The sequence below is a fragment of the Oncorhynchus keta genome, chromosome 2, assembly GCF_023373465.1.
Source record: "Oncorhynchus keta strain PuntledgeMale-10-30-2019 chromosome 2, Oket_V2, whole genome shotgun sequence".
Classification (NCBI taxonomy): domain Eukaryota; kingdom Metazoa; phylum Chordata; class Actinopteri; order Salmoniformes; family Salmonidae; genus Oncorhynchus; species Oncorhynchus keta.
The window spans coordinates 62,813,984-62,958,162 of record NC_068422.1 but is presented as its reverse complement, the minus strand read 5'-3'; the positions used below and the strand labels follow the sequence as shown (position 1 = coordinate 62,958,162).

At 41.9% G+C, this 144,179-nt stretch overlaps 1 protein-coding gene across 1 annotated transcript; it reads left to right on the top strand.

The window, feature by feature from the left end:
• Positions 1 to 135,036: 135,036 nt before the first annotated feature.
• On the top strand, positions 135,037 to 139,198 carry LOC118358385 (cytochrome b-c1 complex subunit Rieske, mitochondrial). Its single transcript, XM_035736165.2, has 2 exons — positions 135,037 to 135,322; positions 137,874 to 139,198. Exons 1-2 carry the CDS (start codon positions 135,112 to 135,114, stop codon positions 138,482 to 138,484), a joined length of 822 nt encoding a protein of 273 aa, XP_035592058.2. The 5' UTR covers positions 135,037 to 135,111; the 3' UTR covers positions 138,485 to 139,198.
• Positions 139,199 to 144,179: the final 4,981 nt, after the last annotated feature.

Sequence of the window (144,179 nt, the reverse complement as noted above, 5' to 3'; positions counted from 1 at the left end):
GATTAGTGATGGGTCAATGAGCAACCTGTCTACTGCAGGCTAAATTTAATTCCCAATTGGCTTGATTCTCTCTAACTTGCCAGCAGGTAGATGTATGTATGTTATGTATGTATGTTATGTATGTATGTATGTATGTATGTATGTATGTATGTATGTATGTATGTATGTATGTATGTATGTATGTATGTATGTATGTATGTATGTATGTATGTATGTATGTATGTATGTTATGTATGTTATGTATGTATGTATGTATGTATGTATGTATGTATGTATGTATGTATGTATGTATGTATGTATGTATGTATGTATGTATGTATGTATGTATGTATGTATGTTATGTTATGTTATGTTATGTATGTATGTATGTATGTATGTATGTATGTATGTATGTATGTATGTATGTATGTATGTATGTATCTCTCTCTCTCTCTCTCTCTCTCTCGCTCTCGCTCGCTGTGCTCTGTGGAGTGTATCGGCAGATGGATTGTTGATCATAAATGGGTGCTCATAAAGCATACTGTGTAATATGTGAGTGAGGTCCTGATGAATGTCTTTCTCCAGGCTAATGAATGTCAGCTCAGCACTGGGGGCCACAGCAGCCGGCCCGGCCATGTTAGCATACCCCAGAGGCCTCTCACTCACCATAGGCCAACCACCGCCTTTCATGTCCCTCTAAACAAATAGTAAAAACAAATCAGTTAAAAGGCTATTATAGACATTTGTAGGGGCGGACTGGGAGAATAATTCCGCCCTGGCATTTTATCCACACCAGCCCACATCACTGTGAGCGCCTCTAACTCTCCTTTTTTTGCCTCCCTGTTGTGCTGTCTGTCTCAGCATTTTTTCTGCTATCACACTGTGACTATTTTTGTTGTCTGTCTGCCTGCCTGCCTGCCTGAGCCTTATACATTATAAAAGCCAAGCTAACGACTTAGGCTATATTGCAAATTAGTGCCTGGCATATGAGTTAATTACAGGGCTCCAGACTTTCCCCCTGGTGTTACTGGTACAACTATCTTCTCCAGTTGGTGGCACCAGCCCATGATTTAGTCGAACCCAAATCATGAGTAATCAAATTATAAAGTAATTCATAGCGCTTTATTAAGAAGTAATAATTGGACGACTGAGGTATTCAAGAAATAAGTTGTTTCATCTAACACTTCCAAGCAGGAATGCATGATTCAAGCTATTTTGATGTGCAACCTAATAAAGTGATTGGCACGAATTTGGGATGTCATTTAGATTATAGTTGATATATTTTACTGTCAAAATATGACAGAATATCCAGAATTTGTTTATCCAATAGAGATTAATTAAATACGTCTTTATGTGGTCCCGTGTGATCCCATGTGGCTCAGTCGGTAGAGCTTGGCACTTGCAATGCCAGGGTTGTGGGTTTGATTTCCACGGGGGACCAGTATGAAAATGTGTTTACTCACTACTGTAAGCCCCTCTGGATAATAGCTTCTGCTAAAATGTATGAACAATCAATCAAATGTATTTATGAAGCCCTTTTTTCATCAGCAGATGTCACAAAGTGCTATACAGAAATCCAGCCTAAAACCCCAAACAGCAAGCAATGCAGATGTAGAAGCATGGTGGCTAGAAAAAACTCCCAAGGAGGACACCTAGAGAGGAAACAGGCTCTGAGGGGTGGCCAGTCCTCTTCTAGCTGTGCCGGTTGGAGATAAGAGTACATGCCAATTTAATATTATAGGCTAATTCATTTGGGGTTCAACACCTGAGGAAGTGGAAACTCAAACACATTAAAGATGAACTCCAGGATCTTAAGCACAACAAATGTATAAATTATTTCGCAAATTGTATTTGTAACATATGACACAAATTGCAACATTCGTGCTCCAAGAGTAAATGTAAGGTCCTAAATAAATCTTGCAGATGTCAGCTCCTACCCATGAGACCTGGAGGCCTATTCCCTCGCAATGGCCGGTGTGCTTTTCACGTGCAAATTGTTGCTATTGAGCTGAGTATCGTTTTACCCTTAGGTCTTCATCAGGCATCCAGGTCTTCATCAGGCATCCAGGTCTTCATCGGGCATGTTCTCCTGATGAAGACCTACGGGTTGAAACATTATAATTAAATCACCAGGGAGCATGAGCAGCAGTGAGCAGCAGTGAGCAGCAGTGAGCAGCAGTGAGGAGCAGTGAGCAGCAGTGAGCAGCAGTGAGCAGCAGTGAGCAGCAGTGAGCAGCAGTGAGCAGCAGTGAGCAGCAGTGAGCAGCAGTGAGGAGCAGTGAGCAGCAGTGAGCAGCAGTGAGGAGCAGTGAGGAGCAGTGAGCAGCAGTGAGCAGCAGTGAGCAGCATTTTCATTTTCATTTTTCATGAATTCACCTATAACTCCAGCACCTGCAAAAAAAGTACCTGGATGTGCGTATGTTCTTCAGCTTTTAAATATAAACTATACCCCCCAGAAAGCTGAGACCCTCCTTTCAACAGGGACAAGGGAATGAAGCTTCCAAAGCTGTTTTCCCACAATTGAATTTTGAAATGTTATACGATCGAACACATTTTCTCTACAGCTCATGGGGGAGAAGAGAGTGGCTCGCTCATCACAGCAGCAGGCCCCAACAAAACATGCACAGGGGCAGGGCAGACACTTTCATTGCAGGAATCATTAGAATAATGCACTTTACTGCTTGACCAAATCATGGTTTAAGCCGTCCGCAAAAATTTAAGTTGAGTGAGGTGACAATGTAGAATGCGCTCTTTCTACATTTACAGGTCGCTTTTCCATTTTTCACTATCCACGATCTTGGCTGTCAAATGTGGCGTCTCTCTGCTGATGCCACATTTGACTTTGAATGTGAGTTTGCGTTACCTCAGCTGAGGCTATCAGGAAACTGGTCCGGCCCATCTTTGGTCGGGGGCTTTGACCCACTCATTATAGATTATAACCAAAAAATTGAGCAAAAATCATAATAAAAAAAATGTTAACAGGCCCACCTTTTAATTTTTTAAAACATTTTAAGTAAAAAATACTTTTTGTGTGTCAACAAAACAATGGTCCAGCCCATCTGGCATTTGCCAGAATTGGCAAAATCGGCGTGATGGCCCACAATATTTCTATTACATACGTTAATCATGAGTAATGAGCTGTTTTTCAATCAATATCCTAGCTAGCTCGTATAATGATTGTGGCTCCAGTGTAGGAATGTGAAGTGAATTCTGAGAGGGCTGAGATTCTTTCTAATGTTATTCCAGTGTACAACTGCTTATCAAAATCTATCTGAATCAGTCGACACTCTTAGAAAAAAAGATGCTATCTGAAACCTAAAAGGGTTCTTCTGCTTTCCCTATAGGAAAACCCTTTAAAGAACCATTTTGGTTCCAGGTAGAATCCTGTGGGGTTCCATGTAAAACCCTTTCCACAGAGGGTTCTACCTGGAACCCAAGAGTGTTCTACCTGGAACCAAAGAGGGTTCTACCTGGAACCATTTTTCTAAGAGTGTATGGTTGACTTAAAGGGCTTTCAGGGCATCTTCAACCCATAAGAACCTAGCAACAGTGTGTGCAAAGAAATGTAGAGGGGGACAATCAAAATAACAAATAAAACAAATATAAAGAGTAATGTAATATGCAATAGATATTGGGTGTGCTACGGTCTGACAGTAAAACTGAATTTAGTCTCAAAATATATAAATCTGTGCTTTTCAAATGGCTTCTCCCACAAATAATATCAGTAGCTCATCAACCCTCTGCCAATACCACCTTTCAGCATGGTTTCTGTTCAGCTTTATGCTCTGCTCCCTGTTGTTCTTTTGTAATGAAAAGATGAAGCACTGCATTCAGTATTTATGGGTTTCTACCATGTAACATTCTACCATATCTTCTCCAGGCTGAAAAAGCTGCTACTCTACTGTACAAATGGAAGATGGTTCCAAAGTTTATCAAGAGACCTCTCTGCTGGGAAGATATAAACAAGAACTATTTGCATTTCAATACAGCGTGAACATGAAGTGAGCTCAAGACTTCCTTCCAAACGCAAGCGCTGCGATGATCCTTGTTGTAGGTGAGGGAATTTATCATCGCAAATCTTGACTGTGTCAGTAGCACAGAGAAACAGTTGAATAGACTTGAAGTGGTTTTGTGATCTGAGGAAAATGGAAATGGGCCCTCTTCATAAGCATCTGAGACACTCTCCAATCTCCCAGTCATTGTTCATCTCCAGTTGTCTCTTCATAAAAGTACATAGTTGATGCATATGTTAGGCCTGGTGGTTCTTGGCACACATTTTTCATTAACTGCAGAAATGGATAAGGGACCTATTATGTTGTAAAGCAGACAGAGTTTTTATTTAATGTTGTATTGATCATTTCATATAATATTTATGCGAATTCTGCCACATTGTTTCAGTGTGTCATTTTTGACGTTTTCAGGTAGAGTACAGTTGAGGCTTTTTTATTTGCTATCCAATGATTCAGCTTCATCTAATAGGTTACCAGTGCTGGGTTCAAGTGAGGACAGAGTACCCCTCTGCACTGTGGCCAGCCTGTCAGATAAAAAACAACAACATGCCATGAGATGCCTATAATTGTGAGCAACACAGTGAAACAAACTAAGATGACTTTCAACTGGGAAAGTGAACAGAAGCAAAATTATACAGCCATGTGTGTATGTGGATCCGTATGTACTGTATGTACAGTATGCACGTGCGTGTGCGCGTGTGCACGCATGTGGGCTTGTATCTACATTATGTTTTTATGTAATGTTATCCAGCGTCATCCAGTAACTTCAGCAAAGGAACACTTTACCCGAAGTCTCTCATAATTCTCCATTGATCAATGACAAATCGATATGGGACTCTGGGCTCAGCTATCTCCATCTGTCTATCAGCTCTGGCCTCATATGACAGCAGGCAGGGCCTGGGAGTCCCTGGGGAGAGCCATCCAGAATGAGGATGAATGGTACCGATGCCATATCTTCATTTGACCATCCTGTTTTTGCAGGAATTTTGCTGTGCGGCAGGAGATGCAAACTTGTATTTGTGGTTTAAAAAGGCATTTAAAGTTGTAATTTCCTCTTGAACATTTCAGATTTGATTTTCCCTAACAAATTTTTTTATCAACCCCTACAAAAAAAGATACATTAATTATCTACATAACAATTCCCATTTCCTGTTGCTGCAGGATTATTTACCTGCTGTGTGAAACTGGCTCAAATTAAGATACGGCATCTGAAGCAGATTAAACTGAGCGGCAAGTGTTAGGTGGTCCACACAGTTGCCTTTGTGTTACAGCTTGTGTGTGTGTGTTAAGAGGAACCTTGCAAGCACTTCTAAACCGAAGGAACATAGAGAATACACCCGATGTTCATGTTTCTTCATGTATTTTGCAAATATCATTCTAATAATTATTTAAGGACAGGGATGAAAGATATTCTACATTTAAAAGTGAAAGTGTCCTTACATCATAGAGCCTGTCTCCCTGAGGTCTACTCTGCAGCTCATTTGGAAGGTCTTATCATAGAAGTGCAGGAATTGGTGTCCAATGCACGTTCCTCTGGTTACCAATTAACCATGGTGAGGGCACACTGTCCCTGAGGCCCCCAAACCTTACCTGTGCCTTATTTAAATGTCACATGTGGTCTGTAGGAGTAGAGAAGGCTGTGAAGCTGATTTTCTTAGGCTCTGTTTATGACCACAGCTCAGTTTTTTGGCTTTAGTCTTTCGAGACTGACCAGGATAATTAGAATTATATATACATTGACCCTGTGTAAGCCTTGAAAATAAATGGGTTGGACCAAAAATATTTGTGTGCATGTAATTTTGAGATTACCTTTGGCTTTGTACCCTAGTAAAATCTCCCGAGGAATCTACTTTGACCCCTGCTTCTCTTGGAACCCCATCTCAATATTGCCTTCATGAACAAGTACATTTATTTTAAATTGACAGAAATGAAGACTCTGTCAATAAATGTTTTTGCTCAGCCTGCGGAAGTTTCAACTTTGTGAGTTGGGTCACAAAGCAAAAGCAACAAATGGATGGAGGCATTCAAACATAAGCTGCGTGGGTGTTCTCCCACCAGTCATTAGCACTGTTGTTTAACAGAGTGCATCGGCGGCAGTGCTCCTCACTGAGGTTTTCTCCCATGACAGACGGCTGTGGATCCCACTTCTCCGCCCCGGCCTGTAAGGGGTCTACAGGCTTGGGCTAGGGTGAGGAGAAGTGGAATCATCATAAAATATTCAAAATAATACAAAAATTTTTTTTTTTTTAAATGTTTTGTTTGCAGCTTCTTAACCCTAACGTATAGTTCTCCGTATTTGTAAGGTAACATTCATTGTAATTATTTAGCTTCACAAAATGTAAGTCATTTAAAGTTGACAGATTGATCTATGGTATTAAAATGGTGAGGAGGGTGGTCTCTATAAAGCTGAGTTTAAACATTGCAGGTTCTGCACAGAACATCCTGTATACGTACATTTACAACCATCACATGTATGGGACTGATGTCAAAATGATTTTATCAGCAGCAGCATCCACTAGATTCCATGAAATGAACCATTTGAACATTGGTTAAAAATGCAAAGTTTGACTAGAGACTATACTTGTAACTTGAGACTTACCTATTTTGCAACATTTGAGATTTGGTGTCAGATGGTGCGTATACAGTGGGGAGAAGTATTTGATACACTGCCGATTTTGCGGGATTTCCTACGTACAAAGCATGTAGAGGTCTGTATTTCGTAAGAGATGGAATCTAAAACAAAAATCCAGAAAATCACATTTTATGATTTTCAAGTATTTAATTTGCATTTATTGCATGACATAAGTATTTGATCACCTACCAACCGGTAAGAATTCTCACAGACCTGTTAGTTTTTCTTTAAGAAGCCCTCCTGTTCTCCACTCATTACCTGTATTAACTGTACATGTTTGAACTCATTACCTGTATAAAAGACACCTGTCCACACAATCAACCAAACAGACTCCAACCTCTCCACAATGGCCAAGATCAGAGAGCTGTGTAAGGACATCAGGGATACAATTGTAGACCTGCACAAGGCTGGGATGGGCTACAGGACAATAGACAAGCAGCTTGGTGAGAAGGCAACAACTGTTGGTGCAATTATTAGAAAATGGACGAAGTTCAAGATGACGGTCAATCACCCTCGGTCTGGGGCTCCATGCAAAAACCTCACTCGTCGGGCATCAATGATCATGAGGAAGGTGAGGGATCAGCCCAGAACTACATGGCAGGACCTGGTCAATGACCTGAAGAGAGCTGGGACCACAGTCTCAAAGGAAACGATTAGTAACACACTACGCCGTCATGGATTAAAATCCTGCAGCACACACAAGGAACCCCTGCTCAAGCCAGCGCATGTCCAGGCCCGTCTGAAGTTTGCCAATGACCATCTGGATGATCCAGAGGAGAAATGGGAGACGGTCATGTGGTCTGATGAGACAAAAATAGAGCTTTATGGTCTGAACTCCACTCAACGTGTTTGGAGGAAGAAGAAGGATGAGTACAACCCCAAGAACACCATCCCAACCGTGAAGCATAGAGGTGGAAACATCATTCTTTGGGGATGCTTTTCTGCAAAGGGGACAGGAAGACTGCACCGTATTGAGGGGAGGATGGATGGGGCCATGTATCGCTAGATCTTGGCCAACAACCACCTTCCCTCAGTAAAAGCATTGAAGATGGGTCGTGGCTGGGTCTTCCAGCATGACAACGACCCGAAACACACAGCCAGGGCAACTAAAGAGTGGCTCCGTAAGAAGAATCTCAAGGTCCTGGAGTGGCCTAGGAGATGAGTTTGGATCGGTTTGCCATGTAGCATGTCTGTAACGTGAACGGTTTAGTATGTGTTGACCGTCATTTCTGCCATTTTTGAAAGATATAACGTTAGCCACCGAGAACTACAAAAGTTTTGGTACTTTTCTCAACAACATTGATGCCCTGAATTTAGCAGGCGCTATCGACAGATCAGTTGGAAAAAGTAATGGGCTACTTTCCGCACACACCACGGTCAGTGTGAACCGGAGTGACTTGACACAATGCTGGCCAAACAAGATGTAGCTACAAAACAGAGTTAAATGGTTCCAATTTGCCGTGAAGCGTTCATCCCTGTATATGGCTAAGAGTCTGCTACATTTTCAGATATACGTTTATAATTTTGTCACAAAGTCATTTTTATTTAAAGTTAAAGCATACTGTTAGTTAGCTAGCAAATGTTAGCTTGCTGGCTAGATAGCTAACATTACATGTATGATCTGTGTAGTAATATTATTCAAATCAGAAGCCCATTTGCATTGCTAGTTTAGCTAGCTAGCTAACATTGAACCTAGTTTGTTAACCTTGGCTGCCTGCAGACTCATACTACAGCTATGACAATGTTTGTATTGGTAGTAGTATGAGTTGGGATTATGCTGGTTCATTGTTTAGCTAGCTAGCTACATGTCTAAACAAAATACTCCACTTTAGATGGATTATTACATGACCCATCAAATTAGCCAGGTGAATTTAAAATATTGATGGGAGACTCTGTTACAGAGGAGTGTAAAATGCTTTTTTTTAGTCTTGTTGTATGTTTTAATTATATAATGTATTGATTGTTGCCGCCTTCTTGACCAGGTCTCCCTTGAAACAGAGATTTTGGGTCTCAATGTGCTTTACCTGGTTAAATAAAGATTTAAAAAAAGAAGATGTGTCAGGGTGATTATGGCCATCTATTGTATTTCCTAAACATGTGTACATGTCGAGACAATAGTGACCCATCCACTTAGCTAGATGTGGCTGGGGGGTGGTTATAGCATTTACTTCACATGACCCATCAATTTAGACAAGTGTGTCGGGTAAGCGTCATTTAATAATGATAAAATATGTATAAAATATTTATTTCTGTACACTTTCTGTTTTTGATGTTGCTACTATGCAAGTGACCATTTCACCGTACCGTTTACACCTTCTGCGTCCTGTGCTTGTGACAAATAAACAGAGATTTTATTTGATATAACGTGTTTTTACCACATAGCCTCACATGTGATTCCTTAAATAGATAGGTGCGACTACAGCTTAAGAGGGTGTGAACAAACTCTTGAGTTGTTGTAGACAAAAAAGAGCTCTCAAGTAGGTGTACCAAAACATTCAAGGGCCATTTTCTCAAATGTGGGGTTACAAGTTTATCAACTTTCAAAGCAGAATTACCCATTGTTCCTTAACTGCAGTGTATGATATACCATTGTCTAGCTCGGAGTCCCTACTTTTATCAAATGTAGAAAACACCATTTCAAATTTTGCTACGTAAGACCGAATCGAGGTCAGTCACGTATTGTTCTATTTACACTCTGTTTAATTACCATTCTATCAGTTGTTTCCACTCTGAAATTCCTATTGTATTTTTCTAAAGGTTAATAAATAACATTGTGCTAGATATGCATATAAAGGGGATGAGTTGACGGGATAACAGCATGGTTTCAGTACATGAACCGTAATCAGTGGCTTGCCGTGACTTTCTGCCCCCTCTCTCCCCGGCTTGCCGTTGTATAATGCATTTAATTAACCTTTCATTTGGAAAGAGAGGGGAGCAATTAATGCTGCTTTTAAAACTTTCAAACGAAAATCCAGGCTAAAAGATTCGTATTTTTTCGCTTGGGTGCCCCGCAGTTCTCCTATAACAATTAGGGTCTTCATTCAATAACACAAACACACCCTGTCTCCTCTGCCCCCACCCCCTCAACTGAAATGGTTAGGTAGAAGCCTGAAGAGCATTGTTTTGCCGGTTTGTTTGACTGCAGGTGACTGATTGCTGGAGACATGCTGAGAAATCCTCAATGTTCATTACATTAGAATGGCATTGTTGGAGTGAATGCTATGGTATACCAGCACAAAAGGGAATTTCAGGGTTATGGATATTTTTTGTCATGCTGTTCCTACTATCAGGACAGGGTCAATTACAAGTATTGGCTTATGCAGCTTTACAGTAATTGTGTATTTTTATATTTTTCACACATAGTTGACTATATTCCACCCTTAGAGAGTTCCAAACCAAATACAATAGCAGCTTGAAAGGGAGTTCCACACCAGCACCTCTACATAAGTGCAAATACTGGCCATTCAGCACCACACTCCCCCATTACAGGACCCTGGACAGCTACTAACCACTGCAATTGCTAACCAATGCAATTGCCCAATATTCCCAGCTTGAAGCATCTTCATACTGTATAACCTGAGCTGAGCTTTGTTGTCACAGCGGGGTGTCTGGTAACCCTAAGCCCTCACAGCAGTGACTTATACTGTTCCACTGATTGAACAGGAGGATGGACCTGACAGCAGGCTGTGAGGACAACCCTGGGCCAATCTGTACTGCTACTACCACTGACCTGAGATCAATGCCTGGGCTGGAGGAAAGCTGTAATCTTTGGCCCTGCATTCTGGTCAGTGGATTAATCTGTCACACCTAAATAAAGATCTCCACAATATAGAAGAGGAAGGCAGAGGGGGTCGCCAGCCATCCATCACCTGGCGGCGTTATCTTAGAGATCTCAACCTTATCTCGACCCCCTCCTACCAGCCCCACTGCCCCTTCTCCCTAGCCCCACTATAACCCACTACAATCCACCAACTCACCCAGTTCTCATCAGTCATGAGAGGTCCATTTGTGTGATCAGCTGGTGGAACAGGGAATGGGTGAAAATGAGGAATTGGAGGTTGTAAAGAAAATCGATGGCAACACGGAACACAGGTTTCTGGACGCAGGTCTGTAATATTATGCACGTATGACAGGGCCATCCACGCACAGCTGGTACTAGAGTGTGTGTGACGCAGTGGGTGTGGTGTGTGTTGGGTTAGGCATTAACGGATGAGCATGTCAGCCGGCGGGCGTGCCTCTCCATCAGCTGACAGAAATTGAACGTGCCTTATTATCTTCCCCATGAGCCAGGAATGAGTAATAATAGGCTCCGGAGAGGGAAGATAAACGGCCTTCATTTCGTTTTCTGTCATGTGCGCAAGCATCAACCCAGCTCGAAATAGCGGGGCATTTAGACTAGTTAACCTGTCCCGACAACTACAACCTCTTCCCCCACCTTCTTCTTTAGAGGACTAGTTCTCCTAATTGATGGGAATGTGGATTCTTATAGATGAATTATAATATTGACCTCAGTTCAAAGATCCTTATCGGTTCTATGGTGGTAACACAGCAAGCCCCGATGACCATTATTCCTCATCTAATATTAATCGTATTAGTAACAATGAGGTCTGTGTTTGATCGGTCTATCTCTGGAGGTTTTCGTGACAGTATTGGGCTGGCAACACAGTGCAGTGTGAGGCAGTTTGTTCTCCTCCAAAGGCAGTTGCCTCACAAGAGAGTTCTGCTTCAGTTTCTTTCTGTAAACAAACTCCTTTGTCTGAGCAGTGGGAGCCTTCATTCAGCCTTCCACAGACGAGTCAAGAGAGACAGAATTCAGACTTTATTTCATCTTGTTTGATGAGATGTGCGAATGTGTGTGAGCCATGGTGTAGTAGGGTAAAGTCAACTTATGGTGTAGCTGTGGGTAACACCCAGACTACAAAATATGGTAGGCCATTGTTTGAATTAAGATTCTATCAAACCATCCTGGAGCACTGGAAAAAGTGTCTAAGTGTCTTACTTATGCTGTTTAACCTTCACAAGGAAAGAAAGTCGACTCTCAAAGGCTAGGGAGCATGAGTCAAGAGGTATAAAATATTGGTTTAAATTCCCTGGCTTGTATAATGAATGTTATCTGAAGGGCTTCCATAAGTGTTATCAAATAAGTGATAATTCATAAAGGCAATTGGACATTTGTTAGGGCAGTGTTTGAAGCAGTCTTTGTGAGCTTTCCAAATACAACTGCCAACTTTGAAATATTAATGTTTATCAGGGTATTTTTGGACAGTGTGAATGTGCCGAAAATCATTTATGCTAGGGTTACACTGTTCTCAACCCCTTCCCCAATGGGCCTTAAGCTGACTACATAAAGTTAACTTTCTGCATTAAGTGAATATAACGATATGCTAAATATGTGGACCAAGCTGATCAAATGAGCCGGCGGCTGCTCTGGCTGGTACCAGGGTTCCCAGTGTCTACTAATTACTGCTCTCCCTCCAGGCCCCATTACCTTTGTTTGATGGCAGCCGGCAGACTCCTTGGTCCTGCATCTCAAGTCAGCACATGAGGGAGAGGTGGCCTGCGCCAGAAAGAACCAGCATGAATTGGGAACACGCTCACAGAAATACGTAGGAATAAATATACACATATCATTATGTTTCAAATTTCAAGTTACAGAAATATGTACTGCTGTGCATTGCCTTTTTCTTTTTCTCACTCTCCAAGGAAAAGAAGTAAAAAAATAAATACAAAAAAAGGATAATGAAGAAATCACATCGCCAACTAAAAATGAGTTGCTTTGAATAACGAGTGGGTTTTAATGAATACATTTTAATTAAGGGCTGCATCATTTATCTAGAATCCAGAGCCTGGACATAATCCTGCCCTGCTTATAAAATATGCACAGAACCAGATCCTCTGAGGCTTTCCCATCAGCCTCAAATGACTGCTCATCTGGAAAGGCACAGCAAAGCAACAACTTCACTAAAAGACATGAACACTATTTAGCTTAACACGTTTTCACAGGTCCCACAACATCACAGCAGAAGTGGAAGAGTGTCTTTAATTCAAAGCAGAATATATGAACATACACTACATGGTCAAAAGTATGTGGACACCCCGTCAAAATGGGCGGATTTGACTGTTTCAGTCACACCCGTTGCTGACAGGTGTATAAAATCGAGCACACAACCATGAAATCTCCATAGACAAATATTGGCAGTAGATTGGACTTACTGAAGAACTCAGTGAATTTCAACATGGCACCATCACAGGATGCCACCTTTCCAACAAGTCAGTTTGTCAAATTTCTGCTTCTGCCCCGCTAGACCAGCCTCAGTGAACTGTAAGTGCTGTTATTTTGAAGTGGAAACATCTAGAAGCAACAACGGCTCAACCGTGAAGTGGTAGGCCACACAAGCTCATAGAACTGGACCGCCGAGTGCTGAATCGCCAAGCGTGTAAAAAATCATCTGTCCTCTGTTGCAACACTCACTACCGAGTTCTAAACGGCCTCTGGAATCAAATCAAATCAAATTTATTCATATAGCCCTTCGTACATCAGCTGATATCTCAAAGTGCTGTACAGAAACCCAGCCTAAAACCCCAAACAGCAAGCAATGCAGGTGTAGAAGCAGGTGTGGAACTGCCTCTGTTTGTCGGGAGCTGTCGGTTTCCATGGCCGAGCAGCCGCACTGCACACAAGCCTAAGATGACCATGTGCAATGCCAAGCATCGGTTTGGAGTGGTGTAAAACTCTTTGCCACTTGACTCTTGAGCAGTGGAATTGCGTTCGCTGGAGTGATGAATCACGCTTCACCATCTGGCTGTCCGACAGCCGAATCTGGGTTGGCAGGTGCCAGTAGAACACTGCCTGCCCCGATGCATAGTGCCAACTGTAGAGTTTGGTGGAGGAGGAATAATGGTCTGGGGCTGTTTTTCATGGTTCGGGCTAAGCCCCTTAGTTCCAGTGAAGGGAAATCAACGCTACAGCCTTCTAGACGATTATGTGCTTCCAACTTTTTGTCAATAATTTGGGGAAGGCCCTTTCCTTTTTGAGCATGACAATGCCGTGTTGCAATGTATATCCTTTAGTATGTTTAGTTCATGGAAAATGTAGGTTTGTATTGTTAATTGAATAATTAATTAGGGTTAATTGTTCTGAGGGGAGGGGCTAGCCCTACAAAAGGAGCCTCTCTTTCAGTCATAGAAGGGTTATTTTGGATTGAGCTGTGGATGGGGCAGCATTGTTTTTAAGCTGTCCCATAAAGTAGACGTTGATGGCAGTACTGTTGTTTTTTGTTCCGGAATTCACTTGTAAATAAACACCTTTGCACAGAAGAACTTTTGCGGTTCCGCCATCTTTTTATTTTGATAGAGGTTAGGTTATCCAGTTTAGCCTTCTGGCCTACTCTGCGTGACATATATATGTGTAAATATTACTGTTCTCAGACTTTGAATTCATGGATTTTAGATCGGTGTTAAAAAAAATATATATATATATATATATATATGCAATTTATGGTGGAAAATACGTATTTGGTCAATAAGAAAAGTTTATCTCAATACTTTGTTATATACCCTTTGTTGGCAATGACAGAGGACAAATGTTTTCTGTAAGTCTTCACAAGGTTTTCACACACTGTTGCTGGTATTTTGGCCCATGCCTCCATGCAGATCTCCTCTAGGAGCAGTGATGTTTTGGGGCTGTTGCTGGGCAACACAGACTTTCAACTCCCTCCAAAGATTTTCTATGGGGTTGAGATCTGGAGACTGGCTAGGCCACTCCAGGACCTTGAAATGCTTCTTACGAAGCCACTCCTTCATTGCCCGGGCAGTGTGTTTGGGATCATTGTCATGCTGAAAGACCCAGACACATTTCATCTTCAATGCCCTTGCTGATGGAAGGAGGTTTTCACTCAAAATCTCACAATACATGGCCCCATTCATTCTTTCCTTTACACGGATCAGTCGTCCTGGTCCCTTTGCAGAAAAACAGCCCCAAAGCATGATGTTTCCACCTCCATGCTTCACAGTAGGTATGGTGTTCTTTGGATGCAACTCAGCATTCTTTGTCCTCCAAACATGACGAGTTGAGTTTTTACCAACAAGTTCTATTTTGGTTTCATCTGACCATATGACATTCTCCCAATCTTCTGGATCATCCAAATGCTCTCTAGCAAACTTCAGACTGGCCTGGACATGTACTGGCTTAAGCAGGGGGACACTTCTGGCACTGCAGGATTTGAGTCCCTGGTGGCGTAGTGTATTACTGATGGTAGGCTTTGTTACTTTGGTCCCAGCTCTCTGCAGGTCATTCACTAGGTCCCCCCATGTGGTTCTGGGATTTTTGCTCACTGTTCTTGTGATCATTTTGACCCCACGGGGGTGAGATCTTGCGTGGAACACCAGATCGAGGGAGATTATCAGTGGTCTTGTAGGACTTCCATTTCCTAATAATTGCTCCCACAGTTGATTTCTTCAACCTAAGCTGCTTACCTATTGCAGATTCAGTCTTCCCAGCCTGGTGCAGGTCTACAATTTTGTTTCTGGTGTCCTTTGACAGCTCTTTGGTCTTGGCCAGTGGAGTTTGGAGTGTGACTGTTTGAGGTTGTGGACAGGTGTCTTTTATACTGATAACAAGTTCAAACAGGTGCCATTAATACAGGTAACGAGTGGAGGACAGAGGAGCCTCTTAAAGAAGAAGTTACAGGTCTGTGAGAGCCAGAAATCTTGCTTGTTTGTAGGTGACAAAATACTTATTTTCTACCATAATTTGCAAATAAATTGATTAAAAATCCTACAATGTGATTTTCTGGATTTTTTTTCTAATTTTGTCTGTCATAGTTGAAGTGTACCGATGATGCATATTACAGGCCTGTCATCTTTTTAAGTGGGAGAACTTGCACAATCGGTGGCTGACTAAATACTTTTTTTGCCCCATTGTATATACAGTATATATACATACATACATATATATATATATAGTAAAGAATACAGCAGTGCATCTCTTTTCTCTCATGTTGCTTTGAAATGTCTCTCATTGTTTATGTTGAGCACTGTAGTAAGCAAAGTTGATGGACAAAGAAATAGGCTTTTATTCAGCATTTGTTTCCATTAGCTGGAATGGCAGCTATCAAATGCGCTGAAGCTCGGAATTCATTACCCTAACACTTTAGTCCCCAAAACTTTAATTAGAAAAGCACACCCGCTGAATTCATTACAATTCATTCAGACACATAAATGCCTGCATGTGAACAAACACATGCAGAATACCAATGTTAGAGGACGACACTAATGTTGAAATGGGTCTCAAATGTTACGAAAACATCTGATGAGTAGCTAGACTTATTATTAACCCGTTGTGAACCAGCAGCCCAACATACATCAGACAATATGGTTGCGGAAGCAACATGAATGCACTAAATGCACAGTGTCAATGTGGTTTATTTCTGGAATGAAATATATGAAGCATATGGAATTTAATCCTGTTCTCATGTTTGTTCAACCCAAAGGCCTAAGAATAATAATCATGCAAATGACGTGGACCATTCAACTACAATGGAAGAGTTCATTTACAAAGTGCTACACCCACCAATTTTTCACAGTTGTGTTTTTCACCAGAAATGATTGCTTATGTGTGCCTTTATGTATGTGTAAAATATTACTGTTCTCAGTCTTTGAATTCATGGATTTTAGATCTGTGTTTAAAATGTGTGTTTTTGAAAGAAAAAACGCTATACTGTGTATACCTTGTTTATCTAGAATGAAATTCTAGTGCTGAACTAATGAAAGAGCTTGATTTCCAGCAGCTGTGTTAAAGAAATTAAGGGCTGGAGTAAATGCTTTTGAAATGCACTGGTCCAACAAGATTAGACCTTTAGAATCATATGGGCAACCGTTGTTGCGCCCAAACCGTGCAAGGGCTTACTTGTGAAGACCAATTTGATCGGCATCATAAATAGCACAGTAACATTAATGTTGAACATTGACATGGGAAGCATTGCTGAATGTAAAGATGGATTGTTTCTGGTTATGCTTCCACAATACTTCTGACGTCGAAACATAAATCTATTCCATTCGTTTCAAACTACATGGGGGGGTGGAGCAGACACGTAAAAGCAAACAACATAACAAGGGTAAATATGCAGATGGTCCTTGGAGTTATAGGCAGACCCTTAGGGAAAGTACAAATACTGATTATCATTTTATCATCCCAGTAGTGAACTAACCTTTTTTTTTCCTACGTTCTTTCTTTCTTACCTAAAATAAGCATCGATGTCAAACATATCAAGTACTGTTTAGCCTCCTGGCCGCTCAGATTATTCCTCCCTCCATCTTGGGGAAAGGTGCTATCCTGAGGTGAAATCGGATGTTTCTATTATTCTCTGGCTTCCTGTGATTTTACAAGCAGGATCATTTACAGGTCTGGATTCTGTTTACGGGGAGGGGGACTGCAGGGGAACCATTGCTCTGATGGACACCGATACACCGATGGGATATGGGGCCATTAATTGAAATGGTGATGACTAATTCGCCCTGTTCTGCCTTTATGGCCTCCATCATCAGGCTAGCAGCTACCGGGCCTGCATGGGTCTTTCTGTCCATCTTGGTCCCTCTCTCTACATCATCCTCTCTCTATCATCCTCTCTCTATCACCCTCTCTCTATCATCCTCTCTCTATCACCCTCTCTCTATCATCCTCTCTATATCACCCTCTCTCTATCATCCTCTCTCTATCACCCTCTCTCTATCATCCTCTCTCTATCACCCTCTCTCTATCATCCTCTCTCTATCACCCTCTCTCTATCATCCTCTCTATATCACCCTCTCTCTATCATCTCTCTATCATCCTCTCTCTATCATCCTCTCTCTATCATCCTCTCTCTATCATCCTCTCTCTATCATCCTCTCTCTATCATCCTCTCTCTATCACCCTCTCTCTATCATCCTCTCTCTATCACCCTCTCTCTATCATCCTCTCTCTATCATCCTCTCTCTATCACCCTCTCTCTATCATCCTCTCTCTATCATCCTCTCTCTCTCTCTCTCTCCAAAAAAAGTGACGATTTGCAAGTTAAAATATATAACTGTGTATCATCAGTGTTGTTGCTAATTACAGTGCTATGAAATGATGTAATAGTACGGAGCTATGTTGTATGCTGAGAGACAGACCGATGATTAACGCAGGTCGTAGTTAACATATATTGATGAACTGCATACACAAAGAGGTATCACAATGTATTACATATTAGAGAGCAATAACTACAGTGTTACCTAGCATTGTAATATGACATAGCACCTGCCATGCCATGCATTTAGAGTTTATGACAACACAATGTTGATGTCAGTTGTCTTTATAGTTCCTAAATTTTACTCTTGGTGACTTCAAAACAAACGTTGAGTTCAAAGAAAATAAGAAAATAACGCATCTTGTTGTTTCCAATAGACGAGACGTAAAGATGTATCAGTTTTCTGGGGGTGAGCAAAATACAACCATACTGTGTTCCCTGTCCATATCGCATTTCACTGGCTGTACAAAAACAATGTGGATGTGTGTGTCATATTTCACAGCCTCATCAGACCGCATCTCTCATCGTGTATATATATGTGTGTGTGTGTGTGTGTGTGTGTGTGTGTGTGAGATCCACAGAACATCTCAATACAGTACACACACTTTCAGTGGAAATACTTGCCTTTTTTTAATCACAAAAGCAATGTAATCCTTTGTCCCCCGATTCACTGAGATAATTGACTGACCTATTCCTTGACATCAAGGACAATGCTATTGATCCGGGGTTTGCATTCTACCCCATCACATGAAAGAAATAGGAGGTCAAATGTGGAAGCGTTTGCTTCTCATTACATCCTACGCGCAATGCCAGGCTTCACTATGCTCGTCCATCATAAACGTAACAGAGGCAACCTATAAAAGAGTGATTTAAACACGCCCCCCAAATCTCTTTATAGGGATTTCATAAATTGTGAATCTGATTATATAAACGCACGGTGCAATTAGCATGAGTGCGTTATTTAGGACATTAAAAAGTGACCTGTAGTAATGTGTCCATTCATCTTCATTCATTAAAGCAAAGCTGAACGAGCAGCTGCTGTATCTCGTCATGCACAGCAATAATTTGATCCTGGGTTCAAAAAGGGTCGCTGGGTTTGATAGGTCAGGATCAGGCAGACGACTCAGGTGATAGGCCTACCTACAGTTTCGGCCATGTTTGGTGTAATTGCAGGAGAAGTTGGTGGCACAAATAGTATCCAATGATCTCTTCAACCCTAATCCAACACCGTTGACTTTGGCGACCCTTGGCGACCCTTGGCGACCCTTGGCGACCCTTGGCGACCCTTGTAAGGTGGATTTGTTTTCAGAAACGTGTTTCAGTGTCCAGCGTCAGCACCAAAGCCCTTATGATTTTAGGATTTCTGTCTTGAGTTGTTGGAGTCTGGGAAGGACATCATTGTTTACCGTCAGATTAAAAAGGGTTACACTCATTCAGTATGCGTCTATCATATGGAAAGCTTTGTTGCTTTTATGATATGGGGGAAACAAAATCTGTAACTGAGATTACACATATTTCCCGTGACAGTAGAACCATATACTACTGTACATTACCTCTGTGACACAAAACCCATCTGTTCTCGACTCGTCCCACTGGGCAGAGACACTGGTTGAATCAACGTTTCTACGTCATGTTAATGAAATTATGTTGAACCAAAGTGGAATATGTGTTGAATTGACTTCTGTGCCCAGTGGGGTAAAACCCAATGTTATTATTATTAGGTTTTTATACACCACTTAAGTGTGCAAAACGTAACTTCTGAGTCAACTGGTTCTCTGTTTCCAAACGGGTCAATCTGATATGAGTTTTCTAATGTTCTCTACTTACCCAGTTTTGTTCTCATATTGCACTTCTTAACTGAAACCATTTGTCAGAATAAGTCCTTCTGTCAAAACATAACATACCATCCTGCTTGAAAACAACGTGGGAGAAACACTAAATCATGAAAGGTCCAGTTATTTGAGAATTAATTACTCCACACGTTATTTTATATCTATATTTTCAGTCACATCTCGACAGTAAGTAAGAGACGAAAATAAAGTTATTAAACCTATGTAAATAGGTGGAATTGAATATTAGACCTACAACTAGTTTCTGTACTCTTGGCAAGTTATATGGAAACACCAAGTAGTTTTATATTGTTATATAAGGGATACCCGCACGTGGTTGGCTAATCTTGAGCCACACGCACCATTAATTCAGCGTCATTCTCATTTTATCACACTGATTTTATTTTCTCCCTCCATAACCCATACACCCCAGGAAATGCTACACACTATTATCCTTGATATTACCCATATCATGACCAATATTACCCATCATGCCCCCAACCGCTCATTCTGATAGACGTTTTAGCTGCTTTGACATTGTTTTGAGGCTACCTGGGTGATCCATCGTATATAAATCACATCGTCTTCAACTGCAAACGACATGTTTATAATCCCTGTCAGGGGGAAAGGGTTAAACAGTGTGCTGTACATTTTCTTGGCATTGAAGGGGTAACTCCTGGCTACCTTCATTTGTTTTATTTTTAAACTGACAGCGTGGAGTGGATCCCTTAAATCATCTCTGGTATTTTTTCTCTCCTTCTTTTGAACTACTTGGGATATATCCCCCCTGAGCCATTAATTGAATGCTACACACAATGATTAAGGACGTGCGTGCTATCAGCCTCTTGAACATTTGAATTAAAAAGAAAAACAAACAAAAAACAAACACCTAATAGTAGGTTCAAGGATTCTGGCAGATACACCAAAACCAATTGATGTCGCTTAATTTAATACAGTGACTTTGATGTTCCCTTCGCTTCTCATCAAAGGTGAGGCTCACATATATATGGGAAAACTAAGAGCACAGTGGTGGGCTTATTTAAGTTGTGTTCACATCTCATTATGTATCAATTTGTAGTTTCTTAGGAAAGGAACAACGTGTTCCTCAGATATTTTTATTTATTTATTTTTTAGATATTGAAGCTCGCATCCGCTACAAGACCATGGTGCTTGCCTACGGAGCTGTGAGGGGAACGGCACCTCAGTACCTCCAGGCTCTGATCAGGCCCTACACCCAAACAAGGGCACTGCGTTCATCCACCTCTGGCCTGCTCGCCTCCCTACCACTGAGGAAGTACAGTTCCCGCTCAGCCCAGTCAAAACTGTTCGCTGCTCTGGCTCCCCAATGGTGGAACAAACTCCCTCACGACGCCAGGACAGCGGAGTCAATCACCACCTTCCGGAGACACCTGAAACCCCACCTCTTTAAGGAATACCTAGGATAGGATAAAGTAATCCTTCTCACCCCCCCCCCCCCCTTAAAAGATTTAGATGCACTATTGTAAAGTGGCTGTTCCACTGGATGTCATAAGGTGAATGCACCAATTTGTAAGTCGCTCTGGATAAGAGCGTCTGCTAAATGACTTAAATGTAAATGTAAATGTATATTTCAGACATACAATATCATTAAAAACATGTATAAAATTCCTCCAGTATTCACTGTTGATTCATGAACATAGAGTACCAAACATACAGAGTACCAAACATACAGAGGGATTCTTCTTTTTTTTTTAAAGGAGCAACAATCATTTTAAAAAGCACTCGCATCTTCTGCAAGGCTCATGGGTAGCTACCAAGCAAACCAAAAAAAATTCTGTGTTAGTTCCCAGAACATTTGTTAGGTTGCAGCAAATGTTCTCCTGACACACAAAAAAACTGTTGTGCTGATGATTATAGAATATTTTTATAAAACATTTGTCTGATGATGAAAGAACTGTACTAGAACACATTTAATCTGTTCTTCAAAGATCCCCAGAATGTTTCATTGGGTTGTGGGAACAGTCTGGTGAGAACATTGTTCCCAAAATACAAAAACTGTTCAGTTGTGCGGATGATCCTATAATGTTTGCTTTTAGGGCGCAAAACACATTCACCTGCGGTACAATAATGTTCCCAGAACACATTTAGTCTGTTCTTTATAAGGTTCACAAAATGTTTCATTAGGTTGTGAGAACATTGTGGGGATATGACAAGAGACTAAACACTTAAACTGTCTGTTGTGCTGACATTCATATAATATTTGTATCAGGGTGAACAAAACATTCCTTTGATGTTTCAACAATGTTGACAGAACAACCTTTCTGAGTTCTTTAAAGGTTCCCAGAACATTCAATTAGGTTGAAGGGACAGTATGGATACATTACAACAGATTGCTTCCCAAAACACAAAATATGCTCAGTTGTGATGACATTTATACAGTGTTTAAGTTAGGTTGCACAGGAAATTCCTGTAGTGTTGCAAGAATATTGCAGTGATATTTACAAAGGTTGCACAGAACATATTTCCAAACAAGTCTGTTTTTATGACATTCATTGCATATTTATTTGAGGTTTGAACCCTAGAAAAATGGTTTACTCATCTGCACAACTGGACAGTTTTGTGTTATGAGAACATTTGCCGCAGTCTAGAATGTTCTGGGGATTTTCACAGAACCAATTGTGGTATTACATTTCCTGTGTTATATTATATTTCCTGAAAAGTTTCGGGGAACATTCTGTGGTGGCTGTTGCAGATGTTGTGCACAACATTTTAGTGAACGTTTGAAAATTCCAAGGTTATTTCACTTTAAAGAAAAATTGTTGGGATGTTATCATCCCAATAAAACCCGAAAGAGAACTTAATGGGAATCTTAGCGAATATTCTGGGAACGTTTCCGGTTGGCTGGGTAATCATTGTAATATAAAAGAGGCACTTTAAAGATGTCCCCAAACAACATTATTATACCCAAACCCTTTCATTGATCCAGCCTGGTACTTTCAGACAAAATGTCCCCCGATGCCGTGGTGACTCATGTTGTTGTCTGATATCCGAGTGTTCTACTGTCACCGCAAATGAAAGTATGGGAGCAACGATAAGTAATAAAGATGGCGAGGGAATTCAAACTTCACGTCGGTAAAGTGGATCGTAATTGTTGTATTGACGTGTTGGTTGACCTGTTAAATTGAGTCCTCATGACGTGAATTTGAGTTCGTCCACCTGTCCTCTCACATGTAATCATAATAGACTGCATTTTTCCCCCCGCAGCTTTTCAAAGCGCTGTATGGTGCATGTCGGTGTGCCTTTCACTATGTAGCACTCACATGGGTTGCATATCTCCTGCTGTTTCATTAAATCATTTTAGGGGTGCTAAATTATCAAAAGACAATGTCTTTCTTGATTACCTGTACCTCAGATAACTGCCGCTTGGAACAATTTCCCCTGTGTCGTGATCTTATTGGGTGGTGTTGAGAATGGTTAGAGGTATATGGCTTTGAATATGCAGCACAGCTTGCGTCGCTCCCTCTCATCCCTTTCCCTTTGGACTGAAGAGAAGACAGACTAAAGCAGACTAATAATGAAGAAACCCCCCTATTCATGGAAACTTGGTTTGTACTTCTACCCTTGTCCGCCTCTTTAATGTTGTATTTTGTGACAGGAGATTTATAGAACAACAATAAAAGAGCAGCTATGTTCATTATAAGCCTTTATGGAGTAAGCCAGCGATTGTGTGAGGGCCTGACAATGACATTTATGACTTCATTGTTATATTGGCCCAGGGGTGATAAGAGTTAGCCACGGTAAAGCGGACCTCACTAAGATGGAAACAATAGTGGCGCCAACCTAGTGCCTCTGAAAGGATCCAGTGATACCAAAATATAAACAAGCAGGAATACAAAAGGCACCCCTCTCAATAGTGGCCCTCTGTATTTTCATCGCCTGTAGCAGAGGGGAAATGAAAGTTATGATCGATTAATGCAGGCTGTATGTGGCACCCCGTCAGCAGAGGAATATCAAAGGCCTCATTGTCAAATGAAACGTTGCTTTGTGGTATTCCCTCTCTACCTTCATCTCCAACATTCTATCCATCTCCTGGATGGCATCTTGTCCTCCATGTATACCACATCCAAGCTGAACTGAGAGACGAGACGAGTCTTCCCATGTATTCTGGGCATTGGCCAGGGCCGGAGTCATGGGCGGCCCTTCGGAGACCTGGCCCGCCCTTTCATACCTCCTTGCTAGTCCCCCCAAAAATATTTAAATATTGATAATGTATGACAGATACACGCGCCGACAGAAAGATACATTCATCTCAGATAGAGCATCCGAGCATGTGAAACAGCTCCCCTCTGTCTCAGTATGTGTAGCCTATGTATCTGATGCTGTCTGGACAAAAATAGTATTGCATGTCATTCTCTTTTTTTTTTGCCAGACCGCATCAGATACATGGGCTACGTCAAATCAAATGTTTTGGGTCAAATACACGTGTTTATCAGATGTTATTGCAGGTGTAGCGAAATGCTTGTGCTTCTAGTTCCGACAGTGCAGCAATATCTAACAATTTCACAACATATACCCAATACACACAAATCTAAGTAAAGGAATGGAATTAAGAATGTATAAATATTTGGACGAGCAATGTCAGAGCGGCATAGACTAAGATGCAGTAGAATAGTACAGAATGCAGTACACACTGTACATATGAGATGATAAATGCAAGATATGTAAATATTATTATAGTGACATTATTAAAGTAACAAGTGTTCCATTTATTAAAGTGGCCAATGATTTCAAGTCTGTGTATAAGTGTATATAGGCAGTAAACTCTCTGTGCTAGTGGTGGCAGTTTAACAGTCTGATGGCCTTGAGATAGAAGCTGTTTTTCAGTCTCTCGGACACAGCTTTGATGCACCTGTACTGACATTGCCTTCTGGATGATAGTGGGGTGAACAGGCAGTGGCTCAGGTGGTTGTTGTCCTTGATGATCTTTTTGTCCTTCCTGCAACATCGGGTGCTGTAGGTGTCCTAGAGGGCAGGTAGTTTCCCCCCGGTGATGTATTGGGCAGAACACACCACCCTCTGGAGAGCCCCGCTGTTGTGGGCGGTGCAGTTGTCATACCAGGCGATGATACTGCCCGACAGGATGCTCTCAATTGTGCATCTGTAAAAGTTTGTGAGTGTTTTAGGTGAAAAGCCAAATTTCTTCAGCCTCTTGAGATTGAAGAGGTGCTGTTGCGCTTTCTTCACCACACTGTCTGTGTGTGTGTACCATTTCAGTTTGTCAGTGATGTGTACTCCGAGGAACTTAAAACTTTCCACCTTCTCCACTGCTGTCCTGTCGATGTGGATCGGGGGGTGCTCCCTCTTCTGTTTTCTGAAGTCCACGATCATCTCCTTTGTTTTGTTGACGTTGAGTGAGAGGTTATTTTCCTGCCACCACACTCCCAGGGCCCTCACCTCCTCCCTTTAGGCTGTCTCGTCGTTGTTGGTAATCAAGCCCAAACATTCACACGGAAACAAACGCCGACAAACCAAAAGTGAAACCCAGGCTACCTAAGTATAATTCTCAATCAGAGACAACTAACGACACCTGCCTCTGATTGAGAACCATACAAGGCCGAACACAAAAAACAACATAGAAAAAGAAACATAGACTGCCCACCCCAACTCACGCCCTGACCATACTAAAACAAAGAATAAAATAACAGAACTATGGTCAGAACGTGACAGCTACTATATTATGACCGCTACATCCGATGGATTTGGATACTGATTTAGAGACGATTTCTGCAGCTTTGGTAAAGATACATGTGGAGGATTTCATTCCTGTGCTTGTTTGTAAATATCCTGGTGAGTTTCAGAGATAGTCAACATATGAACGTTCTCTTACTACCAAGTTATTGATTTCATGAACCCTCTTATATTAATGTGGGCTGTTTTTAGCACTTTTCTGGAATTCTTGATAGTTTTTATTGCTTTACTGGGAGGCTTATTAGAGGTCAGATATGACAGTGGTATTTTGTTTTGAGCTGATAGTGCAGGGTGAGCTGCACACCGTGGACTTCCTATTAGGGAAAAATGCCTTAGTGCTAACAGTATAACTCACGTTCATTAGAGCATGATTGCTGCATACAATAGCTGTAGGATAGGGGGGAATTCAAGGTAGTTAGAGGGACATAAATTAGGTTACTTATATTGTGAATGCCAATGCCCGTGGGACAATGTACATTTGCAGCAGCACTACGACAACTCAATCGATAGGGATTATGTGAGCAGGGCTTGGGTCACTGATTAGTCATTGTCTCAACGCAGCCTTGTAATGTGCGGACACGGTCCAGGAGGCAAGACGATTTGGATGGACTCCGTCATTCCTGTGGAGCATCATTTGTTTCCAAAAGGTGTCAAAGTTATCAATAAAAGTTATGCCCAAAGAGCTATAGTAGTATTTAGCCAGGTGTGTAATGACAGTAGCCTGCTGAATCTTTCACAGCCAGGCGCCCAGTGATGGTATCGGGCCTGAAATAATTGGCTGCTTTTTGGAATCTTTCAGAGCTAGAATCAGTTCTTTAATCCATTTTCAATAGTTCTGAGCTGGGTGTCCTGATGTCGTTTGACCCCATATGGACTATGACAGCGTCAGCCCCCAGCTGCTGCTGTAGGAAGCAGTTTGGTAATGTCCTGTACTCAAGCTCCATGATCAGTGGCAACCCGTCACTGATGACTGAGCCCCGCCTGTTTTGGTTGCAAGTTTTGCATGTTATTTTGGTAATAATTCGTGTCACATATCAATTTGCAAACAATGTAAAATAAAAAATGAACTAAAGCTGCATACAAACATGGTCTCTTTCTTCAGTAAGGCAGCTCCAAAATGCAGGTGTTTCAGCCTAGCTCAGTGCTTTCTGTGATGGTGGGGCAGCCAGCAAAAATACACAGCATAGGCGTTGGTAATCTTCTCTAGGTGGGCTGTAATTGGCTCAGTGTTCTGTCACAGGGAGAGCTAGAAAGCTCAAGCCTCCTTGGGCGATGCCATAGATTTACATTACAAGTGCCCGTCCAAGAAGGCTTAAAGTCATTGGCCACAGATACAATTACGTCAAATCATGTTATATCTACCGTAGCTTTGATTAGACTGATCATGTCAACATCATACTTTCACAATCGTAGCTAGCACGCTAAACACAAACAGTCATCATCATGAATCACACCGGCAAATCCTTTTCAATCCTTGTCATGAAGAGAAATTACAGATAAAACGTATCAATGCTCAACGGCGGGGCAGCCAGCGGAAATGCCAGCAGCATACCACCCTGCATACCACTGCTGGCTTGCTTCTGAAGCTAAGCAGGGTTGGTCCTGGTCAGTTCTTGGATGGGAGACCAGATGCTGCTGGAAGTGGTGTTGGAGGGCCAGTAGGAGGCACTCTTTCCTCTCGTCTAAAAAATATCCCAATGCCCCAAGGCAGTGATTGGGGACACTGCCCTGTGTAGGATGCTGTCTTTCGGATGGGATGTTAAATGGGTGTCCTGACTCTCTGAAGTCATTAAAGATCCCATGGCACTTATCGTAAGAGTAGTGGTGTTAACCCCGGTGTACTGGCTAAATTCCCAATCTGGCCTCAAACCATCACGGTCACCTAATAATTCCCAGTTTACAATTGGCTAATTAATCCACCTCCTCTCCCCTGTAACTATTCCCCAGGTTGTTGCTGCAAATGAGAATGTGTTCTCAGTCAACTTACCTGGTAAAATAATGGATAAAGAAAAATTAAATAAAAATGGCCATGGGACATAAACATTACACAACAAGTCGGAAATCGCAAATTCAACAATGATTGATTTGGAAGGAATCAATGGCTAACTGCGTAATCGCAATTTTGCTTCCACTGCCTGCTGTGCGGTGGAGAGGGTGTGTGGTCCAAGTCTGGGTTTAAGGATTTAAAACGTCTATCTGAAAAGGTTTCTTTTCCTAGCTTAAAAGGATAAACATTCACACGCAACACGATGGGCCAGAAAAGGTGGAATAAATTTGCCATGCTGTCAATCCAGCATGACATTTTAGCTGGTAACAGTTTTTACAAATGTGTAATCAGATTACATGTAATCAGTTAGTCCCCAACCCCAAATATATATACATTATATGATTGGCCTCTGGCTCAAATAAGAAACAAACAAGACACTGCTGTTAGATACATAGATGATACATGAATTGGACCACATACATTATGTTTGGGTCGCATATGTCATGGTATATAGAGAACATTAGGGTATATTTTGTTTTAACAGTGTGTAATAAAACATTTAAAAGGCATTTACAAAAATATTGCACAACATTTAGGGTTAGGTTTAGGTTTGGTCAGGTAAGGGTTAGTTTTGGTTAGGTAAGGGTTAAATAGCGCTCACTTTAGAGTAGGGACTGCAAAAAAATGCTTAAGTTATGATTAGTAAATGGTTAATACATTGCAGGCATTCTGGAGTTGTGGAGAAAAAGATTAACACTTTGTTGTTGATTGTGACTTCTACCGCATTCAGAACAACTGGAAACTGGTCAATCTCAGACTTTGGTGTGTTCAAGACCACTGGGAACTGAGAAAAACGAGATCGGACTGGGAAAATACATTTTGAATGGTCATCCAACTCGGAATTCCAAGTTGGGAACTCTGGCCTCTTCCTAGAGCTCAGACCTGAAGATCATTGACGTCATAATTTAACTTTGTTTTTTTCTGAATTTTCAGTTGTTTTGAACGTCTTTTAAACGTTTTTATCCCACGTTTCTGACTTGGTGTACAGGGAGAATACTGTAAGAACTGCCCATGTTCTGAATTGTGTCGCTGTACATGTAAAAAATGCTGAACAAATAGTTACTGTCCCCATTACTCAATCAAAATTACGGCTTGCCTCTTATCCGCTCATACCATAGTTTGTACATCTCAATTGTTATATAGATTATATAGGTCTATCTCTCATTAGTATATTATTAGTCATTTTAGGCCATGTTGGAATGATTTCATTGTTTGCTTACTCTGTGTATTATAATTAGCTCATGTGCTTTTCTTATCGAGGAAGGGATACTACATAATGTTGTTGGGTTTGTAACCATGTTGGCCAGTGACAGTCTCTTCTCATTTTCAACAAAAAGTTCAGTAATAGACCCATGTAATTCCAGTTAATGTTGCGAGGGTTGTTTTGTTTGCGCAATGTGCTGTCTGTGCATCGGTATATTATCTATGAAAGTGGATCTTTGTGACTGTATTTTCCTTCCTTTTTATACCACATAGAGCTAATAAAATGTTGTGTAGTGGCTTTGCTGGCATGCATCTAAAACATTTTGGGGAGTTTGCCCCACCAAGATTTACATGCTAAAATCGTCACTGTCCAGGAGAGCACTATCTGTTGATAAGCAACTGCTTACTAAGGTTATGGTTAGGGTTAGGCTTAGGCTTAGAATAATGGTTAGAGCAAGTGTTAAGGCCAGGGTTAGTATTAGGGTTAAGTTAAGGTTTAGGATAATGGTTAAGGTTAGGTCTAGGGCTAGTAGATAGTTAAGTTGAAATGTTACTGATGGACTATCCAAAAAAGTTTTACAACAATTTCTTCATGGGATTCTCCCTCAGTACTGTGTGTGTGTGTGTGTGTGTGTGTGTGTGTGTGTGTGTGTGTGTGTGTGTGTGTGTGTGTGTGTGTGTGTGTGTGTGTGTGTGTGTCATTTAATGTTTGATCTACTGTATGCATAAATACATGTATACATATCTATAAGAATCTACACTTGCACACACACATGCTGGTATTTCTATGAACTTGTTATTTTTGTCGATAGGACATTGATAATAATCTGACAATTTGTTTTTATGTCATTACAATAAGATATAAGGGGGTAAATAGCTATATTCATTACAATTCACAAGTTAATTTACAACCTGTTTAACCGTTTGTCATGGTTGGTGTCTTGACGGATTTGTCCAAAATCGTGTGACATAAAGCTAAAAAAAGAAATAATAATATATTGAGCATTAATCAGTTAAATCAGTTAAATTAGAATGTGAACCCTGTCAGAATCCTGGATCTAGCTGTCAGACAGTTTTTTTGTAAATCTAATCTCAGAAATGCAGTGTACCATTTTGTGTCTCCTTATGTTGCGTGATGAAAACATATTTCATGGGCACACAAATCCAAAATAGTAAATGCAATTGAAAAATCAAATGCTTCTAACTGAAAGAATCACCTTACCTTGATACTTAAAACCTAAACTTACCGTGATACAACCTAAATCGAAACTGTCATTAACGTGGTTCTTCAATAATTGTGAATAATACTGGTTAGATGTGCATTTGGTGTCGAGCTCTTACGTGATATTTTCACACATCGTCATCTGATCCAGGAAGGAATTTTCCGAATGACAGCCAGGTGATGAACAGCTGTTGTAATAAGGAATGCAATGTGCCCAAGTGCTTGAAAAAAAGGTGTTCGCGAGGAATGTCCAGAATGGTGTCATTCTTAGTGCTGGTGAAGACAGTTGTGCCTGGATCCATGCTGGATCTAATGTTCCTAGCAAATTGAGGTTGATCATCTGTCGTTGTCTGCTTGATTTACAGCAGGCCTCGCTTGATTTAACAGAGAAACCATCAAGGTAATGAGCTCATGTTTTCATATGTTTTTGTGCATCGGATAGGACCGAGTCTACTGTGCGCAATTGTGTAGGATATGAATTCTTCTGGATATAATGACACCAAATTAAATAGCCTAGTGGGCTTATTGACAATATCACATGGTGATAAAATAACATGACAAATACATTTTGATTTCCATGTTACACCTGCAATTTTAAACAACATGAACCTCAGAAATTCAACTACTGGAATAGGCCTACCCTGAAAATGGACATTTCCTCAATTTGGTGCTTGAAAAGTAATTGTAAGTATTGTAGCCAATGTAAACGTTCTCCGGATCCCTTATAATTACCCTTGATTTCATTTTTGATCCGTTTCTGTGAGAGATGTGGCCACTTCAGTTGGTTTCCCACCGCTTCAATTGAAGTGTGTTACGCTACTCTGTTATTATGAAGACAACAACAACGAATGTTGGCTTCAACTTGGCTTTCCACACAAATCCTTCCATTATAAAAGGAACCTGGTTTTTGTTCATTTTCTCATTATAAAAACAGCCATGGTGAGATTAATGCTACCGCTATTCCTTCCTTTATTATGTGTGCCTGCGTCGGGCTACAATCTATTTAGTCAGGCAATGTCCACATTATTCTCAGATATTTTAGAATGTAATAATAATGTGAATATCAGGTCATAAACATTTCATTATTCTTAAAGTGGTAATGGCCTACTTTTTCTTTTACACTGTTGCATGCTGTTTGTAGGTGGAGGGTTCTATATTAGGCCCTATATGTACAATTCTATAAATTACACAATGGTATAACATTGAGGTCCTTTGAAAATTAGAATTAAGTGCTTGAAAAAAATCCCTGAAAGTCCATGAATTTCAATGTAATGTCTGTATGATCCCTGCTTAGTCCTAGTCCCATGTTGTTGTATAGGAGTTATGAGCCAATTTGCATATATTCACTTTTTCCCCCTAAGTACACTGCATGAAAATGCTTTCCGTTTTTGTTTCAATCTATTTTGAAATATGCATCCCAATGTCACATGTTGTCCCCATTATTTATAGAAAGACCCATGCACACACACACACACACACACACACACACACACACACATTTTATTACAATAATAACAACATAATACACACACACACACACACACACACACACACACACAGTCACATACACACACACACACACACACACACACGGCAGTTATTTTATTACAACCTTCAGAAGGACATTTTCTGGTAGACAACCTATTATTTCACTCACTATTCCCATTTTTACATGACCATATTTTTGGACTGGGCTGATTTTAGAACCGTTTTTAATTTGCAGAGATGAGAGACTCAGCACACGGATGCCTGTGGATTACATAACAACTAACATCTGTTTTTTCTCTCTCGCTATGTTCTCTTTCTTTCCACTGTCAGAGACAAAGAGTGAGGGGTCACGTTAGTTCTTGGTTAATGGAACATCTGTTCACAGTGAGCTGCTTGAGTAGAACCTCTCTCTCTTCTCTTTTGCTCTCCGCTTCTCTTGGCATCCATTGTGGTTGTTACAGCTAATCTCAGCAATGCATGGATAACACACATTGGAGAGTCGAGAGGAATAGTGCATTTGGGATGCCTATTTGCGATGCAGATGTGATGCATTTCGGTGAAGGGTGTTTTGTTTGTGTCAAAGTCATGTCAAAATTGAGTTGTCCATTTGCAAATTGACCAGTTCATTATAGTTGGAAACAATCATCTGGATGGTCCAATTAGAGGTGTCATTAAAATAAATGCTTAAAAATGATTTAGAATGTTAAGACCCCTGTAAGGCAGTGGCGACCAGTCATTCATGGCAGGGCAGAGCCCCACCTGTTTTGAGACTCACATTTTTTTGCAAAAAAAAGACCGTGGTCTCTTTTTTGTTGTCTTGAGGCAGCTCCAAAATGCAGGTGTTCCAGCCAAGCTCAGTGCTTTATGTGGTGGGGCCGGCCAGCAGAAATAGGTGCATTGCGCCGTGATCGGCTCAGTATTCTGTCAGTCATGGGGGATCTTGCAGAATTGCCTAACTTCAGTCCTTTAGTAATGGTAGACATCCAACATTTCAGCCCTTTGTGTCCTACCATAGAGTTATATTACAAGTGCCATTCCAAGAAGGCTCTAGGTCATTGGCCACAGAAATGACGTCAAATCACATTATATGTACCGTGGCTTTAATTGGACTGATCATGTCAACATCTTACTCTCACAATCATCATCGTGAATCAAGTCTACTGGCAAATCCATTTTAAACCTTGTCAGATGAAGATAAATAATGAAGAGAAAATATAGATAAAAAGTATTGGTGCTCATCGGCCATTGAACCTAAACATTATGCAACAAGTTGAAAATGGAAAATTCAGCAATGAGTTGGTTGGAAGGAATCGGTGACAGTCGCAAACCGCAAGCATTGCAACTGGGAAAATACGTTTTGAACAGTCATCCAACTCGGAATTGTTAAATATTTTTCTTTGACAAAATTGTCTCATATGTTGCTGCATAAATGATGTAATATGCCAGGGAGATATGGTCAGCCATATCATCTATGTTTTTTTTAAAAGGCTGTAAACAAGGCTGAATTAATTGTTTCACTGCCAGACAAGGCTCCGCTGATAGCCAGGTGTAGCGGTGGTAAGGATTCACTCCATTGTGCTGGAAAGAAAGCACTGGTGTTGGGACAGCTTTATTTAGGCCCTAAACGTTTGTGGGCACCGCTTGTCGCCGTTATAGTGCAATTAATGTATTGTATAGTGTTATGTAGTGTAGTGGCTTTGCTGGCATGCATCTAAAAAAAAGAATTTGGTTGCCCCACCAAGATTGACATGCTAAAATGGCCACTGTCTGTATGTTAAAAACAATTCTATAAAAAATATATTTGTTCAAATATTACATTTTTCTTTACTACTATAGCCCAAAGAAATGCACTGAAAAACACATTCCTAAATGGAAAAACAGACAGTAAAAAATGTATAATAAGGAATAAGGTGTAGAAGTGTCTGTCCTATATCTAGAAGATATAATAAAGTTCAGAAAATATTTGAGATTTTTTGGACACATATTTAACCCCCCTTTTTTTGTTGCCACAAAACTACCTCCGTACTTCCATATTTTTATTAACCAGTACCTCGTAACATTCAGACTAGTCCCGTGACACTTGTCTGATTGTAATGCTCCGGGTGTCGTGGGTGTGGAGTCAAATACAGGAGACAGAGTTCAATCCTGTGCGTCTTTTAATAGCACCAACGCACCACAGGGTGCTCACAAAAGTTACGTTCCCAACCACAGGGAATCAAAAAGTACAATGGAAAAAATCACGACTAGGCACTAACACGTACCTCTACAACAGAGCCGAAGGTTACATAGAAATAATCCCGCACAACAACCAGGCGGGCCGGCTGTCTAATAAAGACAAACTAATTAAACATGAACAGGTGCTACCACTAAACATACAAGGAGGGGGAGGAAAAACAATCAGTGGCAGCTAATAGGCCGGTGACGACGACCGCCGAGCGCCACCCGCCCGGGAAGGGGAAACACCCTCGGTCGGACTCGTGACACTGATCTTTACATAGAATTAGTTTAGTATGCCAACCGTTCGGACGCTACAGACGTTTTTGTGAGAAGACCAATTTTTGGGACGTCTCATGGTCTGACAAACATCGCTGTAATATGCAATTCAATACTCATCTTTAAAACAAATGCAATTTAGGTCAAAATAGTTCAAATTAACCGGAAGCAGCGTAGCACTGGTCAGGCACCGTGTTATGCGATGAAGCGCACGGTGTTGCCAGTGCGCGCTCATAGCCCGGAGTGCTATAGGCCGGCCCCCCGCAAGTGCCATGCTAGAGTAGGCATCCAGCAAGGGCGGATTGTACCAGCCCAGCGTGTTTGGTCTCCGGTGCGCCGTTTCGGCCCAGTGTATCCTGCGCCGGCTCTGCGTACCATCTCTCCGGGATGCTGGGAGGGTACTGTTCGTCCTATGCCTGCGCTTCGCCCGTGCCGGACGAAAGTGGGCATTGAGCCTAACGGAGAGGTGCAAGTGGTAAGCACCAGAACTCCAGTGCTCCTCCACAGCCCGGTTCGACCTGTGCCTGCACTCTGGAGGGGCCGGGCTAAAGTGGGCATTCAGCTTGGAGGATTAGTGCCAAGGCTGCGCACCAGAGCTCCAGTGCACCCCCACAGCCCAGTTTATCCGGTGCCTCCTCTTCGCACCGGGACTCCGATAAATCTCCCCTGTCTCTGCGTCTTCTCCTTCCAGAGTCTCCCTCCAGTCCGGAGCCGCCAGAGCCGCCCGTCAGTCCGGAGCCGCCAGAGCCACCCGCCTGTCAGGAAGTTAAAGCTTGGTCGCAAATGGGTCTTCCAAATGGACATACTTCCAAAGTTGTGGCAATATGGCTTAAGGACAACCAAGTCAAGGTATTGGATTGGCCATGACAAAATCCAGACCACAAACCTATAGGAAATGTGTGGGCAGAACTGAAAAAGTGTGTGCGAGCAAGGAGGCCTACAAACCTGACTCAGTTACACCAGCTCTGTCAGGAGGAATGGGCTTAAATTTACCCAACCTATTGTGGGAAGCTTGTGGAAGGCTACCTGAAAAACTTCACCCAAGTTAAACAATTTAAAGGCAATGCAATCAAGTACTAATTTAATGTATGTAAACTTCTGACCCACTGGGAATGTGATGAAAGAAATAAAAGCTTAAATAAATCATTCTCTCTACTATTATTCTGACTTTTCACATTCTTAAAATAAAGTGGTGATCCTAACTGACCTAAAACAGAGTTTTTACTAGGATTAAATGTCAGGAATTGTGAAAAACTGAGTTTAAGCGTATTTGGCTAAGGTGTACGTAAACTTCCGACTTCAACTGTAAATTCAAGATTGATCAAGGGTGGGTTGCGCCAAAATGGTAAATCTAGGTTTGTAATGAATCAGAGAGGTGTTGCACTACTTAATTTTAAATCTGTATCAGTAAATTTATGATTAATGGTTTTAAACTATGATTAGTGACATGTTACACCAATATATGAGGTATTTTGTGTGTTGAAACGAAGTGGCTAACCTACTTGACAAATGAGGCCATAAAGTTGCTGCTCCTTGATAAAATAATAAGGATGTAATGTTAGAATTAATGCAATTCCATCGTGAAAGGTTCTCATGGGTTGGCTGATTTGAAATAAAATCTGTTATTTGCCAGTTCTAGAAAGAAAACTAATTCTGGTGCTTCCAGTTCCACCCTGTATGGTATTGACAATAACAGTCTTAATAATATATTTGAATACAGATAGCCTAGCTAGGAATTGTATGTGTCGATCAAAAAAATATATACAGTATAATATTTATTTTTACATGTTACCAATGTTACATCATACACACCTTAGGCTGCAAAATGGTTGTCAGTCAAGATTCTCCTCACAGCATTCCCATTTGCATTGGCAGCATGTTGCACCCGGCCATCTTCTGTATTCTCCTCAGGTAGGTCCTCTTCAGCCTCCTCAGGTAGCTTGTCTCCTTGTCTCTTGCCAAAGTTATACAGAACCGCCACTGCAATAATGATTGTCAGTGTAGTGTCCATCTTTGTGCGGAGTCCTTTCCTTTAGGCAGTGAAATCTTTTTTTCCACACTCCAAAAACTCTCTCTATGAAATCTCTTGCCAGGATATGAGAGGTATTGTATTCTCTCTCTTCAGATGTTTGGGAGTTTAAAAGGGGAGTCATAAGGTGCCCACGACAGGCATATCCATTGTCACCTAGTAGGTGGCCTTCATATACCCCCCTTTCCAGCATTGCACACAGACGACTATTGTCAAAGATTCTGCTGTCATGGGTGGATCCTGGCCATCTAGCGACGATGTTGGTGAGCTGAACTTTGTCATCACAGACAACCTGCATATTGATGGAGCAATAACCTTTCCGATTGCGGAATAGTTCTCCATTTTCACCACCAGGGTTGGGAATAGGAATGTGTGTACAGTCTATTGCCCCTAGTACATCTGGGAATCTAACTCTCCTGTAAAATCCAGCTGTTGTTTCCTCTGTAGGCCTGAACATTATGTACTGATTCTTCAGACTGGCAATAGCACTGGATACTCTGACTACAATCCTGCAGACGGTTGATTTGTCCAAGTCCAAAAAGATCCCCATCCACTATCTGGAAAAATCTAGTTGCGAAGAACCGCAGGATTCAAGAGCTGAAGTATGGGGGTACAGCCGCGTTCCTATCACTCCTATGCTTAATAGTTGGTCCAACCTTTCTTTCCAGTTGCATTACAGAGTCCTTGGAGAAGCGGTATCTCCTTGAGAACTCATCATTATCAACCTGTTTGTAATTATTCTCTGGGGAACTCGTTTTGGTCTCGCCACAGTAGATATGCTGCCATTTTATCAGTTAAACTACCTCAAGTGGCAGTTTAGAATTAATCTCTAATCTAAATGTATATATGAACTCAGCAAAAAAGAAACGTCCTCTCACTGTCAACTGTATTTATTTTCAGCAAACTTAACCTCTAATGACTCCCCATCCCGCATGAGGGAGCGTAATCATCGGCTGACATTAATTAGCATAACACAACGGACATAAATATTCCTAGAAAATATTCCTATTCATGAAAATCACAAGTGAAATATATTGAGACACAGCTTAGCCTTTTGTTAATCACCCTGTCATCTCAGATTTTCAAAATATGCTTTACAGCATTTGTGTAAGTTTATCGATAGCCTAGCATAGCATTTTGTACAGCTAGCAGCAGGTAACTTGGTCACGGAAATCAGAAAAGCAATCAAATTAAATTGTTTACCTTTGATGAGTTTTGGTTGTTTTCGCTCACGAGACTCCCAGTTAGATAGCCAATGTTCCTTTTTTCCCAAAATATTATTTTTGTAGGCGAAATAGCTCCGTTTATTCTAAACGCCGGAAAATATTCCAAATTAGCTCCATAATATCGACAGAAACATGGCAAACGCTGTTTATAATCAATCCTCAAGGTGTTTTTCAAATATCTATTCAATAATATATCCACCAGGACAATTGGTTTTTCAGTAGGACCGATTGGAATAATGGCTACCTCCGTATTTTACGCGAGAATGAATCTGGGAGCCATCAGGTCACCAGTTGCGCAATGTCGCCGCTTACGGGTATTCTTCAACATAAATGCGTAAAACTACGTCACAATGCTGTAGACACATTGGGGAATACGGATAAAAAGTAATCTGGTTCATAGCCCATTCACTGCTCAATAGGGACGCATTGGAACGCAGCGCTTTCAAAACATGAGGCACTTCTGTTATACTCACAGACAATATTTGTACCGTTTTGGAAACTTTAGAGTGTTTTCTATCCTAAGCTGTCAATTATATGCATATTCTAGCATCTTGTCCTGACAAAATATCCCGTTTGCTACGGGAACGTTATTTTTCCAAAAATGAAAATACTGCCCCCTAGTCACAAAAGGTTTTAACAAGTGTAAATATTTGTATGAACATAAGATTCAACATCTGAGACATAAACTGAACAAGTTCCACAGACATGTGACTAACAGAAATGGAATAATGTGTCCCTGAACAAAGGGGGGTCAAAATCAAGAGTAACAGTCAGTATCTGGTGTGGCCGCCAGCTGCATTAATTACTGCAGTACATCTCCTCCTCATGGACTGCATCAAAGTTTCCAGTTCGTGCTGTGAGATGTTACCCCACTCTTCCACGAATGCACCTGCAAGTTCCCGGACATTTCTGGGGGGAATGGCCTTAGCCCTCACCCCCCGATCCAACAGGTCCAGATGTGCTCAATGGGATTGAGATCCAGGTTTTTCACTGGCCATGGCAGAACACTGAAATTCTTGTCCAGCATGACTGGTGGCATTGTCATGCTGGAGGGTCATGTCAGGATGAGCCTGAAGGAAGGGTACCACACGTGGGAGGAGGATGTCTTCCCTGTAATGCAGAGCGTTGAGATTGCCTGCAATGACAACAAGTTCAGTCCAATGAGGCTGTGACACACCGCCCCAGACCATGACGGACCCTCCACCTACAAATCGATCCTCGATCCAGAGTACAGGCCTCGGTGTAACGCTCATTCCTTCGACAATAAACGTGAATCCGACCATCACCCTGGTGAGACAAAACCACAACTCGTCAGTGAAGAGCAATTTTTGCTCGTCTTGTCTGGTCCAGCGATAGTGAGTTTGTGCCCATAGGCGACGTTGTTGCTGGTGATGTCTGGTGAGGACCTGCCTTACAACAGGCCTACAAGTCCTCAGCCTTTCTCAGCCTATTTCGCGCCAGTCTGAGCACTGATGGAGGGATTGTGCGTTCCTGGTGTAACACGGGTAGTTGTTGTTGCCATCCTGTACCTGTCCAACAGGTGTGATGTTCGGATATACTGATCCTGTGCAGGTGTTGTTACACGTGGTATGCCACTGTGAGGACAATCAGCTGTCCGTCCTGTCTCCCTGTAGCGCTGTCTTTCGGCATCTCAGAATACGGATAATGCAATTTATTGCCCTGGCCACATCTGCAGTCCTCATGCCTCCTTGCAGTATGCCTAAGGCACATTCATGCAAATGAACAGGGACCCTGGGAATCTTTCTTTTGGTGTTTTTCAGAGGCAGTAGTAAGGCCTCTTTAGTGTCCTAAGTTTTCATAACTGGGACCTTAATTGCCTACCGTCTGTTTCACAGGTGCATGTTCATTTATTGTTTATGGTTCATTGAACAAGCATGGGAAACAGTGTTCAAACCCTTTGCAATGAAGATCTGTGAAGTTATTTGGATTTTTACGAATTATCTTTGAAAGACAGGGTCCTGAAAAAGGGACTTTTTTTTTGTTGCTGAGTTTATATATAATTCCTTCTCGCAACTATCTAAGCTCTCTCCTCCTCTCACCTTTTCCTTTCACTTGTGGACTTCAGTGCACAACACATCAGCTATCTGTAACCAGGCAAAAAATATTTCCAAGCCAAACCTTCATATCATGACTGCTATAATTGCTACACACAGCCTACATTGTTGTAACATCATAGTCAGCATAGCTACTAGAACTAAACCCACTAGCTACAATCATGCTGTACAGTGTATAGTCAGAAAGCAGTTACACCAGTGGGCCCCGGTGGCAAAACATTTATAAAACCAAAAGCTTACCTTGACTAGCTAACATAGCATCCCTCTCTGTTTGAGCCGGGTGTTTGAGTAAGCTAAACTATATAGCTACATTATCTAGCTAAGTGAATGTTTAAAAAAATATACAACCAAATACAGCTAGCTCTCTCTCTGTCACGACTTCCGCCGAAGTCGGTTCCTCTCCTTGTTCGGGCGGCGTTCGGTGGTCGACGTCACAGATCTTCTAGCCATCGCCGATCCACTTTTAATGTTCCATTTGTTTTGTCTTGTTTTCCCGCACACCTGGTTTACATTCCCTCATTATTTGACGTGTATTTAACCCTCTGTTCCCCCCATATCTGTGTGTGGAATTGTTTTATGTTACGTGTCTGTGCACGTTAGACTGGTTTGCGCTGGGTTATGTCAACCCGTATTTGTTTATTGTTCCTAGTGCCGTGTGTTTGTTCGCCGTAATAAAGAGCTCCGTTTGCTACCCAATTCTGCTCTCCTGCGCCTGACTTCCCTGCAGCCAGTTACACATGAAATTAATTTGTTCAAAACTGTTCAACTCTTGTCTTTCTCTCACTTTGAGGCTATCACTACATTTTATGCACTGCAGTGCTAGCTTGCTGTATCTTATGCTTTCAGTACTAGATTCATTCTCTGATATTTTGATTGGGTGGACAACATGTCAGTTAATGCTGCAAGAGCTCTGATAGGTTGAAGGACGTCCTCTGGATGTTGTCTTAATTAATGTGTAAGGCTATGGAAGGGCGTGAGAACCATGAGCCTCCTAGGACTTGTATTGAAGTCAATGTACCCAGCGGGACGACAGAAGCTAGCTGTCCTCCGGCTAACCATGGTGCTACCCTACAGTGCAAAATAGTTTGTTTTCAATCAATTATTTGGTGACATGAGATTATATTTAGTGTAGTTTTACCTAAAAAAAGGATAACTTTTTAAATGTTGATTCACTGTTGAGGATTATCAACCGTCCCCTATTTTGGACTAGACCCCCCCACACCAGTACATTTCGAATGGTCCCTTAGAACAGTGTTTTCCTAACCCTGGTCCTCGAATACCCCCAACAGTACACAGTTTAGTTGCAGCCCTTGACAAACACACCTCATTCAACTCATTAAGGGCTTAATGATTAGTTAACACGTTGAATCAAGTGTGCTTATCCAGGGTTGGGAAACACTGCCTTAGAACATTAGCTGTATTAAGAACATTAGCTGTAACAAGAACATTAGCTGTAACAAGAACATTAGCTGTAATAAGAACATTAGCTGTAACAAGAACATTAGCTGTAATAAGAACATTAGCTGTAATAAGAACATTAACTATAATAAGAAAATTGGCTGTAATAAGAACATTAGCTGTAATAGATGTGGTAAAGGAGTCAATGGAACACAGACTTTCCAATGACTAGATTGGCACACATTCAACAATTCTAATCTAACAAAGTGGATATTTGTCTAATTAGTCTAATTAGTCATGGTGTATGTATTGTAACAGGCACACAGTGTGGTTACTTAAGTCCGATTTGAATATATTTGGTTGTTTTCGCTGCATAACATGTAGAAGTTGCCACTTTCCAAAAAATGTCCATCCCCAACTACAACATTTTCCACCAAGATAGAACTGCCAAAGGAGTTGCAATCTACTGCAGAGATAGTCTGCAGAGTTCTGTCACGCTATCCAGGTCTGTGCCCAAACAGTTCGAGTTTATACTTTTAAAAATCCACCTTTCCAGACAAAAGTCTCTCACTGTTGCCGCTTGACCCACCTCAGCCCACAGCTGTGCCCTGGACACCATATGTGAATTAATTGCCCTCCATTTAACTTCAGAGTTCGTACTGTTAGGTGACCTAAACTGGGATATGCTTAATTAACACCCTGGCCATTTTACAATATAAGCTAGATGCCCTCAATTTCACTCAAATTATCAAAGAACCTACCAGGTACAACCCGTAAACCGTAAACACGGGCACCCTCATAGATATCATCCTGACCAACCTGCCCTCTAAATGCACCTCTGCTGTCTTTAACCAGGATCTCAGAGATCACAGCCTCATTGCCTGCATCTGCTATGGGTCCGCGGTCAACCGACCACCCCTTATCACTGTCAAACGCTCCCTAAAACATTTCAGCGAGCAGGCCTTTCTAATCGAGCTGGCCCGGATATCCTGGGAGGATATTGGTCCTCATTCCGTCAGTACAGGATGCCTGGTTATTCTTTAAAAGTGCTTTCCTCACCATCTTCAATAAGCATGAGCCATTCAAAAAATATTGAATGAAGAACAGATATAGCCCTTGGTTCACCCCAACTTGACTGCCCTTGACGAGCACAAAAACATCCTGTGGTGTACTGCATTAGCATTGAATAGCCCCAACGATATGCAACTTTTCAGGGAAGTTAGGAACCAATATACACAGGCAGTTAGGAAAGCCCAGGCTAACTTTTTCAAGCAGAAATTTGCATCCTGTAGCACGAACTCCAAAAAGTTCTGGGACACTGCAAAGTCCATGGAGAATAAGAGCACCTCCTCCCAGCTGCCCACTGCACTGGGGCTAGGAAACAGTGTCAACAATGATAAATCTACGATAATTTCAATAAGCATTTTTCTACGGCTGGCCATGCTTTCTACCTGGCTACCCCAACCCCGGTCAACATCTCAGCATCCCCACTCAGCAACTTGCACAAGCATCCCCCACTTCTCCTTCACGTAAATCCAAATAGCTGATGTTATGAAAGAACTGCAAAATATGGACCCCTACAAATCAGCTGGGCTAGACAATTTGGACCAATCTAAAATTATCCAACTCCTATTACTAGCCGGTTCAACCTCTCTTTCATATCGTCTGAGATCCCTAAAAATTGGAAAGCTGCCGCGGTCATCCCCCTCTTCAAAGGGGTAGACAATCTAGACCCAAACTTGTTACAGACCTATTGTCACACCCCGACCTTAGAGCCGTTTTATTTCTCTATTTGGTTAGGTAAGGGTGTGATGTGGGGTGGGCATTCTATGTTTTGTTTTTATATGATTTTGTATTTCTATGTTTTGGCCGGGTATGGTTCTCAATCAGGGACAGCTGTCTATTGTTGTCTCTGATTGGGAACCATACTTAGGTAGCCCTTTTCCTGCTTTCAGTGTGGGAAGTTAATTTTGTTTGTGGCACATAGCCCTTAAGCTTCACGGTTGTTTTGAATTGTTTATTGTTTTTGTCGGCGTCATCCTAAATAAAAGGAATATGTACGCTCACCATGCGCTTTGGTCTAGTTCCTTCGATGGCCGTGACACCTATATTTATTCTACCTTGCCTTTCTAAAGTCTTCGAAAGCCAAGTTAACAAACAGATCACTGACCCATTTCGAATCCCACCGTACCTTCTCCGCTATAAAATCTGGTTTCCGAGCTGGTCATTGGTGCACCTCAGCCATGCTCAAGGTCCTAAAAGACATCAAAACCGCCATCGATAAAATACAGTACTGTGCAGCCAACCTGACCAAGGCTTTTGACTCTGTCAATCAGCGCATTCTTATCAGCAGATTCTCAAATGACTGCCTTGCCTGGTTCACCAACTACTTCTCAGATAGAGTTCAGTGTCTCAAATCGGAGGACCTGTTGTCCAGACCTCTGGCAGTCTCTATGGGGGTGCCACAGGGTTCAATTCTCCGGCCAACTCTTTACTCTGTATATATCAATGATGTCGCTCTTGCAGCTGGTGAGTCTCTGATCCACCTTTATGCAGACAACACCATTCTGTATACTTCTGGCCCTTCTTTGGACACTGTGTTAACAAATCTCCGACGAGCTTCAATGCCATACAACACTCCTTCCGTGGCTTCCAACTGCTCTTAAATGCAAGTAAAACTAAATCGTGGCCTGCACCTGCCCGCCCGTCTAGCATCACTTATGCTGCTAAACATACCCTGTTAAACTGACTATCCTACTGATCCTAGACTTCGGTGATGTAATTTTTCAAAATAGCCTCCAACACTCTACTCAGCAAATTGGATGTAGTCTATCACAGTGCCATCCATTCTGTCACCAAAGCCCCATATACTACCCACCACTACGACCTCTATGCTCTCGTTGGCGGGCCCTCGCTTCATATTCCTCGCCAAACCCACTGGCTCCAGGTCATCTATAAGTCTTTGCTAGGTAAAGCCCCGCTTTATTTCAACTCACTGGTCGCCATAGCAACACCCACCCGTAGCATGCGCTCACTGGTCATCCCCAAAGCCAACTGCTCCTTTGGCCGCCTTTCCTTCCAGTTCTCTGCAGCCAATGACTGGAACGAATTGCAAAAATCACTGAAGCTGGAGAATTATATCTCCCTCACTAACTTTAAGCATCAGCTGTCAGAGCAGCTTACCAATCATTGCACCTGTACACAGCCCATCTGTAAATAGCCCACCCAACTACCTCGTCCCCATATTGTTTGTTTTTTTGCTCCTTTGCACCCCAGTATCTCTACTTGCACATAATCTTCTGCACATCTATCACTCCAGTGTTAATTCTAAATGGTCATTATTTTGCCATTATGGCCTATTTATTGCCTTACCTCCCTAATCATACTACATTTGCACACACTGTATATAGATTTTTCTATTGTGTCATTGGCTGTACATTTGTTTATCCCATGTGTAACTCTGTGTTGTTTGTGTCGCACTGCTTTGCTTTATCTTGGCCAGGTTGCAGATGTAAATGAGAACTTGTTCTCAACTGGCCAACTAGTTGAATAAAGGTTCAATAAAAATTCAAAAAGTTTAGTAGGAAATGACTGCTAAACTCCAGTTCGTATAAACAAGTTAGCATAGCTAGCATACAGAAATCGGTTGTGGTAGTCAGTCGTTTTAACTGTAATGCAGTTGATTGACATGATATGAATGTTTTGGGTTTGACATCCATACAATAATTACCCTAAGATGTTACCTCAACATAGTGTGAAATGCATATACAAACAATAGCCTAAATGTAGGCTAATTTTACTGTGTTTCCATGGCAATTCCATTGTTTTGGTCGAGTTTGTTTGACGTCTTCATCGCATCTATACAATAATTATATTTTTACATTAGAGCTTCAACTAACAGTTCTAACTGAGCAGTCACAACACGGTGCAGATTGATATAAGGAAAATTACATTTGACTATGAAACCAAGTCTGCATACTGTATTTCACTTCTGTCATATTGCATACACCATTACAGGTTCATATTTACTCTTAGACACATTTTTATAGTGACTATGCCACCAGTCAGAAAGATGAGTGGAGGGAATCCAATATTTGGCATATCGTGGCTCTTTGATTACCTTATCAGACACAGGTCCCTGAATATCCTGTACAGCGTTTGGAGACCAACATTTATCGTGAAATCAATCCTGAAGGTGGATGAAAATTCACATTCTCACCTGTCTCCCTTTAAAGTAAAACCCTCTTCGGGTCTTTGAAACCTGGGATAGATCTGCTTTTCTCCTTCTGTTGCAGATAATTGAATTGGATTTGTCTGATGAGCTGATACAGGAACAGCGTGCACAAGTATCGATCCCTTGGCAATAGTCGAGACCATTACCAATATTGTAGCCAAGTAGTTTTTTTTGAAAGGGAAGAAATATATATTTTTCTTCTAAGAAGTTCATGGTCTTCTCAAACAGAGTTTAGGATGGTTACAGTCATTAAAAATGTGACTTTGTCTGAATCAACAGAGTCTGTTAGAAATGTTTTCCACGATCCCTGCTCTGGATGGACTCTGAGGTAAGCTGAGGTAAATGTGTAAAAATATTTCTCAAGTTCTGTATATTCCTACGTATCTTTGGGGGCTATAACAGTTGCATACATACTCTGTGATGATGTATTATGAATATTTCATTTTTGTCATTTATAGGAGCCTTGTAAAAATATTTTGATAAACGCCTCATTAAAATGAATGTTAGTTTCCAGTAGAAACACGTCAAACACGTCATCATTGTGCTTTCATTTCGTGAAACAAATATTCAACAAAACAATGTGAACAGTGTGAAACAAACAAACAACTCACCAACATCATACATGAATAATTGCTGCGTGGGAAGAATTGATTTACATCATAAACCTTTACTCGCTCACCTGAGCTGTCTTAAAACTTCTTAAGGCTAGGAGGCACTATTTTCACGTCCGGATGAAAAGTGTGCCCAAAGGAAACTGCCTGCTACTCAGGCCCAGAAGCTAGGTTATGCATATCATTTGTAGATTTGGATAGAAAACACTCTAAAACACTTTCTAAAACACTTTCTAAAACTGTTAAAACTATGTCTGTGAATATAACAGAACTTATTTGGTAGGCGAAACCCCGGGGACAAACCATCCAGGAAATGTGTTCAATGGGGTTTCTATGTGGACCTAGATTTCTAAGGCACTTGCTTGCAGTTCCTATCGCTTCCACTAGATGTCAACAGTCTTTAGGAATTGGTTGATGTTTTTCCTTTGAGAAATGAAGAAGTAGGGCTGTTCAGAACGAGGGTCGAGTCTAGTGTACTGTTGTGGTTGGGGCTCGTGACTTGAAAGCTCGCTCCACTTTGTTTTCGACCGGTATTGAACACAGTTTATCCTATCTTAAATTTTATCAATTATTTACGTATAAAAATACCTAAAATTGGATTAGGAAAGTTGTTTGAAATGTTTGGATCAAGTTTACAGCTATATTAGATACTTTGTAGTCATGTTGAGCGAGTTGGAACCGGTGTTTTTCTGGATCAAACGCGCCAATAAATGGACATTTTGGAGCTATAATGACAGAATTTATCGAACAAAAGGACCATTTGTGATGTTTAATGGACGTATTGGAGTGCCAACAGAAGAGATCTTCAAAGGTAAGGCATGAATTATATCGTTATTTTTGAGTTGTGTGTCGCGCCTGGCGGGTTGAAATATGATTGTCATATGGTTTGCTTTCAGGGGAAAGCCTTTTTGAAATCTGACACTGTGGCTGGATTAACAAGAGGTTCATCTTTAAACCGATGTATAAGATTTGTATGATTCATGAATTATTATTATGAGTATTTCTGTTTTTGAATTTGGCGCGCTGCTATTTCACTGGGTATTGCCAAATCAATCCCATTAACGGGATTGGCGCGCGAAGGGATCACTAAGAAGTTAATGACATTTTACTAGTCCAATCAAAGGGTCAAGTGCATGTTTCAATAGCCAAACATTGCATTTTTTAAATGTTTAATCAGAGAGTTGAGCTACTCCAGACAGTTGCAATGGATTAGAAGAACCTTGTGCCAAGAGGATGATCTGGAACACTAGAGAGTAGGGCTCATAGCCACTGGGGAGGTCTCAAGGGAACAGTCTGTAATGCAGACCGTGCAGAAAATTGTTGGATTTTGGAGTTTATTTTAAAATACAAACTTTTCAAATAATCTCGGTAGTCGAATATAGTTTATATAGAGCTTTAACTAAAAAGCAAATATTTTCTTTGATATTCAAATACGGTTTCAGAAAAACAAATTATACTGAACAAAAATATAAACACGACATGTAAGAATTTCAACAATTTCACTGAGTTACAGTTCATATAAGGAAATCAGACAAATACATGATTTCTGCCCTAGTCTATGAATTTCACATGACTGGGCAGGGGCGCAGCCATGGGTGGGCCTGGGAGGGCATAGGCCCACCCACTTGGGAGCCAGTCTCACCCACTGGGGAGCCAGGCCCAGCCAATAAGAGTTAGTTTTTCGCCACACAAGAGCCTTATTACACCTTGGTTTCATCAGCTGTCAGGGTGGCTGGTCTCATTTGATCCTGCAGGTGAAGAAGCCAGATGTGAAGGTCATGGGTTGGCGTGGTTACACGTGGTCTGCGGTTGTGACGCCGGTAGGACGTAATTCTCTAAAACAACATTGGAGACAGTTTATGGTAGAGAAATTAAGATTTAATTCTCTGGCAACAGCTCTGTTGGACATTCCTGCAGTCAGCATGCCAATTGCAAACTCTCTTAAAATGTTGGCATCTTTGGCATTGTGTTGTTAAACACTTCTGGGATCTTTTATTTCAGCTCATGAAAAATGGGACCAACACTTTACAAGTTGCATTTGTATTTTTTTTCAGTGTACAGTTGAAGTCGGAAGTTTACATACACCTATGTTGGGGTCATTAAAACTAGTTTTTCAACGACTCCATTGTGATTGTGCATGACACAATTTATTTTTCAAACTATTGTTTACAGACAGATTAATGCACTTATAATTCCCTGCATCACAATTCCAGTGGGTCAGATGTTTACATACTGTACACTAAGTTGACTGTGCCTTTAAACAGCTTGGAAAATTACAGAAAATGATGGCATGGCTTTAGCAGCTTCTGATAGGCTAATTGACCTCAATTGAGTCAATTGGAGGTGTACCTGGGGAAGTACTTCAAGGCCTACCTTCAAACTCAGTCCCTTTTTGCTTGACATCATGGGAAAATAAAAATAAATCAGCCAAGACCTCAGAAAAAAATTGTAGACCTCCACAAGTCTGGTTCATCCTTGGGAGAAATTTCCAAATGCCTGAAGGTACCACGTTCATCTGCACAAACAATAGTACACAAGTATAAACACAATGGGACGACGCAGCCGTCATGCAGCTCAGGATGGAGACGCGTTCTGTCTCCTAGAGATGAACATACTTTGGTGAGAAAAGTGCAAATCAATCGCAGAACAACAGCAAAGGACCTTGTGAAGATTCTGGAGGAAACCGGTACAAAAGTATCTATATCCACAGTGAAACGAGTGTTATATTGACATAACCTGAAAGGCTGCTCAGCAAGGAAGAAGCCACTGCTTCAAAACTACCTTAAAAAAGCCAGACTACGCTCTGCAACTGCACATGGGGACAAAGATCGTACTTTTGGAGAAATGTCCTCTGGTCTGGTGAAACAAAAATATAACTGTTTGGCCATAATGACCATTGTTATATTTGGAGGAAAAAGGATGAGTCTTGCAAGCCAAAGAACACCATCCCAACCGTGAAGCATGGGGTTGGAAGAATTATATTGTGGGGGTGTTTTGCTGCAGGAGGGACTGGTGCACTTCACAAACTGGATGGTATCATGAGGCAGGAAAATTATGTGGATATATTGAAGCAACATCTCAAGACATCAGTCAGGAAGTGAAAGCTTGGTTGCAAATGGGTCTTCCAAATGGACAATGACCCCAAGCATACTTCCAAAGTTGTGGCAAAATGGCTTAAGGACAACAAAGTCAAGGTATTGGAGTGGCCATCACAAAGACCTGACCTCCATCCTATAGAAAATGTGTGGGCAGAACTGAAGAAGCATGTGCGAACAAGGAGGCCTACAAACCTGACTCAGTTACACCAGCTCTGTCAGGAGGAATGGGCCAAAATTCAACCAACTTATTGTGGGAAGCTTGTGGAAGGCTACCCAAAATGTTTGACCCAAGTTAAACAAATTAAAGGCAATGCTACCAAATACTAATTGAGTGCATGTCAACTTCTGACCCACTGGGAATGTGATGAAAGAAATAAAAGCTGAAATAAATAATTCTCTCTACTATTATTCGGACATTCCACATTCTTAAAATAAAGTGGTGATCCTAACTGACCTAAGACAGGGAATTTTTACTAGGATTAAATGTCAGGAATTGTGAAAAAATGAGTTTAAATGTATTTGGCTAAGGTGTATGTAAACTTCTGACTCTAACTGTATATTTTAAGGTATTTGAATAAATGCAAGTAATAATAAAATAATAAAATAGTTATCGGGATATTTGATGAAGAACCAAAAACTACAACAGTTATTTGGATAAATCTAAATATATGATCATTACCACATGGTTTGGAAAGCTCCCAGATATGTCTCTTAATATATGGACATGGAATCGCCTGAACATTTGAGCAGGCCACATTTGAGGCTTCAAAATGACTAACAAATATATATTAATAAGGAATAAGACGTAATAAAATGAATATTTGACATCATGTTTGTATACATAGTCTCTTTGATTATTGCAATAGCAATATTGTTGGAACATATAATTACTTTACAATTGCATCATTTGGAACAGTCACTATTCCTCTTGTGTACAGTAGTTACAAAAACTCTCAGCTCATTGTTATGCATTTCAAATGCAATTACCAAAGCATCATGGAACAAAGAATGTTGCTCCAAAAGTAATTACAGTTTTATTACACAAGCACAATAACAATTGAATGTAAAGTGTTACTGAGAATGCTAACCGTTACAAAATACGCCTGTTAAGAGTTGAAGGGAAACTGCCTTCCTCAATAAACTACAGCCAAGGTAGTTGGAAGTTAGTTTTAATTGTGAATGTGAATGATCCCTTTAAAAATGTCAATCAATTACAGCTTCCAACCTTTTCAGTGGCATGTTGAAAAATTCATACAGTAGTTGAACGTTACAATTTATATATAACTATCTGTATAATATATCATTGATGAATTGTTTTGACTTGATTATGTGCACCTGTGGCAATGGACCTTCAGGAGAATGGATATTTACAGAATGTTTAGATCGAAATGTATTGCGTAGATCAAATATGTCTGTTCAATAGATTGGAATAGTATAGAAGACTGTGCGTGCTCTTGTAACAAAATAATTTTAAACCGTCCCCTCGCCCATACTCGGGCGCGAACCAGGGACGTTCTGCACACATCAACAACAGTCACCCACGAAGCATCGTTACCCATCGCTCCACAAAAGCCACGGCCCTTGCAGAGCAAGGGGAACTACTACTTCAAGGTCTCAGAGCAAGTGACGTAACCGATTGAAACGCTATTTAGCGCGCACCGCTAACTAAGCTAGCCGTTTCACATCCGTTACACTCACCCCCCTTTTGACCTTCCTCCTTTTTCCGCAGCAACCAGTAATCCGGGTCAACAGCATCAATGTAACAGTATAATTTTAAACCGTCCCCTCGCCCATACCCGGGCGCGAACCAGGGACCTTCTGCACACATCAATAACAGTCACCCACGAAGCATCGTTACCCATCGCTCCACAAAAGCCACGGCCCTTGCAGAGCAAGGGGAACTACTACTTCAAGGTCTCAGAGCAAGTGACGTAACCGATTGAAATGCTATTTAGCGCGCGCCGCTAACTAAGCTAGCCGTTTCACATCCGTTACACTCTATTCATTTTATTTCCATCTTCAACATGCTCCCTGCCATTATTTTAGAGAAGTTACTTTCTGAGATCTGTATTCAAATAATTAAGACTACAGTTCTGCTGTACTGTTCACACCTAAGGCTAATACTGTTGTGGACCGGGGTTGTACTTGTAACTGGACACATTTCTCTGGCAAGACTGTGTGTAGGCAACCAGAAAAGACCATAGAGATCTAAATAGCCTCCTCAGCTACTACATATAGAATGGAGAAAAGAGGGGTCAGGACTGCTCAGTGACCTCACCGTGATGACAAAAGAAGGATCATCATGATGTTGGATGCATCATCTCTCATATGTTTGAAAATGGGGAGAGGTGGTTTCTTGGCTAGGTTGCAGAACTAGAGCAGTGTCTGTGTTGAGGACGGTGCTTGAGAGGTAAATTCCTCCTGAAGTCTGGACTGCAGCCCAAATGTCTCATACGGACAGAGCCCAGTGCTATAACCTCTGCTATTACCCCAATCCATCTCTGTAATGCTAAGTGCCAAGGCGAGAGGGTGTGCAGGCTATTTTTAAAAAGTTTTTGATATTACTCATCAGGGCACTGTGAACCCTCTTCTGTCTTGTGTCAGGACACAGGGTCTAACAAAAAGATCACGGAAGAGGTTACATCTCAAGCCAACATAATTGAAGGCATCATAACCTTTGTTACCAATAAAAAGATGAGTGGTAGACATAATAATCGCACTAAAACGAAAATATTACGTTGTTTGCGGCTATTGTCATGGCACTCAATGAGAATTGAATGAATGCAGCATCATGTCTGCGTCATATTTGCGTCATATCCTTGGCCTCTTGAACCACTATGAAGCTTTCTATCTGGCCTCTTGAACCAGTGTGAAGGCTTCCCTCTTCTGTTTTTCCAGGCTGACTGTATATGCCCATTCACACCGCCACTTGACATCTCCATTAGACCACCTCTAATCTCATTTTCATGGCATGCCTTTACACCTGACCACCCCAACCAGAGTGGTAATTAGTGAAGACGAGGTGATATCATCAATCGCTGCTCAAGCATTCTCTTGAGGGACATTGGACTCCTGAATGGTGCAGCAGTCTAAGACACTGCATCTCAGTGCAAGAGGTGTCACTACAGTCCCTGGTTCAAATCCAGGCTGTATCACATCTGGCTATGATTGTGAGTCCCATAGGGCAGTGCACAATTGCCTGGGGTAGGCCGTCATTGTAAATAACAATTTGTTCTTAACTGACTTGCCTAGTTAAATAAAGGTTAAAAAAATATATTAATGTCAGGGGTCTAAAGTACTACTGTCTTTATTTCTCCCCAGTGGCAAAATACCTTACGTACCAAAGCAAGTGTCTGAAGTCATGCTCTGCACCCATTTGATAAACATCAGATTATGATACCAGATCAGAAAACCCAGTGATGAGTCTCTGATTCATTATTTGAAATTATTGTGACAGCAAATGTATCTGTGCGCCTGCCTCTCCAGCTTCCCTCTGCATCTCGTAATAATGCAGGTTAAATGTCCTGCAGCTGTGGTTCATCAAGTTCAATGACCTTTTTAAATTCCTGTCATGCCTCCATGTAAACATGCCCTCAGAAATGCCTCCACGGGTCACGCTCGATCACTTTAGTTGGTGGAATAAAAAAAATGGTGTGCACTGCTTAAAGTAATTGTGTATTACATACTCTGTTGCATTATGCAGCAGCAGACTCCCTCCCACTAGTCCTAATGGGCCTGAGACAACACAGAGGTGCTTCATAATTACATATACAGTGCCTTTAGAACGTGTTCATAACCCTTGATGTATTCCACATTTTGTTGTTACAGCCTGAATTAAAAACGTATTTACTCCATAATGACAGATTAAACACGTTTTGGTACATTTCTGCACATTTATTGAAAATTAAATACAGAAATATCTCATTTACCTAAGTATTCACACCCCCTGAGTCAATACTTTGCAGAAGCACCTTCGGCGGCGATTACAGCTGTGAGTCTTTCTGGGTAACTCTCTAAGAGCTTTCCACACCTGGATTGTGCGACATTTGCCCATTGTTACAAGCATGCCCATAACATGATGCAGCCACCACTATGCTTGAAATTAGCGGTACTCAGTAATGCATTGTAATGGATTTGCCCCAAACAAAACACTTTGTTTTCACAACAAAAAGTTCATTGCTTTTGCCACATTTTTTTTCAGTATTACTTTAGTGCCTTGTTGCAAACAGGATGCATGTTCTGGAATATTTTATTCTGTACAGGCTTCTTTTCACTCAGTTAAGTTAGTATTGTGGAGTAACTACAATGCTGTTGATCCATCCTCAGTTTCCTCCTATCACAGCCATTAAACTTTGTAACTATTTTAAAGTCACCATTGGCCTCATGGTGAAATCCCTGAGCGGTTTCCTTTGTCTCCGGCAACTGAGTTAGGAAGGACGCCTGTATCTTTGTAGTGACTGGGTGTATTGACACACCATCTAAAATGTAATGAATAACTTCACCATGCTCAAAGGGTATTCCATTTCTTTCCTTTTTAATATTTACCCATCTACCAATGGGTCCCCTTCTTTGCGAGGCATTGGAAAACCTCCCTGGTCTTTTTTATTTGAATCTGTGCTTGAAATGCACTGCTTGACTGAGTGACCTTACAGATAAATGTATGTGTGGGGTACAGAGATCATTAAACAAATAATGTCAAACACTATTACTGCAGTTCATGCCACTTATTATGTGACTTGTTAAGCAAATGTTTACTCCTTTACTTATTTAGGCGTACCATAACAAAGGGGCTGAAAACTTTTTGACTCAAGACATTTCAGATTTTCATTTTTGATTAATTTGTTAAAATAATTTAAAAAAAACATAATACGACTTTGACATTATGGGGTGTTGTGTGTAGACTAGTAACAAAACAACTCAATATATTGCATTTAAATTCAGGCTATAACACAACAACACATGGAACAGGTCAAGGAGTGTGAATACTTTCTGAAGGCACTGTAGTCTATGCTGTATCCAACGGCACTGCTTTTGTCTATGGAGAACACAGTACAACATTAGGCTACATACTATTTTCACAGACCAGGTACCACCAGACCTATTATCCCTATAACAAGCCCGAAGCTACCTAAATTGCCTCCTTCCCTTGTTTGTCTTTTAAATGACAGCATGTTATCGCCATAACCTGTTTGGTAAAGTGACATTATTAGTTATAATTCTGACAATGTTTATATTTACAATACCTTAGGCTACATTTTAGTAAAAATGACTCCAGCACTAACTTTGTTTGAGCTGAGATTCACTTTTGTGAAATTGTACGGAGGACATAACCAAGACTGTCCAAGAAGTGACATAATGACAAAATTCATATCATGAAATGATGGAGGTGTTGGTGAAAAGCAAAAGGACTGTCATCTTTCCATTTTTAATGACCCTTTTTTCCTTTAGTGCCACAGAGACACAACTTGAATGACCTGCAACCTGACTACTGTCATTGTAAATCATGCCCAGGCAACTTCTGGCAGGGATATCGCTCTTGATGAGGGTGACTTTGGGAGAGGCTGCAATAAAATTGCAACAACCAAAGGGAATGGACGATTTCATTCAAATTGTATGCGCCTTAGAGGACTTCAAACAGGGCCGGCCTCCAGCTTGTGTAGTAATGGTTTATTAATCACAGGGGAAAGCAGAGCTCGCTGCGCATCTTTTTTTATAAGCCCTTTTCAGACAGGCCTGATTGTAAAGGCTGTAAGTGTTCTCCGCAGTTCCTCTAGAACACCAGGCATATCATAGCTATTGCACAAGACTGGACTTATAGCTGATGGACAAGTAGGGAATCAGCTTTACTAACATACTGCACATGATTTTCCGGTTGGTTCAATTTGGTTAGTCAATTAACCGGTGGCTTCAATCAAATGGCATTGAGAGAAACTCAGATGAATTCATTGGAAAGCTGCAGGCCTCTATAGACTGGCAACCCTTGTGGTCATGGCTCTTCCAGATTATTCTGTTGGAGAAGACCTTCATTATGAACTCATTCAGTCACTCGGTCGTCCTGCAGGATTTGACAGCCGCAATCAATGCAAGCAATGTGAAATTGATCCGAATATTTCCAGTCGCGGCTTAACACCTATCCACTTTTATCGGGGTGGAATGCACGTTTTCTTGCGGGCACAAACGCATCGTCAATGAAGAGCTTCCTTATTCTGTGACCAATATTTGCATTTTCAATATGGGGGGTTTAAAGATCAAGGCTCCAGAATGGGATTTGCAAATTGATTCCCGCTGCCATCATTACCGAGAGGTTGTTACAAAGAGCTGGGGAGCGGATGGGGATTTAGTGGTAACGTCCCAGCTCCCAGATGATTTTGCTTGGCGGAGTGGAGTGAATTTCCTCCTCCTCTACTGGTGGTCCAGGGTGGCAGGGAGCAGAGCGGCTAATGATCCAGTATTTTAGTTGTGAAATGGCTCCGAATGAGTTTCAATGGCGGAGCTGATTTGATCTGTTTAAAGATCTCCCACGTCTCCCTCCTTCAATCAAAGGGCAGATAGACTGGGATAGAGAGAGAGAGAGAGAGAGAGAATAAGACGAAAGAAGAGGGAGAGCAGTAGGAGACAGAGAGATGTTTGTAATGAGGGAGTGAACGACATTGTTGAAAGTACCATTGTGGGGGAAGCAGGATTTCTCTAACGTACATTATTCTTTTCATTATTCCTTAATGTCAACCACATCAATGGAAGGAATGCAGTCCATACGTGTTCTATTTTTGTTCAGCAGACGACGGAAACCTTTACATAGTGTCGTGACGTTGTGATTAAAAGATTCTAATTGCGTGATTAACTGAATCAAGCAATTATTAACTCCTTAACCTGGGGCACCATGGGAAAACTAGTTTTTATTGAGTTTCTGTTTCCCAAATTAACTCAAAGAATATCAGAATACCGATTTTACAACAGCCGCTAATTAACCAGTTACCTCTACCATCTCGTTCTGAACGTCGTTTAGTCCGTGAATCTGCAAGGACCCGGGTCTCACCAATGAGTTCGTACCACACCAATCTTAGTTGAATATTTATTTACTAGAAAGCTAAAATTATGATAAAAGATACACATAGACAAAACACATTATAGGCTATTGATAAGAACTTAGTATAACAGGCCAACACACTATGGAGCTTGTTACCCAAAATGGGGATTTCAAAGAGAGAGAGAAAAAAGAAAGTACACGAGAGAAATATACATTTGGGTGAATTTGTCAGCTCTGCTATTCAAACCCTAGCCTTGCCCCAAACTGCCGCTCTTATGGGTCAGAATATAATGATGTAATTAAGTGGGGAAGGTCTCCGAGGATTCTCTACGTGGACCGTTCAGGGGACCGTTCAGGCTGCTCGATGACACACTTCTCTGGCGCACCTTTCTGGTCGTCCTCATGATGTCAGTGTCCTTTTGGCTTAGGGGTCTGTTCCCTCACCCTTGCTCTGTAAGGGGTCTTCTGAGGACAGACAGCTCTGTAGCTCAGAGTTCACAGCATAGGAATGAAACCGTTTAGATACCACGATTCGCTGGGATTGGATGGTAGGTGGTCCGGCTTGAATTCACCCGCTTAGACACAGCTACTCATCCTTAGCTTGGGTAGAAAAATATTTATTTTGTCTTCAAACTTGTGTTGCGTTCTGGGTTCATTATTCTGTACTCACTGGTTTTATACCCTCGTGTCAGAAGTGGGTGTAACCGCCTTTAGGGCCCTTCTCTGGGCGTACCAAGTTATGGGCAAGGTCTAGATTTTATTCAAATCCAATTTTAGACAACTAACTTCACATTTAATCTTCCCCAAAGCATTCTCTTTGATTTGAACATTTTCCATACAACGTACATGTTCTGAGGCTGGTTCTCCATAGTAACAGGACAAAGGAATTTGTCTGTGGCCTAAGATTTACCAGGGGCGTGAGGGGTCATAAAACCCCCAATTCTTCAGACCCCTAGATCTCTCCTCTGTTGGGGTTGAGAGATAATCTGTAGGGTTGTGGTCTCCTGTAACCCGACCTGATCAGGACAGTCATGACAATAGCATACTACACTTTGTGATGGCATTTTATCTCCTTTGTGCCATAAAACACAAATAAAGTATGTTTTACATTTTTGGGGTTAATTTGACAGTAAACATTTTACAACAAACTTTACTGGGTCAAACAAGGTAAGATGTGATGCAGAAAGACGTACAGCCACGATCCTGAGCATGTGCATGTCTGGGCATGGCTATTCTGGGAGCTGCAACAACAGTGGTTCAACTACAGCAAGAAGAGCTCACCTTTTGAATGTATTTCCAATGTTCATTTGTGGCAGTATTCTGACTTGACCATACAGTTCTCAAGACAGAATTACCGACCTTGGTTTATGGATCAGTCTTGTAAACGCTGTTTGTAACTGATCTAAACATAATAGGTCAAACAATGGTCATTTTGAAAATAAAACTGAAAGCATGCTGTGGTTAAGTGATGACTTAGTTGTTGATATTGTACTTATAGCCTCAGGATGTGACATATCCGTTGTGTCCCCCGTTCTATAATGGCACAGTTGTCCCTCTGACCTATAAGTGATGTGTCAGCATTTTGATCATGGCAGAAATCATGAGCCTCTGAGCGACTGTCCTGGCTGTGGGGGGTGGGCACGGGCTGTGGGGGGTTGTCACATTGAGCTCCTGTCTGTCTCTCGCTGGGGTGGGCACGAGGGGCCCTGTTATGCCTGGGGTAATTCCTGTTCATCTCTTGGTTCTATTTCTGCCCTTACATGTATTAAGTGTCACACATGCCGCCTCAGATGCTCACTCTGAGCGATGACTTGTGCACAACCCACTTTGCCTTGAAATGCATGTACCATAGCCATAGAGTCCATGATGTGTGTTCCACCTCAGATGGTCAGAATACTGATTAGGCCCTAGCTGCACAAGGAACAAGATTTACAAGAGAAACCTTAAGTTTCCTCGTGTATGGTCTCTTATTATTTTATATTTGCATTTAGATGTCTTCATAACCACAAATGAGAATTGGCAATGATACAGCTCTGCAAGATACTACTGCTGTGTCAATTGTGCTAAAGCTGTTTGGAGAGTGTTCATATGATTTGTGTATCTGTACTGTTTGATCCTTATGAGAAATACCACACAAGGCTTTGGGTGTTCAGCTTGAGAGCAGCAGCTTGACATGAAGCTTGCATGGTGAACCCCTATATTTATATTGGGGGTCATATGGATTCTGTAAAACCTGCTGCATTTTCCTTCTCTTTCATCTCTTTTGCAGTCTGAGGTATTGGTATGATCCTCTGAGGATGCAAATAAAGCTCCAAGTCCCCAGTGTATAGGGGCTTTGTAGCCCAACGGAGGCTTAAAAGGACATGGATCTGACAAAGCCCGACTTGCACGGGTCTGCCGCCGTCCTGCCCTGCTCGATAATGTAATCCCATCTCATTATATCTCTCTTCAGATTCTATACCTTGTTTGATCTCCCCTGCTCCCTCCTTGATTCATCAGATGTGATTCCCCACATCTGCCCAGTCTTGCGCCACGTTGGAATTGGTAGGAGACGCAAAATTACTCAAAATGAGTATCTGCAGGCTTTCTTACACAGGCCTTAGAGAAGGCTTAGCGAGTGAGACTTACGCTAGCATTGGAACAGTCACATAGCTGTTGTTTATTTGTGCTAAAGTTATTTGTGACATCAGCAGCCTACTGTTTGGGTCACGCTACCACATAATATATAGGGACACTTGTTTATATCAGGGGAACACGCTTGCACTGTCCCAATTACACTTGGTATCATAACCCAGAATCACGTCCCAGTTCGACCAAGCAGGCCGCTTTGATAACGTAGAGAAGAGAAGTAAACAAATTAGTCACCAGCCACATCTCCACTAATTTACATGTTGGGTGACATCCTGTGTTGAGGCCATAGCTTGATCACAAATAACAGGTCTCCCAGGTCCTCTCCACCATACCTTAATAGGTCAAAGTAGCCTATGGACAATGACATGATAAGGATAATGGTTGCTTATGCTATTACCCCTCATCACCATTTTGAGAGCAACTATTCCATGATTAAAAAAAACCCACTATACATGATATGAGTACTGATCTAGACTAGCCTACAAGACGGACAGAATCCATTACGGATGTGACTTACAAGAGCATCAATATGATTAACAGTCAAGTGATGTATCATTGTAAAGCAAGCATTGAGGAAGCAACTTGATAACCCTGCACTTTAGGTTTTAGGTGTATGTTTTCTTCATTTGCTACCCCAGATGTCAATAAGAGGGCAATATCTTTACATTTACTCTCCTACTTACGATAAGAATCGTTGCACCTTTTCGCAATGTGTTTCTACAAGACTTTGACTACATTTCTGCCTGTCTTCTTCAAGACACCAAACCCTACTCATCATTCAGGATGAATAGATTTTGCCCCAATACATCATTTTATATTCTTGGTACATTCATTTATTGCATTCATAATTGAAGTATACCATATTCATTTCAGATATTGCATACCATTCTCAATGCCATTGAGTAGATGATTCTCCAATAACCCTTACAGTGCTAATTATGCTGACAACCCTATGTTCAGTATGCTGCCTATGCTATATGGGGTTGTACTGTAACAATGTAAATTACAGCTATTGATCGAATCTTGCTTTTTGGCAAACACTTTGGTTACCCAGTGAATATACACACCAAGTTGTCAACAAAATGCCAAGTTCATCAATTCGGTCATTTAAGATGCTGATAGCCAAGTCTTCATGCAGTATACTTGATATTTTCTATTTTGTCTTCAACTGAAGCTTTCAGTACTGCTTTAGGAACTAACAGGCCGCCGTGGCTCTGATTTAGCCCAGATTATAGAGCAATAAGGCATCGATTGGATAAACGCTAAAATATTGCAGAGGAGACGAGACGCATGGGAGCCACTGACAGCCTCTAGCACCATTTTTCAAAGCCACCTCCATTTTCTGGGGGCATCTTGCATAATGGATGCTGCAGAGACAAATTGTGTTGTTTAATGCTTAGGTCATTCTCTTCAAAGCTTTGCAGGATTTTGCCTAATTGCCGTAAGGGCCAGGGCAAACATTCCAAAAAGATGTATATGTGAGGTACACAAAAAAAAGTAAAATAATAAAAACTGTGATTGATAAACAACATTATCCAGGCGATCATGTATCAGGCATTCGTTATGCGTGCTTCTTGTACGCACAACAGGATTTTATTTGTTATTAGTGCTCCTATTAGCTGTTGATCAGGATGAGCAGAATAGGAAGATTGCAGCATATGAAGTTAGCGTTTACATGTCATTCAGAGCAACCTAACCAATGCATTGAACGGGTGTTTGGAATACGAAATGAATCCGAGTGATGCCTGGTAGCAAATACAAACACGATGCTGAAATATCAACTCATAAGCATGGAATTTACGTTTAATATAAAGGGACAGGATTATATGCATTCGTTCAAGTGTCTCTATATTTAACCTATTTTCATCCCGTCTCTATGTTGACTACTGGGTGCACTGAGCAGTGTTATTTTGGAATGGATCTGATGCGTGGGTGCACTGAGGCAGAGAGTCATTTTCCCAGCATTTTCAGAATCCCTGGAACTGCTCAGCTCCACTCCTCAGTCATCCTCAGCCTGATGGGACCATTTGACATGCTGCCATATTGTCTTACAGGGAGACATGGGGCTGGGAGATATCTATTTCAAATAACGCAAGACAATTGCAGAATAATCTCCCCCACTGCTGCTTGCCATCACACAGACAGAGACGTTCTCCATTTTATCTCCATACAGCCCTTTAAAAGCTACAGATGAAAAATACCCTACGGTGACAGTTGAATATTGAGTTATGACAACATAAACTCAGCAAAAAAAAAGAAACGTCTCGTGGTCAACTGCGTTTAGTTTCAGCAAACTGAACATGTGTAAATATTTGTATGAACACAACGAGATTAAACAACTGAGACATAAACTGAACAAGTTCCACAGACATGTGACTAACAGAAATGGAATAATGTGTCCCTGAACAAAGGGGGGTCAAAATCAATAGTAACAGTCAGTATCTTGTGTTGCACTAAGTACCTCAGTGCATCTCCTCCTCATGAACTGCACCAGATTTGCCAATTCTTGCTGTGAGATGTTACCCCATTCTTCCACCAATGCACCTGCAAGTTCCCAGACATTTCTGGGGGGGAATGGCCCAAGCCCTCACCCTCCGATCCAACAGATCCCAGACGTGCTCAAGGGGATTAAGATCCGGGCCATGGCAGAACACTGACATTGCTGTCTTGTAGGAAATCACGCACAGAACAAGCAGTATGGCTGGTGGCATTGTCATGCTGGAGGGTCATGTCAGGATGATTGCCTGCAATGACAACAAGCTCAGTCCGATGATACTGTGACATATCGCCCCAGACCATGACGGACCCTCCAAATCCAAATTGATCCCGCTCCAGAGTACAGGCCTCGGTGTAATGCTCATTCCTTCGACAATAAACGCATATCCGACCATCACCCCTGGTGAGACAAAACCGTGACTCATCAGTGAAGAGCACGTTTTGCCAGTCCTGTCTGGTCCAGCGACAGTGGGTTTGTGCCCATAGGCGGTGTTGTTGCCGGTGATGTCCGGTGAGGACCTGCCTTACAGGCCTACAAGCCCTCAGTCCAGCATCTCTCAGCCTTATGTGGACAGTGTGAGCACTGATGGACGGATTGTGCGTTCCTGGGGTAACTCGGGCAGTTGTTGTTGACATCCTGTACCTGTTCCGCAGGTGTGATGTTCGGATGTACCAATCCTGTGCAGGTGATGTTACATGTTGTCTGCCACTGCGAGGACGATCAGCTGTCCATCCTGTCTCCCTGTAACACTGTCTTAGGCATCTCACAGTACAGACATTGCAATTTATTGCCCTAGCCACATCTGCAGTCCTCATGCCTCCTTGCAGCATGCCTAAGGCACATTCACGCAGATGAGCAGAGACCCTGGGCATTTTTCGTTTGGTGTTTTTCAGAGTCAGTAGAACGGCGTCGTTAGTGTCCTAAGTTTTCTTAACTGTGACCTTAATTGCCTACCGTCTGTAAGCTGTTAGTGTCTTATCAACCGTTCCGCATGTTCATTAATTGTTTATGGTCATTGAACAAGGTTAACTGTTTAAACCCTTTACAATGAAGATCTGTGAGGTTATTTTGATTTTTACGAATTATCTTTGAAAAGTGGGCGTTTCTTTTTTTGAAGATTTTTTTTTAAGTTACTCATTATACATGTCCGATAGTACAATAACATTATGTGATAACAAAAAGCAATGGGATGATATATAATATATGTATATATAATTTACTGGACCTACAGTATATAAAGTGCATGCCTCCATGGTACACTGTGTAATTTCTTCTATGTTATATTTTTTGGTCATAAGCCATGACTAACACTTGATCTTTCTAATCAACAATATTGAAAATGAACACGTGTCTATTGCATGTGGACACAGTAGAGCAAGAAAGAGGCCAGAAATTATTCACATGTATAATACACTTTTACGGCTCATCATCATTTTCATATTTAAGTGCAAATCAATAGTGGTAATGAGCTTCTCCCCGTGCATTGATATAACTCTCTTTTCCAATTACTTGAGCCTGTTAGCTTGATTAGTAGTTTCTCAGCAATCAACAAACGTGCACTCTTCCAAGAGCAACGGCGCTCGTTACAGACTTTAGGTTCTGAACAAGTCTGATTTGCAGCCAATTCAAACCTTCACATTTCTCCAACCTAGTGACTGAAATGTGTGTGTGTCGGTGTGCTTTTTTTGCGCGTGTGTGTGCATGCATGCATGTACACCGGTTTGTAGGAGTGAATTTGTTGACTCCAAGGTTCCATGGATTGAATAATTACATTGCAATTAGTATGTCCATTCTGTCCTGTTTATTCTCAGGGTTTACATCCATATCCATCTAATTATTAAATTCTGATTAAAATGAAATTGGATAATAAATACTGAACACCAAACAGTGTTCTTCAAACCTAGTCTCTGGACCCACAGGGTGTGCATGTTCTTGCTCCAGTTCAGCACAAACACAACTGATTCAATTAATCAAGGCCTCAGTGATAGGTTGAATAGGTTCTTTTAGCTCTGAACTGGAACAAAGGTCTGCACCTCTTTTGGGTCCCCAGGACCCGCTGCCAAAGTGGTTTAGCAGAAAGGAGCTTTCCCATCCATGAGACTGTCTGTCTGCATCTTTCATTGTGTTTGTGGTGGTTACTAGTGTTATGGCTTCGTGAGGTTCCTGACCCGAGGAGGTCGATAAGACATGACAGTGTCAGGTGTCTAGTGTCAGTGCCAAAAAGAGTGTGTGTGTGTGTGTGTGTGTGTGTGTGTGTGTGTGTGTGTGTGTGTGTGTGTGTGTGTGTGTGTGTGTGTGTGTGTGTGTGTGTGTGTGTGTGTGTGTGTGTGTGTGTGTGTGTGTGTGTGTGTGTGTGTATATCTTCCCCATGGCTGAAACGTGTTAGTAGTTAGGTAGATGATTCAAAGATGATGTCACTGTTTGGGTGGAGTTAGCAGGGATTCAACTGGTTCGGTCTTCAACTGTGACAAGAACCGTTACGTTTTAACCTGTGTCAAATTGGATCTCTCGATCATACACTCCTGGTTTCCCTTTCACATAGATTTTGTGCAATGACCAAAAATAATCATAGTGAAAGCATGATGTGGAGATGCAAATGATTAACTTGTCATTTAAATATTTATCGTTATTATTTTTTCAATTACCCATGCCTTAGATATGGTATAGATAAAAGTGTAGTTCACTTTAATCATTCTAAAAGTCTGTGTAATTAACTGAGGTATTGTTCCACTAATTTGCCTAAGTACCAATAGAACAGTAACTCATTAAAAGCCATCCCAATTCGTCTTTATTTTCTACCATTCATTTCATGTCAAACATTTACGACCATTCCAAACGATGTTGGCATTATTTACTCTCCTTCAGGCTCAAAACAATTGGCCAGCGAGAGAGAGAGGACATGGAGGAGGGGGGACTTAAGCATCTTAGCCGTTCTCAGTTGAGCATCCCTGATATGGCAGTGTTGTCACCACATCTTTAGTCGATAGCAGACAGGCATCTGGAAGCATATGCCTTTAACAGCATATTGTCTCTCGTTACTCCCCTGCATAATTTCCTTGGCAGGAGTTGTTGTTATTGACGGCTACTTACTCAATACACTTAAAAATGCATCTGCAATTAGCTGTTTTTTAATTGGTTCTGGTCCACCATTGATTCTATGTCCTTCGGTGCGTCTTTCTTAATTGAATGAGGTCACCTTATGAGTAAAAAGATAATCATGCCTGTGTCCCCAAGCCATAGAAATATAATAGGAGAGATTACACATTTTCATTCCACAGTTTTTGATTATCGCCTTGACACTGATTTAAAGTGACATCCCCCCGTTCAGGTGGGACGGAAACCAGGCTCTTAAAAATCTTGGTTTATGTTTGTTTTTTTATTAATTTTAAGCGATCTCTGAATGTTATTTTTGGTTGGGTTCTGGTATTTCATGGGCTTTGAAATGAGTTAATATGAAAATATGATCCTTTGCTCCGTTGACAGAGACATGTTTTAATTACAAGAATCAAATATGCTCCCGTGATCAACGTAATGTTTTGTAACGGAATTATCCATCCATCTAAATGCCTCAGTCAGCCATCAATAGTGATCAACATGACATGCATGTCGTGGGAAAAACTCTTAGGTTACTCTTTCAAGAGTGTGAAATGTCCATATGGATGTTTAAGACTGATGTAAGATTTTTCAACAGCCCATAGCTACTTTTATGAATACAAACGTGATAATACATTATTAATGCCTGTACATTCATGCCTATAATGCATTACTTACACACAGGTAGTATATAGAAAGTGTCACCAAATTACTCAATGTATTTATAGGCCTATGTAATTGATCTAATTTGGTCTTGCTACTTTGAAATGCTCAGACATGTTAAGGGGACAGTGTTAAGCCTATGCCTAAAGGCTACCCAGGAGTATCCATTAGCAGTGGAGTAGCTTTCAGCAGGTCATATGAGGCTACATCACCATGGCAGCCAAGTCTAGGCAATCTAACATTACTACATATGTAGTATCTTAGTTTGAGCCAGTTTGGTATAGCAGGGAAAAAAGAATCCTTCAGCAGCAGGATGGTGGATTACAGACATTTATCTAGGCCTTGATAAAAAAATTTGTAAGGGCAAATCAAGTCTGACATTTTAAAGTGGAAATTACAAACTTTTAGTAGCCTTTTACAAGTTTACTTTGAAGGAAAAGAGCGATCAAATTAAGATCCTATGACTCTACCTCTCTTTACTCTCCTCTCCGCACTAACTTCAGTGGGTGATAGCCATCAACCAAGTAATGATAGTAACAGGCAATGTTGTTATATTCCAACCTACCACCTCATTCATGACTTACTTCTGATACATCTGACAAACGGCAGGAAGTTGTGCACTGCGATACATGTTGATGAAATGGCATCTGGGCATTGGAGCACCTGACTTCCTTCTCCAATCAAAACATAATCTTTCCATCACTGTGGCAACCACATGCTATCATGAGGAAGTGAGACACAGAAACGGGAAATTGTCCTTTGAGTAATATCCAATATAGATAAGCATTTAAACATAGATTTGCTAGATATATAGCAACATAGGCTGGTGGTAGATGTGTTTATGTCTCTCTGATTACTTTCAGGATTGTAGCATCATGCTGCAAGGGGTGTTGTGGGAGCATGTTAGGACATGAGTGGGTGAGGAGAATAGGAGAAGCGTGTAAATCGGCCCAGATGAAATTGATCGAGCCACACTCACAATGGTACTTTCATTATTGTCGTTCGCTCCCTCGTTACAAACATCTCTCTGTCTCCTACTGCTTTCTCTCTCTCTCTCTCGCTCTCTCGCTCTCTCACTCTCTCGCTCTCTCTCTCTTTCTCTCTCTCTCGCTCTCTCTCTCTTTCTCTCACCCTCGCTCTCCCTCGCTCTCCCTCGCTCTCCCTCTCTCCCCCTCGCTCTCCCTCTCTCCCCTTACTTTTCTACTGGGCCAAGAGGGCGATGAGCAAAGTCGATACCACCCCAGAAACGCTTTTCTTCAGCCATGCATCTGTTATTGTGAGTACGTTACAATTACGCTGGATCCATTTTTTTTTATTCCCATTAATATAGCTATGTCCTTCATTGATCCTGCTACCTACATATTCAGTGGCTTTATCGATTTGGTGGAGCTACACAATTGAACACAAATGAAATAAAAAAGTTCTATAAGTGACAGAAATACAGTTTGTTCCTCAGAATGTGGAAGGTATGCTTTCTTCTAGTTAGTAAAGCGGGGTCAGTGACACCCCTTCTACGGGAAGGGATATGAGAGAGCCGAGCACAGGGCTCAAGCCGCCAGATTTCAGGCCCTATCGTTTTATCAACAAGCATACAGGCAGCCAGCCAAAATGATCTACTCCAGTAGGGTCAGGCCACATGATGGGTTGGTTGAGAGAGGGAGGGCGATAGGGGATGGAAGGGGTATAAAGGATATCACTTGCATGATTCCGTCACCCCACAATCATAAACTGATTAACCCGTTGAACATCTGGAACAGCAGGTGCTTGTCTGTTCAAATAACGACTCCAACAAATCAATTGCACCCATGTGAAATGGCACCAAAACCAGCAGACCATGTCATTCTGGAATAACTGATGATACACTATGTCAACAAGCTGGGAGAACGTTTTCATTGTATGTGGTATGAAATATTTGGACACAAAAACATGCAGAGAAAAGCATTTCCAATGTGTCCTGACTTTGCAGAACAATCATGTAGCACAGTCGGAATGAAGTGATGCAAGCGTGCACAATTCACAGCATGTTTTGGTGTATCATAATTTGTAATCCCCTCGTCTGGGGAACACAGTAGGATGGAAAACCACATGCAGTGGGGAATGTAATAGTTTTCTCTGACTTATACTGTACACAAGAGAAGAACTCATTCTTGATTTCCATTATCTACAGAATCCCATTTACCTCTTCGAAGGACTTTGAATGAATATGAATTGACTTCAATGAATGAAATTCAGCACTGTACATGCAAAAGCCATATAGGCAAAAACAAGAATACAAAAAAAACTGGTTCAGTTCATTTGTAATTAGCACATCTGTTTGCCTGACTTAATTGTCCATCCTCTTTCCATTGATCGGTGTGCTTAGTTTGTTTTGCTTTCCAATGGGTTTCTTGTCTTAACAAAATCCATTACAGAATTCTTGGCATTCTTTACATCCAGCATGATCCCAGTCCTCCTCAGCCAACAGGATATTGGCCATGCTCCTTCATCAATTGCTTTCCCCTGGGATTTGGATGGATCCTGCTGTTAAGTCCCTTTGTGAGAGCCAGCTTCCCATGGAGCAGTTCATGTCAACACTGCCACTCAACAGTCTATCGGAATAATCACCACAGCCATTATCTTCCTTCCCTTTTTGTTTGATCTGCTCTGTTTTCTTTGCTAAAATGCTCACAGCACTGATAGATATATGGAAACCCCAACAGAACGTTTCAGAGGCACGATCTCTCAGATGAAACAGGAAAGGAAATCAACTGGAACATTTTGGAAAGCCCGTCCACAACCCTCAGCCCAACCCCAAAGGAACACTGGAATAAGACTAGTGCAGCCAAATGCTAATAATAATGTGGGTGCTTACATTTGTCCGATTTCACACATGTACAAGTGTGTGAATTGTAAACGTGTTTTTTTTTTGTTGCATATCCCACTCACCCTGAAACATCCTCAAGAGAGTGGGGTCACAGCCTGTGATCAGCTGTTTTTGACGGTGACCCCAGAGCAATTATGGTTAAGTGCCTTGCTCAAGTGCACATCGGCAGATTTTTTTACCTAGTCCGCTCAGGGATTAAAACCAGCGACCTTTCGGTTACTGGCCCAACATTCTAAACCACTAGGCTACCTGCCACCCCTGTCCTTCGGTGTTTGAATATGCAGGCAGTTGATGTCAGATTCTGACCTTAGTTCCTTTTATGTCTTTATTTTAGTTGGTCAGGGCGTGAGCTGGGGTGGGCATTCTGTTGTTTTTCTATATTTTGTTCTGTTGTTATATTTCTATGTGTTTGGCCTAGTATGGTTCTCAATCAGAGGCAGGTGTCAGTCATTGTCTCTGATTGGGAGCCATATTTAGGTAACCTGTTTTCTATTGTGTTTTGTGGGTGGTTGTATCCTGTGTTAGTGTTTTCACCATACGGGACTGTTTCGGTTGTTTGTTTGTACTTTTGTTGTTTTGTTCAGTGTTCTGTTGATTTATTATATATATCATTATGGACACTTACCACGCTGCACATTGGTCTGATCCTTGCTACTCCTCCTCTGAAGAAGAGGAATTCCGTTACAGTTGAGGCCCAATTTTAATTTAATAAATACACAAATTAAAGAAGAATGGACACATATTATAATGAATATAATAATTTGAGGAATTGTATACTGTATATGTTGTTAATATTACTCTTTGGAATCCACAAATTGAATTTACATCAGAGAGAGAGAGAGAGAGAGAGAGAGAGAGAGGTCTTGAGTAATGTAGAGGGAATTTAATCCATTCCACCCCATTTCATAGGGCTAGAATATTAGAGGGCTGACACTAATGAGCAGCACATCCATGATGTGAGGCATGGAACTGCCAACATCATTATCTACTAGTGTACTTTTGAAAGTCACCAGAACCCCACCATGTTGAGAAGCTTTCCACCACAACTTCTAATTACACTGACAAATGATAAGCCATGATGGGTGGCGGTATGGTCCTTTGGTACTTACATTCTGACTCTGACTGCTGTCTGAAAACCATTGAATGGGAAAAATGTGAAAATAATCACTAGCTCTTCCCAGGAAAGATGGCCTGCATATATCAGTAAATGCTTTGTGCAGGACAGCAAGAATAGCATGAGCATCAAGCAAGCGCGTAACAGGCTAACAATGGAAAATACATGGACATCATGCAAGCGCGTAACAGGCTAACAATGGAAAATACTTGGACATCATGCAAGTGCGTAACAGGCTAACAATGGAAAATACATGGACATCATGCAAGCACGTAACAGGCTAACAATGGAAAATACATGGACATCATGCAAGCGCGTAACAGGCTAACAATGGAAAATACATGGACATCATGCAAGCGCGTAACAGGCTAACAATGGAAAATACATGGACATCATGCAAGTGCATAACAGGCTAACATTGGAAAATACATGGACATCATGCAAGCGCGTAACAGGCTAACAATGGAAAATACATGGACATCATGCAAGCGCGTAACAGGCTAACAATGGAAAATACATGGACATCATGCAAGTGCTTAACAAGCTAACAATGGAAAATACATGGACATCATGCAAGCGCGTAACAGGCTAACAATGGAAAATACATGGACATCATGCAAGTGCTTAACAAGCTAACAATGGAAAATACATGGACATCATGCAAGCGCGTAACAGGCTAACAATGGCATTACATTTAGCAGATCTAACATTTTGAATAATAAAACAAAATCATTGCCAAGGGCCTGGAAGGATATCTGAAAACAGGACTACACCGTTTGTGTGTTATTTTGAGTAAGTTATTAAGTAAAGTTATCCTATTCTCGCTATACACCAAGTCACTTGGCTCTGTCATAACCTCACATGGTCTCTCCTATCATTGCTATGCAGACGACACACAATTAATCTTCTCCTTTCCCCCTTCTGATGACCAGGTGGCGAATCGCATCTCTGCATGTCTGAACCTCGGCAAGACGGAGCTGCTCTTCCTCCCGGGGAAGGACTGCCCGTTCCATGATCTCGCCATCACGGTTGACAACTCCATTGTGTCCTCCTCCCAGAGCGCTAAGAACCTTGGCGTGATCCTGGACAACACCCTGTCGTTCTCAACTAACATCAAGGCGGTGTCCCGTTCCTGTAGGTTCATGCTCTACAACATCCGCAGAGTACGACCCTGCCTCACACAGGAAGCGGCGCAGGTCCTAATTCAGGCACTTGTCATCTCCCGTCTGGATTACTGCAACTCGCTGTTGGCTGGGCTCCCTGCCTGTGCCATTAAACCCCTACAACTCATCCAGAACGCCGCAGCCCGTCTGGTGTTCAACCTTCCCAAGTTCTCTCACGTCACCCCGCTCCTCCGCTCTCTCCACTGGCTTCCAGTTGAAGCTCGCATCCGCTACAAGACCATGGTGCTTGCCTACGGAGCTGTGAGGGGAACGGCACCTCAGTACCTCCAGGCTCTGATCAGGCCCTACACCCAAACAAGGGCACTGCGTTCATCCACCTCTGGCCTGCTCGCCTCCCTACCACTGAGGAAGTACAGTTCCCGCTCAGCCCAGTCAAAACTGTTCGCTGCTCTGGCCCCCAATGGTGGAACAAACTCCCTCACGACGCCAGGACAGCGGAGTCAATCACCACCTTCCAGAGACACCTGAAACCCCACCTCTTTAAGGAATACCTAGGATAGGATAAAGTAATCCTTCTCACCCCCCTTAAAAGATTTAGATGCACTATTGTAAAGTGGCTGTTCCACTGGATGTCATAAGGTGAATGCACCAATTTGTAAGTCGCTCTGGATAAGAGCGTCTGCTAAATGACTTAAATGTAATGTAATGTAAGTGATCTTTACATTCCTTCACCACTCATTATCATGTCACTTCTGGATTGTTGGTTTGGAGAATACCGACATGAATACAACAATTGGACAGCAGAAGACTCATTGTCAACTCCTTCCAAAGCTATCCACACAGTACTCCGTAACACATGTCGACAGGAAACATGACACACGACAATTCTCCTTGTGCAGATGAGAAATGTGGCTCCGTGTTTTGCTATATGAACACTAGTATGACAATCACCCGTGCCACTGCTGTAACCCATTATTATTGTATCGCTAATGTAGTCCTCGGTCTCTGTGTTCATGTTATGTTGAATTAATCAACCCATTTGGCTATTTACATTGGCTCATTTTCATTGAGTCGTTGAGTGTATAATGAATTATAATCCATTTGCAATATTCTTCCAGCAAAGTACCTCTAAGCCGGAAGAACATGAAATGTCCTGAGTAAAAATGGTCAACAATTGTAATTTGACTTCAAGGGCAGATGAAGATTAGGTTACATGGTGTAGTTTGAGGAAAAGAGAATCATCATAATCCATGGAGGGACCAGAATGTCTCTGTTTTGTTCTTTGATGGAAAGACCTGGAGTTATTGGCCCTGAGGCTTTCCCAGCTGTGCTTAGCTGCAGCGAGCGGCACACTGAGATGTGTCAATGAGAATGTTTCCGTGTTCCTGTCCAAAGCTGCCCTCCAACAACACTGACAGCACTCCCTAAGGAAAACCGAATGACAAAACTAAACACAGTACATTTGAGCCATGGACAAGGGTTGTCATTTCTCAAAATGAGACTTGATAACGTGGCATGAGGGTGAGATAACACAAGACCTTTTTTAAAAAGAGGAATCCGGCAACATCGTAAAGCTAAGATGCACACAGACAAGCTGGTGCTCTGGCTGAACTGGCCTCTGCATTTTTGGAGACGGAATCTCTCATCTTGTTGATATAAACAGGGAGGATATAAATGCTGGGTATCCGCTGCAGGATAGTCAGCATAGGCCAGCAAGCCTGGAGAGTCTGTTGAAGTAGAGGACAGAGGGAAGCTTCCACTCAATCAAAATGTCAATGTCAATTTGGCGTCTGGGAAAATAACTGGGGGGTGGGGGGAGGGTGGATTGAAGTGGGAGGGAGAGATGAGGAGCTGGAGGAAGAAAAGAGCAATGGAGGACACTGGTGTCACACAAGGGGGAAAACTGTGGTCCTCCGAAAGAGGATGTTGATTGTGTATCACTTGCTTCGGGTTGCTGTCAGTGCAGTATATTGCTGCTGTGCAGAGGGTTTACTCTTTTGTTACTGTATAACTCAGCTATAATCAACAAGATCCCATTGCCCAAATATTCAGTTATGATCAGCTTTGTAATGACTGAACCCTCTTTCATCACTGATATGCTAATTAGCCAGCCCTCCTTTCGTTGACCAACCACACATCAAAACCAGAGAGAAGTAACTTGCATCAATAAAGGTAACAATTTTCCTCAAGGGTGGGCCCAGGTACAATTACTCAACCTGGTGTTTCATCAGCTCCCTACAGGGAGAGCAGGAGTCGTGGCATTGCAGATGTGCCCCACTGTACATGACACAAGTATAGACATACACCACACAATATGCACGGAGGTAATAAATACAGAGAAATTCCTACAAACACAATTACGCAAAAACCAATCCCACAACTCATGCAAACACCCCACAGACATACTGGGACCTGGTGTTTGTTCGGTGGATTGCGAAATGTGGATTGTTACAGATGGGAATTATTGCACTAATGATGAGCTGACACAACTTTGAGCATTATTTCTTCTAATTGCTGGACAACCTCCCCTGATGGCAAAAAGATGGTGTAGTCATGCGTTCTATCCCAAAAGAGGATAGAGGACGATGTTGTCTGTATAGGAACTGTATAACAGAATGGAACCCTGCTTAACTGCAGCCATCTCTGGTATAGACTCCATATAAAATATTTACAACCCTGCTGTTCTTTCAAACAGATGCACCACATGCATGGGCTTAGCCTCTCTTGTCTCTGGTCCAATGAAAAAAAAAATCACAACATAGGCTGTTAATCTTTAAAACACATTACAGGTGGATACGTGTCTATGTATTAAGTGATTTGACGTATACACAGTCTAGGTTGAAGATGACAATACGGGATTCTAATATCCAGTGTTGGTGGTAGCACGTTACAAATTAAAGCGTTAGAGTACTAAGACTCCTTTTCTGTGGTAAAGAGTAACATAAAGCATTAGTTTAATCAGTTATCTAGTTACTTTTACAATATCATTTCTCTTCTTTGTTGGCGCTTATAAGAAAAATTGCCCTCCCCTTGATACCTTAACACTAGGTTGTAAATTGAACTTTCTCTCTCTGCCTTTCAGTACCAACCAAAGGAATGCCTTGTCTTGAGAGAGTGTGGCCTGCCTAAAAACTCTCACGTCAAAAGATTGGACATTGGAACATTCATTTCTGACGTCAAAATATTAAGAATGGTCCAGGGGGTTTAAAGAATAATCCTGTCACATTGTTATTATTTTGTGATGTCATTAAGTGGTATAACAAAGTAACTGTATCTCTGAAAGTTTACACATCCTATGTATCAAGTTTACCTTAAAATGCTGTATAAAATATATGATTAAACATGAGAATACTTTTGTGAAGGTAGAAATGTGATTTTAGCCTTCTAAATGAGATAATTGTTTTTCATATAAACTTGTGGCTAGTCAGTAGCCACGCCCCAAGTGAGGTTAGAGTTCGTGTCAGCATGACAGAACGCCCCTTTGGCAAAAGTGCTTTAAAGGACTCGCTGGGAATCAACATACAGACCAGCCGACGTACAGTGCGAGCTGAACGTCACAAAATGGTTAGAAACTCTGAAACTCTCAACACAAGTGAAGAAGATAAAGACTAGACCAGAACATTCACATTCTGCAGCCGTGCATGTAAAAAGTGGTCCTAGAACTTTGACTAAAAGACACAAGGTGGGAAGGAAGAATCCCTCCCAAACAACCGTGGGTAAGTCTGAAGTAAGGAGGACATTGTGACCTCTGGTGGACAACCAGAGCCTTACATCGAGCCACTACCCGTAGATGGATTGATTGGTTTCAACAGAGAGGCGACAGAGAAACACATCTACGCGTAAATATATATTGCATTTCTAATCTGAATGAGCAGTGGTTAGGGTGCTACATATTTGTATTTACGTGAGCGTAACTTCCAAATGTACGTACGATAAGTTGACTCTCTTTATCTTTCTCCATCCTCTTTCCTTCGTGTAACAAGCCGTCCTATCGTGTCAGTCCACTAGGACTTTTAATCTCATTTAAGTGTGTATGGGTATTCTGTGTTATTATTGAGTTAGTTAGTAAATAAATAATTGAGTAACAATTAATCATGGTTAGTTGATTAAATACATAACAGTCATCAGATTAATGATAGTCACGTCATGACATGGCGCTGGTAGTTAACCTTTATATTTTCGACGTAGTATGCAGTGCCATGTCGTGGGTATGTAATGTCTGTCACTGGTCTGGAAGAAAAGTGTATGAAGATATTGTTGTTTTGTCCTGATTAATGAGATGTCTGAATGTTAAATTAAAGTTGAAACTTCAGAGCCCATCTCCAGGCAATTCGTCCATATTAATTTAATGCTAGCTGACTTCTAATTATCCTAATGGTCTACACTGGAGCCATCATGGATGTATTATTCAGTCAGAATGTTTTTTTTTTAAAACATTCTCTCTAGTGAATGATCACCACTGGTGAAAGAAGGGTGCGTAACTCGCAACGGTAAAAGGATCTCAGATTTTGAAGATCAGGCCGGTCAGGTACAATGTGTCCATGTTTGTAAGTACATATTGTCTATGAACTGGGTCCAGAAGGCTACTGTACTGTCTGAGCTAATCAATTATGATGGCGCATGCTGTCATATACGCTCCCAAATTTAGACAGTTACCCCCCCAAGATCAATAAAGACTCTTCCAGATTTTCTCAATGGTCATGAACTGCCAAACTTTCAAGGTCCATTTTTTTGTCCTTTGTTTTTTTTCCATGCAAATTAAATAATAACAATGGGTTAATGGTGACATAAATCTCAGCTAATAGGGAATAACATTAATTGTAGAGGAACTGAGCTGTTCCCTCCATGTTATTTCCCAGATGGGATTTATGGCAGTAGAAGACACAAGGACTTGAGGCATGTGTGTGCTGTGCTGGGTGCTGGGCACTGATGCTTAACATGGCCAACAACCTCTCAACCGAACTACCCAATGCCTAAGGAGATGCTTTGATTGCTTTCTTTAAATTCTAAAAAGATTTGTGTATAGTTGGTGTCACTATTGCCACAGGATTAAAAACTTCTTGGGGATCGGTGTCCCATCCATGGGACAGTTGAGCTAATGTAGGCTAATGCGATTAGCATGAGGTTGTAAGTAACAAGGACAAGTCCCAGGACATAGAAATATCTAATATTGACAGAAAGCTTACATTCTTGTTAATCTAACTGCACTGTCCAATTTAAAGTAGCTTTTACAGTGAAAGAATACCATGCTATTGTTTGAGGAGAGTGCACAATTTTGAACTTGAAAATATATTAATAAACAAATTAGGCACATTTGGGCAGTCTTGATATAACATTTTGAACAGAAATGCAATGGTTCATTGGATCAGTCAAAAACTTTTCAGATACACTGCTGCCATCTCGTGGTCAACATCTAAATTGTACCTGGGCTGGAATAAGACATTATGGCCTTTCTCTTGCATTTCAAATATGTTTTTTCTTTGTTTTATCTTTTACCAGATCTAATGTGTTAAATTCTCCTACATTCCTTTAAACATTTCCACAAACTTCAAAGTGTTTCCTTTCAAATGGTATCAAGAATGTGCATATCCTTGCTTCAGGGCCTGAGCTACAGGTAGTCAGATTTGAGAATGTAATTTCAGGCGATAATGGATAAAAAGGGGCAGATCCTTAACAAGTACAGATGATCTTTCTTAGCTTCAGTTAGACCCAAGACATGCATTCATAATCACTGATGAGATCTGCAACGTTATGTTACAATCTCAAACAGATATCCCCTCATCTCCCAAGCAGAATGTCCTGCATTTTGAGCAGAGCATCTGGAGGCCGTATTCTTCGTGTCTGTCCCCCCCCTCGTCATCCCACATTAGCTATCAAAAGTTCTTAGGTCTGGCCAATGAGAAGCTCAGTTTGAGTTGGCTCAATTTGTATTTAAATGGATTACATTGCTGGATTCCAAATGTCATGAAATCTTTGTGAAAAAAGCATTTTGTTGTGACTGGACAGGTGGCCCTGTTTCAGACTACCATGAGTAAACATCCACCACCTGACTGGAGCCCATCAAACGTGGGAACATTTAAAAAAAACGAACATATTTTGTTATTCAATTTCGCCTGGGGGGGATAACATTTTCAGCAGTGTTACATTTTTGGACAGCTTAGCCATATCGAGAACTGGAATATTCTCTGTGTGTGTGCGTGTGTGTGTGCGTGTGCGTGTGCGTGTGTGTGCGTGTGCGTGTGCGTGTGCGTGTGCGTGTGCGTGTGTGTGTGTGTGTGTGTGTGTGTGTGTAATGAAGTCCGATAGCTTACTCATTGTATCCAAACAGTTGTTTGGTAGAGTAGACATTGAATAAGACAGTTGCATAGTTGGGTACATTATTGTCAATTAATTCACTCTGCTCACTGTGGAATTAATGTTAAGAAATCTAACCTGTCTAGACTTCCTGTGCAGCAAAGACATTGTCATTGGCTGGGGATTCTTAATATTGTAATAAGGTCCTCATCTCATCTTTACAGGAACGAAAGCTGAACACACACAATAGAAAGCTAAACTTGAAATGGGTCCTCCTTTGCCTTTTCAGCCTTCAGTACTCATCATATTTTGAAGCCACATCCAAACAAATGTACCTTACTTAATAAAGCTCATGAGCCCCATTTGCAGTTCAATACAGCATCACGGTATCACAACTATAAAACAGGACCATTGGAACAGGTCTAGTAAGGTTCACTAAATTGTTGTCCTCTTTGGCTCCCTCTACTTATTCAGTATCACCCAAAGATAGAAATGTAACTCGAGCTGCTCGATGAAGTAAAAAAAAAAGGTGGAGTGATAGATCATCAGGAATTTTAGGGAATCAGAGATTCTGACTTCACTCTACAAAACATGCTAAATTAGGGGGTAAAAGCAAGGCCCTCAGGGGATTCTTTTATTTACTCCACTTCATATTTTGAAATGATAGGGGTGTTGAGTCATCCATATCTCAATAGCGGTTTCCAGCAGGGAAACTGAAGAAAGCAATTGAATGAAAAAGGAGAGTCTGAATTGGGCAGCAGAGATATAGCCTGGTGAACCAGCCTGGTCGCTTCGATCAACATTCTATTTTACAGTAAAACAGAATGGCAAATGTAGCAATCAGGCCGGTTCTACCAGGCTAGTAGAGATATGGATAAGATGTGATACTTTGCCTGACCTCAAAAACCAGTCTCATTGGAAATTCAAAGTCAGAAAGATTTGGGTAAACTCCCCAGAAATCTGCCAACCCAGGAGTCAGTCGGCAGGTGTTCAGGCAGATGAATTGCGAGGTCACTTCCCGTGTCTGCCCTGATTAACTGTAAACCATTTCTCTAACTTCTTCTGCTGAGGCTGCAGTTTGCTAAGTAGCACAGTGTGCTGTGCAGACACAGAGCAGCCTCTCTGCAGGGCACATCTCTGTTTTCTAAAATAAACACTATCCTCCTCAAAACCCAAGGTGGAAGCACATTAATGTAACCATGTGGCTACACACACCTGTTGTCATTCAAATGTAACAATACACAGAAAGAGTTAATAATGACATCTTCTAATGCTGAAGATTGAGTCAACATTAATTTCACTATTTCAATAGTCCCAGACTCCCAGTTGGTATTAGATTGCAGTCCTGCACACCTGTGGGGAAAACTACCTGCGGCTACCTAGGTTCCCCCTTTGTCTCACAGCAAAAACTTGACATATTTCAAAAGCAATTTATTTGTTATCTGCTTGTTTTAGTCAATTACAAAACTACATTTAAGAAACATGTCTAAAGTGACTTTTCAACATTGCCTGCTCCCGAGCATGCTCGCTATTTAGAAAAATGTCATTTTATAAGGCTTCTCTCATACCCCTTTTCGTGACAGTGCAAGCAGCCACGTGAGTGAGGACTAGCTAGCTAGCCAAGACCAAAAACACAAGCAAACGGACTATACAGCTACAAGTCGTGAGTGGAGTTACAAACAGACTAAACAGCTACAAGTCATGAGTGGAGTTACAAACAGATTATACAGCTACAAGTAGTGAGTGGAGTTACAAACAGATTATACAGCTACAAGTAGTGAGTGGAGTTACAAACAGACTAGACAGCTACAAGTAGTGAGTGGAGTTACAGACTATACAGCTACAAGCAGTGAGTAGAGTTACAAACAGACTGTACAGCTACAAGTAGTGAGTGGAGTTACAAACAGACTATACAGCTACAAGTAGTGAGTGGAGTTACAAACAGACTATACAGCTACAAGTAGTGAGTGTAGTTACAGACTATACAGTACAAGTAGTGAGTGGAGTTACAGACTATACAGCTACAAGTCATGAGTGGAGTTACAAACAGACTATACAGCTACAAGTAGCGAGTAGAGTTACAAACAGACTATACAGCTACAAGTAGTGAGTGGAGATACAAACATACTATACAGCTACAAGTAGTGAGTAGAGTTACAAACAGACTATACAGCTACAAGTAGTGAGTTGGAGTTATAAACAGACTATACAGCTACAAGTAGTGAGTCGACTTACAAACAGACTATACAGTTACAAGTAGTGAGTAGAGTTACAGACTATACAACTGCAAGTAGTGAGGGGAGTTACAAACGGACTATACAGCTACAAGTAGTGTGTGGAGTTACAAACAGACGATACAGCTACAAGTAGTGAGTGGAGTTTCAAACAGATTACACAGCTACAAGTCGTGAGTGGAGTTACAAACAGACTATACAGCTAAAAGTAGTGAGAAGAGTTACAAGCAGACTATACAGCTACAAGTAGTTAGAAGAGTTATAAACAGACTATACAGCTACAAGTAGTGAGTGGAGTTATAAACAGACTATACAGCTACAAGTAGTGAGTGGCGTTACAGACTATACAGCTACAAGCAGTGAGTAGAGTTACAAACAGACTGTACAGCTACAAGTAGTGAGTGGAGTTACAAACAGACTATACAGCTACAAGTAGTGAGTGGAGTTACAAACAGACTGTACAGCTACAAGTAGTGAGTGGAGTTACAAACAGACTATACAGCTACAAGTAGTTAGTTGAGTTACAAACAGACTATACAGCCACAAGTAGTGAGTGGAGTTACAAACAGACTAGACAGCTACAAGTAGTGAGTGGAGTTACAAAAGGTCTATACAGCTACAAGTAGTGAGTGGAGTTACAAACAGACTATACTAATCAAGTTAAATGTCTTACTTGTGATGAAATGTTTTCCACACACAAAGCTATGTGTAGCCTACTTGGACACCATGTCTCTTCATTTCCAAGTATCTTTAAGCCACAGGGCTCTTCTCGCAGGCTCTATTTCCCTACATGGGAGCATTGCTAACCGTAGGTCGGGATTTTGTACTTTGAACAATACAGCAGCTTTTTGTCATGTTTTGTTATTTCTGTATAACAAAAGATCATCGACGAAGTTCCCTTCTTTACATTCTGGGTCAATAGGAAAGAATGTTGTTTTCTCCAATTTGTGGGCATGGTCGAGGTGGAATTCCTTATTATTTCGTGAATATCGATTCGGAGTATACAGATGAATTCATTTATGGTTTGTTTCTCATTCAATGTGTTTCAAAATGCGTCAATAAGTTTTGCTGTATATCTACTTTAAAGAAGAAAAAAAGAATCCCATTCACCCACCTAGTACAGAAAGACAAAAGCCGAACTTCACATACATCAAATCGGTGCTGCAAATACTTCAGGCCGTTATTCCAGCATTTTTTTGTCAACTCTGAGCATTTCCCACTGGCTTCAATATTTTGAGCAATGTGTCACCTCACAAAAGAGGAGCAGCTCCAGCTGCAGAACACGGTGGTGTCGGATCAGCAGAAAATCTATCAACTTTTAACACAACAGTATCCATCACCCTGTCAGGCTACAGCAGATTGTCTCACCAGCAGCAGGCTCAGCTCAGCCACTGGGCCCAGCACTACTCTCTCACATCCACGCTCTGCCTCAGGAACTGGAGCTGGAAAAAAAATCATGGTTTCAATGTGAATCTGTTATGTGTCATCTAATGTTTTGAGTGTTGGCCTATTATGTATTGGTCGTACGTTTCTTGGATGTTGAGTACCTGAAAACTATAATCCTAAATATTCCCACCCACCAGCCCACCCTGGAAATAATGGACAGTTTGTCAGCAAGTAGATGTCTGGGATTTAAATTCAATAAAATAAAAAAAACCTGTACTGCCAATGTACTTTGAAGTTTATAAAGAGTAATTAAAAAACTATTTTGCAGTTCTTAGAATGACAATCACGCTGATGTGTAATAGATGGAGTTACTCCCAGCTATTGGCTCCAATCTTCTTAACAGGAGTCTCTTTTCACTCAGACCTCACCAGGGACACCGTGCTTTAGTCAGTCACCTCTGCCTCTGGCTCTCAAGTGTAAACAGTTCCATTAGGAGGCTATGCGTGGAGCTTCTCATTATGTTACACACACACACACACACACACACACACACACACACACACACACACACACACACACACACACACACACACACACACACACACACACACACACACACACACACACACACACACACACACACACACACACACACACACACACACACACACACACTCAGTGTCATGAAACTCTAAATGAGATTTAATATGCACAGGCAAAAATGTATGACTTATTTACTTTTGCTATTTTACTGAATATGCAAAAAAAAGAAGACTTTCTGGTCATTCAGTCATGGAAAGGCAGAGCACATAATACCTCACAATTGCTTCCATAAATCTATCTTCTGTGCTTGCATGATACATTTTTCATTTCCACTGGTCTTCCCTGGGGTATGTTGAGAAGACAGTGATATTGTGCCAATGTAATGCTTTACAGTTAAGTGAATAAACCTCTCTGCAAAGTAAAATATGGATTTTAAGAAGCTGCCGTCTCCCTGCTTGCCAGAAAGAGAAACATATCATAGCTGAAGAAAACAATATAACAATAGGGAATTCTGCATGGAAGTATCAGAATATACTTCGACTAAATGGAATCCTCCATGAATTTGCTCCTCTTCACTGAAGAAGAAGTAGAAGAAGAAGAAGAAGAAGAAGAAGAGACATGATATGAGAAACGTTAGCTGGGATCAACCAATCTAGTAAAGCCTTTTAAATAAACAGGGAAGTAGTAGTGAAGGGAAGATTTAAGATATGTGGGCAACTGTTCTCTCTGAAGGGGTTTACAATCAAAGTGCTTAATCAGTATATCAAATACAAAATACATGAAATAAACTATGTATCTTCAGAAATACCCCATGGTTGACCCTGGAATACTGCAATTTCAGTACAAAACGGTTCAATTTGGAGTATGAAATGTGATATTGTACATATAATGTAGAGAGATTGCAAAGGGTATGATAATAAGAGTCACTCTAGCCCCTACCTACCCCAGGAAGTGCTGGGAACGGGGTTGCTGTCAGCGGTAGACGACAACTGAAGTATGCGTTGTGACCTAAGCCTGTCATTGGTTGTCCTGTTTTCCTCTGTCTCATCTTTCCCTCTGTCTCTCCCTTAACCCATCCCACTATCTCACTCTCAGTTCTCTACCAAAAGCTGTAATTGCTGCTTTTACCCTCCCCTCCCTCTATCACTCCTCTTGAATTACCAGCATGAGTCACATCAGTGGCTTGCCATGACTAGTTTGTGGATCATCCTCTTTAAGCCTGTAGACAATCGAATCATTGTCTTTGTCATCCTCTACCTAGCATTACATTGATTGCAGTAGCTCGCTTGACATCACTTGCCTGTTGTTCCTGATTTCATTTGTTTCACAAAGAAAGATTTATAAATGAAACCACCAAAATCCTAGCTAATTCGTTTTGTACTGCCACTATCATTTCAAAAAAGCCCACCGTACACCTACATCAGCTTTTATAACTTGAAAGGAATGCTAGGTGTTGAAATGTATGGTTCAGTTAGATAAATTTAATGCTATGAAATGAAAGTGCGATAGCCCAAATCCAAATCACAGTAGTGGGAATCGCTCTGCTAGCTAATATACGATGCTTGGTTAGGGTTGGGACTGGTTCATATTTGAAGTGCTGAGTAGTATGTAGTAGGAAGTAGTGTTGGAGGGCCAGTAGGGAAAACCTCTCCAGTATTGGGGATAATGCTCTGTGAAGGGTGCATATATCACATTTGAATTCATCACAACACGATTGATTGAACAGCACTAAAATGCACAACATACGTTGTAATGCCTGGAGAACTTTTGGTGGAGAAGCAGACTTTTCTCTCTCTTCTTGCAGAAGACTTTCTCAGTCTCTCTCTCTCTCTGCGTCTGATATCTTGCCTTTTTGAAAGCATTTCGTCGCAGCGTTTGAAGTCGAGATTAAAATCGGTTAATATAATCTCACTTTGATTCTCACACCAGTCAGTGTTTCAAAATGAAAGGCAAACACATTTACTATAAGTACATGAGACAATACTGTCAAAACAGATTGTAATTAGATTTCCTGCCTGAGTAAATATATGTCAGAAGGAACAAGTTGATGGAGAGTGTAAGAGAAAGAGCAACATATAAATAAATATAGTTCAACCATATTAGCATCCAGAGAAATGAAACATGTGCCTGACATTGTGTAATCGTGTCACTTTGAAGTAGCTTTTTGGCTCTGAGTGACCCTGTGGTGTGTAACTCCCTAGCATGGTGGCGCCTGACACTGTGTCGTCCTGTCAACCTGACGAATACTCTTGCCTCTGACATTTCCCACGTGACAAGTGACCTACAATGGCAATGGTCTCCGTTACCATGTCTACGATAACACTCCACTACTTCTTGCCCACTTCCGATCACCTACCAATTATATTGACCTCTTTGTGTCCCTGAGAACCAGCTCCTAGGATACAAGGGTAACCTACCAATAAACAGTAGATGCGGAAACATGCTGCCTACGTTGGAACAGAGAGAAGATACATTGTACATTATCGGTTGACGTTCCACCTTTGACCAAGTGTGCTGGATGAACCTTTTGACAATTTGAACGATACATTGTACTGTTTCATTGTGTCATTGCCTCTATCACAATAGTAAGTCATGGACATTAACATTTATAGTGCTGTGGGTGGCATCTGTTTCTGCTGAGGTGTACAATTCGGTTGGCTCATTAACATTGGCATTAATGTTTCATAGAAAGGTACGAGACGACAATTTGAAAAGGTTGGGGATTCAGGCATTGTCTGTCTTTCAACTCGATTATTTCACCACGCATGTCACCTTCAAGATCAGCAGACCTTTATAGTACCTTCGAAGGGCAACATTCCCCGGTCGGCAAAGCACATTAAAACTAAAATATATTCCACTCTTGACAAGACGAAAGGAGAAACAATACGTATCATTTTCTTTGGAGTGTTAGACCCCCCCATTCATGAGATCTACTGTTGTATACTGAACCTCATTTACCCTGATTGATAGCGCAAGTACCACAATGTTCTCTGAGCAGTAACTTGTAGCAGCATCTATATATAGGCCAGCTCTTTTTTCCCATCTTCCATTCTTCAGTGAACACCGAGACGACCATATGAGCTGATTAGAATGCTAATTTGAGGTTGGTTGGGTAATCACTTGTCTGGCAGCTGTTTGGGCGTGGATGAACTGTTCAGGAACACAATGTCTCTGCAGATGGACGCCCCCCTCCTCTCGACTGCCGTTACACAGCGCCTTCAGAAAGTACTCATGCCCCTTGACGTATTCCACATTTGGTTGTGTTAAATACAGAAATAACACATTGACATAAGTATTCACACCCCTGAGTCAATACTTTGTTGAAGCACATTTGGCAGTGATTACAGCTGTGAGTCTTTCTGGGTAAGTCTCTAAGAGCTTTCTACACCTGGATTGTGCAACGTTTGCCCATTATGTTCAATCTTCTTAAAGTTAAATCTCTGTCAAATTGGTTGTTGATCATTGCTAGATAACCATTTGCAGTTCTTGTCAAGGATTTTGAAGTAGATTTAAGTCAAAACTGTAACTCAGGAACATTCACTTTTTTGGGGTAAGCAACTCCAGTGTAGATTTGGCCTTTTGTCTTAGGTTATTGTCCTGCTGAAAGATGAATTAATCTCCGAATGTCTGGTGGAAAGCAGACTGAACCAGGTTCTCTTATAGTATTTTGCCTGTGCTTAGCTCCATTCTGTTTATTTTTTTATCCTGGAAATCGACCAATAGGTTGCCTTCTTTGCGAGGCATTGGAAAACCTTCACGGTCGTTGTGGTTGAATCTTAGCTTGGAATTCACTGCTTGACTGAGGTACCTTACAGATAATTCTATGTTTGGGATACAGAGATGAGGTAGTCATTCAGAAATCCCATTAAAACCTATTATTGCGTACAGAGTGAGTCCATGCAACTTATTATGTGAGTTGTTAAGTTAATGTTAAGTTACTCCTGAACTTATCTAGGCTTGCCATAGCAAAGGGGTTGAATATTTATTTTCTCAAGACATTTCAGATGTTCATTTTTAATTAATTTGTTTTAAAAAAATGAATATATTAATAATAATTACATTTTGACATTATAGGGTATTGTATACGGGTCAGTGACAATGGTCAAAGTTATGTCAATGATCCGATTTTTATTTAGTCATCAAGGATATGCACATTTGATAACAAAGGTTTTCAGCAGTTTTTCAAAGAGCACAGACAAATGAACAAAATATGAATGTTTGATTTTAGGGGTGAACTTCCCCTTTAATACTTTATCTCCACATCTTGTGCCTCATTTCTCTGATCACCCTTGGGTCCAGAGGGATTTTTTTTTAGAATGCTGAAATGGTGGGTGACTTTAAAAAACAAAAAACGCTGGAACATGGATAGAATGGGTGAACCCCCCTGAGTTCCTAGTAGACTGGAAATACAATGACAAGGTCATTTTCCTTCACCAATCCAGTGATGAGCGACTCAGAGGAAGAGAACTGGGAACCGGGAACTGATAATAGCAGGTTGGTTTAGTTAAAGAATCTCATCCACCTTGAATTCCTTGTACTCATACTCATTTAAAGATATATATATGTCATTCTATGTGAGGCTGAGATACATTACTGTATGTGGGTCTCAGAATCATTATATATCCACTGTCAGACTAACTGGCCATTTTAATCTTTGAGATTAGTCTGGACTATAGGTGGAGCCTGGCCATAATCAGGCTTGACAGGGAAGACAGACCAATGATTCCCTAGGCACAGCTGTTTGCCCTCTATTATGGCCATTCAGGTCACGCAGCGTCTGACCATAACAAAGAGGGAGGGAGAGAGGCTTGGGGCGAGAGAGTACTCTCTCCTGAGCTACAGCCTTTTTCATAGATGTAATGAGAAACCTGTGGGAATCCCCAGAGGTGTACTGTATGCTTCAGCCCAGTGTTTGTCACCGTCAGGTAGGAAACTCAATATAGATCTTCTCAAACTCTCAAACTGGTGAAAAGATCAGGTTCATTTTTCCTTTGATGCTTCAGTTATGAAGTATTCATCCAACAAAAACAAAATGCATTGATGTCCAACGTCAGGTATATTTAAATATTGCTTTGATAGAATGCTTTGGCTGGTGGAAACTGGGGGAACGATTTAACGTCAGATATACAGGCATGTATGTATGTTAGAACAAGCTCCAGCATATAAACTACTCGGCATTCTCATTGATGGTGTTGGCTTTTATTTCATTGAATTTGCAACAAAACTCAAATTGTGCATACTTTGTGTCTGTCAAACAATGTGAACTCATAAAATACACAAGGGCATGTGGGTCCTGTGTAAAACAACGATAGGTGTATACATCAACTGAACATGTGCAGAGGAAGGCCCCAAACAAGCTCTAATTGCTTTTTTTCAATTCATTAGAATGGAGTTTTCCTGTTGAAATGCTGTGAAGGTTTAGGGTTTGACAGTGAAGTACTAGAGGGGAACTGGATTACTTGAATGTTGAACACATTATGCAATAGCTACGGACTTACTGATGACGCAATGTAGCCAATGCTTTCTAGGGATTTATCTCGCCAGTTGTAGTACATGTCTCTCATTTTCTCAGCCAAAGAGCAGTCATCTGATGGCAGTTGAATGGGTCCTAATGTGCATCATATTCTACCTTTCAGCTGAGAAAAAATGTGTTTTGGTTGAGTGGATTTTGGGTACTCCAAGTGTCCTTCAGTTTGGCACATTTTCTTAATACGATTTCTGGGAATCCCAATAATAATGATGAACGTATGGATAATATACACTGCACACCCTTCTCTTAGACTACATCAGTAAGATTAGAGATGACATTACTCCACTCGCGTACTAAGATAACAATTATTTATCTAGGACTTGGCAGACACAAGCCTGATGCACTTAGTTCAGATGAGACTAAGTTAAAATACTCTATAAAATATTTAACAGGGACACACATACAGTACAGTATGAGTTTGATTTCGAGGGCATCCAATAAAACAGCTGTGGTGCACAGCGAAGGATATGCATCTCTAATGAGATGGGAAAATACTTTGATGGGTTGGTCTGTTTAATGATGTTTTATATATATACCCAATGATTTATTTCAGACATATTTCAGACCCACCTCGTGTCTGCAAAACAGCCCTTGCAATGTGCAAAATAACCACAATGGGACAGCACTTAATTGAGAACACGGAGCAAGATGTATCCGGACATACTGTATCTAACTGAAAACAGTAGGCAATGCAGTTTTTTTTTAATGAGCGGTCAAAACCATACAATGATTTTACATTTCACCCTAAAATGTCGGAGATGTTTATTAAAAATAATTTGCCTTTACTGCTCTCCCAATATCCCCAGTGCAGCCCTCTGATTGGTGACATACTGTATGTGCACAAATGCAAAAAATCTCCTTCCTCTTTCTGTCCTTACATATACGGAGGTCACAAGTTAGCAGGGGCACCATGCCCATTGGAGGCACAGGGGAATATGCCCCCTCAGATTTGTCCTGAGCTATCAAGAAGCTGTCAATCAAGTTAGAGTAGCTAGCTTGTCTGTCCAAGCTGGTATGCGGGCTGGAAAGGTTTATAAAAGCAAGCAATAACTAAACGTACTGAATATTCCTTTCAATATTTTAACCAGAAGCATATTTAGCTTCTAAACTAGTCAGGGAGATACAGACAGCTCAAGAGGTATGATTTGATATGCAGAAAAGTATACATATTTCTGACATAGAATTAAGTTTAATGATTATGGCTCTAGATTGCAGGAGAAAAGCACTTTCGAAAAGCATTTATTTTTTTAATTTACAAAAATGCAAAATTCTCCAACCTAGCCCCCCTACGGACCACCCCCAAGCCATCCTCACGTACTTTGTGCCCGCTCAGATTTTGGTGGTGCGTGACGCCCCTGCAAGTTAGACTTCTGAAATGGTTCTGTTGAACAGACCTTGGTTGGACAAAGCTCTGGTCTCAGTTGCATTGCTTCAGACCACATATTATGCAAGTCTGTTGGTTGTTGTAAGGCTGTAGAAGGCTACCATATTTCATTAGGTGGTGATTTTTATTTTTTTATTTTTACAATTGACAATAACAAACTAACAAATTCCTCTAAGAGAGCTTTTCATTGTATTGTAGAGAAGGCTGTCTGCCAATTACTGGGATCACACTCACTACTCTCAACCCGCCACCGATGAAGTGTAACGCAGCCATATACATAGAGCGACATTATTCAATCTAATGCTGAGGATTATGCCCTTGATTTACACACTTTCCCCTCAGATTTCCCCTCCTCTGTGCAAGTAAAAGAACTGCCAACAAGGATATATACTACACATAAAGAAATGTGTTCATCTTCTTCGATTCACACCAAGTAAATCTGGTTCTCAGCACAGCATGTTTGTCATAAATCAGTTGTGATTCAATGAATGCTGGTTTGTTTTTGTGTGATTTGGTTGAGTGTCTTGCCCTTGCATGTCCAATGCACTTCATGGATGTTGAGTGCTTTCCTCCTCCATGACCCATTTAAAGACCACAATTCACTTTGAAGGAAAGCCCATGAGATTATGATGAAAGACTCATTTAACATTGACGGAAGGTCACCTAACGAGTAAATATAGCAACGAATTCTTACCATATGTCCTATCTCACATTGGAACTTGGATATAGGTATCCCTATACTGATCCCTTCATCACATTGATTACTTGACAATGTGACTTTAATCGTGACAAAGAAGAAAAGGTATAATGTGACCATGAGAGAGGCACACAAGAGATTTGAGGGACTTATGTGCAAATGATTGTTGATCGAGATGAATGTATGGCCTTGAACGTCATCTCAGTTTAAATATTTAAATTCCTCTATGATCTCCAATGATTTCAAGAGGGTATGAGCAGGGAGACAAGCATTCAGGTGAGTAGTAAAGGAATTATTTATCCTTGATTGTATTTGACATGAAATAAAGGGGAGATGTTCTATATATTTAACATTTTTGTAATCCTTAATTGATCATATATATATTTTTTAAACCCAGTCAATTACATCTTATATCCACTCTACACCAAGGAATGCCTGTGCTATTTAATCAAAATTGTGTCAAAATGGTCTGTGGGGGTCGCCCTGTCCGAACACGTCTGTGACATTCTACCCCTTGTAGAGAAGGGGGTAAATCTCTCTGTCCACTACCAGCGATGGATAACACATGACTGGAAAGGTCATAGCAGCGTCAGTGCGTTCTAAGAAATATCCGGTTGATATTGAGGTTCGTGTGCCCGTTAGTCATACTAAAAGGAAGAAACAGTCAGGAAGCACCAACAAAATGTAACAATAATGTATTTATATTGCAAGTATTTCTCAAGAGGTACAGAAGAAAACTAGGTCTAGGACAGCCGCGTGTCCGTCATTTCTTGTGGAATTTCATTTGACCTAAAGAGGGATGCTAATAGAATAGCAGGCCTTTTGAATTGCCATTTATTATGTAAAGCAACACCAGAGAGGGAAGTAAAATGGCAATGATGATTAATGTCATCTTTCCCTTAATGGTCAATTATTGAAAAGATCTTTGAATCCTCCCTGTTCCAGTAATCTGTCACTGAGACACTGGTACATTCTATGAGTTTGTTGCAGTAAAAGGCAAATTAACCCTAATTCATCTTTTGTGGATGTCGGTTCATAGGGAGTTTAACTGACTACTTCTATTCTGAAGTTGGCTGCTGCGTCTCCCTGGGGAGAAGTTGGACTGAATCTGACAGTTAATGAGCTTTGATACACTCATATCCAGGCAATATGAAAAATTACAATATCCTATCCTAATTTCATGCACACACCGTTTTACGATGTGTATATAGGTGCGGCAGGTAGCCTAGTGGTTAGAGGGTTGGGCCAGTAACTGAAAGGTTGCTGGATCGAATCCCTGAGCTGACAAGGTAAAAATCTGTCATTCTGCCCCTGAGCAAGGCAGTTAACCCATTGTTCCCCGGGTGCCGTGGATGTCGATTAAGGCAGCACCTCTCGCCGACTGCGAGCCGGGCCTAATTGCCTGACCTCACTAATGCTGAATAGAAGCAAGTCCCAGCAGCGAGATCACGTCCACTACTCAACATGAACACTATTTCTCCAAAGATTGGGCTTTTGTAAAGGTTAGTCATATTAATATTTCTGAAGAAGCTTTTTCTATCAGAAGATATTTACATTGCAGAAGACTGTGCTTACCTCCAGGTGTGTGGGAGTCCCAAGACCTCACAGCAATAACGGCTGATATTTTGTTCTATCTTATTGTAGCAGGGACTGTGGGGGTGACCCCAAGCAGACCAATAACCTGCCCTATACCTTATCAACACACATCTATTTCCCCCGAGGTTTAGGTTGGGGAGATCGACTGGCAGATATAATACTTCAGATAGGATCAATTTTACTTTCACCATCGTTGAACAAACCCAAATGACTGTAGAAGAACAATGATATAATGAGTCAAGGTTGAGTGAAGGTTGCTCATGAATACTTTTCAGGTGTTGTCAATCAAGTGTTGTCAATCAATATGTTATGTGGGCTTCCTGATATTCAGGAAGGTAGTGTGGAAGGACGGTAACACAAACTTGATCACAAACTTGCTCATAATTTAGAAAATCCTAATAGATTGTCCCCGGGTGTTGAGACATGTTCCACCATGAACTGGAGGAAATGCATTTGAAGTTGCTTTTTGTAGCCTCCTCATCAGAAAAGTTGGTTGCGTTTTTTTCTTTACAGCCCTGTGGCTCCCACTCTGTGGACCCACTGCAAATTCCCTTTTCACAGACAGTCCTACAGGCAGACAGTATACCATTAAACCTTATAATCCATATATCACAGAAGCAGTAAAGTTTGCTCCCCGTAGCGGCCGTTTTCTGATCACTCCCTTCTCCAACCCACAATTTGCATCCCCTGTGGTCCCCCTCTTCCCACGCACAAAATTCTTCATCCCTGGGCTTTTCCTGTCTCTGGAGAGTCTGGATAAGTGCCCTTGAAGGTGCCCTCGGCTGCTTTGAGAGCACTGTATGCTCTATGGCTTGGAGAAATCCACAAGGGGAAAGGAAATGGCCGTCTTGGTTATGTCTAATGCATTTCGGAGGAAGAACATGTTGCTCCGGTGAAAGGACTATTCATTCCTCTCGCTGTGAGATCACTCCATCTCTGCCGTGCTAGTCATGACTTCTTCCTCTAACTTCATGAGATACTATACCCCCTTTTCTGATGTATAGACCTAGACTGTTGCAAAGGAATAGACCCACAGCTGTGATTGTGTGTGTGAGTATAATCACAATAATGACATGAGAGCATGGAAACAGTTGGTAGCTAAATTGCTAACATGAATTGATGACACAGATAATAGTGCGATTTGTTTGGTTGCTTCTTTTCAATATGACTCCACTTGAGTGGAGTCCAGAGGAGGCTGGTGAGAGGAGCCATAGGAGGACAGGCTCATTGAAATGGCTGGAATGGAATAAAGGAAACGGTGTCAAAACATATGGAGACCACGTTTGACTCCGTTCCATTAATTCCGTCCCATCCTTGAAATCAAATCAAATTGTATTTGTCACATGCACAACAAGCGTAGACTTTACGGTAAAATGCTGACTTACAAGCCCTTTCCCATCAAAGCAGATAAAAAGTACAAAAATTAACAAATAGATCAAAAGAAAATAGTAACTCAATAAAATAACGCAAAATAACAATAACGAGGCTACATACTGGCTATTTACAAGAAGTACTGGTGCCAAGTCAGTGTACTGGGTTACGAGGTGAACTCAGCAGAAAAAGAAACGCTCATTTTACACGACCCTGTCTTTCAAAGATAATTTGAAAAAATCCAAATAACTTCACAGGGCAATAAATTGCAATGTCCGTACAGTGAGACGCCTAAGACAGCGCTAGAGACAGGACGGACAGCTGATTGTCCTCGCAGTGGTAGACCATGTGTAACAACACCTGCACAGGATCGTTACATCCGAACATTACACCTGAGGGACAGGTACAGGATGGCAACAACAACTGCCCGAGTTACACCAGGAATGCACAATCCCTCCATCAGTGCTCAGACTGTGAGCAATAGGCTGAGAGAGACTGGACTGAGGCCTTGTAGGCCTATTGTAAGGCAGGTCCTCACCAGTCATCACCGCCAACAACGTCGCCTATGGGCACAAACCCACCGTTGCTGGACCAGACAGGACTGGAAAAAAGTGCTCTTCACTGACAAGTTGTGGCTTTGTCTCACATGGGGTGATGGTCGGATTCGCGTTTATTGTCGAAGGAATGAGCGTTACATCGAGGCCTGTACTATGGAGCGGGATCGATTTGGAGGTGGAGGGTCCGTCATGGTCTGAGGTGGTGTGTCACAGCATCATCGGACTGAGCTTGTTGTCATTGCAGGCAATCTCAACACTGTGCATTACATTGAAGACATCCTGCTCCCTCATGTGGTACCCTTCCTGCAGGCAATCATCCTGACATGACCCTCCTGCATGACAATGCCACTAGCCATACTGCTCGTTCTGTGCGTGATTTCCTGCAAGACAGCAATTTCAGGGGTTCTGCCATGGCCAGCGAAGAGCCTGGATCTCAATCCCATTGAGCACATCTGTGACCTGTTGGATCGGAGGGTGAGGGCTAGGACCCTTCCCCCCAGAAATGTCCTGTTACTGTTACTGTTACTTTACTTGTTTTGTTCAGGGACACATTGTTACATTTCTGTTAGTCACATGTTTGTGGAACTTGTTCAGTTCATGTCTCAGTTGTTGAATGTTGTTATGTTCATACAAATATTTACACAGGTTAATTTTGCTGAAAATAAACGCAGTTGACAGTGATAGGACATTTATTTTTTTTGCTGAGTTAAGTTGGGGTGATTGAGGTAATATGTACATTCCACTGAGCCCATCCTCTTATATCTCCTCCCGCCAGCCTCCTCTTTGTGGAGTCATGCATTAACTATCGTTCGTCTGACCTTGTGAACACGTGAACAGTTTTCTATGGCCATGTTGGAGGTCATTGGTAGACCTCTAATAGCAACAAAGTGAATGCACGACCTCTGAACCTTTTGTACTTGCTGAAAACACAGAATTCAGATGGTTGCTTTTGAGCACTGCTCTCTGTAGCTGTACTGTATAACCTGTATAGCTGACTAAAGAATACTAAGCTGACGGTCAGTCAATGACCTTAACTGATCCCCACATTTCTCATGCAGCCACTGATTAGATGAGACACACACCACACGATTGTGATGCAGCTGCCTCAGGCAAAACCACAGATGCTCACTGAGCTGAGACACTGAGAAGGTCCTGGTCATTGATAACCTCTGAGCTGGGGAGTATACACGCAGGCGTTTGCTCTTTCTCTTTGGATCTAACGGCTACAGGGTTGAAGACAGTGTGTCCCAGGAGGAGTGCATTAATGCCTTTACAAAGCTTCTTATGACAGACAGGCTCAGGATGGAATAGACAGCACTCGGACTTTTGCAGCATTGCTGAGCCCCAACGTTGCTGCTCTTGGTCCCGTTTGGTTACTCAGATTTTTACTTTGTGTTGGGGATTCACTGGTGACCATAATGTAGGTCGGTAAATGTTTGCTCAGGGAAGTAATGGATTTGTTGCTACACCACGTTTCAACGCTTGTATTCTTACCATATTCAGTACTACATTCGCTAGGCAATCATAAACAGAAATATGGGAACGCAATGTACCATGAAATTGACATATTGAACATGCACATACGCATCGCAGTCATTATTTTAGATGTAAGATAAGACTGTGGATGGATCTTGCTCTTTGCATATTATTGAATCCCTGACACAACTACCAACCTCCTCCAGATATCCTTGTATCGACTGATTTTTCCCCAGATCACTCTCCCTCGTCAGCTGTAGTGCTCTTTAAAAGTGACTACTTTCCAGGAAATCAAACAGCAATTTAATCAGGAAACTGCCATGTTGCAGGGCTGTTACAGAGAGTGAGAGGTAATATATGCAAGGAGACAGAGCTATGGCATTGGCTCCATTTCAAGCCCAGGCTCAGCTGATGCCTGCTTAAGACTCTCCCACATTCGCAACATTTCAACTCGGTTTATGACATCTGATGTACAAAGAGAGGAGAAATGTGTATGGAAATATCGGTTGGTTCAGTGCCACTTGAGGCCCATTACCACAAGACAAGACCTCGAACTAGTCCCCACTAGTTACACACACACTCCAACTAATCATCACTGAATCCATGTGTGATGAAATGTGATGAATCCCCACCAGACAAAAGTAATGGGAAGTGTTAACATCCAATACATCTAGTACTGTGGCCATCTGTTAGCTGGCCTGGCCATAGAAACATTACAACATTCTATATCTATGAGCCTACCACTGTCCCTGCCCTTGTTTCCAGCCTCTTACAGAAAACCAATATGAATCCCTTGATCAGCTGACTGTCACAATCCATGGCTGCTTTGTCAAATTTGGACTTGTCACATGCTTCGTAAACTACAGATATAGACTAACAGTGACATGCTTACTTACGGCCTTCCCTGCAGAGAGAGAAAAAAGGAGAAATAATAGAAAAAGAATAACAAGGAATAAATACCCAATGAGAAACAAGAGCTCGGCTGTATACACGGGGTACCAATACCAAGTCGATGTGCAGGGGAAAGAGGTAATTGAGAAAGACGTGCATATTATGACATGGTGAGGTTGGACCCAGGTGCAGAGAAGAGACCAGATGAGGAATCCGTGGTTAAGGATAAACATAATACTTTATTGAGAAACGGTAACAGAAGGAACACTGGGAAACGAACAAACACGACATCTTGAAAACTCACTCAGGAGACAAACACACACAATTCAGGCTTCAACAAAGGACAACAGAAAACACACCTATTTTATAACAGGGAAATCATAATGAGTAAATAGGACACACCTGAATGTTGTTAATGTCTCTGGGAAGGTCTCTGCCGCCCTCTGGTGACAGGAGGAACCATGACACACGTGATAAAGTGACAAGGCAACAGGATCTGCACATTGACTGGCTGAAGAAACACTCAGCACGGGAAGGTGTCATGGGGTAAATGTGTCAACAAGTAGGAGCTTTTAGAGTGTCATCTGCACTCAGGATCTACTGCCTTTGAGCCAAGACAAGGACATTTGGTCACAGCTGCATGACACGTACAAAATTAGCACCCTCTGTGTAAGTGGTGTTTGACATTTCCCTCGATATGCAAGCTCTGTGAAGGACGGACGTCTCTGTTTCAAAGTTTCCTGATACCAGGCTGTGAGTCATCAAACAGTGGGAGAGGGAGGGTAGACTGCACTCGTTGCTGATGACAGAGTGGCTATAGATGTCGCAGAGAGAAACCACACTTCTTGGTCTAAAAATGTCAACTTCAAATTCCAAAGTATGGTTTCTATAAACCATATCATCCAGTGCCTTCCGCATTTTTTTTAACCTACCACCTTGTAGGAATGGAAACGCTAGAGATATAAAACATTAATTGAGTGGCCTTTTACCGTATGCCGTATGCTATTTTGAGGACATGACTGCAATCCAAGCATTATTGGGAAGCCTAGCAGTTAGAGCATTGGGCCAGTAACTGAAAGGTTGCTGCTTTGAATACCCAAGCCGACCAGTTGAAAATGTTTTGATGTGCCCTTGAGCAAGGCACTTAACCCTCGTTTCCTCCAGGGGCAATATACTACTATGGCTGACCCTGTAAAACAACACATTTCACTGCACCTGCAATACTTATTTTGTTTCTTTTTTTTACACCAGATGCTTATATACACAGTGTGGATACGTGTTCTATATTCCAGGTAAAGTCAGTATTAAGAGTTGACAAGATGAGCCATGCAACAGCACATTTGAAGGGAGAGGAGTCATTGACTATATTTTTCTGAGTGCAGGTTGTCTGGTACTGCATGCTGCTATCATAATTCAATCAGACTCCAGGTGGACCTTGGGTAAAACAAAGCAGTGGATCTCATTTGGCTGGCCTTAATGATGTCGCTGCCTGAGCACCACATGACTTCCTGCATGAGGGAATGTGTTCCCTACAGGTTTAATAAGTGCTGGACAAATCTACTGGGGATTTCTATCAATAAAGGTCTGAGGATGACATTACAGAGACATGGGGAAATTAGCAAATTTGTTGTCATCAGTGGTTTAATGAGAGAGAGCACAGAATTAGTATTGCCAATGCCTGCCTTTGATATGTAACATGAAGAGATGTAGTCTCCATCTCTTTTCTGTAATCTGTACGCTCTCTCTCTCTCTCTCTCCCTATCGCTCTCTCTCACAGCAGAAAGAAAGAAGTGTATTTTGTTTCTTGTGTATAACTAAAAGCATTGCCAATGTCACATTACATATATACAGAGTTGGATAGGTTACTTTCTAAATGTAATCGGTTACAGTTATTAGTTACCTGTCTAAATTTGCAGTCAGTAACATAGCTTTTGGATAACCCAAACGTAATCGGATTCCTTTGAGTTACTTTTGGATTACTTTCCTCTTACAATGCATTAGATGAAGACAAAACAGATCCATCGAACGCATTTGGTGTCATCATAGTGGGGTCAGACAGGGGTGTCAGACTCGCCCAGGTGGAACAAATTTACTGTAAACTTGCAATTCTTTTCAATGCTGAATGGAATGTCATTGAGAAAATAAAAAGGTGTCAGTGTATTGCTTCACAAACATCCTTTCTGAATTTAAAAGTAATCCAAGAAGTAACCATATGGGGCTCCCGAGTGGCGCAGTGGTCTAAGGCACTGCATCTCAGTGCTAGAGGCCTCACTGCAAACCTGGTTCGATTCCAGGCTGTATCACAATCGGTCGTGATTGGAAGTCCCATAGGGCGGCGCACAATTGGCCCAGCGTCGTCCGGGTTAGGGCTTGGCCGGGGTAGGCCATCAATGTAAATAAGAATTTATTCTTAACTGACTCGCCTTGTTAAATAAAGGTTTAATAAAAAATATAACGTTTTCCAAAAGTATCTGTATCTACAACATTTTAGCTGGTAGCATAACTGATTACAGTTTTTTAAAATGTGTAATCAGATGACATGTAATCACTGGCTCAAATAAGAAACAAACAAGACACTGCTACACATTTATGATGAGTAAATGGTTAATAAATGTGGGAGCAATGATTCATAAATGGTTTATTACCGACCGTTAAAATAAAAGTGTTACCAAACATTAATACAAAGCATTCACTTGTTGCAATTATGCAAAATGATCCTAACATAAACATTGTGAATACTGAAACATTGTGGGTTTGTTCTTGGTCTCGCTCTCACACCCCCAGGCTTGCTATTAAGAGGATTGGATCCTTTTTTAAATTTACGCCTGTAGCTCAGGACCTGAAGCAAGGATATGCATATTCTTGATACCATTTGAAAGGAAATACTTTGATGTTTGTGGAAATGTGAAATTAATGTAGGATAATATAACTCATCAGATCTGGAAAAATATAATTCAAAGAAAAAACATGCATATTTGAAATGCAAGAGAAAGGCCAAAATGTATTATTCCAGCCCAGGTGCAATTTAGATTTTGGCCACTAGATGGCAGCAGTGTGTGTGCAACGTTTTAGACTGATTCAATGAACCATTCCATATCTGTTAAAAATGTTGTATCAATACTGCCCAAATGTGCCTAATTGGATTATTAATACATTTTCAAGTTCATAATTGTGCACTCTCCTCAAACAATAGCATGGTATTATTTTACTGTAATAGGTACTGTAAATTGGACAGTGCAGTTAGATTAACAAGAATTTAAGCTTTCTGCCTATGTCAGATATGTATATGTCCTGGGAAATGTTCTTGTTACGTACAACCTCATGCTAATCGAAATTAGCCTCTGTTAGCTCAGCCATTTAAGTATCCCGTAGAGGTTTTAAGTAAATGTGTTCTTGGAGTGACCTTTATGTCAATGTTGCCAATGAAAATTGCAGTAACTTCCGTTAAAAGTGAACATGATTGACAATCCAGACAGACCCTTCCTGCTGGAAAAACAAGACGACCCTTCCTGCAAAACAAGCTGCCAGAAGATTTTAGGAGTTTTTTTTACGTTGCTTTACTCTTGCTTTACCTTGTGTGACCTTTAACATGGAGTCATATTGTGAATTGATTTGCCCTTTAGAGGAAAAAACAGCCTTGGGCACCACTAAGAGAAACACTGAAGGAAAAAACAGAGTAATTATTATCATTCTTCAGGTGAGCATGTTTTAGGGACCTGCATGTTCTGTCTAGGACTGTGAAAACAATACGTCTCAGTTTAAGATAAATATGGATAAAGCTATTTATTGAATCTCCTAGACATACTTTCTTCCGGAAACAAAAATAAACTGTAACTATTTTCTCTTTTCTTTCAAAAGTGAAAAAACAAGAGTTAACGTAATCACGATGCAATATCCGAGTACCTGTCTGTTTCTGTACAGAAAGCGCTCCTCGAAGGAGAGGAAATGACACACCCTCCAGGGCTTAAAGGCAGGGATTCGTTGCCATGGGAACAGGCAGTTATCATACAGAAAATATATATACATACCTGCTTATTCAAATATTCACTCACACCTCTGTCTCACTGTCACGGGGGACATTCTCAGAACTGCAAATAGCCATGGAGCATACTCAGAGATAAAGGGCATACATAGGCATAGACATAACAAAAATGATACGATTTTTGACGAGATCAAAATGTGCCCGTGAACGTGCTTACGGGTGTGTGTGGAGGTGGTGGGGGAAGGAAGGGTCAGAACAGATTTGACAAAAGGATGTCACTGCTCTTTCAGAAATGTGATTGTAGCTACAGTATATTCACAGTCCTGGATCACAGCCATTCTGGAGTTGTGGAGAAAAAGATGAACACTTTGTTGGTGATTGTGGCCCCATCTTCTGCGTCTCAGTGCTGAGAAAATAAAAAAAAATACATGGATTCAAAATCACTTCTCACTCCCTCATAAGTCTGCATCCCTGTCATCTGGATCCAATTTTTGTAATTAAATAAGAAAATGGCTTCTGTTTTTTCCCCCGTACTTAAAACAATACCCATCAAGCATTGAGACAGAGATTCAGTGTTCTACTTAAATATGCATGATGAGAATTCCTCCCAGCTTTGTATGCATTGCAGATGTCACATGCACCAACCTTTCCTGCAAACAAAGTCTGTGAATTATTTATCTAAAAGTAAATTAGCATTTTGTCTCCAATCTGCACTTCCCCCCTGCCTGGCATTGAGTGTGTCACGCAAACCAAGTCCTGATATAAAGGGGTTAGCTGACTCTCCAGACACAGAATTTACACCCGTGAGGACCAAGTTGCTATACTCTATGTAAGAGAACAACAGATCTAGACAGCTGTGCGTTTGACTGTCTCTCCAGCTTGATATCAAATGGACATGACTCAACAGTGGAGCCAGCCACAGAAGACGTGATGACTTATAGTGAGTGTCCTTCACTTAGATTTTCCCACTTCCAGAGGTGTGTTTTGGTGACTCACAGGACTTGTCTGAACATGTCACCTGGTGTAGGGGAAGTCCACAGAGCCCTTTACGAGCCAGAGTGAGTGAGTGCCAGGGGGGGTGGCAGTGTTTATATGTCCTTATGAATAATAGAACGTGTGGAATCTCGAGGTGTGTATGTTCAATTATTGGAAGCTCAGAGCCACTGGACTGGTACAGAAGAGTTCTGAGCGTAGATTATCCTTTAGTCCTATCTGGGTCTGGATCTCATACAGACAATAAATTGAGACACTGCACCTGCAAAATACACAAAGCAAGACTCTCATGGATCAAAAGGATGCCATGTTTTTTTTTCTCTGTTGGTTTTCAAGGGAGACCTGGAAAAATAGGGGCACGCATTCAGATACAGAACAAGGAATGACATCTATTTTTTTGTTGTAAACACGCTAATGTTTAAAAGTATTACAAACATATGCTCAGCATAAAGCTGAGTTGGAGATCTGCTCAAGGTTTTCAGCTAAGTTAATAAATCACTGTTTTCCATCTGTTTTGCTGTGTTTTCTACCAATGTTCTTGTTTTTGTTCAGTTTGTTGATTGATTGTCGTCTTCCTGTTTATGAAACAGCACATTCTGAATGCCACGGACAATAAAAGCCCTTACCTTATCAGTCCCAGGAAATCCCACAGTTGCTCTGCCCACATATTGAAGTGTATTACTAGTTTCTATTCAGGACAACCAGGGTTACAAGTAGAATACAAAACAGCTGAATTCATGAGTTGTAGTTTTATTATACAAAATCAAATTCTGCCAATCAAAAACCTGATCAAAATGAATTTCTAAGAATGCTATAAGTACAGAAATAGTTTCCTCAGTGGGGGATAAATATTCAACTAGAAAGTGACAACTGTGTGGAGTTTGAAGTTTGTGACAGCAACTATGTGATCTTACTAAGTATTATAGACAGATGTGTCCAGGGATTTCCTATGATCATCTATGTAGAAGGACCCTTTACCTTCCAACAACTCTTGCGTGGCTTGTGACAGTCATATTTTTTTATTTAACCTTTATTTAACCAGGTAGGCAAGTTGAGAACTAGTTCTCATTTACAATGTCGACCAGGCCAAGGATAAAGCAAAGCAATTCAACACATACAACAACACAGAGTTACACATGGAGTAAAACAAACATATAGTCAATAATACAGTAGAAAAATAAGTCTATATACAATGTGAGCAAGTGAAGTGAGATAAGGGAGGGAAAGGCAAAAAACGCCATGGTAGCGAAGTAAATACAATATAGCAAGTAAAACACTGGATTGGTTGATTTGCAGTGGAAGAATGTGCAACATAGAGATATAAATAATGGGGTGCAAAGGAGCAAAACAAATAAATAAATACAGTAGGGAAAGAGGTAGTTGTTTGGGCTAAATTATAGATGGGCTATATACAGGTGCAGTAATCTGTGAGCTGCTCTGACAGCTGGTACTTAAAGCTAGTGAGGGAGATAAGTGTTTCCAGTTTCAGAGATTTTTGTAGTTCGTTCTAGTCATTGGCAGCAGAGAACTGGAAGGAGAGGCGGCCAAAGGAATAATTGGTTTTGTGGGTGACCAGAGAAATATACCTGCTGGAGCGCGTGCTACAGGTGGTTGCTGCTATGGTGACCAGCGAGCTGAGATAAGGGGGAACTTTACCTAGCAGGGTCTTGTAGATGACCTGGAGGGTTTGGTGACGAGTATGAAGCGAGGGACAGCCAACGAGAGCATACAGGTCGCAGTGGTGGGTAGTATATGGGGCTTTGGTGGCAAAACGGATGGCACTGTGATAGAATGCATAGAATTTATTGAGTAGAGTATTGGAGGCTATTTTGTAAATAACATCGCCAAAGTCGAGGATTGGTAGGATGGTCAGTTTTACAAGGGTATGCTTGGCAGCATGAGTGAAGGATGCTTTGTTGCAAAATAGGAAGCCAATTCTAGATTTAACTTTGGATTGGAGATGTTTGATGTGAGTCTGGAAAGAGAGTTTACAGTCTAACCAGAAACCTAGGTATTTGTAGTTGTCCACATAATCTAAGTCAGAACCGTCCAGAGTAGTGATGTTGGACAGGCGGGCAGGTGCAGGCAGCGATCGGTTGAAGAGCATGCATTTAGTTTTACTTGTATTTAAGAGCAATTGGAGGCCACGGAAGGAGAGTTGTATGGTATTGAAGCTCGCCTGGAGGGTTGTTAACACAGTGTCCAAAGAAGGGCCAGAAGTATACAGAATGGTGTCGTCTGCGTAGAGGTGGATCAGAGACTCTCCAGCAGCAAGAGCGACATCATTGATGTATACAGAGAAGAGAGTCGGTCCAAGAATTGAACCTTGTGGCACCCCCATAGAGTCTGCCAGAGGCCCGGACAACAGGCCCTCCGATTCGACACACTGAACTCTATCAGAGAAGTAGTTGGTGAACCAGGCGAGGCAACCATTTGAGAAACCAAGGCTGTCGAGTCTGCCGATGAGCATGTGGTGATTGACAGAGTCGAAAGCCTTGGCCAGGTCAATGAATTCGGCTGCATAGCATTGTTTCTTATCGATGGCGGTTAAGATATCGATTAGGACCTTGAGCATCGCTGAGGTGCACCCATGACCAACTCTGAAACCAGTTTGCATAGCTGAGAAGGTATGGTGGGATTCAAAATGGTCGGTAATCTGTTTGTTGACTTGGCTTTCAAAGACCTTAGAAAGGCAGGGTAGGATAGATATAGGTCTGTAGCAATTTGGGTCAAGAGTGTCCCCCCCTTTGAAAAGGGGGATGATCGCAGCTGCTTTCCAATCTTTGGGAATCTCAGACGACACGAGAGAGAGGTTGAACAGGCTAGTAATAGGGGTGGCAACAATTTCTGCAGATAATTTTAGAAAGAAAGGGTCCAGATTGTCTAGCCTGTCTGATTTTTAGGGGTTCAGATTTTGCAGCTCTTTCAGAACATCAGCTGACTGGATTTGGGAGAATGAGAAATGGGGAAGGCTTGGGCGAGTTGCTGTGGGGGGTGCAGGGCCGTTGACTGGGCTAGGGTGTTACGAATAACTATGAGTGGTGGATGGAATCAGGCGCAGAGAGCAGGGTTCTGTCGTTTATCAAATTTATTACACCGGTGCAACCGAAAATGATCACGCCAACACACAGGGCGTATATAAGTTGCCAGTCCAAAACAACAGGACACAAAAGACCAGAGAATAAAGATAAGAAACAAATCAAACCATCAAACACAGAGTAACAAAAAACAAGCCCGCACAAAATACCCAGCGGGCCTAGTGCCCTTAAATACCCTACAAACAAACCCTAATACAAAACAGGTGTACCCAATTAACCACTAACCAACACAAACGGAAAAGGAATCGATGGCAGCTAATAGGCCGGTGACGACGACCGCCGAGCCCCGCCCGAACAGGAAGAAGCACCCTCTTCAGCGAGGTTTGTGACATAGGGTTAGCCAGGTGGAAAGCATGGCCAGCCGTAGAAAAGTGCTTCTTGAAATGATCAATTATAGTGGATTTATCGGTGGTGACAGTGTTTCCTATCTTCAGTGCATTCGGCAGCTGGGAGGAGGTGTTCTCCATGGACTTTACAGTGTCCCAGAACTTTTTTGAGTTTCTGTTGCAGGAAGCAAATTTCTGCTTGAAAAAGCTAGCCTTGGCTTTTCTAACTGCCTGTGTATATTGGTTTCTAGCTTCCCTTGCATATCACGGGGGCTGTTCGATGCTAATGCAGAACGCCATAGGACGTTTTTGTGTTGGTTAAGGTCTGGAGAGAACCAAGGGCTATCTGTTCCTGGTTCTACATTTCTTGAATGGGGCATGCTTATTTAAGATGGTGAGGAAGGCTTTTTTTTTAATAACTAGGCATCCTCTACTGACGGAATGAGATCAATATCCTTCCAGGATACCCCGGCCAGGTCGATTAGAAAGGCCTGCTCGCTGAAGTGTTTCAGGGAGCGTTTGACAGTGATGAGTGGAGGTCATTTGACCGGATGCAGGCAATGAGGCAGTGATCGCTGAGATCTTGGTTGAAAACAGCAGAGGTGTATTTAGAGGGCAAGTTGGTTAGGATGATATCTATGAGGTTGCCCGTGTTTACAGTTTTGGGGTGGTACCTGGTAGGTTCATTGATAATTTGTGTGAGATTGAGGGCACCAAGCTTAGATTGTAGGTTGGCTGGGGTGTTAAGCATGTTCCAGTTTAGGTTGCCTAGCAGCACGAGCTCTGAAGATAGATGGGGGGGAAATCAGTTCACATATGGTGTCCAGAGCACAGCTGGGGGCAGAGGGTGGTCTATAGGAGACGTCAAAGGTGAGAGACTTGTTTTTAGAGAGGTGGATTTTTAAAAGTAGAAGTTCAAATTGTTTGGGTACAGACCTGGATAGTAGGACAGAACTCTGCAGGCTATCTTTGCAGTAGATTGCAACAATCTTGTCTGAAAATGTTGTAGTTGGGGATGAAGATTTAAGAATTTTTGGTGGTCTTCCTAAACCAGGATTCGGACACGGCTAGAACATCCTGGTTGGCAGAGTGTGCTAAAGCAGTTAATAAAACAAACTTAGGGAGGAGGCTTCTAATGTTAACATGCATGAAACCAAGGCTATTACGGTTACAGAAGTCATCAAAAGAGAGTGCCTGGGGAATAGGAGTGGAGCTCGGCACTGCAGGGCCTGGATTCACCTCTACATCACCAGAGGAACAGAGGAGGATTAGGATAAGGGTACGGCTAAAAGCTATGAGAATTGGTCGTCTAGAACGTCTGGAACAGAGAGTAAAAGGAGGTTTCTGGGGGCGATAAAATAGCATCAAGGTATAATGTACAGACAAAGGTATGGTATAATGAGAATACAGTGGAGGTAAACCTAGGTATTGAGTGATGATGAGAGAGATATTGTCTCTAGAAACATCATTGAAACCAGTTGATGTCATCGCATGTGTGGGTGGTGGAACTGAACGTTTGGATAAGGTATAGTGAGCAGGGCTAGAGACTACAGTGAAATAAGCCAATAAACACTAACCAGAACAGCAATGGACAAGGACATATTGACATTAAGGAGAGGCATGCTTAGTCGAGTGATCATAAGGGTCCAGTGAGTAGTGAGGTTGGTTGGGGTCACGGCAATTCAGACAGCTAGCCCGGCCATCGGTAGCAAGCTAGCATAGGATCGAGGTCTGTTTTTAGCCACCTCGTGCATTTCCGTCAGTAGATTAGTGGGGTTCCGTGTGGTAGAGGAGATCAATCCAATTGGCAAAATAGATATAGTTATAGTGACCCAATAAAAATTGTCTGATAGACCTATTCAGATAGCAGCCGATAAGACAGTTAGCGATTAGCGGACCGCAGATGCGCGTTCAGGTAACGTTGCGACAGAGGGGCCAGTTGGATAACTCCCTCGGGCAGATAACGTCAGAAGTCCAGTCGTGGATGCCCGGTGGGGCTCTGCATCGGCAGTAAAACAGGTCCGGATAGAAAAATACTCAGACCCCTTGACTTTTTCCACATTTTGTAACGTTACAACCTTATTCTAAACTGGATGATATTGTTTTTTCCCTCATCAAGCTACACACAATACATCCATAATGACAAAGCAAAACAATTCAATATTTTTCAAAAAAATACAAACACTGAAATACCTTATTCACATAAGCATTCAGACCCTTTGCTATGAGACTAAAATTGAGCTCAGATGCATCCTGTATCCATTTATCATCCTTGATGTGTTTTCACAACTTGGAGTCCACCTGTGGTCAATTGATTGGACATGATTTGGAAAGGTCCCACAGTTGACAGTGCATGTCAGAGCAAAAACCAAGCCATGAGGTTGAAGGAATTGTCCGTAGAGATCCGAGACAGGATTGTGTTGAGGCACAGATCTGGGGAAGGGTACCAAAACATTTCTGCAGCATTGAAGATTCCCAAGAACACAGTGGCATCCATCATTCTTAAATGGAAGAAGTTTGGAAGAACAGAGACTCTCCCTGGAGCTGGCCGCCCGGCAAAACTGAGCAATCAGGGGAGAAGGGCCTTGAACAGGGAGGTGACCAAGAACCGGATGGTCACTCTGACAGAGCTCCAGAGTTCCTCTGTAGAGATGGGAAAACCTTCCAGAAGGACAACCATCCCTGCAGCACTCCACCAATCAGGCCTTTATGGTAGAGTGGCCCGACGGAAGCCACTCCTCAGTAAAAGACAGTAAAAGACACATGACAGCCCACTTAGAGTTAGCCAAAAGGCACCTAAAAGACTCCCAGACCATGAGAAACAAGATTCTCTGGTCTGATGAAACTAAGATTGAACTCTTTGGCTTGAATGCCAAGCATCACGTCTGGAAGAAACCTGGCACCATCCCTATGGTGGAGCATGGTGGTGGCAGCATCCTGTTGTGGGGATGTTTTTTAGCCGCAGGGACTGGGAGACTAGTCAGGATCGAGGGAAAGACGAAAGGAGAAAAGTACACAGAGATCCTTGATGAAAACCTCAGACTGCGGCACCTTCCAACAGGACAACGACCCTAAGCATGCAGCCAAGACAACGCAGGAGTGGCTTCGGGACAAGTCTCTGAATGTCCTTGAGTGGCCCAGCCCGAGCCCGGACTTGAATCCAATTGAACATCACTAGAGAGACCTGAAAATATCTGTGCATCGACGCTCCCCATTCAACGTGACAGAGCTTGAGAGGATCTGCAGAGAAGAATGGAAAAAAACTTGTAGCGTCATACCCAAGAAGACTTGAGACTGTAATCACTGCCAAAGGTGCTTCAAGAAATTACTGAGAAAAGGGTCTGAATACTTACAGTTGAAGTCGGAAGTTTACATACATGTAGTTTAAAGTCATTAAAACTCGTTTTTCAACCACTCCACAAATTTCTTGTTAACAAACTATAGTTTTGTCAAGTCGGTTCAGATATCTACTTTGTGCATAACACAAGTAATCTTTCCAACAATTGTTTACAGACAGATTATTTCACTTATAATCCACTGTATTACAATTCCAGTGGGTTAGAAGCTTACATAGACTAAGTTGACTGTGTCTTTAAACAGCTTGGAAAATTCCAGAAAATGATATCATGGCTTCTGACAGGCTAATTGGCATAATTTGAGTCAATTCGAGGTGTACCTGTGGATGTATTTGAAGGCCTACCTTCAAACTCAGTGCCTCTTTGCTTGACATTGACATCATGGGAAAATCAAAAGAAATCAGCCAAGACCTCAGAAAATAAATTTTAGACCTCCACAAGTCTGGTTCACCCCTGGGAGCAATTTCCAAATGCCTGAAGGTACCACGTTCATCTGTATAAACAATAGTATGCAAGTATAAGCACCATGGGACCATGCAGCCGTCATACCGCTCAGGAAGGAGATGCGTTCTGTCTCCTTGAGATGAACGTACTTTAGTGCGAAAAGTGAAAATCAATCCCAGAACAACAGCAAAGGACATGGTGAAGATGCTGGAGGAAATAGGTACAAAAAGTATCTATGTCCACAATTAAACGAGTCCCATATCAACATAACCTGAAAGGCTGCTCAGCAAGGAAGAAGCCACTGCTCCAAAACTGCCATAAAATAGCCAGACAACAGTTTGCAATTGCACATGTGAACAAAGATTGTACTTTTTGGAGAAATGTCCTCTGGTCTGATGAATCAATAATAGAACTGTTTGGCCATAATGACCATCGTTATGTTTGGAGGAAAAAGGGGGAGGCTTGCAAGCCGAAGAACACCATCCTAACCATGAGAACGGGGGTGGCAGCATCATGTTGTGGGGGTGCTTGCTGCAGAAGGGACTGGTGCACTTCACAAAATAGATGGCCTCATGAGGAAGGAAATTATGTGGATATATTGAAGCAACATCTCAAGACATCAGTCAGGAAATTAAAGCTTGGTCGCAAATGGGTCTTCCAAATGGACAATGACCCCAAGCATACATCCAAAGTTGTGGCAATATGGCTTAAGGACAACAAAGTCAAGGTATTGGAGTGGCCATCACAAAGCCCTGACCTCAATCCTAAAGAATATTTGAGGGCAGAACTGAAGAAGCGTGTGCGAGCAAGGAAGCCTACAAAACTGATTCAGTTACACCAGCTCTGTCAGGAGGAAGGGGCCAAAATTCACCCAACTTATTTTGGGAAGCTTGTGAAAGGCTACGCGAAACGTTTTACCCAAGTTAAACAATTTAAAGACAATGCTACCAAATACTAATTGAGTGTATGTAAACTTCTGACCCAGTGGGAATGTGATGAAAGAAATAAAATCTGAAATAAATAATTCTCTCTACTATCATTCTGACATTTCACATTCTTAAAATTAAGTGGTGATCCTAACGGACCTAAAATTGTCAGAAATTGTGATAAAAAGAGTTTAAATGTATTTGTCTAAGGTGTATGTAAACTTCCGACATCAACTCTATGTAAATATGATATTTCAGTTTTTCTTTTCTTATACATTGTAAAAAAAATATATAATTAAACGTATTTTGCCTTGACATTATGGGTTTTGTGTGTAGATTGATAAGGGAATAAAAAATATATTTTTTTACATTTTAGAATAAGGCTGTAACATAACAAAATGTGACAAAAGTCAAGTGGTCTGAAAGCTTAGCGAATGCGCTGTATCACTTGTTTGTGAGAGTCTCAGCTTTTCATAGATGGGTCATAATAGTTTGATGGGTCATAATAGCTCAAATCGTTTTTACTTTTTACAGACTTTTTTTTGTGAGAAGAAACGTTTTTGGGATCCACCCGTGTCTCACAAACAGTGCTCTAGCTCAGCCCTCGTTGATCACACAGGCTAATGTTTGGTGTCAGCAGATGCAGAAGAAATAAACAAATCCAATGCAACAACCCAGCAGTCTTAGGTCAAACACACAGTGTTTCAAATTGGTTAGGATTCCAAAATGCGCCGACATCACTGTGGGACTGTAGGCGTACATAGGAACACTGTTGCCATAACATAATGGGATGTTGCGTGATCCCTATGAAACAATATTTGGAGGTGAGGTCGACAACAATATCATAATTAAAGTGACAGAATGAACATGTTTCCTGATCCATGGCCTGATCCGGACCTCCCCACTGTTCTCCCCATGCTGAATCAAAAGTCATTGTTTTCCTCTGTACTCCCAACATCATGGTACTGTGTGTTTGTGATTCAGCTCCCCATGCGTGACAGAAGCTTGGATGGTCACTGCCAGAAAGCAGTGTTCATGCCACAGAACACAATTCGAACAGAAATGGTTACGATGGACCACAGAAATGAGTCTCTCATCAAAGTCAAGGCATTGTGTGTTCTATGCACATTTGGTTGGAAGTACTGTGTACACTGAACGTTAACACAAGGCTACAATTTATTGAGAGATGGAAAGTATTATATGCAATTGATGCTGTAACGAGAGAAAGAGAGAGAGAGAGAGAGAGAGAGAGAGAGAGAGAGAGAGAGAGATCAAGAAGAAAATCTCTCAGCTGTGGTAGTGATACAGGTGTGGCTGAGATTTAAATGGGCAATTTCATGAATGTAATGTTGCACAAGATGAATGAATCTTTTAAGGAGGAAGCATGAGCAGTGGATGAGAAAGTTGTCTGTTTATCCAATGAATGAACTGCGTCATCGATCAAAATCACATTGTTTTGTCCAACCCATTTACTAAAGCTGTATTTTAAATACCTCTGACGACCTTCCTAGACTCGTAAATGCGAGAAACATATGACAGAAGCCCCGATTCGTCTAGTTCTAGTAATTAAATGGCATATACAATAGTCTTCAAAGAGGACACAGTTTAGATGATGGAGGAGAAAAATGATTGGCCCTGAACTGAGGCCACCTGCACTCCAGTCTCTCCCTTCTTTTGTTTTAAAACGATCCGACAATAAAGAGGGAAGAAACGTGGACTTCAGTGAATTTGTGGGGAGCATAAACACCCTGTTCGTTGACCTCTTTCTCCCCTCATCCGTCAGTTACTTTGATGAATTGGTATGAGTGAGGTGTCTCTGTAATGATTTACCTTAAAGCCTTCCTTATATGTCAGCTGTGTAACATTTCTATTTTTAATTGGATTTTTATTTAATAAGACCATGTGGTGACTTTTGGCGGAGTGGAGCGGGGTCTAATAGATATCTGGCCTTAACTCGACCTCAACATGTTTGGGCACCAGGTGAACTAGTGCAATGTTACATTAAGGACCAATAACAACCTAAAGGCCAGCCACTGAATCATGTTGGGGAACATGGCGGAGTGAGAAAAGTCCAATTCACCAACGGCTCTGAGGTAAATGGCCCAGACCTGACCATGTACTGTATAGGTTAGAGAATTACATTTTTGCTGCAATGCTTTTCCAGAGGAGCCATGGAATGAGACGGCATTCTAGAAGGGTCTACATTCTCATGTTTAAGACAGAATGACGTCCACAGCAGAGGAGGCTGGTGGGAGAAGCTATATGAGGATGGGCTCTTTGTAATGGCTGGAATTTAATTCATGGAATGGAATTGAACATATGAAAAACACGTTTGACCTGGTTCCATTTAAGCTATTCCGGCCTTTACAATGAGCCTGTCCTCCAATATCTCCTCCCACCAGCCTCCCCTGGTCCACAGGCACCAGATATCACAGGATATCCCCGAAACCTAACTATAAATAAAAAGGTGTGAAAAGCAAAAGGTTGGCTTAAGTAACATGTGTTTTTCAAGGCAATGCTGTACATTTTCTTCAGACAGGAATCAGATATTTCTACAGGCATTACTGACGTCTACGTATTTCCAGGAATATGAGTAATGTTTCTGATGTCTTGCAGGAGACATGAACCATGCCTTTGAATCCCGCTTGAGTAGCATAGTGGGGAATTTCTTGGAATTACATTGAGACGGACAAAATAATCACTCGTCTCCCTATAAATACCAGGATTTCACTACATGTTTTGTAGCAAATCCTGATATGCCCCACAAAGTCATGCATCTGGTGAGGTGGTATACGCACACAAGCATAAGTAAGGTGTGTGCATGCCTGGTGTGTGCACTCTTAGAAAAAAAAAGGTGCTAAGTAGAACCATACAGGGTGCTTCGGTTTGTCCCTATAGGGGAATCCTTTCTGGTGCTTGGTAGAACCCTTTGCAGAGCATTCTATCTTAGAACCCTCTATGTAGGGTTCTTCAAATAACCCCCTCATATGTGGTTCTACCGAGAACTCTCTATGAACGTTCTTTACCAAGAACCACTTTATCATCTAAAGGTTCTTCCTAGAACCGTCTATGAAGGGTTCTACCCAGAATCATTTTATCTTTGAACGGTTCATAGAACCCTCTATGAACGGTCCCACCAGCTTTCTTAGCCTTTACCTTTTTGTTATTTATGACAATACATTACATATATCATAAGGCCATTCTTTGAGTGGCTAGTTATACCCTAACACAATGGTGTTATGAATCTCCTGGTTTACAGGCCACATCAGGCCTGTAAGTCACATTATGATGGCTTGCAAAGTGATGTGTAATTCTTAATGGAATCCAGTCAGAGTTAGGATATCCAACAAGTGGAATTGTTAATCATCCGCAACCTGCATTCAGAATGACTGCTAAGGTAGGAAAGATGGAATACTGTACCTCAATCATCTAAACTGGAACAACTATCTCAGTAACGGGTGCACTAAATCCAACTGATTGGATTAGTTAAGAAAACTGTATGTTATTTATCTTTGTGTAGCATACAATTAATCAACTGATCAATGTACAGGCAAAAACACAGATATTACAGTAAAACAAAATCTCCCTGCAATAGAGCATGCTGGGAAATATTATATATATAGAATCGTTCTTGCCTTCCAAAGAATCATCAAAGAACCGTTGTCTTCCGAAAAGGGTTATTCTGATCAAAATGGTTCTTGGTAGAAGACGATCCCTCCACGAGGTTTTGGAACCCATTTTTTTAAGAGTGCCTGAGTGTGAGCGTGAGTATGTACTGTATGTGTTTCTGTGCTACCTGTGTGCAAATGACGCTGACTTTTATTTTGTCATGATATGTATAAAATGACCTTAGGTTTAATGAACCCTATAATAGCTGCATAGATGGCTGCTTTAGATCAGATGAGATGTGAGTAAATAGGGTCCTGGGATCTGTGAGGAATGAGTGGGCGGGAAAGGCATCTTGGGGTCCCATCTCGGAGAGAGAGAGCCAGAGCGAGAGAGAAAGAGAGTGTGCGTGTGCCTACGTGCATGAGTATGTTTGACAGAGAAAGAGAGAGAAAGAGAAAGAGAGAGTGGGGGAGGCTTGATGTTGATAAAGAATATGATGGTATAAACATCAGAGGAAACAGAATGTGTGCATGCCTGTGAGTGACAGCTCATTAGGGTAATTCAGACAGAGACATACACACCTAAATATTTATCTCATATTCTGTGTTTATGGATGGTGTATTTCTTGGAAGCTTAATAAGGTATTTGATGACAGTGGGCAATGTGCTGAACAGGCGTGATGAATGGTTGGACTCTAGATGTCGAAGCTGACGTGACTGCAATAAGACAGAAGGAGAGGCAGAGAGGGAGGAGGAAGGAGACATGGGACCAATATTCTGTCTCCAAAAGATGCGGTATATTTTAAATGCAAGTCGAGCATTGAAGAGGCATATTTCCTTTGTTAACAGCAAATGATTCAACAATTTTGCGTAACCATTCAGCTGAATGTCTTAATCCTTTTGAAAATAATTCAGAAAACATGCATATTCTGCAGTGGAGGCTGGTGGGAGGAGTTATAGGAGGCTCATTGTAATAGCTGAAATGGAATCAATGGAACGGTATCAATCACATCAAACATATTGTAACCATGTTTGACTCAGTTCCATTAATTCCATTCCAGCCATTACAATGAGACACTTCTCCAACCAGCCACCACTGACTGATATTCTGTATGTAGTATAATATTGTACCATGTGTAACAACATAATTGGATTCCAACAAACAACCTACAGGCTTTTTGAGGTCTTTCCAATCGATCTTTTGACTTTATCATGATGAGCTGTCCTCTTTGTAAAACAAAGGGTGTCTCATCCCTTAGTATGCTGTGGACGAGTATCGATTTAGTGGGGAAAGCTTTTCCATTTAAATCATTAAAGCATGGCTGGATACCTGCTGGATTCAAAACAGAAAAAAAAATGGTGAATGGTGTTCAAGATTTTATCCACTCTTCAACACATGTGCATCTAAACACACACACACACACTCTCACTCCTCAATTTCCTTCAGCGTAAGGAAAGGGAGCACAGTAGGAGCTATCCATGGTGCTGAAATACAATCCCTTATCCTTGTTCACTCCTGCATCTCTTTTCCACTCTCCCTCTGCAGTGCAGCATACTCCCTGATGCACTGAAGACATTATTTTTCACTACTTCAAGCCATAGACTAGCAGTTATTAACGGCCTTCTGAACTGTATACGTATGTACATGTCAGAATTAAACTGTAAACATGTTTTTGATTGTCCAAATTCTATTCATCCTTCTACAGCATTTACAATAGTAATCTCAATGCCTACATAGTGTAAGTTGCTCTACAGCAAACCATGCAATGGCAAATTGGTAGCTATTTTCCCTGTGCAATGTTTACTAGCTACTGAGTCCAAGCAGTATGAAGTTGCCCCAAGACAGTGATTTATGGGACTATTCTAATGTAAGCTGACAGTACAGTTCTCTCAGTTCTGGTTGTCAGTCCAATAAGAATTAGAGCAACATTCTATTGCTGCAGTAAACGGGGTTTACCTTCCGGCAGGATTTTCCAAACTAGCAGCATTGATACCAATCAGATACTGAAAAGAGATTCATTGAAATAAGAGGCTCACTTTTGACGGGGCTGTGCCTGGTTTAATGTTGTTCCCGGTGTCCCTCAGTCAAGCCTTTGAATTGTGTCGGAGCTCAAAACAGATGTGAGTTGTGGTCTATTTTCCCCACAGTCCACATTTAATTTAATCCAATAATTCTCCATTTTTACTGTACATTCTTCTGTCTTTCAAAAACAGCAGCGAATCAAGAAAGAGAGACGAATGCACAGTCCACGTCAGAAAAGACTATTGCTTTTTTTGGGGGGGAGGCGGGGATGCAGGCGCTTAGTACTTCAAGTTAATAATGACCGATAACAAAGCTGTGTCTCTCAGGAGCAGTTAAGTCTGCTAATCTCCTAGTCTCGAATATTAGAGGCAGGCTGAGGCTGGTGCTGAGGCTGGGGCGGGCCCTTCTCAGAGACGAAGAGATTAATTAGGCAGGGCTCTAAGGATCAGTATGCATCTCACTGCATGCTTCTTTAATGTTGATGATGGGGAGTTTTCCCCTCTGCGTCCTAGTAAACGCTTTACGTGCAAATGTTATGCGATTGGCCGTTTTTCTTTTTGTCAGGTGTAATTATTCAGATATTTACTTACTTGGCATTCAGATCAAATACAGTGTTATCTTTTCATCGGCATTCCCGTGATCTTTCTTCAGATCAGAACTAAGAGGGGGTGGAGGACTGTGTTGCTGATAAATTGAGGTCTTTATTTCAACTTTGAATTATCACAACGGATTTTAGTGACCATGCTATGCCAACTCCATCTACACCAATGGGAAAATCCACCTCAATTAACAGCTCTGTCATTGATTTATACTGGGAGAAATTGAAGATTTATCTACAAAGCCTGTGGATCAATTATTCACATACAATACATGAAAAACTGGATTTCCTTTGTTCATGATATAAATTAGCAATTGATAGCATTATAGTTTTATTTTGTTAAATCCTCTGCTCTAATGTGACTAGTCATATACATGTGTAAGACATGCCACAGTACGATCTGCTATATAACCCTTAATTAAGCACAGCAACCCACTGTGGGCCTATAAAACTCACACTGCTGTGGCTCAGAGTGCCTTGGGTTTTATCAAAAGATTTGTACAGAGCTAATAAAATACTGGGGAAAGAGCAACGACTGAAATCGAAAGTTGAACAAATGTACTCAATAGAGTGCTGTCTCCCTGAGTTTGGCCAACCCACAACTCTTTGTAAAGGGTTCTACAGCCTGGGATGAGTTTTGACCCAAGTGATTCCCTCTAAGACCCAGCAACCCTGATACTGGTGAAGTTGTCATTTTATAAGCTGTGATTAGGTCTGGCCCTCCAAAGAAATGTAGTTCCACTTCCCACGACAAGAGTTTTTACCTGCTATCATTCAGTCTGACATCAATAGAAAACAGGTTGAGGTGTAGCCAAACTCAAACTGACAATAATAATGTAGGCAGCAGCTTAAGATTTTTGTAAGTTATTGGGGAGATTGCTGTTGATATTGTTAAAACATCCTAAACAGCTCGGAGATTTCTGCTTGTTTATTTCGGAAGCTACTCCATAGGGACTTCTGAACAATAAGCAACGTGTCATTATTTAAATTGACTCTGAAGTACATCATACAGTTGAAGTCGGAGGTTTACATACACTTAGGTTGGAGTCATTAAAAATCATTTTTCAACCACTCCACAAATTTCTTGTGAAACAAACTATCGTTTTGGAAAGTCAGTTAGGACATCAACTTTGTACATGACACAAGTCCTTTTTCCAACAATTGTTTAAAGAGCGAGTATTTCACTTATAATTCACTGTATCACAATTCCAGTGGGTCAGACGTTTACATACACTAAATTGACTGTGCCCTTAAACAGCTTGGAATATTCCAGAAAATTATGTCATGGCTTTAGAAGCTTCTGGTCGGCTAATTGACGTCATTTGAGTCAATTGAAGGTGTACCTGTGGATGTTTTTCAGGCCTACCTTTAAACTCAGTGCCTCTTTCCTTGACATCATGGGAAAACCAAATGAAATCAGCCAAGACCTCAGAAAATAAATTGTAGATCTCCACAAGTCTGGTTCATCCTTGGGAGCAATTTCCAAACTCCTGCAGATGTCACGTTCATCTGCACAAACAATAATATGCAAGTATAAACACGTTCTCCTAGAGATGAACATACTTTGGTGCGACAAGTGAAATCAATCCTAGAACAGCAGCAAAGGACCTTGTGAAGATGCTGGAGGAAACAGGTAAAAAAGTATCTATACTCTGCAAGGCCACTCAGCAAGGAAGAAGCCACTGCTCCAAAACCACCATTAAAAAGCCAGACTACGGTTTGCAACTGCACATGAGATCAAAGATTGTACTTTTTGGAGAAATGTCCTCTGGTCTGATGAAACAAAAATAGAACTGTTTGGCCATAATGACCATTGTTGTGTTTAGAGGAAAAGGGGTGATTCTTGGAAGCCGAAGAACACCATCCCAACCTTGAAGAACAGGGGTGGTAGCATCATGATCTGGGGGTGCTTGCTGCAGGAAGGACTGGTGCACTTCACAAAATAGATGGCCTCATGAGGAAGGAAAATTATGTGGAAATATTGAAGCAAAATCTCAAGACATCAATCAGGGAATTAAATCTTGGTCGAAAATGGGCCTTCCAAATGGACAATGGCCCCAAGCATACTTCCAAAGTTGTGGCAAAATGGCTTAAGGACAACAAAGTCAAGGTATTGGAGTGGTCATCACAAAGCCCTGACCTCAATCCTATAGAAAATCAGAACTGAAGAAGTGTGTGCGAGCAAGGAGGCCTACAAACCTGACTCAGTTACACCAGCTCTGTCAGGAGGAATGGGCCAAAATTCACCCAACATATTGTTGGAAGCTTTTTGAAGGCTACCCAAAACGTTTGACTCAAGACAAACAATTTAAAGGCAACGCTACCAAATACTAATTGAGTGTATGTAAACTTCTGTCCCACTGGGAATGTGATGAAAGAAATAAAAGCTGAAATAAATCATTCTCTCTGCTATTATTCTGACATTTCACATTCTTAAAATAAAGTGGGGATCCTAACTGACCTAAGACAGGGGGGTTTTACGAGGATTAAATGTCAAGAATTGTGGAAAAACTGAGTTTAGATGTATTTGGCTAAGGTGTATGTCAAGGTTCGACTTCAACTGTACATTTAAAACCCTTCTGAGTCTTTAGTTAAAACGAATGAACTCATTACTGTTGACACAAAGAAACACACAAAACATCTGGCTTGAGTGTCGGATGATCTTCAAACACATAACTCATCTGAAATATAAGAAAATTACAAAAGAATCGTGAAACTACCTGACTAGGCTATTATTTCACAACGCAATAAAAAATATAACGTATTATGACTTTCCTCAAATCATCCCACAGTGACTCTATCATCTTTTCACAAATTAATTTGATGCCAGTGCTTTCTTTTTCTTTACCCCCCCCCCTCTTTTGTCATTTTATTTCTTGTTCACTTGTCTGTTTGTTTCCTTAGATAGTATATGGAGATGAACAAACCTCCCAGCCTTAAAGACATTGTCCCCAAGATAAGGCCATCAGACTCCCTTCACTGGAGACAGCTGCATCGGGTTTTCTCCTCTGTCCCGTCACTTCAGTAGTATAGATGTTTGGTCATGAGGGGCAAGGGGACTGCAAGTCATAAGAGCTGGTATCTGTGGCAGCTTATCAGACTGAAGTATCAGAACCAAGCCTTTCGGGGGGATATTCTAACACAGTGGATGACATTATCTGAGCCCAGAACACATTCCTCCCTCCAAAATCTGAGGCCACGGCTACGCAGAACCAGTCAACGCTGCAATGAGATGAGGCATTTATCAAATAACTTGGGTGACCTCACGCCATCTGCCCTCACCTTGCCCAACCCTTTGTACTGGTTTACCAGGTGAAGAGCTTCAATAGGTGGATATAAAGTAGGAGGACATGTGGGGAAGTTTATTACGCTAAGTCCAAACAAACTTCATTTAAAAAAACTTGTCAACAGATTGTGAGACAGTTGGGATATTTCATTTTGCCATCTCCAGAAATTATGACAAGTCTATTATAATTTAGCGAGGGTGGTTGAGTGACACACCCAGATTAAAGATCAAACTTGTCTGGTGACACAGATAAACCAACATAATTAGGAATGAGTCAACCATCATTTGCCTCATAGTTTTGCCCTGAAATACTGTGAAAAATATATCTGTGGCGTCAGATTTTAATTGAGATAACCTCTATGTATAACACTCAGTTAATTGGACTCTGTATAGCTCTATTGAAGTGTGCCATCGCACTGTCTTTGAGCATTATCTGCTTACAAAAATTGCATCTCTGTATAAAAAGATCATGAAGTAATTTGATTAATAGAGTATGACTAACAACATATTTTAATCATCAATCATGTCAAATGACACTAAACATTTGGTGGAATATTCAGGTTCCTTGTGATTTATTCGGAGAAAATCCTCACAGTCAAAGGAAGTTTGAAGAAATTAAAAGCTGGCCTAACTTGAAAGCATACAGTCCAATTAAAAGTGATGTTATATTTGTGCAGGTACCGATTATCCCTCAGTGCCACATCGACTACAGACCTCCGCAATCACAATATCTCCTCAACGGGTGATCGATACTGAAGGGACTTTACTGATTAAAATGCATTTGGTCCCCTATGATACATGATTCATCATATTAGGATATAAAGGTTACGTGACCAAAACATGATGGGTAATCATTATCTTGAAGCGACTTTAAATAAAAAATCTATGAATAGCTTCAAGAAGACTCCAGGTAGCAGCTTTATGGGCATTGTAAATGTAAAAAGTCATTGACCCAATGTTCACTTTCATTTGTATTTTTTTCTGCTCAGTAACATGGGTCATTGATTTGCATATCTACACACCTAATGGTCTGTCTGACAAAAGCATGTCCTTTTCTCCAGATACCTACAGTATATTGGCATTGTACAGTGCTTCTGAAGTGTGAATTCACCACATATTATCACACTGAATCTGAAGAGACAAGGTGTTTAATTGCAAACACTATGATGTTACTGGCTGGAACTGGGCATGACAAAGTGTGTGTGAGTGTTTGCTCAAGTGGTACTTTTGGGACTGTCCAGATATGTCATGTGTTACAAAGCAACAGTGGCATAATCCTCTCCTCTCTGCTGTGTCCAGCTGTGTCAGAAGAATACATCAGTGGGAGGCCGGCATGGGACTGGAGTTGAGGGTCAAAGGTTACAGTAGCTGTCAGCTTTTAATGTGCTGTGAGCTGCGTAGGAGTAGCAGTGGGGTACAAGGACTTAGTATGTCTGTTAAAGGCCCAATGGGATTACCTCTTTAGGAGATTAAATTCTCTGGCTACCACGGCTTGAGGACAGGAAGTCCACAAGCTCCCTGAAACGACAAATGCTCAGACCTACACATTTGTAAGTCTGCACGGTGAAGTGTGCCCAACTACTGGCCAGCCAAACCGATGTTTGTGTGAATGGAAGTGTGTGACGGTGTTTTCCTTTGAAATAGGAACAGTGGAGAGATCAACATTACCATCATACGTAAAAAAGACACATTCCATTGTAAGGCTATTTTAAAAGGGGGATTTCTGAAAAGACAGACAGAGAGACAGTCTTGATGACGTCCGAGTTTCTTTTTGCCAGTGAAAGTAATGGGAAGTCTGCTTGTGGAAGCAGCGGCGCCAAATGTCAAGTGTGATATGACAGATACAGTGTTGAGAGAACAAGAGCTCCACTGCATGCTCATAGATTAGAAATGTCAATAGCCTTTAGTTTTAGTGGGCAGTGAGGAAAGTGCTGCCTGAAATAGAAAGGATTTAATGTTGGGTAGCCTGCATCATATGGATCAAACAGGGCCGGACTACCACATTTGGGGCCCCGGGGTACCAACCTTTTTGTGTTGAATAAATATCCAGCTGTATCATGCTATTCTACACATTGTGGAAAAAGGCCAATATCCTTCCAGTTCCCAAAAAGCATGGTCCAAAAGAAAATGATGACTAGACACATGTTGCTCTGACCCCCGTCGTAATAACGTGTTGAACTTGCTCCGTTCAGACGTGAACCATGGATTACGTCCTTATCAATTTGCCAAAAAGCAAAGTCGTTGGACTGATGACGCAATCAACGCCATAGTGCATCTCATTGTTAAGCATCTGGAAAACCCCAAGGCCAATGCTAGACTGTTATTTATTGATTTCGAGTAACCAACTTCCGGGTTGGAGCGAGCGGTCGCATCGCACTTCGCTCCGCAGGTAGTATAACTTTTTCATCACATTTCATTACATTTCATTATAGTACAACGGTTGATTTGTCTAATCTTAGCAATTTCTTCTTAGCTAGCTACATTGCCGTCCTTGTATCAGAGATAATTGCATAATTATCGTATTTCGTCGCCCTAACGTAGCCTTCACTGCTATTCGCCCAGCAGCTAGCCAGCTAGCAAACGCTAGCAAATGCCCACAGATTAGCAGCACTAGTGCTATTACACTATTACACTCAACTGAACGACTTGATTAGTTTAGTGTTAGCTAGCTACATAGCTGTCTTTGTATCCAAGATAATTGTGTAGTTTAGAGTGTGTAGTCTTGGAGTGATTATCTTAATATATCGAGGTTAGCTAGCCAGCTATTTGTCGTCCTTAACATAGGAGACTCTGCTAGCTAGCCAACAGCTAACAGCTAACAGCTAGCCAACGTCTACTGAATAGTACTCAACAACCCGGTCGCATTCACAGGTAGTATCACATTTTCATTTCATTACAGTACAACGGTTTGATTTGTTTGATCGTAGCTAGCTACATAGCTAGCTACATAGCCGTCTTTGTATCAAAGATAATTGTGTAGTCTAGAGCGATTTTCTAGGTTAGCTAGCCAGCTATTGTCGTTCTTTTAACGCAACGTAACGTAAACAACACTGCTAGCTAGCCAGCTAGCCCCCGAATAGCAGCACTGCAGAAACTATTACACTCAACGGAACGACTTGATTAGTGTAGTGTCAACAACGCAGCTACTGCCAGCTAGCCTACTTCAGCAGTACTGTATCATTTTAATCATTTTAGTCAATAAGATTCTTGCTACGTAAGCTTAACTTTCTGAACATTCGAGACGTGTAGTCCACTTGTCATTCCAATCTCCTTTGCATTAGCGTAGCCTCTTCTGTAGCCTGTCAACTATGTGTCTGTCTATCCCTGTTCTCTCCTCTCTGCACAGACCATACAAACGCTCCACACCGCGTGGCCGCGGCCACCCTAATCTGGTGGTCCCAGCGCGCACGACCCACGTGGAGTTCCAGGTCTCCGGTAGCCTCTGGAACTGCCGATCTGCGGCCAACAAGGCAGAGTTCATCTCAGCCTATGCCTCCCTCCAGTCCCTCGACTTCTTGGCACTGACGGAAACATGGATCACCACAGACAACACTGCTACTCCTACTGCTCTCTCTTCGTCCGTCCACGTGTTCTCGCACACCCCGAGAGCTTCTGGTCAGCGGGGTGGTGGCACCGGGATCCTCATCTCTCCCAAGTGGTCATTCTCTCTTTCTCCCCTCACCCATCTGTCTATCGCCTCCTTTGAATTCCATGCTGTCACAGTTACCAGCCCTTTCAAGCTTAACATCCTTATCATGTATCGCCCTCCAGGTTCCTCGGAGAGTTCATCAATGAGCTTGATACCTTGATAAGCTCCTTTCCTGAGGACAGCTCACCTCTCACAGTGCTGGGCGACTTTAACCTCCCCACGTCTACCTTTGACTCATTCCTCTCTGCCTCCTTCTTTCCACTCCTCTCCTCTTTTGACCTCACCCTCTCACCTTCCCCCCTACTCACAAGGCAGGCAATACGCCCGACCTCATCTTTACTAGATGCTGTTCTTCCACTAACCTCATTGCAACTCCTCCAAGTCTCCGACCACTACCGTGTATCCTTTTCCCTCTCGCTCTCATCTAACACCTCCCACACTGCCCCTACTCGGATGGTATCGTGCCGTCCCAACCTTCGCTCTCTCTCCCCCGCTACTCTCTCCTCTTCCATCCTATCATCTCTTCCCTCTGCTCATACCTTCTCCAACCTATCTCCTGATTCTGCCTCCTCAACCCTCCTCTCCTCCCTTTCTGCATCCTTTGACTCTCTATGTCCCCTATCCTCCAGGCCGGCGCGGTCCTCCCTCCCGCCCCCGTGGCTCGACGACTCATTGCGAGCTCACAGAACAGGGCTCCGGGCAGCTGAGCGGAAATGGAGGAAAACTCGCCTCCCTGCGGACCTGGCATCCTTTCACTCCCTCCTCTCTACATTTTCCTCCTCTGTCTCTGCTGCTAAAGCCATTTTCTACCACTCTAAATTCCAAGCATCTGCCTCTAACCCTAGGAAGCTCTTTGCCACCTTCTCCTCACTCCTGAATCCTCCCCCCTCCTCCATCTCTGCAGATGACTTCGTCAACCATTTTGAAAAGAAGGTCGACGACATCCGATCCTCGTTGCTAAGACAAACGGCACCGCTGGTTCTGCTCACACTGCCCTGCCCTGTGCTCTGACCTCTTTCTCCCCTCTCTCTCCAGATGAAATCTCGCGTCTTGTGACGGCCGGCCGCCCAACAACCTGCCCGCTTGACCCTATCCCCTCCTCTCTTCTCCAGACCATTTCCGGAGACCTTCTCCCCTACCTCACCTCGCTCATCAACTCATCCCTGACTGCTGGCTACGTCCCTTCTGTCCTCAAGAGAGCGAGAGTTGACATCCCTCCGATGTCAACAACTACAGACCAGTATCCCTTCTTTCTTTTCTCTCCAAAACTCTTGAACGTGCCGTCCTTGGCCAGCTCTCCCGCTATCTCTCTCTGAATGACCTTCTTGATCCAAATCAGTCAGGTTTCAAGACTAGTCATTCAACTGAGACTGCTCTTCTCTGTATCACGGAGGCGCTCCGCACCGCTAAAGCTAACTCTCTCTCCTCTGCTCTCATCCTTCTAGACCTATCGGCTGCCTTCGATACTGTGAACCATCAGATCCTCCTCTCCACCCTCTCCGAGTTGGGCATCTCCGGCGCGGCCCACGCTTGGATTGCGTCCTACCTGACAGGTCGCTCCTACCAGGTGGTGTGGCGAGAATCTGTCTCCTCACCACGCGCTCTCACCACTGGTGTCCCCAGGGCTCTGTTCTAGGCCCTCTCATATTCTCGCTATACACCAAGTCACTTGGCTCTGTCATAACCTCACATGGTCTCTCCTATCATTGCTATGCAGACGACACACAATTCATCTTCTCCTTTCCCCTTCTGATGACCAGGTGGCGAATCGCATCTCTGCATGTCTGGCAGACATATCAGTGTGGATGACGGATCACCACCTCAAGCTGAACCTCGGCAAGACGGAGCTGCTCTTCCTCCCGGGAAGGACTGCCCGTTCCATGATCTCGCCATCACGGTTGACAACTCCATTGTGTCCTCCTCCCAGAGCGCTAAGAACCTTGGCGTGATCCTGGACAACACCCTGTCGTTCTCAACTAACATCAAGGTGGTGGCCCGTTCCTGTAGGTTCATGCTCTACAACATCCGCAGAGTACGACCCTGCCTCACACAGGAAGCGGCGCAGGTCCTAATCCAGGCACTTGTCATCTCCCGTCTGGACTACTGCAACTCGCTGTTGGCTGGGCTCCCTGCCTGTGCCATTAAACCCCTACAACTCATCCAGAACGCCGCAGCCCGTCTGGTGTTCAACCTTCCCAAGTTCTCTCACGTCACCCCGCTCCTCCGCTCTCTCCACTGGCTTCCAGTTGAAGCTCGCATCTGCGACAAGACCATGGTGCTTGCCTACGGAGCTGTGAGGGGAACGGCACCTCAGTACCTCCAGGCTCTGATCAGGCCCTACACCCAAACAAGGGCACTGCGTTCATCCACCTCTGGCCTGCTCGCCTCCCTACCACTGAGGAAGTACAGTTCCCGCTCAGCCCAGTCAAAACTGTTCGCTGCTCTGGCCCCCCAATGGTGGAACAAACTCCCTCACGACGCCAGGACAGCGGAGTCAATCACCACCTTCCGGAGACACCTGAAACCCCACCTCTTTAAGGAATACCTAGGATAGGATAAGTAATCCTTCTCACCCCCCCCCCCCTTTAAGATTTAGATGCACTATTGTAAAGTGACTATTCTACTGGATGTCATAAGGTGAATGCACCAATTTGTAAGTCGCTCTGGATAAGAGCGTCTGCTAAATGACTTAAATGTAATGTAAATGATTTCAGTTCAGTGTTTAACACAATACAGCCACATGTCCAACTCAGCCAGTTAAAGCCGTGTTAACCCCCCGATACCATCAGGTGGTACCACTCATTCCTGACGAGCCACATTCAACAGGTTAGAGTTTATGATACCCTATCTGAGGCTAGAGACATTAGCATGGGGGCCATCCAAGGTTGTGTGAGTTCGACCCATCGTTTTCACACGGTACACAAATGAATGCACTAGCAGTAATCTTGAAAACTATATTGTCAAGTCCTCAGATGATTACAAACCTTCTTGGTCTGATGTATAAAGATGCGAATACTACTGTGTACAATTCAGAGATTCAAAGGTTTGTCCAGTGGTGTGATGAGCACAATTTCATACTTTAATGTAAAGAAAACAGAGGAGACGGAGGCGATTGTGTTTGACCCCAAATCTGTCGGCATCCACGCGCCTGTGGTTGCTCACAATGCAAACATAGCAGGTTAGTTCGTTCAAGTCTCTGGGTGTACCACATGGACAATGTGCTGAGCTGGAAGGTCCAAGTAGAGTGTCGGCTCCCGAGTCCAACGACACCTCTATTTCCTATGTAGTGTAATCTCAAGGTTTTTGGAATTGACCAAAAATAATGTTTATTTCCTACCATGCGGTCATAGAGAGTATCCTAGATATGGCATCACAGTCTGGTTTTGCAATTGATCAGTCCCACTGAAAACCCAAATTGCATACAAACATGGGTGTGAGGCAACATCCCTCCCTGCAGACTATTTCTGAGCAGACCGTTACCAGACAAGCACAGGAAATTATTTCAGATCCCTCCAATGTACTTCACTCCGAGTATCAGCTCCTCACCTCAAGCAGATGCTATAGGGTCCCTCATTCCCTCAAGCAGACACTATAGGGTCCCTCCTTCCCTCAGGCAGATGCTAAATGGTTCCTCCTCCCCTCAGGCAGACACGAAAGTGTCCCTCCTTCCCTCAGGCAGACGCTATAGGGTCCTACCCTCAGACAGACAGATGCTATAGGGTCCCTCATCCCCTCAGACAGACACTATAGGGTCCCTCCTCCCCTCAGACAGACGCTATAGGGTCCCTCCTCCCCTCAGGCAGATGCTGTGTTAGTACACCACTTACAGAATAAGTGAATATGCTAAGTATTATGTATGTGGCTATATGAGAAGTGTACAATGTGTATGATAAGGATAACGGGCAAGGTATTATGTTGAGTGTGTAATGTACAGCAGTACTGTGTGTTTAAGACAATACCCCCTTGGGGACATTAAAGTTCTATCCTTTCTATTTTGTTATGAAGCTAAGAGAAAATGTTGCAGTTTTAAATCTAATTTCCTGCAATTCTAACTTTTTGCCATGGGTGAGAGAGAAAAATGTGCTGTTTTGTATCTCATCTCATGCCATTGTGCACATTTTGCCATGAGGCTAAAATAAGATTTTGACGGTTTTAAAGGTAATTTCCTGCTATTCTACATATTTTGCGATATTATTCTCGTGACGTGACTATCACTAATGTAATGACTGCTATTTATCAAATAATTACCTACTCCGTTGAATTATTACTCGATTAAATTCATCATGTAGCAATTAACTCATTAGAAACTTAGGGCATCACGGGAAAAGATGTTTAAAGAGTGACAATCTCCAGACTCAAACTCTAAAGAAACACAGATATCTCTTACATCAATTACAGTCAATTATTAATTACCTCATCAGTCTCATTCTGAACGTCGCAAATATCTTAATCCGCTAGAACCCTGGCCTTAGTGATGAATCAACAATACACAAATTGGCTTATCTATTTATTTACTAACTAACTAAATAATCACACAGAAATAAATAAACACACACATACACGGTATAGGTTATCGATTACTAACATAATGCATATGAAAAGTCCCTAGTGGACTAACCCGATATGACGGTTTGTTACAAAATGAAAAAGGGGGGTAGAGCAGGAAAGACAAAGATAGTGGACTTATCGTACATGTGGAAGCTATGCTCATGGGAATATGAATACTTCGTACATGAACAACCACTCATTCGAAAAGAAAATCAATGTATATATTTACACGTGGATGTCTTTGTCGTCTCTCTGTTGAACTCGATCTGTCTATGGGAAGTGGTTTGATGTAAGTCTCTGGTTGTGTAAGTCTCTGGTTGTCCACCAGAGGTCACAATGTCCTTCCTAATTGTAGGCTTCTTTGTAACGGAGTGTGAATTAGAATGGATACATCAGAGGTGTACCACGCGGCGTTCAGAGGGGTCTGTATTTCCCGATGTTCATTTAAATCGATACCTCAGAGGTACAGTGGCTTGCGAAAGTATTCAACCCCCTTGGAATTTTTTCCTATTTTCTTTGCCTTACAACCTGGGGGGGGGGGGTTGTATAATTTGATTTACACAACATGCCTACCACTTTGAAGATGCTAAATATTTTTTATTGAGAAACAAAGAAGAAATAACACAAAAAACTGAAAAATTCAGCGTGCATAACTATTCACCCCCCCTACTTTGTAGAGCCACCTTTTGCAGCAATTACCCCAAGTCTCTTGGGGTATGTCTCTATAGCTTGGCACATCTAGCCACTGGGATTTCTGCCCATTCTTCAAGGTATAACTGCTCCAGCTCCTTCAAGTTGGATGGGTTCCGCTGGTGTACAGCAATCTTTAAGTGATACCACATATTTTCAATTGGATTGAGGTCTGGGCATTGACTAGGCCATTCCAAGACATTTAAATGTTTCCCTTTAAACCACTCGAATGTGTTGCTTTAGCAGAATGCTTAGGGTCATTGTTCTGCTGGAATGTGATCCTCCGTCCCAGTCTCAAATCTCTGGAAGACTGAAACAGGTTTCCCTCAAGAATTTCCCTGTATTCAGCACCATCCATCATTCCTTCAATTCTGACCAGTTTCCCAGTCCCTGCCGATGAAAAACATCCCACAGCATGATGCTGCCACCACCATGCTTCACTGTGGGGATGGTATTCTCGGGGTGATGAGAGGTGTTGGGTTTGCGCCAGATATAGACATAGTTTACCTTGATGGCCAAAAAGCTCAATTTTAGTCTCATCTGAACAGAGTACCTTCCGCCATATGTTTGGGGAGTCTCCCACATTCCTTTTGGCAAACACCAAACATGTTTGCTTATTTTTTTCTTTAAGCAATGGCTTTTTCTGGACACTCTTCCATAAAGCCCTGCTCTGTGGAGTGTACGGCTTAAAGTGGTCCTCTGGACAGATAACCCTGAAGGAGCTTCAAAGCTCCACAGCGATTTGGGTATCTCTGGTCTCTCTGTTGCCTCCCTGATTAATGCCCTCCCTGCCTGGTCCGTGAGTTTTGTGGGCGGCCCTCTCTTAGCAGATTTGTTGTGGTGCCATATTCTTTCTATTTTTAAACAATGGATTTAATGGTGCTCCTTGGGATGTTAAAAGTTTCTGATATTTTCTTTATAACCCAACCCCGATCTGCACTTCTCCACAACTTTGTCCCTGACCTGTTTGGAGAGCTCCTTGGTCTTCATGGTGCCGCTTGCTTGGTGGCGCCCCTTGCTTTGTGATGTTGCAGACTCTGGGGCCTTTCAGAACAGGTGTATATATACTGAGATCATGTGACAGATCATGTGATACTTAGATTGCACACAGGTGGACTTTATTTAACTAATTATGTGACTTCTGAAGGTAATTGGTTGCACCAGATCTTATTTAGGGGCTTCAAAGCAAAGGGGGTGAATACATATGTACGCACCACTTTACCGTTTTTTTTTTTTGAAACAAGTGATTTTTTTTTCATTTCACTTCACCAATTTGGAGTATTTTGTGTATGTCCACTACAAGAAATCCAAATAAAAATCCATTTCAATTACAGGGTGTAATGCAACAAAATAGGAAAACGCCATGGGGAATGAATACTTTTGCAAGGCACTGTACCTATGATGGTGAGACGAATTTGTCCATCCCTCTTGACTTGGTCAATTGTCCTCGACTACATTACATGCAGAGCTGCAGGCGGTGCATGTTTCGGTCTAGTCTTCACATTCGTCACTTGTCAAGAGTTTCAGAGGGTCTGAACATTTTCTGGTCTTGAAGTTCTTAACTATTTTAAGCCGTGTAGCCACCCCTCCACACTGTCTGGTCTAATATGTTAATTCTTCAGTGAGTCCGTTGAACCACTCTGGCCTTGGAGGGTGTTCCGTCCTGTTGACACAACGTCTGTGCTCACGTGGGCGTGGTTACTGACTTGGCCCAGGTTTATGTGAAAAGCAATTAGAAGTCTGAATTCACATTTCTATCTTTTCAAACGTATTCTTATACTTAATCATTTATTTTATATTGAGATGCAAACCTGATAACTAGAATGTGTACCCTTTCAGAGTTACAGTTATCTTGTTATAAGTCTTTCTGATCATTTTAATGACATCACAAAATAGACATTAATTTTCCATATTCCATTTCACAGCATTACCAACATTTGGATGTTGAAGTATATTGTCCCAATGTTCATTGCTTGATGTTTAAGTTCTTTGGCAAGAGTCTCTCTGTAACACTCAGACATTGCATTCTCAATACTGCAGAGCCAAAGGGAGAGTTTCTGCTAGGTATTTACAATCTAGTTGTTAAGTCATAAAACCGGGCCAACTCCCCCAGGAGAGAGAGAGTTTGGCTATCTGTCAGCCATTGGCCTAGCTGATGTGAAGAAAATTATGTGGATATATTGAAGCAACATCTCAAAACATCAGGCAGGAAATTAAAGCTTGGTCTCAAATGGGTCTTCCAAATGGACAATGACCCCAAGCATCCTTTCAAAGTTGTAGCAAAATGGCTTAAGGACAACAAAGTCAGGGTATAGGAGTGGCCATCACAAAGCCCTGCCTTCAATCCTATAGAAAATGTGTGGGCAGAACTGAAAAATCCTGTGCGAGCAAGGCCTACAAACCTGACTCAGTTACACCAGCTCTGTCAGGAGGAATGGGCCAAAATTCACCCAACTTATTGTGGGAGGCTTGCGGAAGGCTACCCAAAACGTTTGACCCAAGTTAAACCATTTAAAGGCAACGCTACCAAATACTAGTTGAGTGTATGTAAACTTCTGACCCACTGGGAATAAAAGCTCAAAATAAATCCTTCTCTCTACTATTATTCTGACATTTAAAATTCTTAAAATAAAGTGGTGATCCTAACTGACCTAAGACAGGGAATTTTTACTCGGACTAAATGTCAGGAATTGTGAAAAACGGAGTGTATTTGGCTAAGGTGTACATCAACTTTCGACTTCAACTGTATGTTAAGGGGACCTGTTGTAGTTTTACTACAAGTCACTGTGTCTTACAACATTGTAGTGGTGATAGGTATTAAAGAGTCTATTTCATAGCTAAGTTATCCACTGAGGAGCTCGCTAACCTCACGACGGAAGTACTCTCTAAGCACTGAACCACTCGTACGCGGTGTGATCATGGTTCATGACTTCTAATAACTTTCCTACTGAATGGAGGATTCTATTTATTAGAGGCTTGTGTGTTAACCATCAGAAGAGTGTTTTGGAGATTCCCTTCCACATGTTGCAATCTGTGTGACTACAAACTCCTCTGTCGCTGTTATCAATAGCAATTTGACTTGTGAGGTCTCTAACCTTCTTACTGATTGTAGCTGGACTAACTGTGCTGGCATTGGTCCTGGTACTCAATGGGACCAGTTATTTACATTTACATTTAAGTCATTTAGCAGACGCTCTTATCCAGAGCGACTTACAAATTGGTGCATTACCTTATGACATCCAGTGGAACAGTCACTTTACCGATTTATTCTGAAATGTTATCCTACCAGAACACACGATTAGAGCGTTTTACTACTTGCAAGGTAGTTGAAACTGTTCTAAGGTTATCCGTCGAGGGGCCTGCCCGCTCCTCTCTGTTCTCATAGGAAAGTTCACAGCAAGATTTGTTTCCTGCCCTGGCCTCCTACAGTGTTGCATGTAGTGTCAGACCCCCCCCCCACCACCACCACCACCTGAGGTTGGTGTTGGTATCCGAGGCACACACGAAAAGGTCGGACCCTTTGTACAAGTTGTCAGCAGCCGCGTTGTTATTAGATTGGCTGTAACCTTTCAAACAAATCTCCTGGTGTTTGTGCTTCAAACCGATCAGAGGCTGTCGAGGCTGTGCAGTCACTACAGTATCCACGTGTGGCAACCTATCCAGTACCTGGGAAATGAGAAGAGGATATCTGTCTGCGAAATCGCACAGTGTTTCACTAGTGGGAATCATCGTTTCTATTGTGGGACTGACGCCACTGGTATTATTGTAAGGGGTTTCAGTCCCCCGCAAAGAGGAAAATGTATAATCGGAAGCAGAGTACACTCAATGTTTTTATTCCTGTGCCGCAGGGCTTGCGGAAGTGTCCAAGAACAAGAGAAGTTCATCTCAGCTACAGTATTGTATGACACTAAGGAGGAGGGAAGTTGCTCATTCACAGAGACTGCTGGCTCAAAATCATGAAAATAAGGGTCAATCGGGTTTGCTGATTGAATGTGACGAGATATTGTAATATCTCCTTGGGTTGGATTCTGCACCAAGAGGTTTTCAAGCGTCTTTTACCCAAGGGGTGCTGTCGACAGATACCCCTCGTGGATGACTGCATTGCAGCTAGCGTTAGGAGAAGACAGTGTGGTCAGTGGAGACGGCACGGTGACTTCTGACCATACTTGGTTGGTTTTTCAATCCAAATGATCCTTTAAATCTGTTCCGAGTAGCAGTGGTTCAGATTCTAGGCTGGTAACATACACAGGGTGAACGAGCAATACGTCCTGGAAGTGTAGTTTGAGTGAAACCTCGAAGTGTAGAGTTGCATCGTTCCTTTTTTAACCAACGTTTAGTTGGCTTCAAAGATCTTTTGAGACCATTGAATAATGTTTTGAGAGACGAGCGATATTGTCGAGCCCAAATCAATTAGCGCTTCACAAGTTAAGCAGTCCTCCACGACTGTTTATGGACTGTTTGAGTTGCGTTTTGTGGTCATATTCCCCACAAAGTGGAGTGGTTGTTCGCAATGACGTGATGTGTCATTTCTGTTCATGGTGAAAAGAGGTTGATTGTAGTGGTAGTCATTTCGAATAGCGACATACTCTCCAGTTATTTAGACTGCGGTGGGTATTGGTCAAATCAAATCAAATCAAATGTATTTATATAGCCCATGTACATCAGCTGATATCTCAAAGTGCTGTACAGAAACCCAGCCTAAAACCCCAAACAGCAAGCAATGCAGGTGTAGAAGCACGGTGGCTAGGAAAAACTCCCTAGAAAGGCCAAAACCTAGGAAGAAACCTAGAGAGGAACCAGGCTATGTGGGGTGGCCAGTCCTCTTCTGGCTGTGCCGGGTGGAGATTATAACAGAAAATGGCCAATATGTTCAAATGTTCATAAATGACCAGCATGGTCGAATAATAATAAGGTAGAACAGTTGAAACTGGAGCAGCAGCACGGCCAGGTGGACTGGGGACAGCAAGGAGTCATCATGTCAGGTAGTCCTGGGGCATGGTCCTAGGACTCAGGTCCTCCGAGAGAGAGAAAGAAAGAGAGAAGGAGAGAATTAGAGAACACACACTTAGATTCACACAGGACACCGAATAGGACAGGAGAAGTACTCCAGATATAACAAACTGACCCTAGCCCCCCGACACATAAACTACTGCAGCATAAATACTGGAGGCTGAGACAGGAGGGGTCAGGAGACACTGTGGCCCCATCCGAGGACACACCCCACCCACTTTGACAAAGCACAGCCCCCACACCAATAGAGGGATATCTTCAACCACCAACTTACCATCCTGAGACAAGGCTGAGTATAGCCCACAAAGATCTCCGCCATGGCACAACCCAAGGGGGGGCGCCAACCCAGACAGGATGACCACATCAGTGAATCAACCCACTCAGGTGACGCACCCCTTCCAGGGACGGCATGAGAGAGCCCCAGTAAGCCAGTGACTCAGCCCCTGTAATAGGGTTAGATGCAGAGAATCCCAGTGGAAAGAGGGAAACTGGCCAGGCAGAGACAGCAAGGGCGGTTCGTTGCTCCAGAGCCTTTCCGTTCACCTTCCCACTCCTGGGCCAGACTACACTCAATCATATGACCCACTGAAGAGATGAGTCTTCAGTAAAGACTTAAAGGTTGAGACCTAGTTTGCGTCTCTGACATGGGTAGACAGACCGTTCCATAAAAATGGAGCTCTATAGGAGAAAGCCCTGCCTCCAGCTGTTTGCTAAGAAATTCTAGAGACAATTAGGAGGCCTGCGTCTTGTGACCGTAGCGTACGTGTAGGTATGTACGGCAGGACCAAATCAGAGAGATAGGTAGGAGCATGCCCATGTAATGCTTTGTAGGTTAGCAGTAAAACCTTGAAATCAGCCCTTGCTTTGACAGGAAGCCAGTGTAGAGAGGCTAGCACTGGAGTAATATGATCAAATTTTTTGGTTCTAGTCAGGATTCTAGCAGCAGTATTTAGCACTAACTGAAGTTTATTTAGTGCTTTATCTGGGTAGCCGGAAAGTAGAGCATTGCAGTAGTCTAAACCAGAAGTGCCAAAAGCATGGATGAATTTTTCTGCATCATTTTTGGACAGAAAGTTTCTGATTTTTGCAATGTTACGTAGATGGAAAAAAGCTGTCCTTAAAATGGTCTTGATATGTTCTTCAAAAGAGAGATCAGGGTCCAGAGTAACGCTGAAGTCCTTCACAGGTTTATTTGAGACGACTGTACAACCATTAAGATAAATTGTCAGATTCAACAGAAGATCTCTTTGTTTTTGTCCGAGTTTAAAAGTAGAAAGTTTGCAGCCATCCACTTCCTTATGTCTGAAACACATGCTTCTAGCAAGGGCAATTTTGGGGCTTCACCATGTTTCATTGAAATGTACAGCTATGTGTCATCCGCATAGCAGTGAAAGTTAACATTATGTTTTCGAAATAACATCCCCAAGAGGCAAAATATATAGTGAAAACAATAGTGGTCCCAAAACGGAACCTTGAGGAACACAGAAATTTACAGTTGATTTGTCAGAGGACAAACCATTCACAGAGACAAACTGATATCTTTCCGACAGATAAGAACTACACGGAACTTGTCCGTGTAGACCAATTTGGGTTTCCAATCTCTCCAAAAGAATGTGGTGATCGATAGTATCAAAGGCAGCACTAAGGTCTAGGAGCACGAGGACAGATGCAGAGCCTCGGTCCGATGCCATTAAAATGTAATTTACCACCTTCACAAGTGCCGTCTCAGTGCTATGATGGGGTCTAAAACCAGACTGAAGCATTTAGTATACATTGTTTGTCTTCAGGAAGGCAGTGAGTTGCTGCGCAACAGCCTTTTCTAAACTTTTTGAGAGGAATGGAAGATTCGATATAGGCCGATAGTTTTTTTATATTTTCTGTGTCAAGGTTTGGCTTTTCCAAGAGAGGCTTTATTACTGCCACTTTTAGTGAGTTTGGTACACATCCGGTGGATAGAGAGCTGTTTATTATGTTCAACATAGGAGGGCCAAGCACAGGAAGCAGCTCTTTCAGTAGTTTAGTTGGAATAGGGTCCAGTATGCGGCTTGAAGGTTTAGAGGCCATGATTATTTTCATCATTGTGTCAAGAGATATAGTACTAAAACACTTGAGCGTCTCTCTTGATCCTAGGTCCTGGCAGAGTTGTGCAGACTCAGGACAACTGAGCTTTGAAGGAATACGCAGATTTAAAGAGGAGTCCGTAATTTGCTTTCTAATAATCATAATCTTTTCCTCAAAGAAGTTCATGAATTTATCACTGCTAAAGTGAAAGTCATCCTCTCTTGGGGAATGCTGCTTTTTAGTTAGCTTTGCGACAGTATCAAAAAGGAATTTCGGATTGTTCTTATTTTCCTCAATTAAGTTAGAAAAATAGGATGATCGAGCAGCAGTAAGGGCTCTCCGGTACTGCACGGTACTGTCTTTCCAAGCTAGTCGGAAGACTTCCAGTTTGGTGTGGCGCCATTTCCGTTCCAATTTTCTGGAAGCATGGTCTCGTGGTTTCGTGGCAGAAACTATTATTGTGTGTCATCTCTCAATGAACCAGTTGCTTGGTTGGGTATTCACGCTGTAGCGCGTGACTTTTCTGGAATTCCTGCAGATGGTACCTAAAGGAGGTATTCTACTGCATAGCAGAGTCCACTTGGGCACTTCGAGTACTGAATTTAGACATGTGAGTGTTATCTGTCATAGTTTTCAGGTAGAGGTCTTGAGTACAGAGCGAGAGATTCAGTGATGAGATTTCCTCCGCTTGCTTAGAAATCAATATTTCCATTTTCATCACCTGAGTTCTCTCATCATTCATTTGGTCAGCGACTTAAATGAATTCTGCTGATTTGTCAACCATCTTGGTCCTTGTGTTCATTAACTGATCGTCTTTGGTCTGCAGCATTTGGACCCGAACATTATTGTTTTGAGTAACGTTCATCAAAACTGCATGCATGTTATCAAGTTGCACGCTCCTGTTTGTAGATAGCTTGACTAGATTCATCTAGTTTGGCGTGGACTTCATCGTATTTAGTTCTGGCTAGATCGAGTTGTTCCTGTAGAAAACTATTTTGTTGAAGAGTTTGTGCTCATTCATCGTCATAAGTTTTTGCAATTACTTTTAATTGTTCAGTTTTCAAACACAGTTCATCGGCTAGCAGAATGTTTTCATGTTCTGCTTTTGTCATTAGTGGCCTGGTTCTCTCCACCAGTCCCTTCATATCAACCAGTTCTTGCTCGTGCTTCATCTGTGCACTGTGGTACTGGACAGATGCCAATCTCAGATGGCGATACATCAGGGCTAAACTGAGAGAGGAGAGAGAGTCATTACATTATGCTATCTTTGGTTAGGGGACCCCTGGAGGTCTGGGGCATTGCAGTGCTAGAAATGTCACTACAGACCCGGGTTCGATCCCGGGCTGTATCAAAGCCAGCCGTGATCGGGAGTCCCATAGGGCGGCACACAATTGGCCCAGCGTCGTCCGGGTCAGTGGAGGGTTTGGCCGGGGGGGCTTTACTTGGCTCATCACACTCTAGCGAATCCCTGTGGTGGGCCGGGCGCCTGCAGGGTGACCTCGGTCGTCAAGTGAATGGTGTTTCCTCCGACACATTGGTGCGGCTGGCTTCCAGGTTAAGCGGGCAGATGTTAAGAAGCGCGTTTCGGAGGACACGTGACTTGACTTTCGCCTCCAGAGCCCGTTGGGTATTTGTTATTTTACTAGGATGCCCATTAGCTATTGCAAAAGCAGCAGCTACACTTCCTGGGGTCCACACAGAACATAATACAGAATGACATACAGAACATCAACAGATAAGAACAGCTCAAGGACAGAACGGCATACATTTCTTTTAAAGGCACACGTAGCCTAAATATCAATGCATATACACAAACTATCTGGGTCAAATAGGGGAGAGGAGTTGTGCCGCCAGGTGTTGCTTCATCTGTTTTTTGAAACCAGGTTTGCTGTTTATTTGAGCAATATGAGATAGAAGGAAGTTTCATGCAATAAGGGCTCTATATAATTCTGTACACTTTCTTGAATTTGGGGAGTTGCAGCGATTTCGACGAAGATCGAAATCGGGGTAAAATAAAAAATAAAAAAAAGCTAATGCTGAGCTAACATTAGACTTAATTGAACATCAGACTAATTGAGCATTCTCATTATCTTTGACTAATGACAGTTTGGAACTCTCGAAGGCCTTCAGTTCATTGTTGATGGTTAAAAAAAAATCACCTCTTCATTGGACTCCGGTGCCCTTCAGTTATGCATTGGCTTTTGGGTTCTTAATTGAAGCATTGAAGACGGCGCGGCTAATGTGTACAACAGTGCTGACGCTCCTTAACAGTACATCTTGGGCTACTTATGCATCAGCAATTTAGAATTAAAAGTGACACTGCATGATTCGCTAAAGGATTGCAGCTTGCCAAACATCTTTCTTTTACATTTTGTCCATTCCCTTGGAAGAAAATGTATAGCATTCCAGGCCTTATTCATCTCTGCTAAAACGCTTACTTACGGTATCATGCACAGCACATCTCTCCAATAACTTCAGCCAAAGATGTTGGTGTATATATATAGTTTCACCTTTTCTTCTCTGACTCTGCATCAGCCTGCAGAAACAAAATGGGACAGACACACACAAGAGAGTTTTTACCTAGCAACATAACAGCCAAAGCTTACAAAGTCATGTTGTCAGCTATGTTTGCATTTTGGAGTCAATCATTGCAAGTAAGCTAGCTAGCTACCTAGTTTACTCATGAATTAATTGTATGTCTTCAATGCATGACAGGGGCCTACATTTGGACGAAGATGTATTTGGAATACATGTTTTAATAATGTCACCACCAAGGAAGTCAGTGTATAACCATTCCACAAATAGCAGCTATGCATAATGTTTTGTAATTTTCTCCATGGTGAAAATAATTATTAAATGTAGGTCCTAATGTGATGTCAAAGGGCATTAGCTTATGCAAATGATGATTGGTCATGTTTAGTTATCTCACAACTTGAACAATGGAGTAGTGTAAAACAAAACACATAACACAATTTAGTGTCAGAAAAGTCCTAAGTATTTTAATCAGATAAGAATTCCCTAAGACAATAATTGATTAGTTATTGCTCATCACAGTAAAAAAAAGGTAACCCTTCTGACCGACGTCATTTAGTAACTTGACGTGTTGCGTATGCAGACAGCGCTTGCGCCCCTTGCACAATCCAGGCAAGGTCGTAGCTAGCTAGCATTGCAAGGAGCCTACCTCGCTTACAAGATGATGTCCCTTGCCGCTCGTTCGGGGGCATTTTCCCCATACTTGCAGGCAACGAACTTTGCAGTTGCTGGACCACTCAAAGCACTTATTCCAGGGGTGGTTGTAAAGGGAGAGAAAGTGTTGGTAGACACGAAGAAACCTTTCCTAACCCGCGAGTCCCTGAACGGTCAGAGCCCCAAGACCGGGCCGGCAGTATCAGTTAGCATAAATGGTAAGTAGCTAAGCAAGCTAGCTAACAGCATCTAATGGCTAACGTTAATAATCGGGTTATTTGTTTTACTTGTGGATGAGTCATTGACATAAGATGTTAGGACGTGCTGGTGTAGTTTACCAAAGTCCAGTGTGTATGCTGTAGAATCTGAGAGGATTGTTTAATAAATTAGCCTAGTGTTCATTAGCATTGGCTAGACGCGGCCTAGTAGCCAGCCAAGTAGTTAACTAGGTAACTAGCTGACTGCGAGGTCAGGACCAAAAGTTTAGAACAAGAATTTCGTTTACTTGCTAGGTAAGTAAGTGGGGTGTCCATTCTAGTTAAGATAACATTACATAACCCATTCAGGTGGGCCTTAGAGATGCTAGCCTGCAGATCCCGACACTACCATTAAGCTTGTTTACATTGAGCTGCACTGGGGGTCAGAACTTAATGATGAATATATTAAGTCACTATGGAGCTGGCGTGAGATGGAGATATTGGTTAGAAAGCTTACCTCTATGCAGGGATGGGATATGCAACCGCACTCCAAATTGTACCTTAATTCACACAGATAGATCAAGAAGATTGAAATACTGCTTGTTTTCCCAGAAAACTGCCATTTCTGTCCTCATGCTAGCTAGCAATTGCCACTGCAGCCAGTTTGGTTGACACAGCCATTCCAACCAGCATCTTTTGTTGTTCAAAGTGATTTGCCATTCCATAATGGCTACTGCTAGCTAGCATGAGGATTAAACAGTATTTCAATCTTCTCAATGTATCAGTGTGGAGTAAGGTCAAATTGAGTACAGTGGCATATTCCATCCATGCATTGAGGTAGGCCACCCCCAGGTGGTGAAGGTAGGAAACAACATCTCCACCCCACTGATCCTCAACACTGGGGCCCCACAAGGGAGCGTTCTCAGCCCTCTCCTGTACTCCCTGTTCACCCATGACTGTGTGGCCATGCACGCTACCAACTCAATCATCAAGTTTGCAGACGACAATACAGTGGTAGGCCTGATTACCAACAACGACGAGACAGCCTACAGGGAAGAGGTGAGGGCCCTCTGAATGTGGTGTCAGGAAAATAACCTCCCACTCAACGTCAACAAAACAAAGGAGATGATCGTGGACTTCAGGAAACAGCAGAGGGAGCACCCCTCATCCACATCGACGGGACAGTAGTGGAAAAGGTGTGACGTTTTAAGTTCCTTGGCGTACACATCATGGACAAACTGAAATGGACCACACAGACAGCGTGATGAAGAAGGCGCAGCAGGCCCTGTCATCTAAAACACTCAAACTTTTACAGATGCACAATCGAGAGCATCCTGTCTGGTTGTATCACCACCCGGTACAGCAATTGCACCGCCCTCAACCTCAAGGCTCTCCAGAGGATAGTGCGGTCTGCACAATTCATCACCAGGGGCAAACTACCTGCCCTCCAGGACAAATACTGCACCCGATAACACAGGAAGGCCAAAAATATCATCAAGTACAACAACCACCTGAGCCACTGCCTGTTCACCCCACTATCATCCAGAAGGCGAGGTCAGTACAGGTGCATCAAAGCTGGGACCAAGAGACTGAAAAACAGCTTCTATCTCAAGGCCGTCTGACTGTTAAAACAGCCATCACTAACATGGAGAGGCTGCTGTCAACATACAGACTCAAATCTCTGGCCACTTAAATAAACGGACTTGATGAAGGTGTCACTTTAATGATGTTTACATTGAGGAATCACTAGTCACTTTAAATAACGGCACTTAAAAATGTTTACATATCCTACATTACTCATCTCATATGTAAATACTGTATTCTACACCTTCTACTGCATCTTGCCTATGCTGCACGGCCATCGCTCATCCATATATTTATATGTACATATTCTTATTCATCCCTTTACATTTGTGTGTATAAGGTAGTTGTTGTGAATTTGTTAGATTACTTGTTAGATATTACTGCATAGTCGGCACTAGAAGCACAAGCATTTCGCTACACTCGCGTTAACATCTGCTGTATGTGATCAATAAAATTTTATTTGATTTTCCTAACACCGTTTCCAGTGTCTTAATGTAACCATGATTGCATTCTGAACCCAATGCAGCTCAGTGTCAACAAGTGTAATGGTAGAGCTGGAATCTTCTGGATAGAGTGAGGAGTGCTTTCTTGGTCACTACATGTAGGCCAAAGGTGTATTAATTTCTATTATTTTGTTGCAAAACGTTTTGCAATGAAACAAGGGTTTCTGTTGGACAAATTCAGGAAGGTCCCTTCTCATTACGTTTGCTCTGTTTGGTTCTTAAACGGTTTCCGTTACAAGACACATTGATTATGCCCTGGCTAATGGGCTAGCTAACTTAGAAAGCTTGCTAGTTAGCTACTTTATTGACTATTTAAACTTGACTTTTAAACAATCTGTTCATACATTTTCTATCTGATTAGCTATTGACTTGGATGCATCTGCTGCTATAATGTGCCCTCCGGTACTTTCCTATCACATGCCATTGTTTATCTCTTAGTACTGTCTTGATTGTTTATCTAATGGTCAACTTGTTTTATTTTTCAGCAAAAGCTGCAGTCCGCTTCGCTCACACTGACATCAAGGTGCCAGATTTCTCTGATTACCGTCGGCCTGAGTTGCTTGACCCCAATAAATCTTCTCAGGAGAGCAGCGAGTCCAGGAAAACCTTCTCCTACCTTGTCACCGGGGCCACAGCCGTGGTGGGTGTCTACACAGCCAAGACCGTGGCCACACAGTTTATCTCTTCCATGAGTGCCTCAGCTGATGTCCTGGCCATGTCCAAGATCGAGGTCAAGCTGGGAGAGATCCCAGAGGGCAAGAATATGACCTTCAAATGGAGGGGCAAGCCTCTGTTCATCCGCCACCGGACTGAGAAAGAGATCGCCACCGAGGAAGCTGTGGATATGGCTGTGCTTCGTGACCCCCAGCACGACAAGGACCGCGTCGCCAAACCAAAATGGATCATCGTCATCGGCGTGTGCACCCACCTGGGCTGTGTACCCATCGCCAATGCTGGTGACTATGGCGGATACTACTGCCCCTGCCATGGCTCTCACTACGATGCCTCTGGTCGCATCAGGAAAGGCCCAGCCCCACTCAACCTGGAGGTGCCTTACTATGAGTTCCCAGATGAGGACACCGTAATTGTAGGCTAAATTGCTGGACTGAGATCACAGATCAGTATGTTCGGTATGTTTCTGTCTGACTCATTATTCCATCCATTAGCAGGCATAAACTCTGTTTCAGGGTGGTATATTGTAAGTAATAAATGTACATTTTATCTGATTGAAAACCTCATGTTATTTATTTCCCAATCTCAGCTACATCTAATACTGTACCAAAATACGACCTGGGTTGTAAAAATGAATGGGGTTTATTTCGCCTTAGCGTGGAATAGCATACTAATAGTAGTGATGTTTTAATAGTGCAGGTACAAGAGGATTGACCCAAAAAACATACACCTGCTTACAGACGGTTACCTACAATTGTGTCCGAAGGTGATTCTCAAGGGTCAATGTCATGAATGATGCCTTTATGTTCCATTTCAGAGAGCTACAGGAAAGGTTTTGTCTCGGATGTTGTTGGGGCGATTTAGAGTGCTTAGGTAAAGTTGTTTAATGGTAATATTGCGAGGGGTTGTATGTTTTCCTCCTATCGATATCCCTGTTTTTGTTTCGGTCGCCGTCACGTAGATTGACGTTTCACATTCTATGCGAGAAAGAAAAGGGGTCAGCAGGGGCTGACAAAGGCATTAAATCAATGCTAAAGCAACAGAACAGTCACATTTTTCTATTGATGAGCTCTCTGCCTACAGAGTTATGTAAAAATGTATACTCATGTTAAGCTAATAAATGTTTCACAGAAAATCATATTCCTTTTGTGTGCTATTTACAGTTTGCAGCTCCGACTGGGTTGCTATAGTGCAGTACACAGCAGCAGCTTGCCTCTATAGTCTGAACGGCATTTGAACATTTCCGACGCACCTGCTAAAGCAAACCTCAGATTTGCGATTGCATTCAGCTATCAGGCTGGGTTAATAGCACGAACCCTCATTTGACTTTACATACAAGACAAAACTACGGTCTGGTATAGTTCCTAGAAATGAATGGTTTGACATTGGCTAGTTACGGATAAGGGTAACTGCTCAAGGTGTGTCATAGTCTGGTAAGAAGAGAAGCCTGGTGTCTGAGGTGGTCTTGACAAAGAGCTCTGGTGAATAGGGGAGAAATGGCTGCCCAACCCACCTGGCATTCCCACGCTTCATTGACTAATAACTAGCAAATAATAAAGTGCTTGATGTCTTCCTCTCTCCGGAGCCACAGAGACAAGCTATGCATATCTGCCTGTGTGTGTATTTATTTTATCCCGATGGATTCCTTTGCAATCCATGTACATTAAATAGGATTGATGTTACTGTTTCGGGTCAACCTTGACGAAATGTCCCCCTTGGAATTCCATAAAGACTCCAATAACTATACATGATATTGGTTGTAAATTGCCATCTATTGTACATTTTGTTTTTGCATTGTCTGATGAATCAAAAGGTTTTGGTTGTGACATTGACACTGAATTCCCCACTGGCATTCATACTGCTGATTGGTTGGTAAAACTTATGTTAGGGGGAAGGCTATAGCAGAATGCCAAATGAGTAATGTTGCTCGATGTTGTGCTCTCTAAAGCAGCCACTTTGTTGGGACAGATTCTTGACAACCCTTTCACATCATAATATATGTAGAGGCCTCGAACCAATGCCTTATTTTTTTTTGCAGATTTCCCTGTATTTTGACAGATGACTGACATTCTTTAGGTCAAAATTGCCCATTCTCCTAAGTGGAGCTGAAAGGATCAGAGGAGAATAAATAATCGCTCCCAACCAAACAAACTTGTAGAATGCACTTTATTTACATATCATTTCATGTGTATTAATTAGTATAATAATGGAACAATAGAGAAATAATAGAGAAAATAAGCAACTGCTGTAGCTTTTCAGATAGCATTCCCTGTCAACAGAACAAAGATAATTCCTCTGCTCAATAAGGTTTCAGATTACTTTTATTTTTTCTAAAACTTGAAAACTTCACACTGTTGTATGTGTGGTTTAATTATCTAATGACTTTCGCCACAGTACAACCCCCTCACTCTGCCTTGTTGCTTAGAGTGACCTCTGTTCCTGATAGTCTGACACGCCACCTGCCCAGACAGACACAGGCTTGCTCACTGGTGCCATGTCAACTCTGCCTGCCAGATGCCACTTTGCCCTTCAGGTGTGATTGATACATGATTATAAACTGGGTAGTTTGAGCCCTGAATGCTGATTGGCTGACAGCCGTGGTAAATCAGACCGTATAGCACAGGTATTACAAAACATTTATATTTACTGCTCTAATTACATTGGTAACTAGTTTATAATAACAATAAGGCACCTCGGGGGGTTTGTGATATATGGCCAATATACCACGGCTAAGGGCGCTTTGCGCCGTGCCTAAGAACACGTAGCTGTGGTATATTGGCCATATACCACAGCACCTTGGGCCTTATTGATTAATTATATCACCAGGGATGTCAAGACACCACTTCACTCTTGACATTTGAAAGCTGGATTCCCCGGTCCTGCTGTGGCACTCGTTACATCCAAAAGCCTTCCCTTTATTTCGGTATCAACCCATCTGATCATTAATTCTTAGAGGTCATAGCCATTTTGAAGACTGCATACTTCCTCTGTCGGTGCTTAATGATTGTGCATGTCTGTAAAGCTCTCTAATGCACCGTTTTATGTAATGGAACTTCTACTTGTGAACGGACTGCTGATCCGAAGGGCTCTCATGCTACCTCATTCAGCTGACCACTTGCGTTCTGAAAGATTTTCTAGGGAACACGTAAGATGCTGGCTAGGCTAATTATATTCGGCCTGGCTCAGATCCATGTAAAAACAAAGGAGGTAATATACTGTTTGTACAGTTCAACTTTTCTCCTTCGTTATATTACTTTGCAAGTCCCTTTTTCGCGGACTACCTTGAATTAATCTCTTCGAAACTGCATGGTGCAAGCATCTAATGTAGCGTTTGTCTGAAAACTGCTCCAGCATCTTGAGAGTTATCTTTAAAGAGTGAAGAGGGTATATTGCTTTTCGTTACTGATGATGGAACCAGAAAAATGAAACAATTAGCTGCAAACTGATTTAATATTCCCCAATCTGATGTGTCAAATGAACATGTTAATCCTCTACTTGTCTCTAGGGGGATCAGATTATGATGAAAGTGTATTTGGATCTTGTGATTCATTTGAACTTGTGTTGCGTAAATTTGCATAGTGATAAGGCGTTTCACCGTAGAACATAGCTGGAAATGTATTTTTTCCAACTTCGTTAAATCTTTTTTTTATTTTTATGTTTTCGTTGTCGTGTCATCTCGGACTTTGTCTCTCAGTGAACAAAAATGTCTTAATTGCATTTTGAGTGATTAACTTCTCACATTCTCCCATGTCACCTCTCTCCTCAGCTATTTTCACTGGTTCCTGGTGGCAGTTTGTAACATATTTCAGATTTTGGGGCAGCCTTCTACTCTGCTACTTTGTCTGTGTGTTCTACTTTTTGTTCCTTCTACTAGCGGAATATGCTCAGATGGTAACACCGGTTCCTGTTGCTTGCCTACAGGCCTAGGGCAGTGAGGGGTACTACCCTTCACCTGCAGCCAGGCAGTGATCAGACCTTCCACCCTGGCTCGGCCACTTTGATCTGCCACCGCTGGAAACTTGGCACTTGCATCCTTGCTCACATCCCTGTCACAGCTCTTGTTATGACCCAACGGTCATAACAAGAGTGACAGCTGAGTTGTCCATCTTCCCATCACAGACTGAATACCCATCTCTTCAGATAGTAAGATACATTCAATGTCTCTGCTACTTCTGTGGTCATGCACTCATCCACATGTGTTGCACCACTACCGAAGTACAAAAATACAAGGGAAATGCCTGGTTTCTTTAACTTGCCAAGACACTGAATGCAATGATGATTATAAATGTGTGCATCAAATGACATTTTATTTGTCACATACACGTGTTTAGCAGATGTTATTGAGGGTGTAGCGAAATGATTGTGTTTATAGCTCACACAGTGCAGTAATATCAAAAAAAGTAATATCTAACAATACACACAAACCGAAGTAAAGGAATAGAATTAAGAATATATAAATATTTGGACGAGCAATGTCAGAGCGGCATATTCCAAGATACAGTAGAATAGGACAGAATACAGCAAATACATATGAGATGAGTAATGCAAAATATGTAAACATTATTAAAGTGACTAGTGTTCCAATTATTAAAGTGGCCAGTGATTTCAAGTCTATGTATATAGGGCAGCATCCTCTAATGTGCTAGTGATGGCTATTTGACAGTCTGATGGCCTTGAGATAAAATTGTTTTTCCGTCTCTCGGTCCCAGCTTTGATGCACCTGTACTGACCTCGCCTTCTGGATGATAGCGGGGTGAAAAGGCAGTGGCTCGTGTGGTTGTTGTTCTTGTTTTATCTTTTTTTTTTATCGTATGGGCGCTTGCGTGTTATTTATCTGTGGTGGGAAGTGTAGCAGAATGTGCAATTGTACACTCACTCTAGAAAATAAAGCCTCACCAATCTGAATGAATGAGTGTAAATTGAGACATCACATAGAAACTGTCAGATCATTAGAGGAAATTGATCTCCTCTTTTCAGCTAACTCTGCCATGTTGGTTGCAGCTGGAGTTTCATAAAGCGACTGTGCCGGCGCCCGGCGGTACACGGTGCCACAAATTGAGATGAAAATGATTCTCCGGTGGGATCGGAGCGCATGGGGAGCTGACGTGTCGGGACAGGATAATCAAGCCTAATATAAGTTTATTTTTCCTCCTCAAGCACTAAACCCTTTTATGCTCTCACAAGCGGCTGCTGATCTGCGGGTGTAAACGGCCTCATGAATCCTGTCAGTCAACAACAACAGCAACAACTGAATCATCTCCCTCTCTGTGCAGAAGAGGGGAACTGCTCCGGGTCACAGACAGGGGCACGGCGGCGTTGAATGAGCAATCACTGTCATCATTTAGTTTGTTGAGCTGGCTCTTTTGTGGAGTTGTTTCAATTTTTTGTTGTTGCCTTCTTCGTCGCTGAATAACAGCGTTTCAGACAGGTTCTCTCTATCTTTCTATATAGTTTACTTCTTTTCTTCCTCATGTACTCTTCTCGCGTGCCTCGTATATCTATGTATTACACGTTTATCTCGCTTTCTCACTCAGCCTTTTTCTGCCTACCCTTCCCCCTTTCACTTCTGTATATTACTCTCTACCCCGCTCATGCTCTCTATCTCTTAGGGAAAGAGAAGTACTGCTTTTTGAGTGATGGGGATGTGACGCTCAGCAGGAATCTTAATGTAGTTTATATCAGTGTAACTAACACTTCTTTGAACTCACCGCAGTTGGCATTTCCAATGAACTGCTACTGCCATTCCTCAAGAAGAATATAACATACTTTTCTCTCCGGCCCATAAACAACTGGTTCAGTCAATATATTTGAAGAAGTTTGTACTCATCTTACGATTGTAAACATTGGAACAGGGTGGGGACACTTTGATGGTTTGCCAAAGGAGTTCAGAAGGACCACTGTCCATGGTTCTTGCTGCTGTGCTGTTCATGGTGCTGTCTGTGACTGGTGGTGTGGAGGTGTCCATGGGACATGCCACAGGACCCACCATGTGCTCTTTGATTTCTGCACCATGTACAGAAGTGTTTTAATAAAGGTCAGTATTGCCAGTGGAATGTTGCTTTTTCATTTTTTAAAGTTGTGTCGTTATGCCTGCTCATTTCTTCCAAAAAGGCAGAAAA

Bases quoted from the DNA above. Each gene is read 5' to 3' on its own strand.
- LOC118358385 (XM_035736165.2), top strand. From the start codon at position 135,112: ATGATGTCCCTTGCCGCTCGTTCGGGGGCATTTTCCCCATACTTGCAG. The intron at 135,323-137,873 runs GTAAGTAGCTAA...TTTATTTTTCAG, and splicing joins AGTATCAGTTAGCATAAATG to CAAAAGCTGCAGTCCGCTTC.